The following is a 144,179-nucleotide window of genomic DNA, read 5'->3' as shown; positions in this document are numbered from 1 at the left end:
ACAGGAAAGAGTGGGCTGCTTTGTCTCTTAAGTTGATCTAGAACTGTTCTCCACTGTTCAGATACTGGAATCAGGTCAAACATTGTGAAAAGTGATAAGCAGAGGAAAAAACCTGAAGTGAACTATACTGCTGGTTAATTGTGACAGTATATGTGAGAGAAGAAATAGCAGCAAAACCAGTGCAGAATGAGGAGATGTTTTGGGAATGTATCCCAAGTGTGCAACACTACTAAAAGTAAAAAAAAAAAGTTAGGAATATGGCCAACATTTCTGGCATTTAAATCTTTTTGGGGTTAAGGAAACACACCTCTCTTTTTTGAATAAATGATGTTGTGAAAAATACTAAGAAAATTTCATTTTTCTAACACAGTCATCCAGAGTCATCCTTGTGTAAGCTTAGAGACCCTGTTAGTGTGCTGAACATAGATCACCATGTCAGAGATTCTCAGACTAAATTATCTACAGCTTAAAGATGTTTGTCTTTTTCCCCCAGTCATTCCATTGCTTGGTTTGTTTCGTTTTTATTTTTTTCCTAATAATCGTAAATTTCCAGGACACATTTATTTCAGGTTTCTGCTAATGTTACCCTTTCACCAAAAAAGCCCTTTTTCCTCTTTTGTGGTAAAAAGGTAACATTATCTTTGTCCTTATCTTTGGACATATTTATTTGTATCTGTCATGTGCTTCCCAATCTTTAATTTATAATACAGTACAAACTGTACTAAACCTGCTGTCATGAACAAGCTCTCCATTCACTTTATCTTTTCTGTAGCTCTTCTCAGGTAATGTTCTAGGCTGAAATCCATTTTTCCTGAATATGACCTGAAATATGTAGTACTCCAGTTTTAAGTATTATCAATACCCTTTTCAAAAACATTGACTTTATTTCATCTCTTCCAGAAGTACCCTTCCTGACTCACCCTAAGGGTTCATTACAGGTTTTATAGTCCCATCACACAGACAATCAGAGATAAGTCTGAACTATGCTAGTCAGTCAGGTTGTTCTCTACAGACATCATTTCTAACTCATCAGGTTACAGCTGAAATGACTGTGATTAGATTGTCAGCACATAATTTTGCACTGTTGCATTTTGTGCCCTATCTACTTACAGCACTCTTCCTCATCATTTAGTTTCTATAGCTAAATTACTCTCTGCTACTAGTTATAACAACTTTTAAGGTCTAATTCTACTGACCCGTAATATGTTCCCATGTGAAGGCTTATCTCTAAGTTTCAGATCTCTAAAAAATGATTTTTTTGGTGATTAAGTAAAACTCAAAGTGAGTAAAAAAACTTAAATAACTTAAGTAAAACTGAGAGGGGTTTTTTCTAGTTCAGCATTTTAAATGCTTCTTGAGAAGGCGATTTTCTGATATTTTAGCAAATTTTTTCCTACATGATTTTTGCATCTTTTAGGGAATAGATTTCTGACAGCTTCAGCACCTATTTGTACAGAAACTCCACTGTTTATGCCTTCCAGTTCCCAAACTCCTAGTCTAGAGCACTTCCTCCAGCTAGTTCCTTTACCTGGGTGATCAATTTTAATGATAGGTTTTCACTGGTCCTTACCATTTCACTTAAATTTAATCTGTTTTTGATGACTTCATCTAGAATATGTAAGCCAAAGCTCATTCTTCTCTAATTCTCTAATTTCATACCAAAAAGTAAACCTGGAGTAATAATGCTTTTTTGCTGATTATTTGCAAATATTTGGTGAAGAAAGTTGCTAGCAACCTCATCCACAAATCTGAAACACTATGAATATCAAAATAACATGTTCTTTCAGACATCTTTCTGGGAAAAAAAATGACATTAACATAACAATTGGTAGCATTTATTCCTGGTGAGAGGGCATATCATGATCAATATCTCCTTCTGAGATCTAGAGCATTTCAAACATCATTCACCATAAATAATCTTGTCACCCTTCCACAATCATGACCAAAAGTGGTTGTTTCCTCTGCTCCATCTATCTTCATTTTGATACAGTCTATTATGGCACAAAATTCCAGTGATTCCTATTTTTCTGAAACTCACCGTAGTATTAGTATTTCCTGGCAAATGCCTACCTACCTTAGTATTCCTGCCATCATTTTTTGTCTACGTTAGTTCTGCTTACTATGTCACTGTCAACTATAGCTAGCCTGAGTGGTAACATCTCTGTAGAAATATATCCATTATTTCTGATTTCTTCAGCGACTTAACTTCTACACTTTACTGTTCATAGGAGCACATACACTGTCTTTTTGCTTCTTATAACTGCTGGTAGACTCCTATCACAAATATTGAAGCAAATCAATCGTACTGTATCTCAAGATTTGTCAGTCCAACATCCCAGGTGTGTATACTCATGTCTGAGGCACTTGTTTTTCTTCAGGAATGTTTTCAACAGCTCAGCAGCCCACTCCTCCTTACAGTAATAATCAATACAATCAAAACAATGTGTGTATTTAAAGAAATAGATTATAATCAAGTTTTAAAAGATAGCACCATCCATGCTGTAAGTTGCTGCTAAGTCAAATTCTTAAGATATTTCACTCTTTTAGTTCAGAAACTGCTATGTTGTACGGCCACATAGATTTTTTTGCTTCAGCCACCAATCTGAAATAACATTCTTCATTTGTGATTTTTTTATTCTGGTAAAACTTTTACTGATGAAGAATAGAGTAATTCAGGAGTTTCCCTATACAGTAATATATATATATATATATAGACATATAGGTCCTGATTTATTCCATATAACATAAGACTTTGCCTATATCAGCAAATTCGCCATACTGGTTATTGCTATTTACTGTGCAAGGCCTGGTATGGAAGCCATACATGATACAAGGCACTAATTTTCTTGTATTCTTTAGAGTGAACACACAGCACTTACAGGATGGCCAGGGTATCAAGCCCAACCAACATGAAGGGGTGATGTTTGACTGACCTGGTCTCCTTTTATGACCAGGTGACCTGCCTGCTGGATACAGGAAAGGCTGTGGGTGTTGTACCAGCTGTGTTCAGCAAGGCCTTTCCCACTGTGTCCCAGAGCACACTCCGGGGAAAGCTGGCAGCCCAGGGCTTGGACAGGAGCACTCCTTGCTGGGTTAGGAACTGGCTGGATGGCCGGGCCCAGAGAGTTCTGGTGAATGGTGCTGCATCCAGCTGGGGCCAGTCACCAGGGGTGTCCCTCAGGGGTCTGTGCTGGGGCCAGTTCTGTTCAATATTTTTATTGATGACATGCATGAGGGCATTGAGTCTTTCATGGTGAATTTGCAGACAACATTAAGCTGGGAGTGTGTGTTGATCTGTTGTGGAGGGTAGGAGGGCTCTGCAGAGAGACCTGGAATGGTTGGATGGATGGGCAGAGTCCAATAAGTTGATTTTTAATAAGTCCAAGTGCTGAGTCCTGCATTTTGGCCACAATAACCCCCTGCAGCATTATAGGCTGGGGACAAGGTGGCTGGACAGGCCCAGGCAGAAAGGGACCTGGGGGTGCTGGTCCACAGCTGGCTGGACATGAGCCAGCAGTGTGTCCTGGTGCCAAGAAGGCCAAGGGCTCCTGGCCTGTGTCAGGAATAGTGTGGCCAGCAGGAGCAGGGAGGTCATTCTGCCCCTGTACTCAGCACTGGTGAGGCCTCACCTGGAGTGCTGTGTCCAGCTCTGGGCCCTCAGTTTGGGAAGGACCTTGAGACACTTGAGCGTGTCCAGAGGAGGCAACGAGGCTGGTGAGGGGCTGGGAACACAAGGCCTGTGAGGAATGCCTGAGGGGGCTGGGGCTGTTTAGCCTGGAGAAAAGGAGACTCAGGGGTGACCTTATCACTCTCTACAACTCCCTGAAGGGTGGCTGTGGTCAGGTGGGGGTTGGTCTCTTTCTCCAGGCAGCAGCTGACAGAACCAGAGGACAGTCTCAAGTTGCACCAAGGGAAATATAGGTTGGATATTAGGAAAGAGTTTTTTACAGAAAGGATGATAAAGTACTGGAATGGCCTGCCCAGGGGGGTGGTGGACATCACCGTCCCTGGATGTGTTTAAAAAAGACTGGCTGTGGCACTCAGTGTCATGGTCTAGCTGAAGTGTTAGGGCGTGGGCTGGACTCAATGGTCTTGGAGGTCTCTTTCAGCCTACTAATTTTGTGTGATTCTGTGATTCTGGGATTTGTGTCACTCACAAATCATGTAACTGACTACTGATTTTAGTATGTTTTGTTAGTCTTTATAAAATTGCATAAATAGCCATCCCTTTTTTCCTTATATTTCTGGTATTTTAAAATATATTTTTGGCTAATAATTCTAAATGTGTTGTAGAACAGAATCTGGGTCAAGTAGAAAATATTCAAGTACAGTCAGAAGCAAGAGGTACTTGTCTACAAAATTCTAGCAGGTATAAAATGGAACTATGAGTAGGTGAACTCTATATACTAAGTAAATACATACATACATGGTAACCTGATTTCCTAAAACTTTTGATTAATTTGGTATTTATGTACAGATGTTCAGTATTGTTCTTCCTGAAATTTCAAAGCAGTATATTCCAAAAAGTAAAACCTACAACAGAGAGAAAAGCAGACATCAATTCCAGTGCAATGTGATACTGTCCAATAACTTACCTAATGATCATGGAAAAATGGCATCCAATATAAACTTACTACACTGATGGTGAAAATTTATCCTTTTAGCTGCCCTGCTCATTTTTCATAGAAACAACCCTCATCTTTAAGACAGGATTTTCAAATAACTTATGTTAGATACTTGTGTCCATTTCCAATAAGTACATTTTTCAGTAGAGCTTATATTCTTTTTAAGAATAACACTGACTTTCTAAAGGGCTTCTGTTTCCTTCCAGTAGAATTTGTAAAGAATTATGTATTCATTATTTGTAGGATAACGATGCATATTGGCCATTGACACAGGGAAGAATCCCAATGTGCTAACACTGAACATAGATATAATTAATTAACCACCACCATGGCTTACAACTGAGTAAGTTAACTGTTTCAATAGTTTCAAATACACAAGGACTGTATACAAAAGGGAGGCTGTTCTCATTTCTGTTTTGCTTTCATTATTCACATGGGCTGAGAAAAAACTGCTATAGGCTCACCACAGGAAAATATTTTGAAACAAATCAACAAACAACTAAATTCAATAATTTGCAATGTTAATATTTTTCCTTACTTATATTAGCAAGAAGGCATGACAAACAGTTTAAAATTTGCAAAAAATTATGGGTTTTGCTCCATAATAGGTTAGCTGTGAAGTAACACAGACAAAAATGAATGAATCATCTTTTATCAAAGGAGTTTTATGTATACCAACATGAACTATTCAACACAAAGTATTTTTCTACTTGTTTCCCCTGAGGAAAAAGTGTGCTATTTCAAAGTTCCTAGTGTTACTATTTCTAGTTTATAATAACATCATAACAATTAGCAATGCTATCCATTCACTTAGGCACTCAACAAGTGCAGAAAAACTATTAAAAGTAAGTAATCAAATTCATTGCTAACAATCACACAAAAAAATATAGTCAATTTTATGCTGAGAATAATGTCCTGCCTAGTGAGAAGGGTCACAAGGGAAATTTCCACAGCTGGAAATGCAGCTATTTTGAATTTCATTTATTGATATCAGATTAAAGTAACTTTATTGTGCCAAACCAGATTATGCCAAGATAATAATGAATGTCAAGGAAGAGAAGAGATGCCAGCAAATCCTAATGAAGAATCACAGTCAAACATGTTTTCAGTATGCTAGATAGGAGCACAAAATAGCATGGAAACTATATGAAATACAATCATTCAGAGCACATTATTACAGTAAATGCACTTTTAAACCATCACATAAGAGATCTTTCAAAAAAATGCAGTATTCACTGGAGGAAGAAACAGGATAAATAATGCATCAAAGCATGAACTGAACTGCTTTTTTGCCCTGTGCACTGCATGTTTTGAAGTCCTCTGATAAACATTTTGCTCAGCTGCTGTGCCATTAGCAATGCCAAAATAGTCAGAAGTGGTTGTAATCCCTCTCTCTTGGTAGGTAACTCTCTGTTCTTTTTTTCTAATGGAGTGACACCAAAGACTTACAGGGCTTCTTATTGGCAGAACATCAAAGATAAAGATTTTGATATCCAGATCTCACTGGACAGATGCCACAGTACATGATTTTATTTTTTTTTCATCTCTTCATCTCCATACAACTGCTGTTGTATTCCACAGGACTCTATAACACACACACCAAGATGTGTTACTGAAGATTGAGAAGATTTGGATTAGTTGATATAGGCAATTACCACCATGATTCAGAAATATGTCTAGCTGTTAAAAGATGTAGCACATCATTGAAAGAATACTTACATGATATACCTAGGACAGCTTGTCCCATGCTTGAAATAGGTGAGTTTTGGATCATTTGTCCACATTTCTGCAATCATGTTGGTGCATTAGAACTGGATAGAATAGTTCAAGTCAAATCTGAAAGAAGGCAAGCTAATGTCAATAGCAGGGGTAAAATACCTTTTAATAGAACATTGCTGCTAATTTATACAGCCATAAAACTATTTCCATACAATGGTGATAACAATTGTTATTACCGTGCCACTTGTAACAACCAGTTATATCACAGCTGCCTTCTTCACTGACTTCCAGCATACTGTGTTCCACCATGTTTCAATGTGAATGGTCTTTGCTGCAGCAGCTGCATTTAAATCTAGATATAACCATATGTAAATGCAAATCCTGAGTCATTGAAATTCAGTCCTTCCTGTCCAAAAGCCTGATTTCAACACATCTTTTGTACCTACCAATTTGTCTAGAGATGCCTCCAATAAAGAGTTTGCTAATTCACCACTTAATTTTATGAAGCCAAGATTTTTCATGAATATCCATTGTCAACAGTAGTTATGACAGCTCTCTGACCAAATATCATGCTCACTTTTGCTCTTACACTCAACCAAAGACTCTCCTTTTATGTTGATATCCAGTGAGTTCTTACTATGTGATCATTTTTCTGCTCCAGGGGTTCCAGAACTGTGTCCAGAACTGGACACAGAACTTAGATGCAGTCTCACCAGACGTGAGCTGAATGACGGGATAATTTCCTGTATATTGCACTGGCAACGTTCTTCCTGATGCAGCCCAGAACAACATTGGCTCTTTTGGCCACCCAGGCACACTGCTAGCTCTTGGACTGCTTCTTGTCCACCAGGACCCCCAGGTCCTTCCCTGCAAAGCTGCTTTCCAGCAGCTCAAACCCCAGCCTGTGTTGCATTGTAACTGGCATTATTCCTCCCCAGGCACAGACCTTGCAGACTTGCTTTTGTTGAACTTCAGCCTGTCCAGCTCATGCTGACTGTCAACACAGACATCTGCTGTAGCGGACACTGCTTCACGTTTTGAATCATCAGCAAGTTTGCTGAGGGTACGCTCAGGTGACTGTTATCCAGGTCACTGACCACCTGGGAATACAGCTGTAGACCTTCAACTTATCACAACTCCCTGAGCTTTGCCATGCAGCCAGTTCTCAAGCCACCTCTCTGTCACTCCTTTAACCCACATTTCCTGAGCTCACCTGTGGGATGTTATGGAAGACAAGTGTCTAAAGCTTTGCTGAAATTAAGACAACATCCTACTGCTTTTCCCCCATCTACACAGTCATTCTGACCTAGAAGTCTATCAGGTTGGTCAAGACGTTTTCCCCTTGGCGAATCCACATTGACTACTCCAGATAACCTCCTTTTTCTCCTTAAGTAAATGACATCCAGAATAAGTTGTCCCATCACATTTCCAGGGATGCAGGTGAAACTGGCCTGTAGTTTTCTGGGTTCTCCTTCTTGCCATTTTTGAATACTAGAATGACATAACTCCAATCTGCAGGCAGCTCTCCTATCCTCTGGACCTTTAAAAACTTATGGAAAATGGCTTGTCAATAACTTCTGCCAGCTCCCTCAGCCCTTGTGGGTGTATCCCATCAGGGCCCATGGATTTGTGGCTGTCAGGTTTGCCTGTATGATTTCCCAGTTGATCCTTTTTCATCACGGGAAAGTCTTCCTTTCTCCAGACTTTCTCTTGTATCTAGGGGCTGAGGTTCTTGCAGACCAGACTTAGCAGAAAAGGTTGAAGCAAAGAAGGCATTTAGTAACTCTCTGTCACTAGGGCACACACCTCATTCAGAACTGAGCCACATCTTCCTGATTCTTTCATTTGCTACTGATGTACTTGAAGACAACTTGTGATCCCTGACATCCCTTGCAAGATTTAATTCCAAATGGACCTTCACACCTTTTGTCACATCTCTGCATACTCTGAAAACATTCCTATATTTTTCTCAAGTTTTTCTTTTCCCAAGTCTCTTTTTCCATATTTTGTAAAATTGCTTCTTCAGTTTGAGTTTTGTCAGAACCTCCTTGCTCATGTTTTTTTTAATTCTGGCTATCTCACTGGTTTGCAGATATTTCTAAATCTTCTTTTATCCCTCAAAATTTTTTTTGTCTCCTTTATGCTTGAAATTAATCTGAAACTATCAAAATCTTTCCCAAAAGGAGTTTTAAATTCAGTTATCACATTATGAAAACACCATATCTTTGCAGCAATAACAATAAGCATTGCCTCAGCAATAAAAGAAGACACACCAGAGACACCAAAGGTTGTACACATGCAGCAATACTCTTTCATGTCACTTAAAAAAAACACCAAACAACAGACAACAGACTTATTTTAGGGTCAATGAGTATTTTTAGAATTTTTTTAAGACTCTTTCAAAATTTTAATTGTTGTTTGAGTTTTTTAAGAGGCCTTGAAAAATAGATGTGACTGGATTAACCCAACTTGAAAACAGTGAGTGTGATGACCTCGATCAGGGGGACAAAAATGAGCTACATCACACACAAAACACATATTAAAAACAGCTGCTATCTTGTAAAGCATACACTTCCTGTCAGCAAGCAGTTTTTACCATAATGAATTTGAATGAGTGTTATGACTATGTAAAAATGTAGCTTGGTAACTCTTTTTTTTTATCAAGCATTTCAGGAGAGGTGAGAAGGGAATTTAAAACTTTTCCTATAAATTTATAAACGCTTCCTGTTGCTTTGTCTATCACTGTTGTGTATTTAGAGTTACAATATATGAAGTGCATATATTATTTGGAATCATCAGGGTTTTCCTGCACATGTTCTATTTTTCTAAGTAGGCAAAATCTGGTTTTTGCAGTTTAAACCCTTTCCCTTTATATGGAAAAATCAATATTAATTTTAAATCAGGAAAAATAATATTACTATGCACAAAATAGCGCTGAACATACACATTTTGATTAAAAAAAAACCTGCCTAAATGAAAATAACCAGTAAGTGAAGTATTTTTTCAAAAATTATGTACTTAAATTTACCATTAGCCTTAGGTATTGACCAATATAGTACTAATGATAGAATACTGATTGTCTATAACACACTTTAAATAACTGGAGCAAGACCTTTACCAAATCCAAGTCTTGCTGAGTAATAGGGAGAAAAGTGCATTTTTCTAGCCTCTGGAAAAGAAAAATTTCCTTTCTTAGAGGTTTCAAACCTTTCCAAAAGGGGAGCGAATGTCAAAGACTTGGATTTATACAGGCACCAGCTCTCACCTCTATCTGCTTGCACTCATACTAACACGCTAGAGGATTTAACTGGCAACTCCAAATAGCTTTCTAACCATAGCATTGGTCATCTCTCCCAAATTGGAAAAACAATCCCAGAAAACATGCTTATAGATTTCCCTGAGGAAAAAAGCATAGATGAGGAAAACAGAGAAATCAAGGCACTCCTTTGATTCCTGCCTATTGCACACAACTGAGAATCATGTTGAACAAACATTGGGTGTTGTTTTTGTTTGGCTTTTTGCTTGTTTGTTTTTAATGGAAGTTCAAATGTGTGCAGTGATCTCTGCCTGAAGCAGTTACTCATTTGTATTCCTGTCCAATAAAGGAGTAGCAATACCTCTAGAGGCAAATGTAACTGAAGTTGCTAGAATGGTCCAGGATGAGAACAAAAAATTAGATGCAAGCCCAAATAAAGACTCAAAACAACAGCACAGTCATTCCATTTTACTTTTTCTGACTGTGCACAGCAGTGTAGCCAAAGAAGCTCAATCCAAAACCGTTTCAATCAGAGCTGTTTCAGAAGAAAAAAAGGCTATCAGAAGGAAAGGCCACAGCCACAAATGCTAGCTCTCTTTCATTTCTGAAAGGTCTCTGTGGAGTTTCTTACCCAAGTGTTTCTGTGTCAAGACTTGCTTCTTTCTGGCTGGAATCCTGCTGCATTTGTGTTTTTAAAATAATTTTGGATGAAAAGTTTTTGAAACACAGGTTGTTGTCTTTCACTCTTTTCCAATCGGATTGTCAATAATAAATTTTCTGAATAAATTTTTCAAGCTAGAGCACTCCCAGCAATAACAAAGGTGAGGTGTGAGCACATTTGTTACACTCCTGCTTTTCAAACTTCAAAACCTTTGCATCAATTTCAGTACCATGAACAACTTTATTTTTTAAAAAATTAAATAAATAAAATAAAACAAAATAAAATTAAATGCACCAAAAAAACCCCACTCCACACTAAAAGAATTTTTGTTGAAATATCTCATTGTTCCTTTTTTAAACTGTAAAAAATGCAACAAGGCAAGACCAAAGTAAGCCTCTTACTAAAAGTATTGTGCTAATAGCAGTGAGTTACAAAATCAATTTCTGGTCAAGAAAAAAAATTGAAATAATGGCTTGAAAAATAGACTTTGGTACAATGAACAGAATCATTCTGTCCTCGTTAAAAATAAATAGTGCCCCTGCATTCCTGACTCTACCAGTTGCAGTCCACACATAACCTAGAAAAACACAGAAGTAAAACAGAAAAAAAGACAAAAAATAAGTCTAGGAATAGCTGAACAGGGAAGCCTATTTATACACAGATTCTACCCCTATTCCTTCTCTGACACAACCTGTCTTCCAACTTCATAAAACCTTTAGAGTAGTAATTCCAGCAGTTCCTACCATGCCACAAATGTATTCCTCAGCAGACTACACTGTCCTAGAATGATCAGCCCTGCCAGAGAAGATAATTTTTTGCATCTACCTCTGTCATAAAAATCAGAAACTGAGCTGTTCTAGACCATGGAACTCTGTAGTGAATATGTTGCAGGAGATACCTGATCTGCAAGGTTTCAACAAAGAAAAGTAAATATTCTTATTACAGAAAATGAAAAGGATATGCCTATGAGGCTGCTGTGGGCATGCTATGCCTGAGATACCCACAACATCCCTCCTCTGCTCCAGGGATGTGCCCAGACTTCAGGGATTCTCAAATATTTCAATCAACAGCAGCTATTGATGGAGGGAATGATGGGGAAATCTAAAGGTCTCCATAGTTTCTTCCCTCTGCAGAAAATGTGAAGTCAGTTGCTTGTAAACTCAGTGTCTTTGGGTGCACAAAAACTTTGTATGGGCCATAAAATGGGTAATAATAAGGTTTTTCCTTTTTCTCTGCTACCTCCAGTTATCTAAAGGCTGGCATATTTTTCTTATGTTCCACCCACACCTGGGGAGGATTTTAGATGTACTCTGCTCTCTGCACTGCCAAAGCCCTCTCTTTAAATGTCAGATGGCTTGCTAGCAGAACAGAGCATTAGAAGTTGAGTTTGAGGGCAACTAATAATGCTTGTAATAGACATGATCTCTAAAGTGAGTAAAATGGCAATTAAGTTTATGAAATCTGTAAAGCGCCAAATATATTTTAGCACAAAAAGACATTGAGAAAGATAACTTTTATTACTGTGCAGATCTCTAACGGGTCCATCAATTATAGTTTTTGAATATCGTTGAGTGTTAAATCACCATAAATGAGGGAAAACCATTGTGGCATTTTTATCATGAATGATTACACAAGGAATGCTCTTGGGTTTACCTCCTGCCTGTGGCTTCACAGCTGAATTCTGCACTCTGAATTAACCTCTTAGCTAGTTTCTGACACCTTGCTTCACCTTCTGCTGCCCAGGGAGGAAAAATAACAAAAAACCACAATCCAATAATGCTGGTTGAGGACGAACGGGTACGTCTCCAGCACAAAGGAGATCTGAAGTGATTTACACCATGTGCATGTGGTTTCCATTCCTCGTATTAGACTGCTTCCTCAGGTGCAACTGGCACAGCACTCATCCCCTCAAGACCTGCTTTTTTTCTTAAACTCAAAGCAACGGTGCCAAGCTACTCTGCACTGGAAAAATAACATCAGCCTATTACAGGATGAGACTGGTCACCTCACATAAAAGGACAAAGCAGAGGGGTTAGTGCCTCCTCTGGCTCTGTCTTCAACACACATGACAGACCAGTGCCCTTGGGGGAAGGACCCTGACTACAAGAATGATCATTCCCCAGCTGACTCTGAAACTGTGGGATATTTGCTGGTCCAGCTGGATCCCTATATGGTTAAGGGCATTGATGGGATTCTCAAAGAGTTGGCTAATGCCATTGCAAAACCTCTCTCAAAGATTTTTGAGTCGCCTTGGGAATCCAGAGAGGTCTCTGATGCTAACTTGAAGCTAGCAAACATTGTCCCTATTTTCAAGGGCAAGAAGGAGGAGCTCAGAAATGGCAGGCCTGTCAATTTCAGTCCAGTGGAGAAGATTATTCTGGGGGTGCTGAAAAACACCGGAAAGACGACATAGTCATTAGTCACAGCCAGCACAGTTCATGAGAGGGAAGTCCTGTTTATCAGCCTGGTTTCCTTTCATGCCTAGGTAACCCACCCAGCTGACCAAGGGAAGCCAGTGAAGTTTTTGATACTGTCTGTCACAGGATGCTTCTGGACCTACTGTGCAGCCACAGCTGGATAAACACATCATGGGGTGGGTGAGCAGCTGGGTCACGGGTCAGGCACAAGGGTGACAGTGAATGGGGTGACATCAGACTGGGGACCTGTCACTACTGGGGTTCCACAGGGTCCCATCCTCGGCCCTCTGCCCTTCAACATCTTCATAAATGATCTGGACACGGAACTGGAAGGGATACTAAGCAAGTTTGCAGATGATACAAAACTGGGAGGAGCTGCTGACTCCCTCCAGGGCAGGGAGAGGCCCTGCAGAAAGACCCCCACAAACTGGGTGTCTGGAAAATCACCAGCCATATGAAGCTCAACAGGGGAAAGTGCTGGATTCTGCATCTGGGATGGGGCAGCCCGGGATGCATGGACAGACTGGGAATGAGGTGCTGTAAGCAGGGCCATGGAAAGGGACCTGGGGGTCCTGGCAAGTTGAACATGGGTCAGCAGTGCCCTGGCAGCCAGGAGGGCCAACCCTGTCCTGGGGTGCATCAGGCACAGCATCACAGCTGGGCAAGGGAGGGGATTGTCCTGCCCTGCTCTGAGCTGGGGCAGCCTCACCTCCAGTGCTGGGGGCTGGTTTGGGGCCACAATATGGGATAGATATTAAGCTATTAGTAAGGGTCAAAAAAGATGGAGGGGAAACTATATGAAGAGTGGTTGAGGTCACTTGTTCAGTTCTGCGTGAAGACTGAGGACAGACCTCACTGCGGTTACAACTTCCTCGCGAAGGGAAGAGGAGGGTCAGGCACCAATTTCTTCTCTGTGGTGGCCAGTGACAGGACCCCAGAGAATGGTCAGAAGTTCTCATGGGGGAGGTTTAGGTTGGATATTAGAAAAAGGTTCTTTCACTCAGAGGGTGGTTATGCACTGGAACATGATCCCTAGGGAAAAAGTCACAGCACCAAGTCTGACGTTCAAGAAGGATTTGGGAAATGACCTCCGGCACATGGTGTGACCCTTGAGTAAGGTGCTGTGCATGAGCAGAAGCTGGACTCCACCACCCTTGCAGATCTCTTTCAACTCATCTTATTCTGTGATTTTGTGATTCTGCATTTTGCCTGGGAAGATTAGAATCTGGATTAAGCCAAAGATTGTGAGTGGAAGACTGTTTAGAAATTTTTCCTTTCTTCCACTTATATCTTTCTTCTACTTTGTATACTTTGTGTACTAAAAACAGCTAATAACAAGTCCCTCAAGAAAGTAATGCACCAAGTAGTTCTTTTCATCCTCAGGACAGAATCCAAAAGATAATTTTTATTACCAAACTTTACCACCTGACTAGGTCATTCTGCAGTCTTGAAGAGAACCCTAACAGTGAAACATTAAAGCTATATGGTGGTTTTTCAATGCCTGAAACTGACTCACAGAAGAGCTCAGCATTCCTGTATACCTCTGTCACCAGAGACTGAGCCGTTTGGCCAAGCATAGACTATTGTTATTGCCTTTTGTGAAAACAGACTTTTACTTCTCGCACTGTACACAGCTGTTGCTGTATTTCAGATTCACTGTCTGACTAGAAACAACCCTCTGATTTCACATGACACATTAACCACTGAAAGTCCTTGTACCACTGCAGGGCTTATTCACTGAGTTGTCTTGGGCAGGGTCTGAAGTCAGGGCAGCAATGAGTGTACCCCACCTTCCATGTGGACACACAAAATGCCTCTCTCCGAAGCGCTCTGCAAATGCTGGTGGTGACCTGCAAAGCCTTCACCAAACGTGGGCACTGGGAGCAATGTACCCAGTGCCTGCCTGGGGGGAGCGCGCTGGAATCATTCCAGACACAGCATAATGCTTACAAACAGTGACTCCACCTTTCCCAGGAAAACTATTCCCAGGTTTCTTGAACACTTACCACATTGTTTCCATCTGTTTGGCAGAATACATGCAAACATTGTACTCTGATTTGTAACCTGCTCTTCCTCATATTTCCTGAAATCAAAATTCTGATTTTTTTTTCCCGACTAGAATATGAAGGCAATTTCACAAATATTAAAGTAGTTTTGAGGAAATTAGGAATTTCCAGCTGTGGGAAGGGGAGCGGCAAACACAGAGTTTTTCCCATGACATCAGAATACTTGGGGATAAAAAAATAATTCTTTACCCCAGTACAAATTAAAAACAGAAATTGCCTGTTCAGGTGATCAGAAAAAGGATACACTTGTAGAACAAATCCTCTCATATTTACCATGCTTAGCTCCCAGTTTAGAGTTTCAACCAAAACTTGGATTTTAGCAGCCTTGGTACAGGCAATAGCCTGTTTTTATTAAATGTTTCCACCAGTTTTCAAAACAGAATTTGGGGTGTTAGTGCTTCAGGATGACTAAAGCACATGAAAGCCAGAGCAACTCTGTCAGATAGAAAAGCAAATTAGTCTTTTTGGAAGGCATACAAACTGATTTTATATGCGCGCATGAGTGCGTACACACACACACACACACATATAAAGTGTTTTATTTATATATTCATTAATATATATATTTATCTATCTACTTGCAAGTCTTTGTCATTTTGTTCTGAATTTAATAGATACAAGACAGAATTTTAAAAAGTAAGCAAAATACAATGTGAAGACATTTTTACTGAAGAGAAACAGCAAAGTTCCTTCTAGTTCTAGAGCTGCTACAAGTGCCATATGGGAACCTTTATTGTTCTTAGCATCCTCAATTAATGTGTGGATTGCAATAATAAGTAACAGCTGCATGGGAGGTAAATCAGGAAGTCAGAGAGGAAGTTTTTAATATTTTCTGGGAATGTTGACTGTACCAGAGAAGGCCAAAGCAGTGCTCCTAGATGCTGGGAGGACTGCAGGGGTTGCAGTGGGAGGACACTTGCTCTTGTAATTAAAGAGGTGTAGCCGAAGGAATCTTTCTGTCATTCCCCCATGGAGAACTATTGCCTTTGAAAGACATATGGTTGCCAGGAGCCAGGGTTCCAGCAGTACAAAAACTTTCCTTTCCCAGCGTGGCTCAGCATTAAGAGCATCGTAATTGACTACTCACAGTATTAAAAGGCAAGAAAAAAGTTTATCTGGGATCTGATCCAAAGCACACTGATGTTGATGGGAAAAATGCCACTGATTCCAATAAGATTATGGTCAGACAACAGCATATTTAGACAGAATTTGAAAAAAATCTTTAATTGTGGAATTGCTATTTTCAACAACCAAAGGCAGGTCAGGGAATTATGTAAGGGTGAATTAGTGTATAAATTATCTTCTCAGTCCAGAGATAGTAATAGTAATAGAATATTTTAGTTTTCTAGTATTTATGTCTTTCTAGTGTTTATGTCCATCCAAATACAAGCTAATGGAAAAAATAGCAAAGTCTTGTAAAAGTGATCTCTTTAGCTGATAAGAGAACCATCAAGTGACTTAAAAGCACAGAACTCTTGTCAAGAGAAGTAGAGAATCTCTCATGGGGCAAAGGGTGAGAAGCAAAAAAGGACTGTTGATATACAGACCCAGAAATGAGAGGTCAATGAGTATACAGGAAGATGATAGTAGATGAGTTTTTATTAGAGAAAGAAAAAAGAGAAAAGAAAGAAAATTCTGCAGAAATAAAAGTCCATTTGACAGCTTAGAGGGGAAAAAAAAACAAAGATACCATGGGATTTTTTCCTTACATATACTTAGACTGTGTAGGAGAGAAAAAAGGAGAGAAAACAGTGTCTGCTGAAGCAGCTGCACAACACTTTCATCAGAGCACTGAGATCACCAAACCTCGCAAAACACTTAGCAGGGAAAACATCTCTAGATAATGTGCTATGGATAAGATTATAGGAAGATTTGTTAATATCAAAGCAAAATCTCTGGTGATAAATAAGAACATGGGATGAGCCATTATACTCATAACGGGTTTAGATTCCCTCATAATAAAGGGTATAGTATACCAGAAGTTACTGTCAAAGGTTTGCTGTACAGTGAGATTTTGCATTGCTTTATTAGTTATTAATTATCTATCTAACATGTTTTCTTCCTCAAACGAAGGGCACAAGGCTGAACCTTGAGTCAAACCTGGTGACATAGTTTTCAAAATCAAAGGCCTTGGCTGGGTCTATTCTAAATTGTTTAAGTATATGTCTTGCAGTATATAATATTTTTACCTATTCTTGAATTGGTTTGAGGGAATTTTTTAGTAGGTAAGAGCTTAATCACTCAGCTTTACTTAAGAACAGTGCAAGAATGCAGCTAGCGATATCTCAGCAGACTTTCCTAAGGGGAAGTCAAAACTTCATACCTTTGCTAAAGGAAACTGCGGATTGATCTGTCAGCAGAACATACTAGATCTAAGCCTCTGTAGCACCTCAATCTCTATGATCTATGAGCTTGATCTATAGTAACTGCACCCACCAACCTACCAGCACAGCTGTGACAAATGCCAACAACAGATCCCTCCACACTCAATTTCCCATCTGGTGCTCAGAAAGGAAGTTATCATAAGATCACGGTTACTGGGTCCCTGCGGATCTGTCTGATAATACACTCTACAGAAGCATTTCAGCCTTAGTGCAGGCCAAATTTATTCCCTTTACACTACCTCTTGCCAACTTGTCATTGTCAAAGAAACAATGATGGCATAGAAAGAGTACCATAGTAAATGAAAGCATGCTGTATGTATACTATAGCTGTGTCATCATATTTGCATATACATCCTTATGCTGACGAAAAAGAATAAATTATCATATCTCACTTTTGAGAAATGGTCATTTCTCATTAGGACTCCAATGGTGACAATGATTACCAGAAAGTTCAATGGATTCACGACTGAACTGAGAGTGGATCTTCTAAAAAGGAAGACTATTGCATACTGAACCTTCTCTTTTTCCAGGTGAACTGCAAGTAGTAGGATGCAGTGCAATTGTCCAATATGGAGGTGAAAAATATGTGAATGACCATTACCAGACCTGCATCCAAGAGGTGAGTACAGCTAAGAGAGGGAAGTTATATTTTGATTATTTCTGTGTTCTGAGAATAGAATTTTTAAAAGTTTCATGTATGTTTACAACACCCTCTCTCTTTTCATTTATAACAAAGTGCTGATGCTCCCAGAAACACCACTCAAATGTAGACCACCTTATTAATTATGGGTGGTCCATATCCATTATTTAATTTTCCTTCTGGAAAACTAGAAACAGCTTAAGAGCAGATAGTCACTCATGAAATTAAGGATGTAAAGATCAACATGCATATATTTCTGCTGGGAGGCAGTAACACTTGTTTGAGTTCTTACAAAAGTTTGTGTCACATCTTCAATATTTCCTGAGTTAAAGGGCAGATAGGCACTCCAACAGAGGAGGAGTTTTCTAAACAATAAATAGCAGGAAAAATCATTATTAAACATGCTTTTGTATCATGGGTAATTATAATTAGAGTTTTCACTGTTAGTCTCTCAGAGTCTTTATTGTGTGAATGGGAAAAGAAAAAATTTTAAGGATTTCTACACATATAAACATAAAGGAACAGAATTTATTCTAGTGCAACTACTAAATGGCTGCCTTGTTTACCCTTAGTATTCTCTTCCTCTTCTATCAAGACAGAGCAAAGAAATTTAGTCCTGAAGGACCATCTCTTTTTTTATGGAAGTTTGATTTCCTCCTATGAGCAGGTTTCCCTGTGTCTAACAGAGCAAAGTGGAGAAAACAACAGTTCCAGCTTTAACCCAAATACCATCCCAGAGATATTGCAGCAGCTTATACTTAAGTCATAACTTCCCAGTGTAAGAATTTCCCCTCAAAGTCTTTAGAAAATTTAAGGAATAGAATAATATTACCTTAAAAAATCCAATCTTTAATCTGTTCCTTGATCTGTGTTCTCATTCTTACATTAGCCCATATTTAACTTCTGGCTCCAAGTTTATGATTTATTTATGTATTCTGAGAAAAAATTTATCTCATTCTAAAATTGGTACATTGAAAATACTAAGCATATTATTTTTATTATCATTCAGGAAGGCTTAGAGAGATAACATGAAATTTTAAAGTTTCTATTATTTAGAGAGTGTATGAAAACAAATCTTCAACCTTTATTAGTTCTATTGTGTTCATTAAGTTTTCCTACATTTGATTCTTTATAAAAGTAATATTCATTTAAAAAAAATTAAAGTAAAAACCAAGGATCTGCATGGAAAGAGTTGTAATAACGACAAATTAGAAATTATTTTTCTAAATAAAATAAAGACCATATCTACCAAGACTTTTTAATGCCCTCATACAATAATCTAAAAACCTCTATTTTTTCTCCTTAAACAAACCAAATACACCAAAGGAGACACCACAATATTATATTTATGCTGTGAAATATACTCAGCATAACTAGGTAGAGCCACTACAGAATTTTCCTAATGGCTGAGATCTCAAAAAAATCACAATTGCAACTGACACTAATTGGGGCCCTTACTGGCAGCCTGAACAAAGAGACCATGGCTTAGTCAAACATAGCTACTAATCCTTAACCCTGAAGGAAGTCTCTCTGGGTCATTGTTTCTATATATCATTTAAACTGCATGGGCAGGCTTGTTTTACAAGATGGCCAGTGCCTGTTTTACATCTGTACTTTCAGTACATTTCTGTCTTTCCCTTGCTTCTTAAAAAGCATCTGTTTACTACGCTGGTCATGCAGGTGTGCCCTAATCACCTATATTGTACAGAAAGAGGAAAAGAATGGGAATTTTGATAGCACAGCATTTGGAAACTTATAATACTGTGCATACTCTAAAAAGCAAACAAATTCTTTGCTATAAATTAGAAGATGAAGAGTAGATTAGTGTGGTGCAATAAATCATAGATGACAGAGAGCCATGGGAAGAAAGCTCTTCACTGGCTGATTGGGAGATACCAGTCAAGTTACTGAAGTCTGATTCTGTCAAATGATCTGCAAACCCCTGTTATCCTTTAAGTCTGTAATTCAGAATGGACCACATCAGTCCCAAGGATGCAAATTATGTTCTCTTTCAAACACTAGGATGCCATCCACAAGTGATTGTACAATTCTATCTGTAAAATGTTTTAATCTAATTCAGAGCATCTTTGTGGATGTTTTCTCCCATCTTCTTCTAAATCCGGGTAAAGAGAACAATCTTAGGAAACAAATTCCTCACATTAAATACAGCCCACTGACATAAATCTGTTTGAGAGAGCTGAAAAAATATAATCTGGCATAGCAAATCTCATCATTTGCTATGTCATAGTGAGATCAGATGTTGTTTGAGATAAATCAACATAGACTCTATCAAATTAAGCCCGCCTCTGATCAAGAAAAAGTGTAAGGTTTACCTCCTCAGACTCTGTATTCACCAACTATAGAAGGGATCCTGCAGTGGACCAGCTCTGTGGGTCAGTACAAAACCCACTTCCCCCTGAGATGAGCCCACCACTCCTTATCCTGCAGACAAGTCTCAAGTTTCAAGGTCAACCTAAATTTCTGTGCCCAAGTTCAAAGCAATTGATAAAACATTTACTTAATACAGTAAGAAATGTGCTAATAAGTACATTCTGCTTCTCATTATCTAAAAATATTTAATGATGTCATCACAATTACCTTAGATATGCAATGGATTCTACAAGGAATTTTAAATAATTGCTGTTGAAGTTATCCTTGTATCGGAGTTCATTTAAGCATAATTTCGCTTATAATATTTACAAAAAAGTGGAAAGAATTTTCCTGGTTCAGCAGCTTAAAAATACATTAAATCTTCATAGATTAGCACATAACTTTAAATAAAAAAGATGTTGCATCTGTAAATGATATGTGCTCTTATCCTTCTCAGGTTTTAGGTCAGGGCTTCAGTATCCTTGGTTTAGTTTTTTTCTGTTATGTTTTCTTTTTCTTTTTCTCTTTTTTTAATCTTACTTTTGATTTTCCTTTTTTTTGGGGGGTGGGGTTTGGGTTGATTTTGTTTTGTTTTTTGGGGGACTGGGAGCTTGTGGGTTTGGGGGTTCTTTCTTTTTTCCCCCCCTTTTATTTTAAACAACACTTGCTCCATCTAGTGGCAGTTTCTCAAGGGAGAAAGAAAAAAAAACCATAAAAACTCATATATGCACATAAAATGCATACAGAAATAAAAAGCTCATCTCAAAATCAGGAATGTTTCCACTCAGATAATTTGGCTTGTTTAAGAGCTTTTCCCTTTAACAACACTTTCATACAGAAAGAAGTAAAAGGTTTATGAAAACATTTTATCCTTACCACAAAATAAAAATGTAAAGTATTATGCAGTAAAAATCCACTTTAGCTTCTTGTACATCATCAAATAGGTGAAACCAAATATTTAATTTTTTAACTCCACAAAGACTTACTACATCTTTAATATGCTGATTAGTATCCTTTAGTGATAAATTCCACCAATAAAATGCCTTTCCTTGCTGACCGTCCAGCTCTACTTGGTGGTGCATTTATTGGTGGTGTCTATGTAGCTAGGCCTGTTACCTGATAGAATTGTTTCACATACACAAGGGAAAGGTTATTCCTAAACTAATTACTCTGGCTGCATGGTGAGAAAAACCTCTTCTGGCCCAGCTTTGTCTCACAGCAATCTCTGGATAAGCAGCTGCGAGCAGCTGCAAGAAGATCTGTAAATTATTTTCTGATGGCAATAACTGAAGTGCTAATGGCTGGAGATTACTGTTTTGGCAAATTTATTTTTTTAAAGTAATTTCCATATTTGTTACAAGATGTACTTTTCCCCATGTGATAAAAGAAGTCATTCTCACAAAAATGTAAGGGCTCAGGGCACAGTTGATTTTTTTATATATAGGCATTTACCATCACAGTGTGCCCTAAAGAAACACAGAATTCAGATTAGCATATCCGTGCTCTTTTTGGTCCATTTGTATCATCTTATTCCTTCCCCTGAAAACATGAGGAAGTATTGCCTCCAATTCTGAGCTTGAAATCAGTCAATCCATTATATATATTTTGGTAAATTGGATTAGTCACTAAATTTCTCCATATCTGTTTTTCCATCTCTAATATTTACTAGTCATTGTAAAAATTAATTTTAGAACAACAATTGAAGCTAACTGATATCTCCTGTACTTTTCCCAAGGGAATCTAGGAGGCAAGTTTAACTAACTCAAAGGTGTAAAAAAATTGAGAAAGGCTAATTAATTCACATAAAATGGGCTTTTATTTAAGCTGGTTTCAAACAATGCCATTTTAATTTGACTTGTTCATAAAACAAATAACATGAAGGCCACTCAGTTGAACAGATAGACTATTTAAGAAAGTGGCCATAGAATATCATTAAAAATATACTGTTTTACAGGCACATTCATGCCTTTCCCTGACCACTCCAAAAGAAAGTGAAATGTGCCTTTCTGCTTTCACACTATGCCATGGACATCAAGTTAAGGATGCAAGAACTCCAAACACACACTGCAGTGAATGTCTGACCAGCCAGCTCTGTTCAAGTGAGTGCCACTTTCTCTGCCATGAACTGCTGTTTGCCAGGTGCAAGACCTAACAGCAGGTTGGTATAACATTCTGCCCCTCTGAGTACTGTTACACTTGTTAAAGTGAATGATTTAAAAGTTTAGCCAACTTTCTAATCCAGCTTTAGTTACTCTAAGCACATTCAGCCAAAACCGTTGTGCTTGATTGCCTTGGGGATGTCACACTTATTGTACATTCACTGGATTACTAGAAATTCAAGCCTCCTGCAATCACTACAGGCAATAAGAGTTCTTCATTTACCATCTGTAACCACTGCAAATTTGTCTACAAACCCTCACACTTTCTCTTTTACTAGGTAACTGAATAATTCAAAAACACAAAGATACAAAAACAGAAACAACAGTCAGAAATTGTAACCAGCACTATTCTTCAAGTCTCCAGCTAAAATGAATAAAATAGTTTGAGGATTGATGCTCTTTCTTTTTCTTCTTTCTTGATAGCTCAAAAGGAAAGTTTAAGATGAAAAAATTGATATTTTAATTCAAAACAATTGAAGAAAACAGAAAAGCTGGATATAAAAGGACCTCTTTTCCAATCACAAAATTGTTTGAATTAAGATATTGCCTTCACCTCCTGATGAGAAGATTTGGGATTTAGTTTCCGATGGCTATAAAATGGGAGAATGTCCCAAACAGCCAGCTACCATGTGGTCTCTGCTGGAGCCTGCAAATCTGTTCACTAGTAAAAAAACTGCAAACAGAGCATTCTGCCTGTAGATAAAATAGGGAATGGGTACAAGCAGACAAACCCATTTCCTTCCATCACAATCCATATTTTAAGGCACAGAGGAAATTTGAGAAGGACAGGAAGAGTCGCCTCACAATAATGTTGCATTAATTGGGACAGTCTTCTAAGATGCAGAGTTTTGTATACACAGGTGTTCTGAAATTAGTAGAAGATATTCGGATGACTCTGAGGAAATGGGAGCAGTGTCCTTCTCAAATGTATATTAGTCATCTCCATTATTAATTCCAGTCCCAATATTTATCAAATACACTGGATTGAGAGGTGGAGGGATTTTTAAATTCCAAATATCTGCAAACTGGCTGAAAAGCATGCCTTTGGCAAATAAGTGGTTTGTCTTTTTATGATTGATATAATAAAGATTTATGCTAACAATTAAGGATTCTGTTGCTTTGAAAGACACTTAATGGAAACATTTTTAATTGTTCAGTGACATGGTATTCAAAGGATCCTTTGGGAGATGCTAGTGACCTCTACCTCAAGGAAAAGCATTTAATTGCTGAACTAACAGCATCTTGGTCTATTTTCCTGCCCAACTCCATTTTTAAACAAGAAAGACGATGTGTTTTTGTAGTGCAAAGAAGTCAAATAAAAGAAATTAATGGGTTAGGGGCATTGAGCTGTATAGGAACTTGTGCAGGTGCATGCTAAAAAATGGGACAACTTAACATTTCCACAATTACTGCTTTTGGCATTTATTTTTGTTTTGGGGTTTTTACTTACATCCACAAAATAAGTTTTTAAAAAAGTCAATTTTACCTAAGGTAAATTAAAATTTGCTTTGTCTGACATTTAGGTTACACTGGTTATTAAAACTATTATCCCAGATGATAATGGAGAAAAATTGCACTCTGTCCACAATCATTATTATATTTACCTTAGATTCACCCTCCTTCAAATTTTATGAGTACAGTTTATATGAAGTTAACCAATGCCAAAATGGTTCACCATTTCTGTGCAGTTGTCCAGTAGCCCAATTAGTCACCACTTACACTGGAATGTTTTGACTCGATTAGTTGATCAGGCCGAGCTGAAAAGGACTCAGTCATCATGAGAAGTGAAAGTTGTAGGGATAACTGAAGCCTTGCAAATTGAATAGATGATTACTCATTAGATCTATAAAGAGACAAATGTTCTCCTACATTAATCTCAAGGAAGTACATCATATTCCCACATCTAGCCCCAGCTGGCACCAAATTCAATACAATTCTACTTTGCATTGCTTTGTACCAGATTATACAAGGGGGTTTTGTGTATAAGAGATATATCTGAAGCCATTTTTAAAAAAGGAAAATGTTGCCACTAAGAGAATTAAGGCCATGATCTGTTCCTATCTCTCAGATTAATCTCCTAGAGCACTTTTTCTTCAGGCAAGAGTGGCAATTGTCCTTTAAATTCCCAGTATCTAGAGCTGTGCAGAGTCTTCCCATTAACTTACAACCTACACTTCACTGTATTCCCATACCCACACAAAAAAGGGAAGACTTTATTTATAGCCCTACTTACTATCTCTTTTGCTTCAGGATGTACGAATACAATTACTCAGTCCTTGACTGAAAAAGTAATTTTTACCTTTCTTTCAGTTACAAAACTTGCAGTTTCTAAATCCAGCTGTCTCAAAAATGGCTGTCTTAATTTCCCATGTGCATGTCAGCAAATTTCTGCATGCACAAAGGCAGACTTCACCTTCTCAATTCAGGATGCAATTTTCAATTACCTTCTCATGGCTTCCAGCTACAATCTGGGTTTTCTGACTGCACATAACCCCTGACTTGTTGTGATAAGAATCACTCCCATCTCAGAAAATGGCAGTCTCTCATTATCACTATATTTTTAAACTTCACTCTAACACCTCTTCTCCTCCTTGATATATTTGTGGATATCTTTCCTATTCTGGCCTCATGGGTGAAGGATTTCATTTGTCTGCTGAATAGAGGGTTTTTTGCATTCAGAAATTCATTCTGCATAACCGACTTGTCTGTTTCTCTACACACACACTTTGACAACTTGAATGCATTGAGTTCCAAGTTTTAATTTTGAGCATCTTAAAGCGCTAAAAAGTTTGCAATGATTTTTCTACTCAAAAAAAAAAATTACTAATACTAACAGATTCTCTATTGTATCTTTTTTCTCTCTTTTTAAATTTAGATTTGACAGATGACTAACATAAGCTCCCTGGCTATATTAAAACAAAGCAAGTTGCCTGAGTGGCTTCTCCAGCAGCTCAACAGTGATGTAAGAGAAACTGGAGATCATCATTAGTCTTTAAGTTGCCCTACACCTCGACTGAATCAGCATAAATATTACTTTTCTTAACCCATCAGAAATAAGGCCAAAGTGTTTTTCACATCTGATATCAGCTGTATCACAAAGCTCATTGCTGTGCCAGAAACTACTTTTACCAGAGATTCGTATGCACGCTGAAGGGGTTAAAGACAAACATAAAGGTTAACATTTAAAGAAACATCTCCCAAACATTCTGTAGTGAGCCACTTGGACGCTGGGGTTAAAATTTGTCTTAATCAAGCTTTAGTTTTCAGACTAAAGGAGAGCCATCTTTAACTGAAGAGAAAGGATGGGGAGGGGAGGGGGGTTTGTGCTGATCTCTTTCCCACCCTGTGACCCACAAGGGTACAAGAGCAAAACTCTGAAAATTTACTCAGAAATTTCTTCCTGTGTAGAAACTTTGTCCAGGCACACCTGGACAGACAGACACACGCTCACCTGCCCTCTTGATGTCAACAAACTTCCAGAATCTTGCAGAGAGTGATTGAGCTTGTCCAGAACTCCTTAATGTACTGGGGAATTTCCTGGAAGAACCAGGAAAATCAATTTTCCTTGCATCCATGGGCCCCTACCCTTGACTTGGTGCAGGACTTTGTTTCATGACTACAGGCCATGATCAGACATATATCACTGGAGCCATGGGTAGTGATTATCTATCTATCTATCTATCTATCTATCTATCTATCTATCTATCTATCTATCTATCTATCTATCTATCCATCCATCCATCCATCCATCCATCCATCCATCCATCCATCTATCCATCTATCCATCTATCCATCTATCCATTTATCTAATCTATCCATCTATCTAATCTCTTCTCATATCTCTCTATTTCTCCTCTTTCCTTGGCAATTTTCCTCTCATAGGATGATCATAACTCCAGAATGGCTGTAGACCCCTTTTCCAATCCTTACAGTTTTTTCCAGTTAGATTTCAAAGCAATTTCTCAAATAAAATTCATTTTAATATAATTTAGCTAGAGTAATTTGTTTTAACCCATCCCAAAAAATCTGTTAACAATGAACTCAGTTGCCTTGATTCAGAGGTGGGTCACAGCCACCCTTGGATCTTTTGTATATATTTACAGACCTTAGCACAAAAAAAAAGACAGGTGAACAAAATATTCAGATTTCAGAATGCATGGTCTAAATTTTGTAAAAGATGCATAAAAAAATACAGCCCCTTGCTTGTGAGATGAAATATTTTGTCATGCATCAAATAAGAGGAAGGAAAGAAAAAAGTTATCAAATTTTTAAATTGTAGAAATTTAACTGTGTGTTTTCCTCACAGTTTATATGAGATACCATGTTTTGAGGGGTCTGGAAACCCATGAGATTTGAATTCATCTCAAAAATGTGCTGTGAGGAGCTCCAGGAACAACCTTATTCAGGTCAGGTAAAAGTTAAATACAAGGTCAGCCTATATGGAGTAACACTGTGATAACACAAATTATGCTCCTATATTGAAATCAATGGTTCAAAAAGTCATTTAAAAAAATACTTTTAAAACATGACCTGTAATGAGCTGTTGCATACTAATGACTCAGCAGGTTGCAAAGGCCAAGAATTTAAGTGTTAGTGAAATGAATGAAAAGGGATTTTACATTAATTTGAAACCACAAATAACCCATGCCATAAATGTAGGCCTTTTGCCAAGCACTAGCTTGCAGTAACAAGGATTAGTCAATTTAGAGGGTTTCTTAATAAATTATGTAAGTAACAGTGGGTAAAGCTACAACCACCCAACACAGGATGTTTCACAGTGTGAGAATGCACCACAGACTATTTAATGTAGCACTTCCCTGCTGAATGACAGTTAAAGGGGCTACAACATAGAAAGGAAGTATGCCACAGAGGAGAATGAATATATTCCTTTGCAAAACCAATTTTTCCACGTATTATTAAATTCCCAGATCACATCTCTCAGTCCTACAAACATGCCTATGTGTTGGTGGTCAAACCAAGGTTGCTTTTCTTTATTGACTGGTCAGAAACATCATTTTGACCCTGCTGTTCTTCCAGCTCCAATTGTTGTTGGTTTTGGATCACCTTTCACAGAAACCCTCTTAGTGCTCAGTTCAGGAGTACAACAGCCCAAAGCATCTACAGGAATCCCTATTTATAATTTATAAAAGTTTTTCCTAAAAAATAGACAAACACAGACACAGAAGAGAGTCCCTGAAACAATTGCTTCTGAAGAACTGTCTTTTCACACATTTTTTTCATCTCAAGTCTTCTCAATTAAGGAGACTGGGGAGACAAGGCAGATTTCCAACATATAACTAAAAAATTATTCAGTGTTTTCACAAAATCCACCTTCGCTGTATTTAGCAGCAAAATCCTCCCCAGGATCTGAGATCATATGCGTAAATTATGCCTTCAAACACGGGTTCACTGGATTGTTCTTCTAGTGCTTATAGTACTCCATCAAAGACCCTTTCTCTTAATGGGCCTTCATTCATCTTCTCATAAAGAAAAAATCACTAGAAGATGTGCAATAGCTGGATATCTCTGTGGTAAGGTGACAAAAAATTACCATTTTAAGATCTAAAAAACCCCTCAAAACAGTTGCACTGACATGAGGCATCTAGAAACAGCAGCTAACAATAACAGACAGTCCCTTCATGACTATTCTTATTCAGTTGTTGACAAAAAAATTCTCATATATCTGTGGCTCTGCGTACTTTTCAAGTAAAGAAACAGTTTAAATCAAAATTTATGTCATACCATGTTTTCCAATGGGACAGCCTGTATTGCAAAACAGCTTCTACTTCTTTAGTCTTTCATAGAACAAAAACTTATTCACATTTAAATATTTAATTTATGATTTAAACTTGAAGTAAAATTTCTATAGAACAAAAGTAATCCTGTATTTACTGGTAAGATGTTTAAATGCACAGGTCAGGTATTAAGCAAAATTATACATTCCTAGCATTCCTGAAAATGTGTCAAATATGTGTACATCACTTTAATGATAACAGAAAATATAACGTGTCAAATCTGCTGCTTGTCTCAATTTTTGACAGCTCTTGTTAATTAGGATCTATAAGATTGCAGTAAGGTATAAAATTTTTTCTCTAATGTTTCTCAAGAGCTACATGTAGCACAGAGCTACATTCCCAAGAGCTGCATATGGCACAAAAGTAGAAATGAACAAGGAACTACTACAGTATTATATATTAATTAGGTTTTCTATCACAGCAACAAATGTTTATTGACAAAATTTCATGTTAGATGTGGGGAGAGAAAGGGAAACAGGAAGGAAGAGAGAAAGGGGAAAGTGAAGGGGAAGATGCTGAAACCCAAACAAACATGCCATTTTAAAAGTCAATGAGGTTCAAGCAATTGTCACATAAAAGACACTCTTTGACCAGAATTTTAAAATAAATTTAAAAGTAGAGCGTCGAACATTTTACAACCCTGATTTATACCACCCTAACAGAATTACAACTATTCTTGAGATGGTCAGTAAACTGTTTTCACATTCAGAGCTGCACTGTAGATGCAGTGTAACCTCGTACAACTGTAACAGACAGTTATTTTTAAGGATAAAATTAGACATATGTCCAAGCTTAGTACTTCAGAATTGTAGCTCTCTTGTCTGCCCTTAGATACCATAATTCTAAAAAAAAAATCTATTACAATATATCTACTCATGAACAACTTATGTAAGTTGTGTTTTGAGGGTTTGAAATATATGTATGCATTCTACACAAGTAAAACTGATTTTGAAGATACATTTTCAGGACTAATTGTGTTCAAAGAGGGAGTAGATTTAAAAAATTACCAGTACTTCACAGAAAAAAATATTTTATGTAATCTGCAGCTTTTCTGCTTTAATTGTTCTCGTAAAAGTTTAAAAAAATCCTTCTTTTTGTTATTTTATAGTGGTACTTATCCTCAAAGAAACTTTAAAACATGGCTGAAAAAGTATCTGGTAGGACAAGCTAATACAATTTTTTATCTTTTACAGAAACTAATAGATTTACGCATCATAAGAGGGCAAAAATATTTGATTAATCCACAGTAAATATTGAGAATTATTTTTATAAAGTCACAGTTCTACCTATGCAGACTTATATTTGGATAGTCAACTTATGGGTTCTTCTAATTTTACAATGTTTTCTTAAATTCCAAAATAAATACAGATTAGGAAGTGTAATTGGCTTATTGACTTTTATCTCTTGAAAAGTTTCAGTGAACATGGATTTCACTAAGAGGGAAGTAACCTTTCAGATAATTCAGAAAGTCACTCTCAGAATTTTTATTTTTTCCATCAGATATTTTAAAATAAATACATATTGACCATTACTTGACTGAAAAAATTACTTGATAAAAAAAAAATTTCTCTTGATTCCACCATTTTTGGTTAAAGCTAGAGACACATAACACATTTTAAAACCACAAAGTTTAGACACATATATCACTGGAATACAGACCTCTCAGGTGGATTTATTTGCCTGGAATAGATGAGTCTTGATGCCACTTTAATAATAAAACTACTAGAAATCCATACAATTTTTTAGGAAACATATATATTTTATATTTTTATAAAATATAACATTCAAGTTTTCAGCTAGCCTACGACTGCATTTTTTTCTGGACAATGCAACAGACTATCAATAAGAGAAGTGAGAACTTCCCAGTGAGCTAAGCCAGAAAATCTGGAAAACAGTGAAGAACAGAATGGATCTGTATTCTAATGTCAAAAGGTAACCCTCCAGACCTTTTCCTGGGAAATTAAGGAGTTCATAAAATATTTTGCTTTTCCCTTCTGCTTCTAGAAATTTTGTTTACAGAGTTGTGTACTATCCCAACAAAAGTGACACTGCAAACAAAAATCTGAACTTCTCTCAGGATTCCTTTCAAGTTTGCAACCATAATAACATCATTTCCAGAACATATGGAAAAATGGTTACTACTCTGACATGAAAACAAGGCCATAATATTAATCTAAGCACACCAGCTGACATTTTTTGTGCAGAACTTTACATTATGGCAGCAACTCACCCACCCAAACTGCTCGGAACTTGCTCATTGGCTTGATCCATGAGGGTTAAGTTCAGTTAGCAGCACTTTAGATGTGTTTTAGCAGCATTTTTTAGTCAAAAGGTTTAGTTGTTCCCAAGTTGCATTTCCATCCTTCTCCACATAACTTTATTAATTGAGGGGCTGCAGATTATTGGGAGGAGGATATTATTCAAGAGGGAAAGAGAGCAGCATTCTTTACAGAGGAAACAGATAAAAATTTAGAAATTATTTTATCACATATTTTTTTTAAATTATTCCATTTTCTTGATAATGGCTGAGAACTGGAAAACATAGCTTTCAGAACTCTTTCTAACGATTTGTATTCAGAAACCTGTGTGTGTGTCCAATGTATATATGAAGTGCAACATTACGCAGCAAAGCCTCTGGAAATTATGTATCCTACTCTGCTGGAAAGGTTGCTTTTCAATTCTGCAGGTTTCCCCAACAAGACAGATGGGCATCTACACGGGTATTGAGGATGTTTCCTTACAAACCACAGTAGAGTGTCATATTCCAGCCAATTGACTAATTCTGGCACACAGTAAAGAAATGACAAATTGCTGAGATGATGCACCATATCCTCTGATATCTCATTGAGTGCCTTATAAAGTGCTGTACAGCTCTGTAAGGGGTCAAGTGAGCACATTTAGAGGCAGCTAAAATATCCCCAGACTGTGCCGCCTAGAACTTTGCTGCTGTTGTCAACAATATACTTTTCTACAAACGCACTACTGGTAGTACTCACAAAAATTGTTTCTATGTGAATACATGTATTTCCTTTCTTCTCCTCAAATAAAAAGAAAAATAAACCAATATTTCACCACAAAAACTGCCACCTACCTCCCAGTTCTTCTGTGGAAGATAGTGTCAAATCTGCCATTTACCTGAACAGCAGCAGAATTTTGCCAGTGTCAAGTACTCTTCAGAAATCCCAGTCTTCATCTCTATTGTTTTGAGAACATATACACAAGAAGGATCGAGTTGTTACCATATAAGCTTCATAACATTTTCTGGAAGAGATAGCACTATTTTCTTGTTTGATGAGCTGTGACATTGTTGGTGAAATCAAACCTGTTGCTCTAAAAGTTGCTATCATGCAAGCTCTGATGGAGCAAGCAACTGAAAATTTAGATGGATTATTTTTATTCCTTCATACTGTGATACAAAACAAATTTAAAAATTGTGCCTAAAATCTCTTCTTCCCTTAGTGTTGGACCACAGGCATGCACCAGAGAAACATGACAGCATTTTGAAACCCTTCAGGTATTTTTGGCTGCTACAAAGGCCAGAGCATAAAGCAAAGCTTAGAGTAGTTTTCTTAGTCCTCCTCCACGGTATGGCTGCTACCGTCTCCTAACATGGCCTGAGAGGCAGACAGCCGGTTTGTTGGATGGGTGGGTGGCTATAAAAAATAAAAAAGCTTGCACCTTTTCTCTGTACCTGTCTTCAGACAGCAAGGAGGAGGGCATTTGTTACTGACAGGTGGTTTTCCACAGGTGCCTCGCTGTCCCTTGGGCTTGGTTTTGAGGGCAGCAGCTGGGTGGTGTAAGTGTGGAGGAGATCATCTCCATCTGTAAGAGAGGTGTAGAAGACGGAGGAGGCAGACGCCAAAGGTTTTTAGAAATATCCGTTCAGCATAAAAATACCTCAGAAATCAAAACAGAAGGAAAATAGAAATCACTAGGAGCACAAAAATTAAATAGATATATTATAGCCTGTTAATCTATAATAAGAGCTATTTAAAATGCAGCTGTTATATCTGAGTGTTTCCTGCTAAAAAATTACAAAATGCCGGAAGCACTGGCTGACCATCCTTGCAGAACACCCTAAAGCAAACAAAAGAGAATCACAATTTCAGATTGGTAATAAAGTTTTTAACCTCTCATGGAAGTCGGAAGTGAAAAAAACCCAAACTTTTCTTTCAGCAAAGTATTAAAAATATGCTGTGCACTGTCCTCTCCTGCTCTACCACATAGAGAGGTTCATTAGATGATTTACAAATCAACAGCAATTAAAACATAACTTGCTTAAATGTTCTGAATGAGAAGACACTAAGGGACTGAAGGATGGCAGTGAAGAGCTTTTGCCTCTGTGCTGGTCTTGAAGGGAAGAGGGTTAAAATTTCCCACAGTCGCTGTTACGGCGCTGCATTTTGGGATTGTGCAGCACATATTGTTGGCAATACAAGGCTGATTTCATTCCTGCTGAACTGCACTGACACAGCATCAAGGCCTTTTCTGCTCCCCATCCCAGTAAGCTGACTTGAGCAAGATGTTGGGGCAGGTGACGTGTCTGCAGCAGCTCACTCCTGCTTACCAAGTGGATATTCCATACCACATGAGGGTCAGCTCAGTAATAAAGAGCTGTAGGGAGAAGAAGGAATGGAAGACACCTAGAGTTATGGACAACCAGAATAATGGCATTTGCCTTTCCAGGTGGCTGGTGAAGGCTTGCTTTCCTCAAGGTGACTGAAAACCTGCCTGCCTGTGAGAAGTGGTGACTGAATTTCGTGGTTTGCTTTGCTTGCTTGCAGCTTTTGCTGCTCTTCTGACTCTCTTCCCTGTGCCTCTGAGGGAAAGTGAGTGAATGACCAGCTTAGCTGCTGGTCAGAGTGCTAGAGATACTGACTGATAAGATCAAGTTTTTCTACACAATATGAAAATTAAAATCAAAGAAATTGTTTTCTCTAAACCAATTTCTGTATAATTTCAAAACCTACATTTCTATACCAAAATATGCTCTTCCTAGATTCATCTGAGATTTTAATATTCACAAAACAATATTTGTCTAATTTTAGGTATTTCCTGGGGGCACTCATGCAATTGTTGTCATTCAGGGAATAATAATGATTTGAGGGTTGAGAATTTAGTGGCATGAAGACCAGGCATTCTTAATCTGCATTTTCCACCTCAACAAGATAGAATACCTATGTCAGAGTGCATCTAAAGTAGCCAATTTGCAATAACAAAAAATATATTTAAATACAGTTTCTACTGCCTAACCTTCTTTTTACATTAAAGCACAGTGTTCATTATCTCTAATAGATTAAAATGAAATAAATTTTGTAGATATTGAATCTAATTTAGCGACTGAGTAAAATTAAGATATCTGCAGGAGAAAGACATGAGTTTATTTCTGTGTGATAAGGGTGAGAGAAAGTTCTATGCATCTCACAGAAATGCCAATAGAAGTATGAAGTTACCAGATGTCTGATCACATGGGGTTTTTTGCTTAGGCTGTTGTCTGGAAAAGTTTTGTTAATAACTGCCAGTAGTTCTAAGGTTCCTTCAATCCAGCTATGCAAATCTTTTCTAAATTTATGTAATCTAGCAATATTTCAAGTCTTTGACTTGAAAAGTGATCAGATTAGTAACAATATATTAGACCTCCTAAAACAAGAATTTTTTAATAAGGGAAAACAAGGGGTTCAGTACATCACAGCAAATGCCAGAAGCAAACATCAGTAACATTTGAAAAAGTAATATCCTAGTTTTTCATGGGAAACAATTCTAACACAAATCAGCCATTTAATACAAGATGAAAGCCACTCTAGAGCAAGTCTGCCTGCAAATAGGATTGTTATTTTCTGTTGAGTCTAGAAACTAACTTTCAAAGATTATCCTTTTCAATAGATCTCCTATGTTAGAAAATAAAAGAAAACAAAACCAAAAATAACAAAAAGACTAGTAAAGAATTCAGGGATTTTCTTTTCTTTTTTCTTTTGTGTCTTTAACAATTACTCCAGCAGAAATATAGTTGCAAGCAACTTGCAGAAAGGCATTAAAAGAACATGAATTTAACTGATGGCATGGTTTTGCAAATTATACTGTAAATACAAATAAGGCTTTCCCAGAGCAACATATAAATTGGATCCTTTCTAAATTCCCAGAGTGGTTCAGGGAAAAGCTATCTGTATTAAACAAGTATCCAGTTCTTACTGTTCAGTGAACTAACAGCATCCAGCAAAAAAGCTTTTGAAGAATTTACAATAAGCTGGAAGGCTTCCAACAATTACAGAAGGAAGAAAACTTAACAAGCAGAAAAAAGTCAAGTGTGAATACTACTGTTTCCAAGCAAAGCATTCTGTCAACATGGACATTAGGCAATATGTACAGGCATATGCATCACACATTGACATACATATGAATTGCAAGTACCAACTTACAAATTAGTATGGAGAACAAAGCTGGTGGTAGATAATGACAATTTACAAAAGCAGACAATAGTGCAGACTGAATTCACAATTAAAATATAACATTTGTGCATGATGTGCCATACCTCACCACACTAGTGACTGAAGACAGAATATTAATTTGCAAAAGGGTTTAGACTTCAGGATAATTAGAGAGAGAAGCAAAGATAATTGGCTATGGTATCACAGAAACAGCAGAAAAATTACTATTAATTAGAAAGATATAAGCAAAAATATATCCTAAACTAAGAGGAAAAAAATCAAATTTACTTAAAAGTCTTTTGCACAGAGGTGCTTTAAAACATATTTTTGCAGGAGTTTTAGGCATACTAAATCAGAAAGAAAAAACAAGAGGCAAATATCTCACCAAACCCACAAATATCTATAGGCCTTATAGTCTTTAAAATCAGGGGATGTGATATTTTTCCCTCATGTAAGATACGCCATGAAAAATTTATTTTTTTAATTGACTTAAAATAGATGTAAGAATGTAACACAAATATCTTTAAAATCCTCTCCAAAATATATTTCTCCCTCTACCATCCTAACAATAAGATTTGTCATATGTGCATCCAGCTGCAAAAGGCAGACATAACACCCCCACTTCAAAACTAAAAATAATAAAGAATGAAGTTAAAAATAAAAGAAAAAAGGAAGAATTACTTCATTTTTTATACATTTTATATTTATCTCTTACTCGTCTTCTCAGAAAAGGTCTCTTCATATGTTCTTTCCTTTTACTGGAAGGAACAGGTTCAATTAAATTACTTGCCTGACCAGCAAAAAGACATTAACCAAAATATAATGTTTGCTGAAAACCAGCTGTGTCATCCATAACTCCAAGACTGTGGGTTAGAAGACCCACAGTCTTGTGTTATTTGGGCCCCTTCCCACAAAGGATGTAGCTCTTGATATCTAAAAAGCAGCTGCTATTTTTTAAATCTTACCGATTTAGAGATTTCAATGGTTTCTAAAGCAGATGATATACTGATGACTACCTGCAGTCCGGAATGGTTTCAAACAGTTTGAAAATGAAAATGAGAAATCACACCTGGGATAGGTAACATGAGGCTTATTAGGTAAAAGAAATTCCAAGAATTCGAATGGGTTGTAATCATTCTGGTTACTGGAACTAAGAAGATCTACATAAGACAGTTTATCAAAACCCAAACTAACATTTTGGCTGAAAGGTAATGCATTCAAACTCAGGATAGAGCCACTCATAGTGTCATAAAGAAATTTGTAACAAATTCAGGAAAAAAGCACCACCAAAACTAAACGAAACTAAACAAAAAATCAAACAAAGAGAATAAAAAACAATGCAAGCAAGTCAACTCCAGTGGTGGAGTCACTAACTCACTAACTGCTGAAGATGATGGTTTCAAAAATATCGCTCTAGAAGGTTATTATTGAGATCCACAGAGGATCTTCCAGCAATGGTTGCTCCCTTGCACTCAGAAACATAAGCCTAAAAATCTTGTCCAAACGCACGAATATTTGATTTCAGGAGATAGATTCCACAACTCCAGAAGATCTGCTCTGCTACTTTACTAGAAGATCTTCTGTTTTATTAGGGAAGAGTAAATCCTTGGAGACTGAAAAAACCCTTCCTAACAACATTTCTCAAGACAGCAGATATACTTCAAGCTGCAAACACACATCTGTGTTTGTATTAGGTTAATGCACATAAGCATGTGTTTGCTTTAACAAAAGTCACAATAGATGATTTTGTCGTCATACTTCAGAATGAAATGGCTTTTCTCCTTTCTACACAAATTTTAGCATTAGGAACTCAATCTATACTATTAATCACAACACTTTCTACTTAGCAATAAGCATTTGAACCCAGTATTTCCGAAAGTACCATCCCAATTCAAAGACTACTGTACAATCCTGGAAATAAAAAAAAAAAAAGAAAAAATAAAAAAAAAAGAAAAAAGGAGGCCCTAGCCAATCCATTTTATTTAGTTTTGCACAAAGGAGTTCAGTTGCCCTGCAGCAGGGTAAGAAAGAGTATTCTGTACCCTCCCGACATTGATTTCAATGCCAGTTAGGATATTAAAAGAATGGCACTTGTGACTCAGCTGCACTGAGCTCTTTCTGTGATGAAACAGTGTAATAAATCCAGCTTAATTTAATGGGTACATTTTGCTTACAGCTAATGCTTGTTACTGACAGAAACTCAATTCCAAGTTCTTTAGGCAAGAGACTGTCTTTTCCACCACATATTTTTAACATGCAGGACAAAAAGGCTGAGATTCAGAACAAAAACAACTATAGCAGACAGAACCCACTTGTGAATCAGCTTGACATTTGCTCTAGACAGCTATTTCAGACCATTACTGTTTAACTTTGGGTCATCCAATTAGACGCATAGTAACTATGTACAGGGAGAATCCCTGGTGGCTTTGTATCGTGTCCAGAGCAGGTAAATGACAGGTTTTTCTCAATCAAATTTGCCAATGAAATATTTTTGCAAACTTCACAGTGATGGAGACTGGGAAAAAGAATGAAAATGCCCTTTCCCAGCCAGTTTCTCCACTCTTGCTCTCAATTACTTTTGAGTTCAACATTTTATTATCAATTGTGCCAACTGCAATTTAATTAGCCAGAAAAGCCTCAGTACACAAAGCTAGTCAGAAGAGTTTGGTATTATGAAGATTTAGTCTGCTTCACTTTATGGAGCTGTAAGTAGGAATGTTACTCTTGCCAGCCTTTTCTAAATTGGATATGACAGCTTTGATTTTTTTATATGGAATATAATACATCAGGTTGAACAGCTGGATAAGCTAGAGCTTTAGCCACTTACAAGCTTTTGTGAAATATTAAATCAGAAATTTATTTACCATATAAGCTATATGTCTTTTCCCAGTCAAAAAACCTCAAAGCTTGAGTAGATCTCATTTATAAAAGTAAATACATAGTTGTGCATGCAGGTTTATGTGTAAATACATATATAGTAAACACAGGCAAGGGGAAATTGCATGTAGCCACATATACAAGTGTGTTAGTGTATACCATCTCTCATGTACATGTGCACAGAAATCACTGGATGCAGATGCTTGGGTTTGGTGGGGTTTTATAAAACCTCAATGGAAATTCGAGATGCCTGTAAACTTCCTGACTGAGCACCCTTCCACAAATTCCTGTAAAACCTTCCTGGGCTTTATCCTATTTTAAATCAAACTAGAATAGAATAGAATAGAATAGAATAGAATAGAATAGAATAGAATAGAATAGAATAGAATAGAATAGAATAGACTTGTTCCATTAGCAGAGACTTACAGTGATCATCTAGTCCAACTGCCTTACCACTTCAGGGCAGAACAGAAGTTAAGGTCCCTTATGAAGAGCATTGTCCAGATGCCTCTTTCAAAGAGATTGACAGGCATCTGGACATCAACATATGGTCTTATTTGCTCTGTAACTCAGGCATAGGCAATTCTTATAATTGGATCACAATATCAGGGCAGCAGTATGGGTGCCTTTTCCTGGTTGCTTACCAGCCAGGCAGTCTGATGCAAGTGCTGGTGCCTGGCTGTGTCCCTCCCCAGGGGCAGGACTTCAAATTTCTCCTTCATGAACTTCTGGGGGCTCCTGCCTTGGCAGGGTATGACCCTGGGTGACACAGAGAGCAGCACCAAGGCGTGACCCCAGGCAGGGCAGGGAATTGGTCACAGCCCTAGCGAGGCTGCACTGGGCAGCACAGGCTGGCAGAAGAGCAGAGAACCAGGATGCGGAGGCAGGGGCTGGCACTGGAGAGCTCATGAGTGGCCTGGGATGATGGGCTGTGGGGCACAATCGGGACCTGGAGATCCCTGTGCTGGAAATATCTGCCCCGGGGCTGGCTACAGCAATGGGCCTGGAGAAGGCCTGCGCTTCAGGGGGAACAGAAAAAGAGTCTGGAACAGCCTGGCACATAGAGAAGGACCCCTCCACAAATATCCCCCCTTTCCCATCAAGCAAAGCATAAAAAGGCGAGGATAGCAACACCACATGCCCTGTTCATAACTCCTGTAGTTTTCATCCGTTTATTTTATTCTAATAGTTTGACCTGGAAGGCTGGGAACCCGTGAGAGCTGGTGCCTTCCCCAGCTGATGGCTCAGTCCTGGTCTGGTCAGCCCCCAAGACACCCTCCAAGGTGATTGATGCCATGTCAGCCTCTTATTAGCTGGAGAGGTGTGGGGGCTATTTGTCCGCCTCTGGCCCACAGCGGAGCTTTCACTGCCCTGGCTGGAAGTGCAGGGCCAAAGCACAGCCTCCCCTGCTTCCTTCTGAGTCTACTTGTGCTCTGAGGGATGGCAGTCGCAGCAAAGGGGGTCCTCTGGTTGAATGCAGCTTAGACCCCCTCCACTGGCTGTGGAGGAGATGTTGGGGAGCTCACTGGCACTGGGTCTTGCAGCACTGCTGAAGGAGGCTGGGGCGCGAGTGAGACCCTCCTCAGGAGGTAGCAGGGCCAGGGACACCTGAGGGCTGCTCCCTTGCTCCTGGTGGCACAGGTGCCCTGCCAGCCCAGCCGATGGCAGCCTCTGGTGCACCACTGCACAGCCACAAGTGCATGCTGCTGTGCAAATATCACCGTGGCAAGGAGCTTCAGCTGTGATGGACACAGGACTGCAGGATCTGGAGGAGTGTTGGGTAGCTCTGGAAGCTGTTCATCCAGTTCAGGGCTTGGAGGTTGCCCAAAGGATGCCTGGGTATCCTTTCTGAAGCCCACTATGATGGTGCTTCTTTTTTTTTGCCTCTTCTCTCCAATATAAAGTTTGTCAACTTAGAGAAAAACACTGCAGCTGTGGTGCTATGCAGCATACTGTGGCTTGTGCCCCAAGGACAAGAACATTTTGCCTAGACCTCCAAGCTTGCAAAGCTCCTCTGAATCCTTAAGAAAATTTATGTCTTCTCATTCCTTCAGGCCTGGAGGGACCTGCTCTCTCAGCTGTGAAGGCACCATATGGTACTTGTGCTTTGTGGAGGAGTGGCAAGCTCTTCCTACTGAGCAGCGCTCAGCACAAGGTACCCAACAAACTCAGCCTGCCCCAGGGAAAAAACATAGGTTGCTTAGACAGCCTACTTTTTGGTTTTGGGTTTTTTTTCGGTTTTTTGGGCTGGGAGGAGGGGAGGACACATTAAGAAAAATAAAGAAACTTAAGATATCCAGACATCTTTCTCTTTGACAAGGCAGACTGGTACTTGTATTGTAGGAGACAATTTCATGTTTCTACTTGCAATAATTTAAAAGGTATTATCTAGAGTGAAATTAAAGTCTGTAGTCTTCTCATTTCCTGAAAAATTTCACTGGTGGTGGAAAATCTAATATACAAATTGAATCTTTCAGTGAACATCTGCACTCTCCAGGTGCACACAGGATGATCTTCATACTCATCTCATAAATATTTACATGACCTATAAAAAGATTTCTAGATTCACTTTCAATTTCAACATTATCTTAGAGTACTTTCTGCAAAACTTCTTAACCCATATAGTGCCCTAGAGTCTAGTGCTAGTGGTGGGAATTCTTGACAACTCTAAAACACATAGATAAAAGATAAATTATACCTGTCATCAGAAGAGAATAAAGAGTTTTATCCAGAATTTTTCTCTGAAGACATTTTGACAGTCATGGATCTTATTTAAGGAATGCCCAAACTCATACTATATTTTCATCAGTGGAGAACCTGGCCAATTATAATATGGGAATTCTAAGGGGCAGGGGCAAGGGAGGGAAGGACAGAAATGAAATAATACTCCTTTAAGTTGTAAACAGTATGGCTAACTGATACAGCTCCTAACACAGCTGTAGGAAGCTGACCAACTTCCTTGGGTTCAGAGCTCCAGAGTCCATTTGTGGGCCCTGAAAATATAAATCTGTTTTTCATTTCTAGGATGTCCATAAGTATAGGTCCTCATAGACAACAGTTTTGTTCCTGAAACAGCTGAAACTAGGTAAAGCAAATTCTATCAAAGCTGTTTATTACAAATCAAGCACTATCTTTATATTTTTACGTTTAAACTGAATTAACAGAGTACTATAGAGGAAGCTTGTGAGGGAAAGCCTATGGAAGCTAAGTTTCAGATTATCCTGGTATATTCAAAAGAGATCAGAATGTTGAATGCTGTCAGACAACTTGATTTGTACAACTGTAGCATTGCTGGACATAATCTGGCTGCTGTTTATTCTCTATATTTTTATTTTAGTTGATAGAATTCAAAACAAACATAGATAAACTAAAAACTAAAAAGGTCAATTTACGTGTGTTTTTTCTTTAATTCATAGCAATCATACCAAAACAAAAGTAAAATCAACCAAACAAAGATATTAATTTTAATATCCACAAAGTGTCTGTTCACATCTCATAAGTAGAGTAGAAAGAATATAGGAATAGCCAGTCTGATAATTATTAAACACAGCAATCACACTGTTTTACTTATTAGAAGACATATTCCAGATGAGCTCAAAATAAATGAAACACTAGTTAATAAATATACATCAACATGCCATTCTAATCTAGCTTTTTCATAATACTTCACATAATAATACTGAGATACTGGGATGCATTTTCACTTTTGTACAACCTGTCAATTCCATCTTAAGGCTTTTTTGTTTCTGCTGTGAATATCATCCACAGTTTCAGTTCAGTACCATCTGCTATACACCTTAGGACTCCCAAACAACAGCCTTTCCCTTCAAAACAGCAATCATTTGGAGTAATAAAATCCCCTACTGTGTCAGTATAATTTGGGAGGCATAACACAATCACAAATTTCATTTAATGTTTCTCCATCAACTATTTTTACCTACTTTTTTCCCTTCATTTTTATTAGCATTTTGGTCATGTTAGATAGAATTGGTCTCTTTTTGCCTGCTGATTCAAAAGTGATAAAACGTGCAGCAGAGACAGCATGTTAAATTTTCTGTGCTGTGATACTGTCTTGCTCAGATGTTTATGAACAATTGTCACCTTTCTGGAAACCCTTGTCATCAGTTCTCCTGTTCTTAAAGACAAGAAAAGAGATAAGGGCAAATTCCAATGCTCAGGTGGGAACTGGTTTGAAGACAATGGAGTGAAGACAAAGAGAGGGATTTTTTTTTTTTATATCCTTGGAAACTATTTTTCAAATGTTTCAAATACTCAGTCCTGATCTGTCTGACAGGAAATTATCCAGTTTCGGAATTTTCCTTAAGCTTGAAAAAAGCCTTTAGCAGCCCTGTCAAATCTTCTAAATTAAAAGAAAAAAAAAAAAAAAAAAAAAGGCATAATTGCATTTTCAAAATGCTTCCAAGAGCATATCACAGCTCAGCGCTACGGCACTATTACACCTTGTGGAGCCAGAGTCTCAGAAGCTGAGATGCATGTGTGGTAGGGGTACATAAGTTGTACCAAAACAAGTGAGTTTGCACCAGAAACATCTACCAGCTCCGGCACAGACCTTCATACCATAAGCAAGGTAAACGAGCCTGTTAAAGTTAAATGAGACTGTGAAAGGACTGAATCCAGAATCCAAGCTAGCTTCACTAGCTCTTGCTTTTCTCTACAGTCTGCACTGCAACCCACCCACACACAAAGTGCTTGGGAGCTTTGCTTAGTTTTCATTAGTACCCAAAGCATATCATCTAGCTTTGTAACTGTGTTCAAACTGAGTTTTTCCTGTTCCACAGTTCAGCATCACAGAGCACAAGTACTCACAAGACTAGACTAGACTGCTGTATAATTAGGAGTGTTGCCATCACAGGGTACTTCAAATATCCCTCAGACCCATAACATTTAATTTTCTTTAGTTTGCTTACTGATGCAGGAAATTATTAAAGCAAAAATTAAATAAAAATTGACTCCAACTATGTTAAAAATGTAAGTGGTTTCTCAACTGTTTAGTCAATTCCTGACTGAAAATACACTGTACTTTCTGTGTATTGCAAAAAGAGAAGGGCATAACGAGATTATGAATTAAGGCATTATTTGAGGAGATATAAATAGCTAAGCTGACCTTGTCTACTTGAAAATAACCACTCCAGTGGTTATGGTCCAGGAAACTTACTTACAAAAAGCCAACAGTAATCAAGAGTGTTTGGATTCAACATACATAAAATTAGATAGCGCAATGTACATCAGGCTAGGGCTTTTTTGGGTATTTTGTTTGGGTTTTTTTTGCTATCATAGAGAAATGCAGTTTGACTGAAAAAGCCAATCAAATAAAATTCCAGGAACCATTGAACACTTACTGTAACCTACAATAAGGGCCAACAGCTAGAATGAGATGAGAAATAAAATTATCTCTGTTTGAAATGATTGGTCTAGTCATGGTGAAGAAATAGCAAAGATATTCTTCTCTATTTTTCTATTTTTTTTTTTTTTTGGTTGGTTGATTGTCTGGTTTGTTTGTTAGTTTCATTGATGAATTGGTTGGTTGGTGGATTTGCTGCTACACAAGTTTGCTATAACACAGAATTAAGAGCTTTGTACTTAATCGTGAACTATGCCATGTCACATACAGGTTCATAGGTCTGTACAAGAATTCTCTGCTCATAGGATCACGAAATAGTTTGGGTTGGAAAAAGCCTTAAAGATCATTTGGTTCTGACTTCTCTGCTGCGGGCAGGGACACCTTTCACTAGACCTGGTTGCTCAAAGCCCCTTCCAATTTCATCTTCAACACTTCCAGGGATGAAGCATACACAACTTTGACAGAAGTGATGAAAAATTAAACAAGTGTTTAGATACCATGATTTTTCAAAGCCAGTTTTCCTGCAGCAGTGAGATTTTTTACCAAGATTCAGGACTCAGCAGTCCACCATTTAATCTGAAGATTTTTGATAAAGCAAATTACTACCATATGTTTTTGAAATTAGCTGCAGCCTGGTCCTCTTGGGCAATTTCACAGTCTGTGGCCCTCAACATCACTTGCTCTTTATCTTTCACTTTTTATTCCAAGGCATATGCAACCTATGTTGCTTCAGTAGTTTCTTTTCATGTCATGAGTTAATTTTTTTTTCTGAGAATAAATACTTTTCGTTTAATGCTCTGATATTCCTGTTAAATGAACACCAGCAGGAGATAGCAGAGAAATAAGAAGGTATATGTTAGAATCAACAGCAAAAAAAAATCCCCTTGATAACTGTAGTCAAAACATTCGGAATAGAAGCTTCGAAGACAATTATACAGAAGACATTTTGGTCTTCTTTGTGCAAAAAATGAACTTTGTTAAGTCTCTGTGTTACACTGTCTTAACTTGAATTATTTCATAGCCCAGCAAGATTTGTCTGGTTCAGTCAAAACCTTATAAAAATGCATCTTACTTTCAGCCGCAGTGCCAGAAAGAAACATGAGATACATCAGCTCCATGACTTTGTAACTATATTTACACCGTAATTTTTTTGTACATGTATTAGACATTAAGTAGAGTGTAAACAGGGACTATACAATGTGTCACTTTAAAGCAATAGACAAACTTATTACCTGTATATCTTCCCTGGAAGATATAAGGTTGTCATACTTAGCATCAGAAGGTCACTGTTTAAAGCAAAGAACATATTAAAATCAATATTTATTTACCTGACTTTGAAAAATAGTTAATCTTTTAATCTCAATAAATTGAAACACTGTGTTTTAGGTGGTGGTTCTCTCTGATATCAGAATTCACAAGCACACGTGCATGAATGCAAAACAAGTACGGAGGGAATCCTGTACAAAATAAAGCAAACCATCATGCTTGATAGAGCCCTAGTGTCATTATCACATCAATGGAGAACATAGGAGCTGGTGAGACACGATAAAGAAAATTGCACAGAAGAGTTTGAAGAACAGGTAGAAAACAAACAAGCAAACAAAGAAAACACCTACCAAAACCAAAACAAAACAGTCTAGCTTAACTTGTGATTATATTTAGTGCTCAAAAACATACATTTCCTTATTCAATTTCTTTTTTACTAATTTAAAAATATGGAAATCTTTTCTAAAAAGAGGGCCACCTATGGAGGAACTAATTCATATTATGGATGAATTCTACTGGAAAAGTGATAATTAAAGCAGGAAACATTTCTCTTGTGTCAGCTTCAGAACAAATGTAAACTGTTCTCTCGCATGCCTTTGGTTAGCCTTTTGAAAGTGGAAAAAGTAGGGAGGAAAAAAAATCTTACTAATTGCAAACAACTCTCTCTCTCTGCTCAATTAAAATTTAAACTAAGTGGAATAATTGTACATATGGCATGCATGACAACAGCAGTAACATCCTGTTCACTTCACTGCAAAGGAAATCTTCTCCTGCTGTTAATGGCATATAATGACACCAAATTTTAAAAAATTAATTAAATAAATGGCAAAAATATGGTTCCTTAAAAATCCTTACAGAATGAAAAAACGAGTACCAGACAGGACCTCAGGAAAAATGTTTATGACTGTAAGATGGCCAAAGGTTTAGCAAAGGTTTATTCATTGCATAGACCTGTTCCTGGGTGCATGCAATAACATCTCCCATTAGAGGGGGTGCAAGATGAGATTGCAGCAACGCTGTATTTTTAATCTTCATAAACTCAAGATCCCAACACAGTAGGAAAGAACTACAAGTGTTGAGTCACATAAAATTAAATTGAATGTCGTGATCTCTATGATTAAAAGACAGTTTATTCAAAAGGGGTGTTAGTGAGACTCTGACACCAAACTTTTTTTAATGTTGCTGACTGACTAGCAAAATTCTGTAATTCTGCCACAGATTAATATAATATTTTTGATTATTCGGAACTTTGGTACCACTACCAAAATTTTCAGTCTATTTTGCATACATAGGCAGTCCTCTTCTCAACAAAAATACCTCAGTTCCTTGTCAATTAGAACACTATGAAATGACACTACAAAATTTATGACCATCCTCCACAGACATCTTATTCCTCAGTATGGTTAGCTGAATATTGTCTCATATGTCATTAGGCCTGAGCATTACAATATTTTCTTTCTTGATGTCCATCCTCATTACTTTCTTTCAGCTGTACATAATACAGGTTCTAGAAAGAGTAGATAAAGATTATCTTTTAAACAAGTTTTTTGCTGATCTAAAACTTACCCAATTGCATTTTTAAAAGAAAAAGACACTGTCCTATTTAAAAGAAAAATTACAAAAATTATCATAAATTTTTTAATCGGTGTTAGATGGGCAACAAAAAACTATCAGTTTTTACCATACTTTGATGGATTAGGGAAAAGCATACACCATTCACATGACCTTTTTAAATCAAGCTTTTTCAGTAGTTTTCACAATGTGAAACACATTTCTAATCCTATCAAAACTGAATATTTCAGCTTCCAAAAAAATATTTTATTACAATTCATAGATAGTTAGCATCCCACCTGCAGTTTCTTGGTTTCACAGAATTTATTTTCTTATTGATAATTTAATTCTAATTCTATATATATGAACCCATTGCCCTAAACATTACTTGAAACCAATTTCCTTTTATTCTAAAGACTTTTTTTTTGTTTGGTTTGAGATTTTTTTGTTTGAGGCTTTTTATATACAAACCAGCTGTGTTGTCTAAATGCACAATATGATCCTCTAAGATCAGAGGGCTGAACGAGAGAGAAAGGAAAGGAAGGGCTTATAGAGAAGGACACACTAATTCATCATCCAGTCACTCTTCATTGATTAGGTTACTGTCAAGACTTCACTTCTTCTACCTCTTCCAAAATAGTGATTTCTTCTTGAAGATAAGTTGCATTTAATTTTCTGAGGCAAAGAAAGACATAGTAGACATGGAAAAAAAAAGTTATGTCCTTTAGGGGAATGACAGTCCAATGTCTACAGCAAGCTAACATGAAAATATCTGATAGACACTTCACTTATTCAGAAATAGCAATCTAATAATTATGCAAATCAAACCTTTCTCAATCAGAGTGCAGGGATTTACATAATTGAGAAATAAACATACAATTATGGGTCAGTGATGGTACAGCATCAAGGTACTTGAGAGGAAATATCTCAATATCACTGTATTTAAACCAAAAACATGGAGTTATGGAAGGGCAATAGATGAAGTATATTAAGCCTGAGTCTACAGAAATATGAAACCTGTGAAAAATCTCATTCTGTGCACCAGAATAAAGTACAAATCCTCAGGTGGTAAAAGCCTAAACAGCTTCACTGATTGAAATGGAGCTACATCAATTTCAATAGCTAGGAACAGAGCACTGGAAGAATAAGTCAGTGTGCTGTGCAATCAAGATAAAGACATGAAACCATGATAAAAGTTCTTAGAGAATTACAGCCTTTCCCACCCTCACGTCCCCTCCACTGCCATTTCCTCAGCAGAATGAATATTGTTTTGAACCAGGATTACCCCTAACACCATGAAAACCTGAAGAATTCTGTACCAGTACTGAAGGTGTGAGTGGAGCAGCAGTCGCACAAGGTCACTGCTTATGCTACACACCAGCACTCACAGACTTAGTGGCAGATGCTTGGGCAAAAACCTTTTTGCCCAAAGAGGGGATTAAATGTTGTCTTCTGGTGCAATCTTCCTCAGTTACAAGAGTTAACTGCCTGGCCTATTTAGTTTGATTTTAAATTTCACAAACACATAAAAAGAATGTTTGAAAGTTAAATAGTATTTTTACCTTTTTTTAAATTTCATTAAGAAGAAGTAGGGGAAAATATGCCTGTAATAGGAAAAATAAACCTGTCACACTTTTCCCAACATTATTAAAAGACTAAAGATTTTGTTAGAGGCCTCACAACAGACTATGAACTAATTTTCAGCTAACTACTAAAAGATAATATAATTTTCTATTTATCTCTTCAGACCCTGGAAGTTTGGACCTCTATTCCTGTTTGGGATTTTCAGATTTCTCTTTTCTTCAAGCAAGAACTTCACTATGGTTTTTCAGCTCAATTATCCTACTTTGTAAATTATTTAGCTTCTTGCCAAACATTGTTTCCACCTCTCTTTTTTTTGCTCCTGCTGCAATCAATGCCATCAATCCCTTGAGTGTCAGTCAAGAGAAGGGAATTAATGAAGCCATTAATGAAAGTCTTGTCCCATGTTACGGACATTTCTTCAACCATATAGCAAAAAGAAAGAAAACTCTGCTAGACTAAAGAAACCAGATTATAAAACCACACATATAGTCTGCATTAATTTGCTGGGACAGGGAGCTGGAAGAACAGGGAAAGATGACTATTAACCTTTGGTGGCACCTCATACATTATTTCACAGAAAATGTAGAAATTCCCAGTTTGAAAAAAATATCTTTGTCCTTACCATTAGGATTTGTTACTTTTCTGTTGCAATTTCTTCCATATACTTAGCCAAAAGAAGTCTGTCCTTTAATTCATCTGTTTGCTTGATTGTTTTTTTGTTTTGCAAAAGACCAAATCAACCCACAGGATGATTTCTATTTAGGTGGCTGAAACATATTTAAAGGCAACTGAAATAATATTATCACATCAATAATGAATGCACATATTGAGTTTTTCACTGTGCGTAGTTTGTTTCTTACCTGTTGGGTTACAAGAAATTTTCTTGAAAATCTTTGTTTTCCTCTGTCCACTTTCACTTTGAACTGTTATTTCACAAGCAGTTAGAAAAACACAATGCAAAAGCATCACAGAAACTACACTTCTTTAAAAAATTCAACCAAAATGTGTGTTCTCATTTGTCAATATGAAACTATAAACTACTGTTTATAATAAAAATCTCCTATATCAAAATATTTATATAAGGCAGACTCAAAAAATATAATGAATATAAAACAAAGGAATGACTCAAAGTGCCACGTTAAAACAGACAATGTGTACCATACAACATATTAATTAGGCTTTATATCAGCACTGATTTTGAAAGGCATGTATTTTCTCTTTTTAAGTTGTAACTTTTTTTTTAAATAAACAGAAGAATTTAAATACAAGAAAGATATTTTTATGCCTGTGATATTCAGTGACTTTCCACTGGCCTCATAGTAGTGTTTTCTGCCTCATGTGTATCCTATTTAATCTTACTAAGTTGAATGTTTCTGCTGTAATTTAGCAAAAGCTATTATTTATTTTAGCAGAAGGTATAAATTAAATCTACTTCCAGTCTTATCTGAAAGATCATATAAAATGTGGGAACTTGTTTTCCTTTCATTCAAGATGGTTTGAAAACAAAATATAATCCAGAACTGAATCCAAAAATTCCCTCTTCTCTTTTTAGCTGCGCAACTTACATGCAATGACCCTGGAAACCTGCTCTTCATATATTCATAAAATCACAGAATTGTTAAGGTTAAGGTTGGAAAAAGATCTCTAAGATCATTAATTTCAACTGTTTAACTAACGCCTTTTTGGTCATCACTAAACTGTGTCCCCAACTACCAGAACCACACGTCTTTTGAACACTTCCAGGGATAGTGATTCCAGCAGTACCCTGGATATTCTGTTCCAAAGTTTGAACACTATTTCAGTGATGAAATTTTTCCTAATATCAAACCTTAACTTTCTCTGGTGCACTTTGAAGCTACTTCTTCTCATTGTGTCACTCTATTACTTGGGAGAAGAAGTGGACCCCCATCTGGCTACAACCTCCTTCCATGTAGCTGTGGAAAGTGGTAAGGTCCTCCTTGTGCCTTCTTTTCTCCAGGCTCAACAATCCCAGGACTTTCAACTGCTCCTCATGTTGCCAGGTGAAGAATTGCTTGCCTCTAGTGGGCTAATACAATTCTAATTTTGCAAAATCATAAGGCTGTGGAACTGCACAATCAAAAGTTACAATAAACGTTAACCATGGAGAGAAATAAGAAATTGCACTTCATTTATCTAAGGACTCACAGTATAATGGACTAGACCAGATATAACTTCTCTCCTAATTTGGAAAAATAACATCAGTTCCCCATGTGTTTGGAAAAATAACACCAGTTTATGACCAACAGAGATCACCAACAACACTCTCAAGACAGAGAAAGCTATGTCCTGATGGAACAGAATATATGTTAATGGCTTTGGGGAAATATCTAGTGTTATTTTCTTGTGGGAAAACCTATGAATAGGTATGTGAAACATAGTATGCAAACAGGAGCTTTTTCCATACTCAGTATGTAAAACAGGTGGAACTATCCTCTGTATATCTGATGTTACAATGAAGAATGCCCTGCTCCAAAATACAAAAAATTATAATCTTAGGGAGTTTGCTTTTTTTGCTGGTTTTTGGCAACACTCATAGAACTTGTGCTCCCTATCTTTTGCCAGCTTTGATGACCTTCTTCAAATTTGCTCCAGCACCTCAAAGTCTTTCTTGTAGTGAGGAGTCAAAAACTGAATATAGAATCCAAGATACACTACCGCCAAGTACAGGGAAAGGATCCCTTCCTAGTCATGCTTGACACACTATTCCTGATAGTCACACTAACAATGGCAGCATAAAAAACATGACTTAGCTTCTATGCTAATTAAAAGCTGTAAATGTTTCTCTTATCTTGCTTTTTTAATTGCTGTAGATTTTGCACCTCCTTAATAAGTACACAGCATCAGCAGCAGTACCAGGCTGCTGTACAAAAGGAAAGAGAAAACCTCCACAGCTCCAAAATTAGTAACAATCAAGGCCTTGACAGTAACATATGGCAAAGACAGTGAAAGCACTATGAATAAACACTAAAAGGTGATTTTAAATTTCACCTTGAAAGTTTTTTAATTAAAAGAGCATGATATTTTTTTACTTCCTGGTGACTCCTCCTGGCTAAATTTTAAAAGACAGGCTAGATGTGTGGCTGAGGTTTACTGTGCTTAAACAAGCTTACATTATTCAAAGAGGTGGTGTTGTAAGGTGAATTAGGAACCCACAATTTAGCAACAAATTTTCATTTCCTTTTTGGTCACAATTCCCAGCAAATTATTGATACTGATCTTAATAAAACACTTGACTCTCTTGCTCCAAAATGCATTTCTGTAACAAACTGATTGATTTCTGAGAAGTGAAAGCTTCACTGTATGTGCTTTTTATTTTTCAGTATAAAAGGGGAAAAAAATCTAATATTCACATGACTAATCAAATTCACTCTGAAATGTAAAGAGTTCATAAAATTGATGTTTCTAATGATATTTGTATTTATCATTGTACTGGATTTGGCCAGGGTGAAATTTAATTTCTACGCAGAGGCCTTTTGGGTGCTATGCTCTGGGTTCATGGTTAGAACACTGTTGGTAGCACACCTGTGTTTTGTTTATGGCTGAGCAGTGCATGCTTGCACAGCATGAAGGCTTTCTTTCCTCTCCCTTCTCCCCTGTGAGCAGCCTGAGTGTGGAGGGTACATAGCCAAAAGAGCTGACCAGATCTGGCTAATGCATTATCTCCTAACATTTGACATCTTGCTCAGCAATGAAAGCTCAGGGAGACAAGGAAGGAGGGATCTTTGTGGTTCTGGTATTTGTCTTCCCAAACAACCATTATGCGTTTGCCCTGTTTCTCTGAGAGCGACATCTTCTGGGGAGTGGCAGACACTTCTCATTTTCCTTTCCATTAAGCTTTTGCTCTTTTTACTAAAATGTCATTGCCTCTATCTATGGGTCTCCTCTCATTCTTTCTTTTTTGTCCAGATTTTGCAAACGTGAGTGAAGAGCTAGGAGGTTGTTTGCTGGGAAAATCCACTGAACTCTCTTTATGATTTTTCATTATTTTTTGCACTCTCCATTCACTTTAATATTTCCTCTCTACTGCTTACCTTCTCTGATTAATGTATTCACTGGAAAATCTTTACTTTTTTGCCTTGTTTCCCCCTTCGCCTTCACATTTCCCTGTGGAAAACTGTGTTTGATCATTTTAAAAATACAAGGATAATTCAATGAGACAAATGAAACAACTATGTGTGTCTCTGATGACACACAACATTAAGATTCTTAAACAGAATTATAAGATGTTTCATTTTCGTAGAACCGTAGAAAGTGCTGAGTTGCAAGGGACCCATCAGAATCATCGAGTACCAATCCTGGCCCTGCGAAGGGCGCCAGAAAAGTCACACCATGTGACTGAGAGTGCTGTCCAAATGCTCCTTGAACCCTGCCAGGCTTGGTGCTGTGACCACGTCCCTGGGGAGCTTGTCCCAGTGCACAAACACCTTCTAGGTGACAAACCATCTCCTGATGTCCAACCTAAACTTCCACTGACTCAGTTTCAGGCACTTGCCTTAAGTCCTGCCACTGATGAGTATTCTGAGGGTGGGAGAAGGCATATGTTTAAGGTCTGAGAAATATTTAAGAATATCCATATAGATATTCCTTCACAATCCTATTAAAAAGCACAAGGACTTATCTTTGAACGTAATTCAAAATTTCAAAAAATATCAGCTGATTTTAGGGTGGAATATTTCATGATGGCAACATAATAATACTGAAGAAGATTTTAAGAGACTTTGCAGAAGTATCCCACGGGCTTTTACACAAAAATTTTCCTGTTGCAAAAAGAATTTCTTGAAAATGAAGCACATTCATTTTGTTTCATTGCAAATGAGTAAATGAAGTACTTGTGGAAAACTTAAATCATAATATGGAGACCCCTAAAAGTTCTATGCACTAAGAAATTGGTTAAAAATTTAAACCGTGTGACTTCCCCTTGAGCATTTCAATTGTGATGAGAAGAATCAGATTTTTCAGTAAGCAACATGATGAAAAATCACCAGTGTGGGCATCCATAGAAAACCAGCACATTTTCTGTACATGCTTGAGTATGTGACAAAACTCCAATGTTGCTCTACATAGCAGCACTGAAGCACACACTGCATGATGCAAGCCACTTTATTCACCAATATATAAAATTAAAAAGAAAGAAATAACAAAATAAAATAATTTTGAAAGGGGTGGTGGGTGTTACTCAAAGCAATAAGACAGAGTAGACATCCTAGAATCAATGCAAATACCATTGAGAGAGAACTGCAGACCTTACAGAGTAAATGAGAATTGTTTAAGAATGAAAAATTTTGCTGATGGTATGCATAAGAGAATGATGTATAAGGACAAGGCAAAAAATCTACTTAAGGGCAACCTTGGTACAGAACTAAACAAATATAAATGTTTGCTGGGGCAATCCACTACACTCACTCTATGATTTTCTTCTATCCATTCACTACACAAAAATAAAAAGGGAGAGGGAAGTTCCTAATTGTCAGAATATGAGGCTTGACAACAACATTTGAAAGTATTAATAATGTGAACTTGGGAAAAGGGAAAGGATGTAATGACATTTTCCTTTTTGCTTGGCAAGGAAAACATGAATTAATAGATTTTGAAAAAAAGTTATATCAGAAGGCAGGTTGATGGAGCAATATTTGCAATAAGATATATGAGTCTTCCCACAAGAACAACAAATGTAATTTAAAAAATTATTCTTAGAGGTTAGTATAAAATGATTCTGTAACGTAACACTATAAGGCTGGCCAATTTTAAAATAATTATGAATAGCCAATTTATTCAACATTCAGTTAAGACCAGGCAGTCAAGTCAAGAAATACAGTGAAGAATGTGGTGAATCAATTACAAACTTCATCAGCACATTCTCTTAATTACTTGTAGGTTTGGTATGACATCTTAGAGGACTCTTTTTTTAAGCACAAAAAGTCACTTGGCATGTGGCATTAACACCAATGCTGGTTTACAGAAATAATGAAAATAAAAGTACTTCTAATAGCCAGTTAAAGAAGCAAACAGCATCTGCTGACTTCAGATAAGCAGAGCACTTGCTCTGCTACTGTTTACCCAGAGATATCAATCTGAATTCTATGGCTTCTTTCTTTTGAAATCTTCAGAATTTTTCACCAGATATATTAGTAATATCAAATTATAGCTTCTTTTGTGAGAAAGAACTACATTTTCAATATAAAAAATGGCAAGAAAATAGTAATTTTCTAAAACAGCTAAAAATGCACTGAAGATATCTGTAAACTTAGGGGAGAAAAAAAGAAAGAAAATAGATATGGTCTAAAGAGCATGGTTGAAACAAGGAAAATATTAATGTAAATTTTTAATTATCAAGAAAAACAATAAAGTAACCTTGTGAAATTTATGCACCTATTACATAAGTCAGGCTTCTTCCTATATGACACTAAAGCTGTGGTAATAATCTCGTAGTACTCCTCTGTCTTTTTCGCATCACATGATAATTTTTGCAGATCTCTCCATGCAATTGGTGTGGAAGGGAGAAAGAGTAGGGGATAGCTCACATTTCTGAAAACAAATCTCACCTCTCAAGCTGAATCAACAAGTTTCAGAGACCTCACTGAAGAAAAGTTACTAAGAATGGTGTTTCAAGTATTCTAATAAAAGCTGGCTTCATTGAGACTGAGACACCACAGAAGTGAGAAAACACAGAGGACACCCATTTGTGGGACAGTGAGGTCTGTAAGATAATTTGGCTAGAAATCAGTCACAGAGTACTTACACTATGAGTTACAGTCACTACAAGCCCAAGTAGTACACGTAATCCACAGAATATTTATAGTTTATGGATCTGGAAGTAGAGGAAAGACCTACAGTGCACTTGACAGTATTTTCCACAGTGCTGGAAGTTTCATCTAGATACCTTAAACTTATTTATTATGCCAAATAATCCCTTTCAATCAATTTCATTGCTACCGTGCACTCACTGATGGAGTCTTCTCCCTCCAATTCTACTCAAACACCTGATTAAAAAGAAGAATAATGTGAACATAAAATTCATGCTATTTTCTTTAACCAAACTGATCAAGACAGACACTAAAATGCTGGCAAGTTTCTACCCTAAGGCTTGGTACTGCAAAAGAAATTAATGTATATGAGTGTATGTAATTTCCTGAAAATTTCTGGCATGACATCAAAAGTCAAAGCAGAAAATGGGAACACTTTTCGCTCGGCAAAATGCCACTGATTTCTAAGGCAAGATTTATATGGAATCAATCACTACAATGCTGCATAGCTTCCCTTCTAATAAACCTTTCTACATCTAATGCATGGCAAGGCTTTATATTAAAGTGCTAGATTTACAGTAATCTTCAGAAGCACTACAACTTGGGAGCAAAATCTTTGTAGTCTAAAGTATACCTATGAAACACAATTCCTAATAATTTGATCCAAATCTCTCTAAAGTGCTTGTGAAATGGGACTAATAGAAAGGTGTAACACATATTTTTGTTGGCCTCTAGGCCATAACACCAATCCCCAGGATAAGGCAAAGAGTGATGCACGCAGCATTAGTGCTGGACAAGCCTCTTTCAGCAGCTGCATGCCAGTCCTGGGCGTGCACCTTTTCTCCAGCCAGGCAAGGAAAGAACGTGAAATCCCAGTGAACCAAGGTGCTCTGCACAGCTTGCCCTACTATCAATGCATTTTGCAGAACCACAACAAGCAGGGCTAAATAAGAGTATTTAAGACTACTGGATGGGTGAGAGCTGTGCTTGGTGAATGTGGGAGTTTGTGTGGGAACAGCTAGACAGATTCTCCCAGAGTTTAGAATAAGATCAAGGCATACAGTAAGAGCAGGGAGAAAGGGCTGGAGGCTGCTACCTGTCTCCCGCATTTGACAGAATCTGTCAGCTCCAGCTACTCAAGCCTCCTCTTTGTTCATGCCACTTGTTGTGCCAAAAATATGTCACATTAAGGATCTCAACCAGACCAGAAAGCAAGTCTCCCTTGCACTTAGCTGCCATTCCCTCAGCACTCTGCTGTCAGACAGAAGACATATGAGTAAGTAGCTTGCTTGTCACCACAAAAATCTTCCAGATACACCACTATCTGCCCTTACAGATGGCCTCTATGGTCCCCCATGTGCCCTACAAACTGGGAGCAGTTTGCATCGGGCTGAGTTGGAAATGGCCTTGCACTTACCCTTGGACTCCTCACTCCATGTCTATATGTGTGACATGGCTACAATAGGAAATTTCCTACTCACATTACAAAAGACAGAAGAACAATACTAAGCCATGGCAGTTTCTACCAACAGGTGTAATTGCTGTGCTTTCTATGTACAAGTACAGCCTCTCTAAAATGAAAATGAAAATTTCTTTCCCACAAACAGAGGACCACAGAGATTCAGAGAAAATTACCTTCTTGCTTCCCACAGTGTAGTACTTCTTTATATATTGATTTTTTTTTTGTCTTGAAGTGACACAAATGAGGAGCAGCTAAATCTTCTGGGCTAGAAATCTTTCTAAAACTTCAGAAATCCAAGCTTGTACAAGTTTGGAAGCATACTTTTTTTATAGACCCCTGGTAAGTCATAAATTAATAAAAGTCTTTCATGCTGAACTTAGAGCTACATGGACTAGAGCACACAGCATATGGTCTTTTTTACATTAGAAAGACAATCTCTATGACTATGAAATGCTACACTTTGTTTACCATCCCTCTCAAAACCAAAAAAGTCCTACAGTCTCTATTGTCCCTGCATTACAGAATTTCTGCAAGCCAGGCAGTCCTTGCTTTTTGCCAACAGATGCTGAAATTTTACCTACAGATAAAGCTAAATTCTAATTCATTGTCTGTACATTGCTTTTCACCACAGTTGCTGTGTCTGGATGTAGGCTTCCAGAATGCTCCTTTTGGTCAGAATGAAAACAAAAAGTAGGTTCTTAAATACAAATGTATTTTAAAGCTGCATAATACATAAGTAATAAAATATTAAGGGTGAAATGTAGAATGAGACATGATAAAAAGGTAAAACATGGAAAAATCATACTTGATAAAGATGTTTTATAAGTAACCTTGACTGCAATAGTGAACACAATTTCAAATTCCACAGTACTACCCTAGTCTTCCTTAATCTGCTGATTTTGTTCTGTTATTGTTTGGTTTAGTTTCCATTGGGGAGGAAGAAGTGCGTAAACCACACAAAAATTCCAGTACCTTTGAAATAGAAAGGTTCTTGAGATATTCTGGTACCATCTGAAAACCCTTCAGACGTGGAAGAATAGACCTGTTTATATACTGTAACATTAACAGAGGGGAAAGAGAAGTCACAATACATTTTAAATTAAAAGGTATTCCTGGCTGAAAATGCACATTTCTGATACTTTTCAAAACTCCTCTCTCATGTAGCATGCAACTATTCTCTCTCTAAATTGCAGTCACATACAACAACAACTGACCAAAAAACAAGTGAAAACTTTGAAGCTTAAGATCCATGCAGCAATATAAATTAAAACATTTCCAAAATTCTCAAGTCTACAGTCATGCCTCTCAGACAATAGAAGACTACTCATTTAATTTAGAAACACCTAGAGAAATCTGTTTTGCAACATTTTTGGACTTTGTCTTTCCTAAAGCCTCAAGCCTGTTCCTCCATTCACACCATTTATCCTGAAAATAACTTATATTGCCTCCTAGAAATTTAGAAAATTAAATAGGAGAAAAATGCCATGAAACTGGAAGGCCTTAAAAAAAGCTGAGTCTTCCAGTTTGGATTGCAGTAAGACATTGAACCATATTTCAAAGTGTATTCACATCATTGCTTCCTTCCAATCAGTTGACCCTTGATACTGAAGAAATAATTAAAGACTTAAATTTATTTTTTTAATGTTGAAAACACAATAATAGTCACATTTTTCCCTTTAAATAATCTATATGTTTTGATTAAATTAAAAATTGTAATAGAAAGCCTGTCCAGAAATGTTTATCTCTCTCCAAAATAAGTAACGGAATGATCAATGAATTCTCAGTCAGTGTTTATGTCTTGGGTTTTCTTTGTTTCTGATATTTGTGTCTATATGGTTTTCAAATAAAATATAGAAATATATTATAAAGAATTCACTGGGAGCTTTTGAGGAAGCCAGATATGAAAGCTGTTGAAATTAGTAACTGCAAAGAGCAATCTTCCCAGAAGATTGCATGTAAAATGCAATGCTTAATGCAATACTGAAGTATTAATGCAATACTTAAGTATTACAAACATGGCTGGCAGGATTTTTTTCCAGAGTTCATTCCTATTCCAATATTACAGAGGTGCCACTTACAACTGTTACTCTGATAGTTCACAGCAGCACTTCCCATGTGTATCTGCTACATTGATTTTAAATGGATCAGAAAATGTCAGGAGCCAACAACTCTAATCTATAATGGATAACCTACAATTTCTCCACAAGCTGGTTGCTAATGAGGCAAGGCTGTAGTTTGGTGAACATTTATTTCAGAGGAAATGCTTTACTAAACCCCTTTGTGATAGTAGAAACAGTCAAACAGAGAATTTACTAGAAATAAAATACCCCAAAAAAATTTAATCCACATGAGTTCTTTGGGGGGGCCGAAAGAAATATGAAGAATAAATTATGCTAACACACACTAGAAAAAGAAATTACTGTCAAACTCTGACAAAGATACCTTACTGGTAACTTCAGAGATTTCATCTGAAACTTTTCCTACCTTCACTTGGCATTGTATATTTAAAACTATTTTACTTATTGACCTGAGCTTCTCAGAGCTACTCTTATTTCTGATTTGATTTTAAACATAGTTTCTGAGGGGAGGGGAAAGAGAAATCTGAAACAGAATCCTGAAGTCTTTTCTCAATTATTCTGAAACTGAAAGCGCTAAGTATTTTGGCTTAATAAAATATATTCTTCAGCTAGTCCAAAGGGGGAAGGGAACCATGGGACGACATCTGCGCAGAAACTTTTCTATAGGAAGACTATCTAACATATGCAAGGTGTACTTATAGCATAAAAGCAGATATATATTTTTTACCCATATCAAGGTGTCATCAAAGATCACTTTAATGCAATTAAAATACTATTGCTTTCTTTATACTTTCATTCCTGAATCATGAGGTACCATGATATGCCAACGTGTTCTTTAACAGACAGCCTTCTTAGCTATAGAGAAAGTAAAGCTGGCAATACAGACCCCTTTGAAATGTAAAAACAAAACCATACTTATTTTTTTTCTTTTCTTTTTTTAAATAACAGCTTAATCTCCTTGAGTTGCCTGTTTTTATCAAGTGTTACCAGTAGTAGTTCCTGAAGTGGGCAATAGACCACAGAACTCACCTTCTCTGAATGCCCTCAGAGCAAACAGATGACCTGGCATACTTCTCTGGGGCCAGGGCAGCACCACAAGCTTGGGATCAACTTATTTGCAAATATTTATCTTGATAAAAAGTTAAATAGATACCAAAAGTTAAATAGATACAATTTTGAAATCAGCAAACATTGAATAAGAATGAAACTCTGAATAATATTCTATCAATTTAGAGCCCTACAATATAACAAATTGTTTTTTGCAAATGAATTATTTTATGTCATTACCTAATACACAGGCTCAAAGGGCGACTGTGCTACAAATTGTCTGAACCTATGCAACAAATGAAAAAGAAAATGCAATGCTGTATATGTAAATTTGAACTCAAATATTGCTCTTGTATAGACTAAAACTGATTTTCAGTTCTCTAATATTATAATCTTCTTTATAGATTTATTCACCAGGATTTGACAGCTAATTTCATTATTTTATAAATGTCACTGTTGATTTTAGGAAAAGGTTAGAAGTATTAATGAAAAATAGAAACTCTGAACATAGCCAAGGCAATATGTTTAAGATACAATTGCATTTTAGATATAAAAAGCATCTTTACTAAGATTTTGCTGAACCTTGAGTAGTTATGTTGCAGCTGCCAAGAAAACAGAAAGTTCCAGGGAGTAGCAAGAGACAGTAATGATCCTTTCATATTAATGACAGTCAGCAGATAATGAAAACACCATGCAAATGGCCTATTTACACTCAGCAATACCAGAACTGTTAATGGACCAGTGAAGTGAAGAAGAGAGCAAACTGCAGTAAAGAATGTAGTCACAGCTGGAATCAGCCCAAGTAGCAGATTCAGCTGTTGAAAAGAGAGGAGACTCTTCCTGAATTGCTCAGTGTATAGTAGTTACTCTAGAAGTACAGAACTGGAGTTATGCTGAGTTACAGTTCTATTTATGAGGACTAGTTCAAATGAGGTCTCAAAATCAGGAGAAAAACCCTTATTTCCCAACCTCCTCCCATCCATTATGAAGCAGGTGCTAATCTGTGCAGAAAGTGACACCAAAAAAGCATGTACATTGTTGGTAATTGCTGACTTCTCACTGAGAGTTGCTGAAGTACCCATTTGCCATCTGGACCTCTCTAGACAGGTTTGCTGTCTACTGGGGGCTCACATTCCCAAGGTCACAAAGAGACTGCCACACCTGGTAAAACCAGAGGACTACCATGCACTCCTACTTTTCCACACAGGGCCAAATTAGACTGCAACAAGGAGTTCACAAAGTATGAAAAGGGGCTTCACATCCTTCAGAAAGATGTTGAAGGGATCAGAATCGTGGCTAGTGTTCTCCTCTATACCCCTAGCTGGAGACTGGGGACCTGGAAAGAAAATGAATGGGTCAAGAGAATGGTTGACTGCATGGCTGGTGCCATGCTGGGGGTTTTGGTTCTATGATCTAGGATGCATCCTTGAGAAATAGCTGACAGTCAATGCGGCTCACCTGACTGGGTGAGATGAGCACATTCTAGGAGGGAAACTGGCTGGACTTCCTGGCAGAGCTTTAAACCACACTCAGCAAAGTATGGTATTTCCACATGTCAGAGAAGAACAAGGAAACAACAGCTCTTCCAGGAAACAGCAAGGAAATGCCCATAAATCATCAGCAAGGAATTAGGGAAGGATTCTCCCAAAAAGTAAAGAGATCTCCAGCTCAGAAAGGGCTATATGTATGTAGGTCAGAAAATAAATTCCAAGGACAGTGTACTCCTGTCTCTGGTAGATGAGAAGGGAAATCTGGAGAAGGATGTAATACTCAAAAAGCTCTTTGCTTCAAACTTCTCCCACCACCAGACATCCTATGTCTCTTAAGTCCCCAAACTCCCCACCTAGGTGGGATGGGGGAGTGAGTTCTCTCCCACTGTCAATGAAAAGCAGGCTTGAGATCACTTGATGAAGCTGAATAATCACAAGTTCACAGGACCTGACGACATGCATCTGGGGTCCTGAGTGGTGATGCTCTTGCCAAGCATTTCTCCATCCTATTTGAAGAGTCATAGCGATCAGGTGAAATCTCCAATACTTGGAAAAAAGGAAAAATCACTCCTATTTTTAAAAAGCAGAGAAAAGAAGACACAGAGAACTGCAGACTGGGGGGTCACACTTCTATGACTGAGGGGTCTCACTTCTGTGACTGGGAAGATCATGTGGCAAATCCTCCAAGAAAATATTTTAAGGCGCATAAAAGACAAGAAAGTGATCTGAGGCAACCAGCACAGGGACTGCAGGTAGCACAGAGGGGTTGGATGAGCTGGGCTGACCCTGCACACTCCACACCCGCTCCCTCAAGCTAAGGACGATAACTCTTCTGCTTCTGGCCCCATCTGAACCAAGGCCCCACATTAATGTGGGTGGTATGGAATTAAACAATCCCAGAAACTACATCCCTTTTTTTCTATAACCACAGCACGAAAGGCAAATTTTGCCTGACCAAATTGGTGGCCTTTTGTGATGAGCAACTGCAATGGTTGACAGGCAAAGTCTGATCAATGTCGTCTATCTATCTGTCGTCTTCTGTATGACCTCTGACACTGTTCCACACAACATCCTTATCTCCAAAATGAAGACCAATTGTCTTCGAATTGGACATGGATTTGAAGGGTGGACTGCTTGGTAGGTAAGAATTTGCTGGACAGACACATCCAGGGAATTGAAGTCAGTGTCTGGGTGGAGCTGATGACTAGCAACATTCCTCTGGGCTCTGTGCTCTTCAATATCTGTGTCAATTACACAGAGAGTGAGATCAAGTTCTCCCTCAGCAAGTTTGCAGATGAAACAAGGCTGAGTGGAATTGACACACCTGAAGGATGAGACACCATCCAGAAGGACCAGGACAATCCTGATAAGTGTGCCCATGAGAACCTCACAAGATTCAACAGGGCCAAGTGCAAGGTGATGCACCTATATTGTACTTGCAGGGATGGCCGATGAAGGCAGGAATGATGCATCTGACTCCATGTTCTCTTCTAGAAGGCTAATTTATTACTTTATAATACTATATTATAATAAAAAATACTATATTATACTATACTAAAAAATACAGAAAAGATACTTAGTGAATGCTAAAAAGATAGTAATGAAAACTTGTGACTCTTTCCAGAGTCTCAACACAGCTTGAACATAATTGGCCAATGAGTCAAAACAACTCTCACCAGAGTCCAATGAGGCAATCACCTATGGGTAAACAACCTCCAAACACATTCCACACAGGAGAAGCAAATGAGACAATAATTGTTTTCCTTTTTCTCTGAGGCCTCTGAGCTTCCCAGGAGAAAAATCCTGGGCAAAGGAATTTTTCAGAGAATGTGAATGCTGCACACCTGGGTCAGGGTAATCCCAGATGTGAGCACAGATGAAGTTGTTGAGAGCAATCCTGATGAGGGCTTGGGAGTTGTTGTGAATGAAATGCTGGACATGAGTAAATAGTAGGAACTCAGCCTAGAGAAAACATCTGTGTCTTGAGCTGCATCAAAACCAGAATGCCCAAGTTGGAGGAGGTGATTTTCTCCCTCTGCCCTGTCCTTGTGAGATGCTACATGGAGTGCTGCATCCAGCTCTGGGATTTTCAGCACAACAAAGATGTGGACCTGTTGGGAGTGCCATAAACAAAAGCTGAGGGTCATCTTCTATGACGACAGGCTGAGACAGCTGGGTTTGTGCAGTCTAGAGAACAGAAGACTTTGGTGAGATTCTATAGCAAATTTACACAACCTTAACGGAACTTAAAAAAAGAAGGAAAGCTATTTTTTATGCAATCTGATGGTTTTAGGTCAAATGGGGACCCATTTAAAAATTTATATTAGAATTAAATTAAACATTAGAAGAAATTCTTTACTCAGAGTGTGATCACTCACTGGAACAGAGAAATTGTGGATGCCCATCCCTGAAAGTGTTCAGTGTCGGGTTGGGTAGAGCTTTAAGTAACCAGGTCAAGTGGAAATTGTCCCTACCCATGGCAGGGAGAAGTGAAACTAGGTGACCTACAAGGTCTTTTCCAACCCAAGCCATTCTATGATTCTATTAAATCTTCCACAAACCAGGACCTAGAGCCTACCACATTAAGAAAAGGCCATTCCATTTTTCATTTTGCTTGGTGATTCCTTTGCAGAAAGTGAACACAGTGAATCAGCTCTGATGTTTCGTAAATGCTCAAGAGGGGAAAAAAAAAAGAATGTATTGTACAGTATTAACTAAGCCAATATCTGATGCAAGACTATGTTATTCCTAGACATTTGTTTATTAAATATGAGGTTATTTGCTATCCTTATAAATTTGTCTTCCTGGCTATCCTTAGAAACAAGGCCACAGTACAGAATAAAGTAAAGGAGCAAAATTAAATGCGATTTTCTGGTTTACTTTTGCACATTGAACCCATGAGTATTCTAGAAGACACATTTCAATTACTTCCAGTCTTGCTGCTTTGAAATAGCAGCTCCTTGTAAAGTAGAATAAACTGTTGACTTTTAGGAGGGGTAGTTTGGCAGCTGTAGAAAATGCAGTGCGAAAGAAAAAGCACATTATTTTCCTTAAGGTATCTAAGTACCTGACATCAGAAGTTTGTAAATAACATAAATTGCCATTGTACACAAAACTGCTGTCATTCATAAAATTATTCACTTTCAAAAATTGAAAGAGTATTAAACATGTCAATAATGGAATTCTCTTTGGTAGTGTTGTTTCCTTAGGAAAGATAATAGTTTAAATTATAATTGCTAGTAAAACAGGTAGAAAAGCAATACAATTAGATCTAATTCAAAATTAGGTACCTTTGATATGCATATTTTTTTACTATAGTGGAGGACTCTAATATAAAGTTATATTTAATATCATATGATAAATATGCAAAAGACATAGAAGTATGGCTCAAATGGAATTATATTGAAATTAGGTATTTCAGGAACAGCTGGCAGCTGGCATTACCCACTGCATGTCTTAGGTGTAATGGAGACTATCATACGCCATTTTCCCCTTAAAACAAAGGTATTTTAAAAATTCTGTTAACAATGGTGACAAAAAATTTCTTATCTATGGATAATATTTAAGGAAGTAATGTTCTACAACAGCTAGGAATAAAAGCTTTCAGCGTTGTGGGGGACTCGGGGATACTTGCCCATATGCCGGTTTCTAGTGAATGTAGAATAGACCATGAGCTAGTTATGTTCTTGCAGCCCAGAAAACCAGCCCTATCCTGCAACAAAAGGAGCAAGGCCAGCAGGTCGAGGGAGGTGAGTCTCTATTCTGCTCTCCTGTGACTCCGCCTGAAGTATGCATAATTCTCAGCACAAGATATAGCCCTGTTAGAGTAGATCCAGAGAAGGGCTACAAAAATCACTGAAACTTCTCTTCTTTGAGGAAAGAGCTGAAGTGCCTCTCCTTTGAGGAAAGGCTAAGAGAGTGTAGGTTGCTCAGCCTGGAGAAAAGTCTTATTGCAGCTATTCAATATAAATAGACTTATGAAAACATTGGAGAAAGACATTTTTTAAAGGATTTTAAGTGACAGGACAAAGGATACATTTCAGTAAGAAACTGAAATGGGGTAGATTTAGTTTTAGATGGGATCTAAGGAAGAAATTATTTATGGCAAGATTGGTGAGTCACTGGATGTTTTGGGTGCTTCATCATGGGAAATATTCACAGTCAGCTTGGACAGGGCTCTGAAAAACCTGATCTAATGAAAGATGTCCCTGCCTATGAGAGAGTGATTGGGATAGATGATCCTTGAATGTCCCTTCCAATTGAAATCAATATGTGATTCCATCATAATTGGATTGAAAGGTGTCTGAAGTCAAGCTGGAGAATACTATTTGGAACCCCTGTATTTGCATTTTCCATGACTTAATTGTTACAGATTTTTTTTAGGAATGTGTTAACCTGAACTTAAAGATTGCTGGTGATTGAGAATTTGTGTTTTTTAAGTAATCCCATGGTTACTTTATGGAAAAACAGACCTTTTGTTTCTAACTCAGATATGTGAATACAAGTGTTAGTCTTCTGCCTTATATTTGCCTGCTTCATTAAAAAATCCTGCTTCTAGACAGTGATCTTGCATTTGTAAGTATTGACAAGCAAATGGACTTGTGAACAATGCTGTTCAATGAACTTAAAAATGCATGGATTTTCTTTATGCTAATTTTTTGTTTCTGTCTCCAAATTATTTTTAGCACTCTTATCTGTGAACAGCAAAAAAAATTTGAGTAAGATTAGCAGCAATGCTAAGGACTAACGATTTCTCTATTAATGTACTTTCTGTTATTTATCCAATACTGCTGACGGTAGAATTTACACAGGCACTTTTGTTTTGTTAACTGTGTTTGCATCCCTAGTGTTTTGTAGTTGCATCTCCATTCTATAAACACAGCCTTTGTGATTTCCATTCCTATAATTTTCAGTGGATCATATTAGACTAGAAGAGAATTCTAGAAATAGCATTTCAACCAACATCAGAATAGATGTCTTACAGAAGTTTATTACATCAATATCAATAGTTAATAAAGTAAATTTATAATTTCAATAAAAGAAAGTTTGGTAAGATATTTTCACATAGCCTAATTTCTCTGAGATCATTTTGGCACTATTTTTTTCTATTTCAATATCTTCATAATAATAATTAAAAAAAAAAAAGTATTCTATTATTCTGCTTCAGATCAATGCCAATTTTTTTAACTTTTTTAAACTTACCTCTGGGTCAGAACTTGCTTAAAATCTGCATTAACACCTAGACACCATTTTGAGTGGGTTACATTTTGATAGTAATATAACTGCAGAAGACTGTAAGTGGAAATAACACACCCACTATTTAATTTTTTTTTTTCTTTTAAAAGATTGAATGCTACAATGTTGAAATGAAAACATCTGAAGTTCTTTTTCTAAATGGAAGCCTGAGGAACATATCCTTCATTGCTTTGTGTTTTAAATATAGCTACTTAAGTGACATTCTACTGCACAAAACTGAAAATAGATCACCCATAACAAAAAATGAAGATGCAAATATTGTCCCACCTAACTGCACTCATAAGTTTAGATTTAAAATCTATAATTTGAGTCTAATTTGAGTCTCAATTCTCAAAGTCACAAGTTTTTTAGATTAAAAATTTTGCTTTATTAAACAAAATACATTTAAAACTAGGTTTCTGCAACTCTACTCTATATACACTTAAATAATTGTATATAAACAGATAATTAAATAGCAAGCAAAATAATGTTTTACCAGAAAACTCATTCTTACACTACTTGGAAAATTCCAACAAATGTCCACAAAATCCTGTGATCTGAAACCATTAATATAAGACCTGCATCATCATTTTGCTGATAGTATTAGCTGACACTGCTTAGTGCCTTAAAGTCTTACTTAGTACACTACTATGCTATAAGACTGCTTACCACAGAAATTTCACATTGGTACTTGAATTTGCAAAAACAGGTTAGAGCTTAAGTACACTTGAATAAAAAGAGAAGTGCTACAGTTTCTATATGTAAAGTTGTTTAAACTTATTTTAACTGAAAATTCCAAGAACAATTTTCTTGCAGAACAGAATATAAATGCAAACCAAGGGTGTGTTCTCATTTGAATATTTAAATACTTAAATGTGTATTTGGTCTTAAGAAAACAATAGATCACATTCATTTTCTAAATCAGTGTATCCCCTTTTATAAAAACAAATCTCTTCCTAAGATCACGTTTTGTGTTTCACTGTTTCAGCTACAACCTACAATGTCTTCATTCTTCAGCTATGCCTGTGTATACTTAATTACAGTGAATATTTACTTTCAGCAGGTCTACATGCAAATTAGTGGCTGTTGTGGGGAAGCTGAAAAGAAACATGTTGACTTAAAATGTGAAACAGCAGCTTATGAAGGTTCTACTGCTCCTTATTTTATCTGTAGTTACTTGAAAAGTCTACAGAAACAAGTAAATAATTCAATATGATTTTGATGTCATTCTGGCCATGTATATTTTCATGTGTTTACTATTCAGGTGGATAAAAAGAGTTATTTAGATATTCAGTAGAGATCTAGGGATTTTTTATCTTCAGAGCTGGAGACTGAGCATTACTTTTGTAGTGTAGGAAGGAGTAGACTCTGCAAAAAGAGAAAAAAGAAATAAATCTCAGACTTCAGCTATGTAATCCAGCACAAATAAATGAAGTCCTTAGCCAGAAACAGCTGGGTTTGGTCTTCTTTCAAAGGTACTCTACGAATTATCTCTGTGCTGGTTCATATTTTATAGAAGATATTCCTTCTACAGTCTGTTTTTCAATAGCAGCAATTGGAATTATCTATAGCACAAAAGTTCCGAAGTGGGAAATACAGAAGTTATTGCCAAACTCCTCATAAAAAGCAGGGAAGTAAGTTCTGTCCAGAAAGGAAGAAAAAGGTATCCCTGAGCTGCTTTGCCCCAGAAGAGCATAAACTTGGCCTGTGCTCAACAGGGTCAAGGCAGGTTTCAGGCAGCCTGTCATACCTCCACGTTTCCTAAGACTGTAGATACAACTCCATCACTACATATTTTATGGCTGCCTCTAAAGTCAAATTATGACCAAAGTTTTTTCCTCCATTGTGTTCTTCCCTCCATTTTAACCACTGTTGTTACCATTTTTAGAGTCCAGCACTTTTATAGCAGGCTTCAATTTAGAAATAGACAGAATGAATATTCATATGATCAACTTCTAGATGTTAAGGAACAGAAGTCTGGCATAACAACATGAAAAGTATTATGAAGTCACACTCTTTCTTTATATTTCTCTTTTAACAGGTTTTGCAGGACCACTATATAGACAAATTAAATGCAAGGAATGAAAATCTACTGTAAGATCCATTCCACAAAAAGTCCTTTCAACAAACTATTAAGGAATTAAAATGAGCCTATAGCATATTCTGTATCAGGAAACTTTCCCCTTTTTCCCTCACAAATCTTATTAAAGAATGCTCAAGAAAACAAGTATTTCTCAATGATGGTAAATAAAAAACCGAACAGCAACATGAAGAAATATGTAAAGTTGCAGATGCAACTTCACTTTTCAGAAGTAATAAAGATAAAAGCAGATATTTTACTATAATTGTACAGTGCTTAAATAGATAGTAACTTGAAGCAGATAATATTGTAAAATAATATTCTACCAATACAATGAGGCTTTCATATATATACTATCCTTTTTGAGGAGAAGTAGCAGTTCTTAAGAAATTCAAAATCACTAATACTAATCCCAAGAGAAGTAAGTCTAGAGAATGAGAATATTCTTTGTGTACACCATCAATCCGTTGAGGTTAAGGCATATACTGACGCAATTAATTTTGTATGCATTTGTTCAATATCAAAGGTGTTAATTAGGGTCCAAACTTTAAGCAAAGCAGATTTGGCATTTCACTATTAGTCTTATTTAATACCATAAAAGACAACTAGAGTTTAAGGGTGCATTGCTTGTCCTCTTAAAAATGAATGGTCACAATATATGTCTTCATTTGCAGAAAGCTTACTGCATATTTACACATACCCCTTTCCCTTAGGTCTTCAATGTAGGCCTTCATAAACTCTTTCTCAACTTGCTCACGTTCACGTTCATTTTCTATAATTTCTTCAGTGTCTTCACATACAATTGTTTCAACCGGACTGTCCTTGAGACTTACAAATCTAGACAAAGATTAACACGCAAATGTATGTACAGGCAGCTGAACATCACTTGCCATCATGAATGACAGTTTAGAAATTGCTACCAGAGCCAGAAGCAGAAATGTAAAAAACATTACATCAATTTTGCACTATGGCATAGTTAGGATACATCTACTATAGAAATACAGATTTCAAATTGAACTTTCTCTATAATCCACTTTCCATATAAAAATGATCAGGTTCATCTTTTTGCCATCTATCTACATAAATCATTCTTTGTAATAACAGGTATAGTTCTTTATTACAGAGGTTCTGACTGACTACACTGTAATTTCCCCATCTATTAATGAGCAATATGAACTTAATTCTAACAATATTTCCTAGCAATCTGGAATTTTGCCAGAATCTTTTAGCTGCAATATGTGCCTCCATTTTTTGGTTATTGCATTGTTCATCTTTTACAGTACATGACAGGACATGCATTACTTTGGAACTGAAAATAATGTAAAGCTACATTTTGCGTGTGAAAAACTAAGTGGTTACATAAACAACTTATATCATGTGCAAATAAGTGCATATCATTCCGAAAATCTCTGATTTTTACTCCAAAAAGGAAAAAAAATTCAAAGTTATTGCTTTCAAAAGAACACATGTTCCAACAAATCATATGAGTTTCTAAAATTCTAATGAATCGCTGCAAATTTCTGATCAGCTGACTTGTTTGGCCCAGGTACTCAACAAACACCTCTCTCTACCCCTCTCTTCAACTAGGCAGAATAGCAAATAAAGGGACAATAGCAAATAAAAAAAATTGTAGATAAGCTTAATGAGGAAAATAAAACCTATGCATAGAAGAAAAGGAAAGCAAAAATGTTACTCTCTACTTTTCATCAGGTAATGTCTAGCCACTTCCTGGGAAGCAGAGACTCAGTACATCTAGCTGGTTTCTTTGGAAGACAAAAAATTCAATAACACATGCTCCACCACCGCTCTCCTTTATTTTAGTTTTACATGCTGAGCATGACACCATATGGTATGAAACATCCCACTGGCCAATTGGAGTCAACTGTTCTGGGGTGTCCCCAGCTGTCCTGGCTGTGTCCCCTCGCAGCCTCCAGCTCACCCTCAGCCTACAGTGCTTCCTTAGGGGACAGTTGAAGAGACAGCCTTGCGATGTGCCACCACTGTTCAGCAGCTGCTAAAAACACTGATGTGTTTGTTATCAGCACCTTTCTAGCTACCAGTGCAAGGACTAGCTCTAAGAGAGGAAAGGTAATTTCACCCACAGCTAACTCCACTCTGAGCCAGATCCAGTATTCAATCTGAAACGGTTCCATAATCAAAAACATGAACATTGCCTCCAGAAATGCAATGTCTCCGTAACTGCAGACTACAATTTAGGTCTTTTAGTCCTATCCTGCATGCACCAATAACATGGTATTTTACAGCAAGGAACTACTAAACCCGTGACCTTACCCAACATTTTCCTAGCCATATCTCCCTCTCCCAGCAAGATGCTTTTGTCATCATGGAGCTTGTCAGCACCTAGATTCCAGGCTACTGGTCCCACTCTGAAGCACGGTTTTGCAACTCCAGAGTTAGAGCTGCTATGACCCAGTCTACCCAGGAATAGCACTTTAGACACAGAGATGCACAATAGGGGTAACTGGTAGATGAAAGTCATGAAAATGCAGGTACTCTGTAATTTTCAATCTTTTCAGTGCCTCCTTTACCACTCTGATATAAATTGGGTCAGAATTTGTAGAAACATTCTGCTGAAAGCATTTCTTCTGGGTGTATCTTACCTTATCTTCTTAAGAATATTTCCCTGTCTTTCTTGCTTTTACTTACTTTAAACCTGTGGTTGACTCACAGATGGCTGTGGGTATCTCAACCAGGTCATCCCCACTGACAACTAGCAAACTGAGTTTTGGCATATTGACAAGAGCTCGCGGAAGATAAGTCAACTTGTTTTTCTGTAGGAGAAGTGTCTGCAATTCATCCAACCTGTAAAGATGTCAAAGACAGGGATGATGTAAAATATTTCTTTCAAACAGGAACATCCAGCCAAGATAGTAATACTGACTTGATCTTGTGTATAATAGGAGCAATTGCATGCCACATCATTGTCTTTAAAAGTCACTCAAACACTACTTTCACAAAATTTCATCAACTTTAATGCAAATCTTCAGTACTGGGTCAGCACTATAGTGTTAATAGCATACCTCTGACAAGTAATCAGAAGCATGCTCAGGATAAAAGGTTACAAAATTTACTGTGTTTTCGTACAGAAAATGTGGACAGAACATGATGTAAAGCCTCACCATGTGCATCCTGCAACTAATGAAAAATACAGGCCAGCAGGTCACACTTCTGCCCATATGCTGGTTTCTATGAATTAGGTATGTCTGTGGTAGGCAGTACATCTCCATGTATTGTTTTTCAGTAGTAATTAATACTGTGGGGAGCAGGAGAAAGACCAGCTCCTCGTCAAAAGATTCTTGCAAGTTGTCCCAATGAAATCAATTTAATGACAGTGTTTTTTGGAGGAACTTTTGTTTTATTTCCCCTGGCTTTTCCTAATGCAATAGAAATTTGTGTCTGTGCCTCTGTTCTTTATATTAGGTAGAAGACAAAGAGCATAGCAAATTGATGAAAAAACTTTGTCTTATTTGACTGGAAGGGTCCATTCTTAAAACACTGTTAGTAGGCTGTGCTTATCAGGCCCGTGTGGTATGTTTGAATTCGGGTAAAAATATTAAGTAAGGCTTCAGTTTACTGTCAACTCATCTTCATTAATCATAGATTGTTGTAATGGTATTACTGACAATGATAATTCACAGAGGTTCTTTGACACCACAGGCATTAAAATCAGGAGTATTAGTTTACTGATGCAGGGTTTGTCATGACATTTTTTAGTCTTCTGAATGCACATGAGCCCAAAGTCAAACAAAGAAAACCTCATTTTTTATTGTCTGATTATTATATTCTAGCATCAAATCTGAAAACTCAGTACAAAATGGAGAAGATAAAATATAGAAAGGGAATAATTTGAAGCTAAGGGAATATAGGTTACCAGGGAAAAAATGGTCTATAAGTTGAGAGAGTATCCTTCCTTAAAAGAAAAATATCCTCTTAGGAACTCTTTGAAGTTAGTCAAATCTCTGGTCAGATCCCTTGGGACAAAACAGCAAGCTTATGTTGTTTGTTGAGAATTACTAACACAAGTTAAGACCAGTGCTGCTGTCAGAATAATCTCTGATTACACCATGTCCCAGAAAAGTCTTTTTGCCCAGCAAAAAAGGCCTTGTAAAAGTTAGGAGTGAATGAGTTTTCTGTGAAGTTTATTCTGCCTCAGGAATTTCTTTTCCCAGATAAATAAATAATCTTGAATAATTTTTTTAATAAACTTTAGGTAATATATCTGGGTTTTTTCACTTAAGGCTAGGTAAAGTTTCATGAACCAAGTTGCTGCAGCACTCTAGAGTGAGTAGTTAAGCTCAGGGATAAGAAAAGTGGCTTCTTGGCTAGCAAGTCCTAGTAAAGGGATCAGAATGATTTTTTAAAAACTCATTCAAAGTGGTTATCTAAACTGGGAGATTGAGTATATGTGCATACATTTGTATTCCCTTCAGTGTAGAAGGGGAGGATTGTCAATGTGGTTTTTGAATTTTACCAATATTTTTCTTCTTTACTAACAAAGTTTATCACGCTCTTTGAGTAACTTAAATGCTTTAGTTCACTTTCTCCTCCCCATCTACCCTCCTGAGAGTTACTGCTGCCAATTCCATATAGTGAATTCCCTGTGCTGGAACTGGAGCAGAGTATATCTGGTGAACTTCCCCAAAAACCAATGTCTAGATAAAATGACAAATTATTACAAAAGCAGCAAAAAATATGTTTTGTTAACTGACTCTCACCAACAAGGTAGTAAAATTAGCTTTTGCTCTCAGACCCAGTCCATCAATAACAGAAATATTTTTATGCAAAAATACTTGATGTGTATTCCAAATGTGACATTCTATCAACAGTGTCCCTTGGAAGCTTTTTACTTTCTAAATTCACTTTAGAGTTCCTATACCTGTCATTGAATTAAAACATAAACTACCTGTCTATGTCTTCCGGGAGATCTTTCAGGCTGTTGCTGCTAATATCCAACCACTGCAAATTAGACATCCGGAGCACACAAATTGGAATAGAATGGAACTTGTTTGCCGACACATCCACATACGTGAGCTGTTTCAGGTTACTTAGCTAGAAAGAAGTGGTGCTTTATTTTAGTTACTTTTTGCAAATACAAGAAGACATTTCATTCATCAAGCATTTTTATTCCTCTAAAAGCACTTAGAAAGATAAGAATTCATTTTTTTTACTCAGACATTTTCCAGCCTTGTCTCTTAGTCATCATTTTATAAAAAAGTAATTCAGAAATCCCTACCCTCCCAAATTGTTCATCAACTTTCCAACAGCATCAGAGGATTGAATGAAATTTTTATTGTTTAAAACCCTACAGGTTTAGATGACAGGTCTGGAACCAGAAAATTAGTTGGTTCTGAGGTAATAAAAGACAATTTTTATAACTAATAAGTTACCATTCTCAAAACAAAGATTTGATAATTTCTATCAAAATTACAAAGATTGCCTTCATTATAACTCTACTGTTCACTGAGAGTGTGTTACTAGCACATGATTAGAAAATGAAACTAGCAATTTAAGCCAACAAATAATTAGGTCCAATATTTTTCAAAGATCTTTAAAAACACATCTTCCATACTGCAAACTAAATATATAATAAAGTACACTAGATATTTTATTGAACTAATTTTCAAAAGAATTCTATTTTTATGTAACAAACACTAAATGCAATGAAGATTAAGTACAAATGTAAAATATACCTGTTAAAGAAATTAATATGCTGAATAGAGTTCTCTGTGTAGTGAATCAATTATGCACTCTACCCGTGTTCATAAAACCATGCAGCTAGCTAAAGTGAATGTCAAAGGAGTGTAAATGTTAACAAAAAAAGTATTATAGAATAGAAATTGTATTTCTGAGGTTCTAATCATCAGTCACAACCACAATCAAACTCTACAGATCACGATACAGAAAAAAAAGCAGTAAAAAATTTCCTTGGCCTTTACCTGAAGGTACCTTAGAATATAGAAAAAAAAACCTCTAACCAAACACATTTATCACTTCCAAGGTGAACAGAACACATGCAAAAGATAAAATATGAACAAATGATAAAGTAATAAAGTATATTATGAATCCTTGACAATTATTTTTTAATTATTAAGAATTAAGACCTGCAGTTTTTTTATCTAATCTATCCCAGCTCCTTGTTATTGCAATCCTGGTAGACTTTAATCTTAATTTAACCCTTGGTATTTAAAATCTTCATATTCACAACATAGTGCTGTGACATAGCTAGTTTCTTTAGGGGCTTTTTGATGGAGGCTTTTTGTGGGATTTTATGGTGGTTTTTGGGTAGTTTTTTTGTTGAGTTTTTTTTTTTTTTAGTGTTGGGGGTTTTTGTTGTGGTTTTTTTGTGGGATGTAGGTTGCTTGTTTGGTTTGGGATTTTTTGGGTGTTATTTGCTTGCTGTTTCTTTTTTTCCTGTTACAGTCTCATAAGCTGCAGAATTTTATCATCTTGAGAAATATTTTCAGGAAGGTTTACTGAAGCTATCCTATTACACACGACTACACAATGAAGTTTATCTTTCAAAAACATAATATAGCTTCAGAGTTCCTGAAGTAAAAGGCATCATTTCAAAATCTCCCCCCCACCACCACTGTCTTAAAACAGTCCTGGTGAGTCATTACCATGGATATGTCTCACCACAGATTCAGAGCAGGCAAACACATTTTATTGTTACACTTTTTACTTTCCAACCATTTTGTCATTTTGGGGACTGACTAAGAGCAATGAACATTCCATCGTACCCTGTAAATTTTCCAGATACTGAATCTATTTTCCAGAAAAACAGAAAGCACAGCAACTCTTCTAGAATGTAGCAGCAGGACAGTATGGAAAATGACTGGCACCATCTTTATATTGAAATAACTTTGTGGTTTTAAATTATTACCACAATTGCAAATCCTGAGCAAATATTTTAAGTTTTTCTAAACTCAGAATAACTTACTAAAGCTGCTGATACATATATTTCAACAAACTCTCCTCCCAAAAATTTTTCAAGTACAGAACTAAAATAATATCCCACAAGCTTAAATACCATCCAAAATATTCTCAAACCACCCTCAAAGAAGAAAAGCCACAACCTCTAAATACAGAGCAGCAGATACATGTTAAAATACACTTTTTTTACTGTTAACTCAAGTTCCTAAAGACTTTATTTTTACATGTAGTCACCCATAACATTGAAATAACTTGGTAACATTAAGATTAGATGGTAAATTTATATTTCTTCAACTAGACTTCCCTGAAATTGCTTTATTGAATTAAATATTACAAGCTATCTTAATATAGCAGTATTACTTTTTTTAAGAAATATAGTTGTTTCTTTCATTTTTCAAATAGTGTGGTATATAGATTGGTTTAATACTTTAATACTTGGTTAGATTAAAATATACACTTTCAGCAGTTTGTATTCCCATAAAAATGTACAAACAAAACACAAGGCCATCTACTCAATCAATACAAATTTTGGCTCAGCATGCCACAAAACACTTGGAGCCAAGTTATATTGTGTATGCTGCAAGCCCTCAGTACTTGTACTTTTAGGGTTATATTTAACAAAGCTGTCCATTTTCTAGAGTATGTTGAAACTCTAATGGAGTTTTTAATTTAATATCTTCATGATATGTTACCAACAAATGCATTTGATAAATGATGATGCATTGGAAATTATAGTAGCTGTGTATTATATTTTCTGAAGAAAACACTCTGTATTTTGTTTCTTCTTAAAGGACTGATGGATTTTTGCACCTTTTGCAACATTTCATTTACAAACAAGCATGGGTCCAATATAATTTTTGAGTTATCATTCATTTCTGCTTGACATTAATTTTTACTATTTTCCTTTATGATGCAACTTTGAATCAATCACTACATAGACTTTATGCAAGTTCCATTTTTAAAAAATAGCCATATTCAATAGTCTAGCTACCTGGACAGGCTTATTGTGGTACTTATGCTTAATCATTCCTGTTACTTTTCTTCAACAAACTGCAGCATTTATATTCATAATTTTGTTCATAGAATTATTTCAGATAACATTGTAGAGGTCCACCTCCTCTTTTTCTCTCTGGGAGTTAAACCTCCAGTTGAAAGAAGAGGACATGTCCTGAACTGAACTATTATTTGATTAAAGGGTGTGGTTTTATTTTTCTTCTGCTTTTTTGCTGTGAAAGGGATTTGCACATAAGATTGCATGCTTATTTACCATTAATTGCCTACTACTTAGCATCAACACATTAAAAGGTGCAACATTGTGTTAAAATACCATAACGTCCAGTGACATGTAAACAATAGAAACTGCAACCCATCAAAGTCAATACCCGATAAGATATGCAAAGGAATGTCTATCCATGCATTACAAATTGCCCAGAAATTTCAGAAGAGACATCAGAGAAAATGTTGTACTACTTCAGTAGTGTAGGCTATCACATATATTGTTTCCCATAGATTGATATTCATTATTAACATGCTGAACACAGTAGGATATATATGAAAAAGAAACACCCTAGGGGAAAACTGCATAGTCATCCACTTAGATATGGTGACTTCAAACCAAGTGCCTATCTTTTCTTTCATTAAGCTGTAAGTGTAAACTCTTCTCTAATCTCACTGACATTCATGGATAAAAGCTGCAATTACAGAAACTTAGTACAAGAATCTTTAGAGGCAGAATATATCTTTCACAAAGATAAAGTTGTATATTTATAGCCCAGTTCACCATCAGATTGCTAAACTGGACTCTTAAACTTGATAAGGCAAAGGCATTCAGCAGTCAGTCCAATGGCTTAGAAGTAGAGTACTAATTTCATGTGTCTTGTGTCAAAACCCTCTGAAGCCCAAAAATACATGAAATCAAAGAGCAGTTCATTCGGTTGTATCTTGTGCAATGCCTTAAAGATCACAGTTGTCTGTCTCAAGCACTGTTAAGGCCACTGTTAAGGGGAAGGACTTTGCCAGGAGATGAGATAAGCACAGAAGGGAGTGACAGGATGGCACTGACTGCAGGCCTGGTGGAGGTGAGATCAGTGACAGGATGGCACTGACTCCAGGCCAGGTGGAGGTGAGATTTGGTACTACATCCTGGACAATGCATCCAGAAAAAATTCACACTGCCATAAACTCTGCAAGGAAGCAACTGCTCATATGCTTATCACCAGTCAGACAAAGTTCACCCCAAGCTATGGTATGGATAGCATCCATAATCACTGAAGCCCCTCTAGAAAGACCTCTGCGGATACCTGGAATTCGGACGGTAAATTAAGCCACCGCTACAGCAGCTTGAGATAAGATTAAGATGGTGCTATTGTCTGAGTGTTATCTCTTGGGGTAGGTTAACAAAGCTTGGGGTGAAGAATCTATCACTGATAATGACAACAAAGAATGCAGAATTTATGGGATCAAGGAAAGCCAGCTCAGCAACTGTGCTGAAATTATGTCCATCGGGATAAAAGGTAATTCCTGCAGGGGAAGATCATGAGCACTGACTCACAGCCCACTGACCCAAGAAATCCAACTCAAAAGAAGAGAAAAACTAAGGAATAGACTTTACAATCATTACAAGTGAGGTAATCACATGACTAATAGAATAAGAGAACAGTGTAGCCAATAAGCATTAATTCCTTTGCTTGCTAAATTTTATAAGTAGTGTATAAGAGTTTTGAAAGACATTAAGAACCCCACTACCAAGAATCCCAGGGTGGTTAAGGACCAGCGGGATGCTGCTGGATTCGTGGGTGGCAAATATCTTCTGCTTTATATCTCTCTTTCCCCTCTGCCTTTTCCACTTCTTTCTTTCTACCTCACACTGATTGTTAAATAAAATCTGTGCTGTTAACTTCAGCATATGGTGTTGTCTGCACGTTAAATAGGCAGAGGCATTTCTCACTGATTAGATCATGGTAAGCTATACCCAAGAAATGTAAGTGAAAGACAGCCTTCACTGTGATGGCATCGTTCTGATTTTGCAGTGCTAAAATCGTAAATATTTTGTAGAGTTAATCCACCAACAAACACTGTTATCCTTATACCAAACAATTTACTTGGAAGCTTAACATTGTCCCCTTTCATTGTTCATCATCCAAAAAGCTAAAGTTTAGTGTCTAATAATGTAAATATAGCTACGAAAATCTTAGTATTAGAAGTTCATAGAAAGGGACTTTGCTTGTTATTAAAGCAGTTTTTTTGCATGCATAAATCTTTCATTAACTCTACAAAAAACTGAGGAAATCAGTTTTATTCAATATTTACAAAATACATGCAAGATATAAAATGTTCACAAAAGTGTCAGGTATTGATCATTCACAGGTGATTGAAGAATTACACAGTAATGAGGACAGGACTATCATCATCCAGTTAAAATCCCTAAGAATGTGAATTATGTATTTAAGTCTAAATATAGGAGTTTTTCTAAGCCAACAGAAGAGTCACATGCATGAAATTAGGTACATAATTAAGGATTTCCTGGGCTAAAGCCAAATATGTCTTTTGTCCCAAAAAATAAAATTACATTGATTACTCATGTTAAATTTTCATACCTTTGATGCTGCAGCTACACACTCTGCATATATTATTTGCTATCATAAGCTTTGCCATCATAAAGTCACGTCATATCCAAATTTCCAAAACTTGTAAATTAAGGATGCACTTCATAAGGGAAAACTAGGCTCTACCAGAGGTCAATTAAAGATTTTTCATTGACTTAAATTGGTCCAGTAGCTTGCCTTGAGGGCGTACTCTTCACATGTTTCAATTAAAAACCATTAGAAGAGGAAGAACAGCAATGTCATTAGCATATGGACATTAACTAACATATCCAGGATGTTTGGAGACAAAGTGCCTTTGAACCTATCAAAAGACTCTTTAAAGATATATTCTCTTCCTTCACCAAGAAATTATCAATATTGTTTACTCTTACAACAGAATAGAGACAAAGCCAAAAACATTCTTTCATTTCTGCTTCAAGGTGCATAGCAATACTATTCAGAAGAAATACTCTTCAGACAGTACCATCTTAATTATGATGTAAGCATGTACTACGATTCTGGTTTGCCATAACAACACAATGCATCTTGAGAAGTTACTCTTCTCGTTCAAAAAACTGAGTATCCCCATTTGAGCTAATTCAAACTCATTCTAAAACCCAGAATAAATCACTATTTTCCAAAATGGGATGCAGGAAAAACATCCAAAAGATATGGAAATTTTATTCTGTAGCAACTTAAAAAGTATATTATAAACAAAGATGACAGCTCAAACAAAGAATCATAATACATCGGCTATTTCATTTTACATTGATAAAATAGTATAAGATTCTCAAAAGAAAAGACTCTCAAGGATGTTTGAAGATGTAATACCAGCACAAGAGAACCAAGTAATGATGCAATATTGACAGATGCAAAATAAATAAATTGTGGGAGAAAATAATAGAAATAAAAGGATGTGGTTCTGTAGTTCAAATTTTTTACAATCACCCCATTTGGATGATTGATGATGAAATTATTTCACCACATATATACTAGGGTTGGGCAACGACAACAATCTGTGTTTTACACCAGATCAAGCAGAGATAGCCTGATAAGCTTGGAAAAAAGACTTTCATGAAATGTCAGCCAGAAATCAGCTTACTAATAAATCAAGTGGAAGACATAATGTTATAGCCAGAAAGATACTTCTACCTCAGCAGCAGAGGTCAGAAGATTTGCAATTTGTGAGCCATCTTTATGATACTAAGAATAAGCATCTCTGTGGTTTTTTTGCCTTGCAAACAGAAATGGTGGAAATTCTTTTTTGTCATGGCACAGAGTAACTTCAGCAAAGTGCACAAGATTCTTGCTATTTTTGACACTGAGAAGTACAGCAGTTGTGAACAATTGCCTACCAGCAGGAGAACCCTGCAACTTGGATCTGAATTTGTCTTCTTGAAGCAGGAGTTTCATTAAGAATATCCCCATATTTGTGAAATTTACAATGTAGATAAGACTACTTTGCACACTGTGACATATCCCATCTCCAATTAGACCACGTCTAGTGCAGCATATTGTTGCAAAATATCCACTATAAAAGTTATTTTTCTTGTAACTTCACAGACCACATGTGTATGACACTGATAGTATGCAAACCTACAACTGAGGACGCTGTCAACAATTCAACAAAATAGGCCACTGCTTTGTGGCTTGACAGGATTACAGCAAATTTTCTCTTCCTCCTCTTCCTTCCTTTCTTATAGCACTACTAGACTCACATAGATTTTTTATTTACTTTCCTTCAGGTAGTGACAAAGCTATCAGGAAAAATTTTGACTATATCTCTTCCCAAAGGATTCTATTCTCCCTATTTTATAACAGTTTTTCTAGGAAGTTTTATGTTGTGCTTTGACATAAACATGTAAAACCAAATAAAGCTAATAAAAAATAAAAGCTAATATTAGTAAAATAAAACTAATATTAGTAAAATAATCAGACAGGCAACAGGTCTTTTTCTGACTTGGATAAGAGAGCTAAGGAATGGCACATATGTTGTGTGTACAGTGAGCAAGATTTTGTACAAATAGATATTTGGCTACTTTCTAAGAACTTTTCGGTGCAATTAACAGCATGAGGCTGTGAATTCTTACAGCTCCTGGTGCTTCATTGCTATTTTGCACTACTCCATCCAGTCTGACTGAGTAACCTTAGGGCATCCATTGAATTATGTTGTTCTTATTAGGTGTCTGATCAATATAAAAATGAATACCTTAGAAAGCTTACAATGAAGCTGGACTTTCAAGATGCATTTTAGAGGTAGAATTCCCCTAATGTGAAATTTACAGAGATGTGGCACAGGTTCTGGAGAGCAGTACTCTAGCAATACTACTCAGCATGTAATCTTTGGTAAGGATGGTTACACAACAATCACCAGCTCTTCACTGGAAAGCCTGGAAATTATCTCTTTCTTGGGTTTTTTGTTGGTTGTTTGATTGGTTGATTGGGTTTTTTCTATTATACACTAATGAAACTTTTGCTGAAATGGTGTATAAGAAAAAAATTGCACCTGCCTGCATAGAATATATCTGGCCAGGTCTTCAGTGTAGCCAAGATGCTCTTGTATTTCTGGAAGCTGCTAAGTCTAAATTATATCAAGACCTCTTCCATTGGCTCAGAGTACCTCAGGTAGATATAGGCATGAATGCAGCTGAAAGCTTGTTTCATAAGCCCCTTGGATTGTTAAATATTGTCCTGTGTCTCTTAAAAAACAAGAAAAAAATGACTAACAAAATCAGTCATCTGGCCTGTCCCAGCATAGCTGTTCAGAAGACAAATTGTGTAGAATCAGGTTTCATGGTACTGAAACAGTATAAGCTCAGATACATTTTATACTTTTATTTCTATGCCCTATATCAATATAAGTAGCTTACAAACAGATGTTTTACTACTCAATTCCCTCTAGATTGCATCCAAGCTACTTATCTTTGTTTAGCTACACATTGCTACTAGAGGCATATACAGCCCCCATAATTTTTTAATAACAAAACAAAAAACTTTGACATATTTGTGTATATCATCTGCCATATCAGATAATATTTTCTGTGGCCATGACATTTTACAAATACCTATATAATGCTTTGAGCATATAAAAACATGAATATAACAAAAGAAAGTATGACTTCTGAGCAAATACATAGGAGTAACATTTATTATTAACAGCATGCATCTGAAGCTGTCAAGATTTTCACAACTGCAAATAAAACCTAATACTGAGTGCAAGCTAATGCAAGAACATTTCTTAAATTGACTGAAACCTGGGAAAAGATAGAAAAATGGAAAAAGTAATTTTATGGAACTCTTGAACTCACTATGCATTAGTGGTGAAAAGATCAAATAAATCATTTGATATATATGTAATGTGATATACCATAATTAATCCCAAATTACTTCCCACTGATTAAAACAACACTACACACAAAACACCATCATTCCTAATTTTTCCTCTAGGTAAATTATGGGATTTGGAAATGAACAATAGATAATAACAGAATGAAAATACTTTGTTATTTTCTTTAATTTTTTGGTTTGCAGTAGTTCTGAAAGACCTAAATCAAGATTAGGAAAGGCTGTAAAGGTTAGAACAATTGAGCGAGAAATTGGTAATTCATGACATATTTTTCTTTGACAATGTTCCTCGCAAGAGCAACATAACCAAAAATCATTGCACCTCTCAATAAAATGAAACCTTCACACAATTAGATTCTAGAATTTACAACAACATGTTTTTAAATTACTTTGCAGAATTCTGAGGAAAATGACATTTTCACAAATAATGAAAATCTCTATTTCTATGTCACAGTTCAAAGAAGCACAGTTCAAATTGTTTCAACCTCAGAATACAGCACAAACACCTCACCAGTATTCTTGTAAAATAATAGTGCTTATTGAGAATTCAAATGTCATAACATCTAAGAGTTTAACTTTTTTGTAAAACAGATCTGCAATTTAGGGTTTATTACTCTACTAATATCATTATTACCAGAGCACAAAAAACTGGAAATAAATCTCTGTGATGCAAAGCTCTAAAAAACACACAGTAAGAGTTCTCTGTTGTGGTGATTCAGTACAATTAATAGTCACTACAAGCAAATGGAAATAATGGAACACAAACACAGGGGCAGGAAGTCACTTACCAAGGTGAAAAATTATATCACAGAAAGTAGAACACAGGTTTCTTGATTTCTAGTTTTGAGATGCTGAGGACCACTCCAGGTATGTAACATAACAAGTATATCAAGACTTTAATTATGGCAATGAAATTAATTGAGATTTAAGATTACCTATAATTTTAGAACCTTCTCATTTCTTCCCTTTTTTTGAAAAATGTAGTTCAACATTCTACAGTTCTGAAGCAGCAGATTAGGTCCTCTAATCTCAATATCTTTTTTGTTGCCTCTAACCACTATTTCAAAGAGCATTTTATATCTGAGAATAAGAAATATTTCAGCAATATTAAAGACAGTTTGAAGTAGCCTTGCCTCTCCTTAAACCAACCCCCTTCAATGAAAGGAGTCTATTCAAAGAGAAACCATAAAGGCAGAAAAGAACAACAAGTCATTAAATGGTGATGCCTACATGTGATCCAGAGCCTTGAAGCCCCCCTGCTACCACTGTCACGCCCTTCAGACATAATTTTCTACTGACCACGTCTGTATTTCAAGATGAAATGAAATCATAGCCTCAAGAATACATGGCAGCCCGCATATGACATAGCTGAAGCTAGAGTCAGCAGCAGCTAACCCTCAGCAGCCATCTGTGGTGCATACAGACCCCGTGATGTAGCCATATAATCGGGCATCGTGTAACCAGACACAGCCAAGGCAAGTCCTGTCACATAGCCACACACATTCTTCACACAAACTCTACACACAGGCAGGCACTGGTCACTGTTACCCCACATCCACACTGCATGAGTAAACTGGCACTTGGAATCTCAAAATTTGAGTCACAGAATTTGGCAAACCAAGACTATCAATATCACCTTGGATTAATCCAGAAAGAAACACTTTGATGTGGCTACAGTAATAACAGGTGATAGGGAATCCAGTAGAACACATATCAATTAAAAATGGATAGGAAAAACAGGTTGATTTTGCAAAGTAAAAGATAAGAGAAGTCTGGAAATCTTCTTCTTACGAAACTGTGTTTTAACTTTTCCATGGCCTCTATAACATTTGATCTCATTATTCATAAAATTACACATCTCCTTCTAAACTCCATCAGTAGTAAATGACTCTGTGACAAGTAAAAATAATTAATTAGATGGATAGTCTAAACAGCTAGTGAAGAAATGTCTCCTTTTTTTGTATTTGTTCCAAGCTTTCCAGTCATCCACTTCTTAACCTGAGTTCATCCTGCTTTGTAATACAGTTAAGAATGACAGAAGTCATGTGAGTTGCTTGTGAGTTGCATCTCAGGATGCCAAAAGCAGGAATCACTAAGACATATCCTTCTTTGAATTCCCACACAAATTCAACATCTCTTCCACTTTATATTGAGTATAATTCTATGCTCTTTTATCCAGGACTAGTAAGGCAGAGATCTTACCTAAGTTTTATATGAGATAAAAAAATCCTGGGATGATGTCTACTTTCAAGTGATCAGGCTATCTCTGTCTTCATATCTTTCCCACTGATCAATGATGATGAATAAAAATGACAGTCAGCCTTACTATGTGCTTTTTACAGCTATGAAGAGTCAATCATTCATATAACTACCTGTAATTAGTTAAAAACTGATAGAAAAAAATTCAGTACTAAATTATATACATTCATTTCAATTATACTCTCCAACTTTATTTTTCTTAAGGAATAAATAATACCACTCATCATCTGTACTTTGTGGAAAAAAGCATGCTTTTCTCTCCCTCCAGCTATAACTGTTTTGATTCCCATCAATTCAGGTATGTTGGCACCAGAAACATTTTTCTGCAAGACAAAACATGCAAGTCTGGTAGTACTATGTATTTTTTCTGCTCTCTGCTTCTATTCAGTAGCTGTATAAAATCTGCCTCAGATTATCTCACAAACGAATGAAGGATATATTATTAGAATTTTGAAAGCCTATTTTGCTTTCAAGAGATTTGGAGCTGTTTTGAGAGAAAGCAGGACTGGAACAGTAGCAAATATTCTTTCCTACCACTGAATTCTTTTACAGTTGTATTCATGCTTTTTGTTATAATATAGTCATGTTTTAATGCTCACATTATGCCCCTTTGGTCATTGTTAAGTCTTCCCTTATGCTGTAAAACTACTTGTCTGTCATTCCCTATTACAAAAACGTTTTAGACTGTGAAAGGTGATACTACTTTTACTGAACTAATGTGAAAGGTAAAGGAAAGGTCACTGGCACCACAGCATGGAGGTAAGCACGGGTCAGCTCTCCAGTGAAGTGGACTGTTATTATTAGCTGCTGACTTATTCTGATAGTGAAGTGGTTTTAAAATGCTGCCGTATAAATTAGAAGGCTTTGGAAGCACAGTGTCAAGAGTGGGATCAACTGGCACCTTTTCCCATGCTTAACTTCATAATCCTATTTCCTAACATAGATCTGTGTCCTTCTTTAGCCCCTCAACTATTAAAACATTTATGAGAACTCCTGCAGCAGTAGGGCCTCTGAGAATCTCTTCTGACACCTAACACCTTTGCACCTGCTTTTTTTGGGTTTCACACCCCTCCTGTTAATGTTTGATATTGCATCTTATACCAGTTCCATAACACAGCTGTTGTTTTGCATGGATTGACACTTTGACCACCTGCACTGGAAAACAACTCATCATGAGCTTTAAGCAAATTCAAAGAGAATATAAGCCCTGAGCAGAGCAGGAGAAGATAAAATGGAGATGCAACTGAGCCAAGCAATTGGAAAACCCCCTCTGATACTGAAAAATGTATGTACAGAAATGATGGCCCAATTACAGTCAATTGGACTCTTCCTAGTGATTTAAAATGAAAAATTTACCAGAAGTTGGCTTCCCACTTCCAAGTTAATCCCATAATTACAGTACTTCTGTCTGCTTTGTGGTCCTGAAAAACCTTCACAAATAAAATTTCATTTTTAGCAAAACTTACAAACATTTTTAATAAATATGATGTGTGGCTCCTTTGCAACCTATAAAAAATCTTACAGACATAAAGATTCAACAGATTCTTTATAGTCCCATTTAATAAGACAGGAAGGACCTGTGGGTGAATTCTCCCAGTGCCTTACTGGATGCTGAAACCACTGGGAAGGTAATGTCTGGTACATTTGATTATATTTTTTATTTATAATTGTCACATGCATTAAAAAAGAAATAGCAATGAAACAAGACAGGTTTGGAAGCATATGGATTTGAAGAATAATGTACTGGTAAAGCAACCTAACATTTTACATTTCTATAGAGATGGCTGGTCTCCCACCTACCAGGTAATGACTTTGAGATGTGTTAGTCACTGATCACAAAAACAAGAAGTAATATGAAAATGCCCAGTGGGGACTTATTTTGAAGTTTCCACACATGCATAGAGCTTGTGCCCCTGTTTTTCCTGCTAAATGTATGGCTTTGATGAAGAGGACTGGACAGACAACAAAAAGAGGACAAAAGAGACTGAAAATTTTCCAGTTATTGAACCACAGTTTTAAAATATCAATTGGAATTTTATTAATGTGTAAAAAGTTATTTATGTCTGTTCTGGATACCATTGTGTTTGAAAATCATAGGTGACTAATGTTAGTGCCTAATAAATCCCTGATCATGTCAAGGGTTTTTTTAAAGTCACACCTGTTAGCATTATTAAACAATTTAAGAGAGAACTACTTATAATTACATTTTTCAGATAAGCAAAGGAGAGAAATAGCACCAGTTATAACTCCTGTGACCACAGAAAGCCTTTCCAGAGGGAATGTATTCCTGGACCCATAGGTCATCAATGCAAGTAAACTAATTGGTTACCTAAAGATTAGAAGCAACCTGGGCTGCAGTTATCATACACTAATGGAATTCACCATCCTGAGGGATATGAGTCAGTTGAAGAGCAAAGTCAGGACCCTGAGCTTTAGGAAAGCAAATTTCCAGCTCTTCAACGGCTTAGTCAATAGCAGCTCCTTGGGAAACTTATGTCAGGGACAAGGGTGAAAAACAGAGCTGGTAGATATTTAAGGATGCCTTCCATAGTGCACAATATCTTTCTACACCCGGGCGTAAATGATTAGGCAAGGATGAAAAGGGTCTAGAATGGCTAATCAGGGAACTGCTGGTAAAACTAAAGGGAAAGAAGAAAATGCATAGCAAAAGCAGGGACAGGTAGCCTGAGAAGACAATAGGAACATACTCCATTTGTATAGGGGTGGGGTGAGGAAGGCCAAGGTGAAGCTATAAGCGGATCTCTGCATCCACTTGGATTTGGAGCTCCACGGGTTGCAAAGGCACAGCTGCCTCCCCATGGCCTGCACCATGGGCTCCAGCAGAACCTCAGTTCTGGCACCTGGAGCACCTCCTCCCCTTTCTTCTGCACTGATCTTGGTGTGTGCAGAGTTGTTCCTCTTGCATTTCCTTACCCCACTCTTCTCTGGTTACAACTACAGCTGCACTATAACTTTTATTTCATTATTAAATATGACAGAAGCATTGTTACTATTTCTGACTGACCCAGCCTTGGCACTGGCTCTCCCAGACTTGGAGGAAGCTTCTAGCAGCTTCTGATAGCAGCCAGCCCTGTAGCACCATACTACAAAAACCTGACCATGCAAACCCAATACACTATGCTAAGGCACACAGAAGACTGGGAGATGATTCAGGACAGCCAGTGGATCTTCACCACGGAAATGTTCTGCCTGGTCAGCCTAGTGGCCTTCTACAGTGGAATAACTCCATGAACAGGTAAGGAAAGGGTTCATATATATGGATTTCTGTAAAGCCTTTGACCCCCACAACATACTTCTTGTTGAGATGGAGAGAGTGTGATTTGATGGCTGGAGAGGTCATTGAATAAGGAACTGGCTGGGTGGTGTTATCCCCAGAATACTGGTCAATGTCCCAATATCTGGATGGGAGTTGGTGAGAAGGGGTGTGCCTCAGGGGTCTGTATTGGAACAGTGCTATTAAGTATCTTCCTCAATTATATAAGCAGTGGGATCAAAAGGACCCTCAACAAATTTGCAGATAACATCCAGCTGAGTGGTGCAGTTGATGTGTTTGGATGATTGATGTGATGTGATGTGATGTGATGTGATGTGATGTGATGTGATGTGATGTGATGTGATGATGTGATGTGATGATGTCACCCAGAGATATGCAATGTCATCCAAAGGGACCTGGACTAGCTCAGGAACCAGGTCCACATGAGCAGCTTGAGATTTAATAACATGAAGCACAAGGAGCTGCGCTTAGGTTAGGACAATCCCAGCACCAGCACAGGCTGGGGATGAGCAGAAGGAGAGCAGCCATGCCCAGAAGGACTTGGGGGTGCTGGCAGGTGAGAGGCTGGACATGAGCCAGCCATGGGCACTCCCAGCCCCAAGAGCCAAACGTGTCCTGGGCTGCATCCAGAGCAGCGTGGGCAGCAGGGCAGGGAGGGGATTCTGCCCCTCTGCTCTGCTCTGCTCTGGGAGAGCCCACCTGGAACCTGCATCCAGCTCTGGGGTCCCAGCATAGGAAGGACGTGGAGCTGTTGTAGTAGGTCCAGAAGAGAACAAGAGAAATTATCAGAGTAATGGAAAACCATCTCTGTGAGGACAGGCTGAGACAGCTGGCATTGTTTAACCTGGAAAAGAGAAGGTTTTAGGGGAGATCTCATTATGACCTTTCAGTTCTTAAAGTGGGCTTCCAGTAAAGATTGAGACAGCTTTTAGTAGTAACTATTGTGATAGGAAAAGGAGTCATGATTTTAAACTAAAAGAGGTTACAAATAGATTATATAAAGAAGGCATTAGGAAAAGGAGTCATGATTTTAAACTAAAAGAGGTTACGAATAGATTATATAAAGAAGGCATTTTTAACAATGAGGATGGTGAAACACTGGTACAAGCACCCCAGAGAGGTGGTAGGTATCCTATTCCTGGAAACATTCTAGGGCCCCAGATTGGATGGGGACCTAGAAACATGTTCTAGTTAAAGATGTTCCTGACCTTGGCAGGGGGTTGCACTAGATCTTTACAGATCCTTTCAAACCCAAACTATTCTATGGTTCTATGATTTTGAAAGGCCTTCATGTCTTTTCTTGCTTATATTAGGACTGAACTGAAACAGCATCAGAAATACAAAACAAGATTTAATTTGATCTGTTGAAAACACAGTGTGTTAAAGCAACCATGAAGCATAACATTTTAATTTCTCAGAATTTCAAAGATCAGTATATACAGGATTGACATGAAGATGTAGGTATTCATAGATACTCACTCTGCTTGACAAATTCTTAATATGCTTCAACAGTCCCTAATTTCTTCATTTTGCGCTACCCAGATGATACAGAAAAAATTCTGGTCGCTTACTGAGACTATTCAGATATAGTATTGAACACTGCTCAAGGCACAATGATGTCGAAAAAAAATTTAAATTTGTTTCCTGTATCAGAACATCTAGCACAAGCATTTCTGTATCGCTCCTGGTACTGTGAAATGGTTTGTCTGTCCTGTGACTGACAGCATGTGCTGTACCAGATGGTAGGATGGAGGAAATTAGAACTTCTTCATATTCCCTTTCTTCTCATTGAGGTTCCTCTGGGTCACATAGTTGCTGTTGGCTGCAGCAAAACTATTGGCAGAAAAAAAGGAATCCACAACAGAGCTGTCTTTTTGAAATATCAAGCACAAGAAACTCTAATTGTGTGGTTCAGTAAATAATTGTAGAAAGCAATACTTTCTGAAGAAAGCACACCTGAAAATAAGGTCACAGCAGTTTTTCTATAAACTTAATAATAAAATATATTATTTATAATACAGGGTTTTTCCTGAAGAAGAATTTTATTGCATAACCTGTATGATGATAATAGTGAGAGGAACTCTATCCAACAGCTAAAATACAAATACTAGCATCATAGTAATGCTTAAATTCACATGCAAAATAGACAAGAAATTTGGAAATAAATCTATCCATCTCCTTCTCCCTGTAACTACTAATATATAGTTTATAGTATAATGACACTGTGGTGAGAGAGGGATTGAATAAGGTACCGGGCATGCCTCTCCTGAGCATCTTAGCTAGAAGAACAAAGTCCTCTCCACCTAAGAATCTTACAAGGTATGTGTCATATCAGGGAGGATTGTGCCCTAGGCCTCATAGTATACCTTCCTCTGTTAAACTTGGCTACTGAGGTCTGTAAGTATCTGTTTCAAGCTGACTACATAAATATAATGTCATGTAGGTTGACCTTTCTTATGTACACTTATATTTTATTTCAATTTATATTTTCACTCATGTCCAGAGGAAGACATTTCTTATTTGCAAGTCCAGCTAATATAGACCTGAACTCCACTGCAGATCCCTAAGCTTTCTCTGCCAAATTTTACTTCTTGTGGTACTAATCAAATATTGATTTTAACTAATATCTCAAATGTTAGACATAATATCTAAATATTTAATTTAATAATATCTAATAAATATTTAAATCTAAAAATGTTAGAAATCCAACAACAGAACAAATTTTTAAAAATTGAAAGCTAGACATTGAAACAGATTGCTCTTCCTTCAACATGATATGAAATGGTACGAAGTCCTAATCCTTGAGAAAGTAAAATATGAGAGTACATATCCTCAATTTTTTTTCATGTAGCATCAGATTACCTCATTTTAAGATTTAGTGAGATGACTTACAGAGTGTTGAAAGTGGCCTTTACAAGCAGAGAAAGAGTTTTTTGCTAGAAATGAACAGACAAGTGAGCAATGTGCTTTCCTCCTGATGCTATTGTACAAGGCATGTCCCTCAAGGAACAGTTCCAGAGAACAGTTCCAAATAGAAATAGTCCAGGCGCTTGAACATGCATGTTTCTTATAGGCTGATACAGCCACTTCATGAGGTGCATTTGGACAAGGATAATGCCATGGTTTTGGATGGGATGTCTCTCTGGCCATTACTCTATGAAAAAAAAAACCTTAAATAATTTCTGCTGGGCTGCAGTTTTGGCCTTTATTACTTCTCACTAAGTTTTACACTGAAGAATACTGATGCCATTCTCACACACTCCTTTAATCTTCCCAGAAGAAACTTTTAAGGACTTGAAAGTTTCTTATATTCTAAGATAATTTTGTTTAATTCATTTGCCTATTCAGGACACATGATTTCCTGATTCCATTATGGTTCCTTTTTACTAGTTAAATTCTATCTGTTTAAGTCACTGATTTTGCTATCCAAAGGAGAAGAGGCAGGAGAAAGGACACCTGCACTGTTATTCTGTTGCTAGCATTTCTTTTCCAGGTGCATTTATTGTGTGAAGGTTCACTCTTTGTTTCCATTTTGTTCACTCATTTTTTAGCAATTCTTTTTAAATAAACTTCTTTACTATGAAAAGTCAGTGGAGAAAATTAATTACTATTACTTTCCTCAGAAGAGAACACAAGCAGGGCTAAATCAGATCTCACATAAGTTTAATCCACTCCAACATTGCCAATGAATTACCAGTAACAGATGTTTAGGGAAAAAGTAGGAATCAGTAAAGAAGAGGCTGACACTTTTCCCTGAAGGTTCCTCTACTCACCCCCCAGAAATCAGGATATTAAGAACCTGAGAAATACAGATGACAGCAAAAATTGTGGTTAGGTACCAGCCAATGATTTTATTTCCCCCTGACAATAAGTCTCAGAGCAGCTGTGGCAGAGAGCAGTTATGCAGCCAACAGAAAGAAAATAATGCTGGTGCATGCCTGGGAGTTCTTTTCTCAGTCTATTATACATTCATGGCATTCCTCACATGTAATATCCTTTTCAGAGAGATATTTGTGCTCACAGCAAAATGCTGTGCTGTTTGTAGAACTTTCCATACAGTTTTTAAACTTAAACAGACAGTGGGAACAAAGTGTGTATGCGAATTTGACTACCAAGATGTATTTTATTTTTACAGAAAACAGCTATTTGCAGCCTTCTGCTTATTACCGCATCCAAATCCCCTTTAGGATCCTGTCCTCTTTAATATATCAGAATATATACAAGTAAAATTTAGTTACTGGAAAACCAAAACAAAGTACCTTGGCCCTATTTAAGTGCTTTTAAGGCATTTTCAATGATATTACTAGTAAAACATTATTGTTAAAAACTTCAAGGAATATGATTTAATCTGTTAGGAAAAGATTTGAACAATGTAATAAAATACCTTTTATGCCAAATAAAAAAGATGGAAACAAACATAGATTGTTATCTTACTTCAAATGGGAGCTCTGTTATTTCCATATTTCCAGACAAATCCAGTTTTTCTAGATTTTCACAATCACCCAGTTCAGGAGGAACTGACTTCAAATTATTGAAACTCACATTGAGCACTTTGAGGTTTTTTAAGCAGCCTGTGAGGGTAAGACAATTCAAATCAGTGTACTTAAAAATAAAAGAAAGAGAGAGAAAGCAAAAATAAAAGGTATACTCAGTTAAGCCCAGAAAAAGCTCCTTATTGTGATGATGAATAAGATTAATAAATATTTTCTGCAGGGATCATTAACATTTTGAGGGGCAATAGTGCCCTTAATCAGCAATGCTTTTGGAGAGAGTTTGAAAGGACACAGCAAAGACATTCAAAGATCTTGTTTCTTCTAACAATGAGATGCCTCTTGACCTCATTTGAAACTAGAGAAGTTGGCTTTTGGCTTCACCACAGTAGAAAATGTATTTACCTGCCAACTGAAACACATCTTTGCAACTTTTATACAACCTCCTCGTTGAGAACAATGACTCCTACTAAACTCACATCAAGAATTCTGTCTTTAGTATCCTGCATAACACACTTTTGATTATATAATGGATGGGTGCATGTGTTTCATTATTTTCTTTTTTGTGATTTATCATATCTACTGGCTTAATTTAAAGGCCATTACAATATTCTATGCTACATTTACTAAAAAAGATTTTTGTTTCTTCAAATTATAACATTACATAATTGTGAACAAAAAGAGGGCTAGAAACATAATTAAAATGCAATATCCTGAAAAAAAAATGCAAGTTATTCTGTGAAAAAATCAAACTGGAAGAAGTTTGAAAGTATCAAACTGCTAATGTGGTAGCAAAGGAATCAGTAAATACATAACAAAATGAGAACATTTTATGGAAAGCCTGGTTTTTGTATTACATGAATAATCACAGAATTGCAGAATCACAAATGGTTTCATTTGGAAATAACCTTCAAAAATCAGCTAGTAGAAAGCCTTGTCCAATCTGTCTGAATTCTTCCCATGATGAGTCATGCACAATTTCTCCAGGCATACTGTTCTAATGTCACATCACCCTCATCATAAAAAATTTCTTAGGTCCAATCTACACCTACTCTCTTTCCATTTGAAGCCATTGTCCCTGGTCCTGTCGCTACAGGCACTGGTGAAAAGTGTCCTCCTACCTTTCTCATAAGTGCACTTTAAATGTTGAAAGGTGGCAATAAGATGGCAACAGAACCTTCTCTCCTTCAGTCTAAACTCTCCCAACTAACTGTCTCAGCTTTCCTTCACAGAAGTGTTCTGGACCTCTGGCAATCTTCACAGCCCTTCACTGAAGCCATTCCAGCAGGCTCATGCCTTTCTTGCACTGGAAGCCCCAAGACTGGATTAAGTTTACCAGGTGGAATCTCACAGTGACACCCTCGCTTCAACATACTGGTCACACTCTTTTTGCTCAAGATACCATTGGCTTTCTGGGCTGCAAATGCACATTGCCAGCTCACATCCAATTCTCATTCACCAGCATTCTCAAGTCCTTCTCTGTGGAGCTGTTCTCAATCCATTCACCCCCAGTCTGCACCAATACTAGAAATTGTCCCAGCACATGGGCAGGATCTTGTACTTTCCCCTGTTGACTTCCATGAAATTCACATGAACCCACCTCTCAAGTTTGTCAAGGTGGTCCTAGATGGCATCCCTTCCTGTAAGGATATTAACTGTATGTACTCAGCTTGTTAACATCGACAATATTTCCCTCTATTAATTTATTTTCCTGTGTTATTCTCTTCTACCCAGTGACAGAATACAGCATTTAGGAGGAAATGCAGAAGTAAGAAACACAAATGCATTCAGCAGTTGGAAACCCAGAGAGAACAGTCTCATTGCCAACAAGTTCTCAAAGCAGACTAGATATTTTTAATGCAAGAGACGACACAGCAACCAAAACCTTCCATAAATCAGTTCCACGTCTGGCCAGGACAGGACTAATTTTTCCAGCAGCTGATAAATGGCATGGCCAGGACCCAGACATTGTTCTATACCACCTCACATCATTGTCAGGAGTGGGAGAAAGAGACTTTCTTCCAGCAAGATGGGGTTCTGGTTTGGGCAAGTAACCATGGCGAAGGAAACCGCCTGATTTATTAATTTTCTATTGTCAGGGTTTTTTTCTGTGTGAATGTCGACTTTTCTTGTAACTTCTGTCATTAGCATTGTGGTTGTTACTGTACATTTCATTAGCTTATTGCTGTTTCTGGTAAATTTTTTCTTCTGTCAGTGCTCAATCTTTACTTTTTGTTCCTCCCATTCTCCTCTCAAGAGTGCTACAGAAAGAGGAGAAGGGGAAAGCCAGGGAGCAAAATGGAGTGGTGCATGGTTTGAGGAGTCTTGGGGGGCCACTGAATTGGGGACACCACCTAAATCATAACAATCAGTCTTCTATTTATAACCAGGTTCTTTTAAGAATCTGGTGTTTCATTCAATTTAGTTGACACCGCAGAATACAAAGAGTCCTCACAGTGTCATAATAGTGTTCTTATCCTCAAGACATTAACATTTAGTTAAACTTCTTCCAAAGCAAATGTTGGCTTAGAGTTGTTCACCTTTTGCAATCTATGGAAATCCTCACCAGAGGGTATTTAGTGCTTCCACAGAAAAGGACAGAGAAGAGACATAGAGAGTAGAAAGTCCTACATTTTTTTCCTTGAGAAGTTGCTGTTGCCAGAACCAGAGATGCACAGTTTTATGCCAACACTAGCAGTTGCCAGATCACTCAGCATTTTACATAAACCCCACAGTTTCCCTTGAACACATCATTGTCTTTAAATGATGACTGGACCACCCAAATCATCTCACATGTGGCAGACAAGGCATATATTGTGGTAGCTATGTTACACTAATCTCAACAAGTTACAACAAAGAAAAACACAGGGTCTTCCACCCAGCTTCCTTCCAGTTGTAGCTCTGCCAGAAACTGAGGTGTATTTCAAAATTCAATTTTCCTTTTAGGATAGTGACCTTGTTTTCCTTTACTGTAAGCTGCTGATTTAGTTAAAATAGAAGAAAAGATTTCTGTAAGACTACAACAGGCATTGTTTTGCCAGTATACTATTATTTGCCAGTACTCTATTATCTGACAAGGGCCATTGGGGTTATAAAACAAATTTAATTGTGTCAACATGTGAACTATATTTTAAGCACCTAAAAATTATAGAAGTTTAGTCTACTGATCAGGATACCTCACCGGGTTTAGTATCATAATGTAGATGAAGATATTATATCACGTGCTAAGTGTCATAACCATGAATTTACCACTTCATTGCAACAAAATTATGATTAAGACAGAAATGCCTTAAAACTAGAGAATCAGAAAATTAGAATTTACTTCCTCAACCAACTAATCCCTTGTTAAAGGAGAGCAAATCCCATTGGAATGAAAGAAGAACCATTTATTCAATAGCCCTGGAATGTTTTACCTGTTCTTTCAGCATTGGGATATTGTACTGGTTCTATCTGGAATGGAGTTAGTGCTTCTCATAGCAACTCATATAGTGTTATGTTTTGGATTTATAACCAAACAATGGTAATAACTGAACAGTGCTAATACTGCAAAATTTTTTTTCTCACTCTGATGCCCCAGTGAGTCAGCTAGGAGTGGGCAAGAGGCTGAGAGGTGACAAGGCTGACACATTGGATCCAAACTGACCAAAGGAATATGCTATGTCACATTCAGCAGTAAAAGCAGGAGACAGAGGTGGGAGCGAGTTTTAAGATCTCTATTGCTTAGAGACTGAATGTGGATCAATTTGTGGTGAGTAAATGTTTTTGCATCACTGATTTGTTTACTTTTTAAACTCTTTGTCCTGATGCATGAGTTTTCTCACTTCTGCCTTCCCCTTTCTCTCCCCCTCCTCCTGTGGGAGACAGCAAGCTGTATGAGGCTTAGCTGCCTACAAGTGCTAAACCACAACAGATGTTGCTAATTTTTCAGTCACTGAAAGTTCTGCCTCTCAGTTCCATTAGTAATTGAAGAACTAACTACTGATGGACTACTAGGCAAGGCATCTGGTGTTACCAACATGATAGTCACTGACTCATCTAACTCTGCTCAGGTGGTCGCCTCTGATGCATTAGAGACATGGAGCAGAGCCATGAAGTCACAAAAAGATAGCAGCCTTTCTGGGTAGTGGTAGGCACCCAAGCACAGCTTCTTTGCCTGGTTTTCACAGCACCTAACAGGCATGTCAATGTTCCCAGTATGGTTTGCAGGTATGAGAAAAAAAAAAAGTAAAAAATGCATCACATTTTTCCTTGTCATATATAGTCTCTCTCTAACATGACAGAAGGGCACTAGAGATTCTACAGTCAATTTACAGTAATTGCTGTGACTAAGATTATGAAAATTACTGGGAAAAGGCATGAGTCATGCAATTGAATTTTATTTCCATAACAAATGCAGGACAACATAGATGAATGGGATGAAGCTTGCCAAGATCTGCCTGCAGGGAGCAATCTCTTGGAATTCTATAGGGGCTATTTTTCACCTCTGGGCTCTTCAGTTGATTAAGTTATGCCACCTGACAAGTGAGCAGTAGTCAAACAATAACACACCCTCTAGGGCAATAAGAAATATATAAGACTAACCAGGATATCCTGGATAAAATCCTTGCATGACCACTTCACATAATCACTTTTTTTTCATTTCTAACATTTCATTTGAAAAGTAGTTTATTTTTTACATCTGCTGCTGTTATGGTATTATTAGAAGTTACTGAGTTTCTTAATTTTCTTCATTTGGAATAATCTTCAGATTGCTTGCCTAAATTTATTTGTAGAAGTTTTATAAACATCCATTCCTTTGTCAAGTTCATCTTTCAATCATTTTTTTTCCTTACCTGGTGTTTACTTCTGATGTTTTCATAGTTAACAGACATCTCAGAATTAATTTTACTAGTCTGAATAAGCCATTTTTTCTAGTCTCTGCTGACAAAATAAAAATTCCCCTCCTTAAATGGTCCTAATAGACTTATTTTGCATCTGTTCTCATCTAAAATTACTGAGTAGTCCTCCTGTGACTGTTTTATTTGGAATTTCATTTATTTCATTTTTTGCATTTAATGATCTTTGACATGCTGCACAAAAACTGAATACATGATATTGAGCTCTGCAACTGTGAATTTAATCTCTGTGTTTTTTTAGAATCCTATCTGCTCATCAGCCTTACCATATTTCCACCTGTTTTGTAGTGACAACACACAGACAAACTGTGTCAGAAAATTTCAGTAACCCTATTCCTGGAAATTGCTAAGTGTCAAGACTGATCCTTGAGAAAATCCACACATAACCTCCTTCATGACCAACACCTTCTCTTTCCAAGTAAACACATTTTTGCCTCTGGTTTAATTGCTCATTTTACAATTGTGGCATCAAAGTGCCTCCTGTTAGAGTCAAACATTCATTTTCCATAGTTCTCTGTATCAAACTGGTCATGCAATACCAGGTAGACAAGATCTACTGCTGGAAGCTCAGTCATATTTTTGAAAGATAGAAACCAAATGAGTTGGGAACAACTTGCTTCTCCTTTATAAAATTTTTATTTCAACCTGGTTTCCATTCAGTGCCACATCTCTGATTCCTTCCTGTAAATAGCTGTTTACAATAACTGTTTAAACTGTTTTACAAAATTTTTGTAACAAACAACGTAGATAAGGATAGAGTTAGGTTATATGAGCTGTCAGAATGGTAATCCAGATTACAGAGTGAAACCTGCTAGGCAAATTTTGTCAGAGAGAGCAGAAATGTGTGACTATAAAAAACATATATGAAAACTAAAGATTCTCAAATCCTGCATCTTGACCTAAAGTACACAAAATTGTGGAGGGATGAATCCCAAAATATTCTTCAAATACCACAGACACTGCCATTTGGAGGAGGGGGAAAAAGAAGGGTGTTAAGGCAGTATGGACTTTCACAACCCTGAAACCTGCATCTAGGGGCTTATTTATGTCTTCTTCATGCAGAAGTTATCCACCATCTTTGGTAGGGTGCCCAGTAAAATCAGGCTTAATGAGCATGTAATACAGCCCTTTAGGAAGGCAGAGAGGAGGTGACATCCCTTCCATGACTGTACAAATGCAACAGAGCATTTGACTCCCACACATGTTACTTATACATTCATATAATATTCAAGAACAACTTCTGAATTAAAAGCAATAATAGTAAAATCATTGCTGTACAATACTCCTTTTAACTATGCTTCATGTTGCTGAATTTTCATTCAAAAAAATATGTAAACTCCGGAATTAAACAGATAACATTTCTGTGTTTTCCATGGAGAGGCAGTAAAAGCCAAAATTAAATCCATGGCCGCCCTAAATCAATATTTCGTTTTAGATGAGAGATCCAGTGTCATTGTTGTTGCATATATTCACAGCTTAAATTTTTAATTCATTTTTTAAAGCTTGAATTGGTAATTAAATTCTGTAATTTCTAATGAGCAAAGCAGCATTCTAATAATGCTAGTACAAATTCACCTTTTACACAAGCCTACATTAGTGGTTCTAAAAAGGTGTCAGAGACAAAACAGAGATGAGGTTACAGAATGCTTTTATTGGCTAAAGATCCTATTAAATGTAGATCCACTTGGAAAATGCTGGAAAACTTTTTACATTAATCTGAAAGCATAGAATAATTGAAATATGGAATGTCTTGGCTTGGAAGGGACCTTATAGACCATCTAGTTCCAGCCCCTCTGCCATGGGCAAGGCCAGCTTTCACTAGACCAGGGTTCTCAAAGCCCCATCCAGTCTGGTCTTGAACACTTCCAGCGATGAAGCATACACAGCTTATCTGGGCAATAATTGCCTGATCACTCTCAGAGGAAAGAATATCTAATATCTAAACTAAACCTACCTGCCTTAAGTTTATGGCCATTACCTTTTGTCCTGTTACTACATGAGCTTGTAAACAGCTATTCAGCTATTTTTATAGGCTTCCTTCAGGTACTGAAAAGCCACAGAAAGGTCACCCCAGAGCCTTCTTTCTTACAGGCTGGACAAGGTAATTTCTCTCAGCCTGTCATCTCAGGAGAGGCCTTCGATCCCTCTAATCACCCTTGTGTCTCTCCTCTGATATCACTCCAACAGGTTCACGTCCTCCTTGTGCTGGAAGCCCAGAGCTGGATGCAGGTTCCAGGTGGGCTCTCCCAGAGCAGAGCAGAGCAGAGGGGCAGAATCCCCTCCCTCCCCTGCTGCCCACGCTGCTCTGGATGCAGCCCAGGACACGTTTGGCTCTTGGGGCTGGGAGTGCCCATGGCTGGCTCATGTCCAGCCTCTCAGCCACCAAGCCCTTTTCAGCAGGACTGCTTTGCATCCGTTCATCCCCCAGCCTGCGCTGGCCCCAGAGTATGCCTCAACCCAAGCACAGTACCTGATTCTTGGTGTTGTTAAACCTCATGAGATTCACATGATCCCTTTCATCCTTTCTGCTTCCTTCTAAAATGGGCACAACATTTTCGATCTTTCAGTCCCCTGGGACTTTACCTGACTGCCATGACTCAGAGAGTGGCTTAGTGGCTACATCAGGCAGTTCCCTCAAACTTCTGGGATGCATCTCATCAGTTTTCATTGACATTCAGGCTCCTCAGATGGTCATGAACCTGATTTTTGCTTACAGTGCAAGTGACTTAACTCCCCCAGCTCCTGCCCTCAGTGCCATCCACTCAGGAAGTGTGAGAAGAGAGACTGCCATTGAAAACTGAGTCCAAAATGTCCTCATAAAAACAGCCAACTTGCAACACCAGTGTTTAATACTGCCTCTCCAAAGGGAGGGTATAAACAAAATTTTCCTCTGTTTCATACAAGACTGAGCTGTTGGAAAAATCACAGTGAATTCTTAATAAATGACAAACATAATAGATGAGTTTGCAGTTCCTCAGAATAGGCATTTAAGATGAGAATATGTATTTTCTTCTTGGAAACTCACAAAACACATTGGGAAACTTATTAATAGAAAAAGCTATTTTAGGTATCAAGTCACTTAAAATTCTATTACTAATAGTTTTCCCTTCTGAGTTCTAGAAAATTGAATTAACGATATCAACAAAGGAAATTTTATACTGTGCTTAGAAAAGAGACAAAAAATTGCTGTGATTTCTCAATAAAGTATGCCTCAAAAGCAGTTATTTTTAGTCCTAAATATTTGGAAAATCAAAAAGGGGAGAGGACACAGTACAAATATTTTATTAACAGCTCTTTGAGAAGTATAATTTGAGGGACAAAAAAATCCCAGTGTAACCTTACAGTTCCATGCCAGTGTAAAGGCTTTGGCAACATATGAAACTTCAGCTCACTACTTCCTATGTGAATGTGAGAATATATTGTAGGATAGTTTCAGTTATAGCAATTAGTAATGTACTAGCACTATTTTACATGCAGGAATTGCACTGCAGCCACAGAGCCAAAGCTAAAGCTGTAATCTCACTCAGAAGATAAAGAAAATCCCCTGGCTACACCTCATTCATGATTTTTTCTCTGTTATTCCTAGGCAAACCATTTTAATTAGACAATGCCTTTCTTTCTCTTTTCTTTTCTTTTCTTTTCTTTTTTCTTTTCTTTTCTTTTCTTTTCTTTTCTTTTCTTTTCTTTTCTTTTCTTTTCTTTTCTTTTCTTTTCTTTTCTTTTCTTTTCTTTTCTTTTTTCTTTTCTTTTCTTTTCTTTTCTTTTCTTTTCTTTTCTTTTCTTTTCTTTTCTTTTCTTTTCTTTTCTTTTCTTTTCTTTTTCTGATAAAAATATTTACTATTACACAAAAACTATCAAATCAAAAGTATTTTCAGCTGTCTTCTGTTACAAATATGTTGTTGTTCATGTACATATATGACTTTAAAATTTGATAGGAAATATCTGATGAAAGATTCATCTCCTTCTTCTCTCAGATTCAGAGACTAGCATTATCTTCTAAATCTAGTAAAACAGGAATATGAACATCAATATTCCAGAAGTCCAGAAACTTCTACTGCAGCAATGATTCTTTTCATTGAAAATATTCTTATCACCTGATGTTCTCTTACACCTTTACCTCTTGTGAGAATCAAAAGTTGTCATAATATGCCTCACCAGGTTATCCTCTGCTGGATGATTTGTTGACCTAAAGTTGACTTCAATTCTGTCTGAAGATTAAAGACTCAACAAGATGTATGTCACTGCCAACATCAACAATCTGTCATTGCTTTCAAGTACATTTGAGCTGTGATATTTAACTAGTTATTGCTATTTTGTAAGCAGAAGACAAAATGATGAATACCTTAGTGCTTAACCTTTCCAGACACCTTACCTTCTGATTTAACACTCAGTCCTCACTCTTTGCTTAGAGCTCCCAAATCAAACCAGCATCAATAATTTTCCTTGTGAAAATTTAGTCGATAAGTTGACTTATATATTAGTATACTTAAAATATTAAAGATTTTACTTAGAAGCAGTATTCAACAATTTCTAATCATCCAAGACCTTCCATAATGTTTCATTATGAAAATAATTAATCTTTCCAATACACATTAATATTCATTTCTGTATGTATATATAGTACATGAAATAAAAGCACAGCTATTTGCAAGCATATCCCTTTACACATAAACAAAGAGAGCATTACAAAAATTAAGACAAAGCTCCTCTGTAATTTATGCCATAACAAGAAGAGCAGTTCCAGTGCCTTACTAACACGTGTCCTATCAACACACAACATTCAGTAAGACTGAAAAACATCAGGAAGTTTTGGCAAAAAAATGCTGAACAGTCTTGGAGTGGATTTTTGTATTGTTTAATTTTAGACTACATGAGTGATTATGCATTATTTTCTGGATAAGCTATAATTACTATTGCAATATAGAATTATATATGTTACACGCATATATATCTACAGATATATATATATATATAAAAGATATAGATCAGATATATAATATATATGTATGTATAAGTAATATCTATAGCTTAGCAAACCTCTAAATTTAGTTATGCAGTGTCTAATGTTCAAATATGTTTCCACTGAGGAGTTATTAGATTTAATGAATATCGAAAAATAAAATTTCTGAACAAAAGTTCTCGGGTGAGAGGAGGATGATGAGTGCTTTAATACCATGTCTGAGGGAAGCCCTACAATAAAGCATTTTCTAACATTCTCTGGCCCTTCCAGGCAAGTATTTGCATTAAAGAACAGCAACAAAAACATTGAAAGAAATAAATCATGTGTATAAACTAGCGAGATAAACATATTGGAGGGAAAGTGAATAAATGGAAATTACATAAAATATACTGATGAGCAGAAATCCCATCATTTTAATGCAGTTGAAAGAACAGTGATTCCTACTAGAAACAATGAGACCTTTTTCCTTGTTTCCCAAAAAAAGTCTGATAAAGGCTCTGCATTACCTTCTACTAGAACAACCTACTTGTCCCCTGGTCATCAATGGGGTTCCCTGGACTCAGTGCTGGGGCCAGCCCTCTTTAGAGTCTTTATTACAGAATCACAGAATCACTGGGCTGGAAGAGACCTTCAAGATCATTATATCCAACCCAGATCATCAAATCCAGCCCAAAGATCATTGAGTCCAACCCAAAGTCACTATTGTTGATCTGGATGTGGAGACCAAGTGTCCCCTAAGCCACTTTGAAAACAACACTAAATTGGGTGGGAAGATTGATCTGTAGAGGGTAGGAAAGATATTCAGAGTCATCTGGACCAGCTGGACAATGGCCCAAGAGCAATTATATGTTCTTGGGTCACAATATCCCCAGACAGCACTACAGACTTGGGAAAAAGGAGCAGGAAAGCTGCCTGGCAGAAAAGGATCTGGGGATGCTGGTTGAAAGCCAGTCAAATATGGTCCAGCAGTGTGCCCAGGTGGCCAAGAAAGCCTGTATCAAAAAGAGTGTGGCCAGCAGGACCAAGGAAATTTTTGTCCTATTGTACTCAACATTGGTGAGACCACACCTCAAATCCTGTGTTCACTTCTGGGCTCCTGTCCTGGTTTTGACAAGGAGAGGGTTAAATTTTGCAGCTGCTGGGAGGGGGCATTCCTAATACCCAGAGATTATTCTATATCACCTCACAGAGTTTTTCAGGGGTAGGAGAAGGGGTCTCTTCTGGTCAAGTAAGTGCAGTTGGGTATCACTGCTTTGCTCTGTAACTGACATTCCAGCTGTTGCTAGTAAATTGTTCTTATCTCAATTCATGACCTTTACATTTTCTACCTCAAATTTTCGTCTCCCCACGGCTGAAAGGGGAGGGGAGAGGGAGAGCGGAATGAGTGAGTGACACATGGTTTGGAGTGCTTCAGTGGGAACATTAAATTAGGGAATACAATTTCTAATCCACAAACCCGAGACACTGAGGTGATGCAGAGTGTCCAGAGAAGGGCAACAGAGCTGGGGAGCACAAATTTTATGAGGTGCAGCTGAGGGAGCTGGTATTGTTGATCCTGGAGAAAAGCAAGGTGACCTTATCATTCTCTACAACTGCCTGAAAAGTAGGGTGTAGCAAAGTGAGGGTCAGTCTATTCTCCCATGTAAAAAGTGGGAGAAGTGAAAGGATGAGAGGCGATTACCTCAGGTTGCCCAAGAGGATGTCTAGATTGGATATTAGATGAAAAATTCTTCACTGAAAAGTTGGCCAGGCATTGGAACAGGCCACCCAAATAACAGGTAAAATTATCATCCTCGAAAATACTAAAAAAAATGTGTGCATGTGTCACTTAGGTACATGATTTAGAGATGAACACCTTGGGGACAGGTTTATAGTTGGCCACAATGATCTTAGAGGTCATTTCCAATCTTAGCAATTCTGTAATTCTGAGATCTGTGTTCATGACTTTATTGTAGAAAGAGATTAATAGCATTAGTGTTTGGGTTTTTTCGGAATCATTTTCATTAACAGTGCATAACATTATAAGAATAAAGAAAATTTTTCCTCCTTCTATCTGCCTCAATGGTTAAGCAACAACCCCTTAAAACTCTCTGTTCAATGACTTAGGGTAGCATCTAGTGGGAAACTAGCAGCCTTTCACCTTTCTTCCATGCTATTTCCACTTTCTTCCAGACTATGTTTTATAAGGCGTTTGTCCATTAAACTCACTGACCTATATGAGTTCTGCAATCAAAGTGCTGATAAAATAGTTAGTGTTCATTTCATGTCCATTATGTCCTGCTTGTGTCTTGTTTACTAGCTCTTAGTGTGTTTAGATGCCATGCTGAAGATATAAAAGAGAACTCAATGTCTTTGTAAAATTTTCTTTCTGAAATATAGTCCTAGTAAATAAATCAAAAGCATGAGTGTTACTTCACTAATAGAATACTAAAAGAGTGGAAGGCTCTGGCTCAGATTTCTGTGTTTCAGGATGCTCCTCCTCTTTCTGTTTTTTCTTAGTTAAACTTTTGTTATCAAGAGAGGTGAGGTTTTCAGTCATTAAACTGTTCTCTCTTAATGTACATAATAAATGGCACTCATGGGAAAAGCTTAGGACTGCTGTATCTCAAATTAAAGGCTGAGGTATCAGTACACCTAGGTGCATGAACTTGACACTGGTGAGCCCACAATGGGCCCAGTTTCTTCAACTCTCAAACATGCCACCTGTTACAGCTACATTTTTTCATTTTAAGAATAGTAAATCCCTCTCAATACCAATACAATCTGTCAAACAAGCTTTTCTATTGTAAGACCTAAAAACATAGGTGAGGCAAGCATTAAAATTATTGTTACATAGCTTAAAATGGCAAGGACCAAAGTATTTAAGCATTGAGAATTTGTTTCTCTAAAACTTATAACACCAGGTTGAGTGGATTTAGTTTAGATATCACAAAGAAATTCTTCACTCTAAGGGTGTTGAGACACTGGCACAGGTTGCCTAGAAAAGTGGTGGAAACAATGTCCCTGGAAACATTCAAGGCTGGGTTGGAAGGGGGTCTGACCTATCTGGTCTAATGAAAGGTGTCCCTGCCCACAGCAATGGGGTTGGAACTAGAAGACCTTTAAGGTCCCTTCTAATTCAAATTTTTCTATTAATCAGTTACTCTATATGTCTTTAATAAATTAAGATCATTATTGAACTCTTAAAAAAATTAAAATGTATATTTTTTGCAGGATTCTATTTTTTTGTTCCTTTTTCCCACAATCTTATTTTCAATTCATCTTGTTTGAGGCTTAAAATTCTCTAATATTTCTATTTTTCTTAATCTGTAAGACATATAAAACACCACCTGTTTCCAGAAACTCTCCATCTATTGAATACAAGCAATAACTGCCTTAGATAACAAAAATGTCCTAACATTTTCCTGTACCATATTCATAGCTTTCAGTGCAAATTTGCAAGTATAATTAAAGCCAGAGAGATATAAAAATGTAGTGGGGACTGTTCAGTGTAAATGAGGAAGACAATTACCAGTAAATAGACAAGAATATCCATGGATGCTCATTTCCCTGCAATACAGTTAAATGGTATGAGTATAAAATATCTGAATATCTTGGACCAACTCACCAATTTCTGCTGGAAGATGGTTGATTTGATTTTTTGACAATTCCAGTACTCTCAGATCTTGAAATAGTGCAAGGTAGGCTGGAATGGTCTGTATCAATGTATTGTACACATGCCATTCTTTCAGATAGATCTGTTCTTTCAGGGAATCTGGGAGTTCCTGTAAATGAAATAAGAACTGGTAAACAGAAAGCATGAACTTAGAATTTTGTTACTCTATTTCCAAGTAAGGAGAAAAATGCACTTTGCCTTAATTATCTTGATGTAGAATAGTAGTTTGCCAAAGCCTTACAGAAGCTGTCTGCTTTTGAGGAGCGCTGCAGCTGTCTTCATCACATATCCATTTTTTTAACTCCTAATGCAATTATTTGCTCTAAAACAGAAACCTGTCTGAAGAACTCAATCTGTTTGGTGTCTCACACATTATTTCCTTTTTCCAGATGGAGGATTTCTTTAAAACACATTTCAGTGCTTTAATTCACACATCAAGATGTAGTAAAATGCAGCACAGAACAGAAGAGTGCATAGAGAATATCTAAATAGGGTTTGCTAAAAAAAAAAAAAAAAAAAAGAGGTGTGATTTTGTTCTGAAAGCCTGCCAACGCTTCAAAACGTTTTCCAAGAGGGAACAGAAACCATTTCAGATACTATACACAAATATCCCCTGGCTTAACTTCCTAAGATGCTGTAGCAATGTTTAAAAAAATTTAGAGGATTTCCTTAGAAACAATGAAATTGATTTTAAAATTTAAAAAAAAAAACGAATTTTAAATCAGTCCACATTTGCAAGTAATTTTTATTTAGTCATGCAAAATCCTTTGCTTTCAAAATTCAAAATAATTTTGAAATTTCCTGTAATTTCTGACTTATTTTCAGATTATTCTATTTAACCAAAGTCTTCAATACATGAATGAAACCTAAATTTATAAAGCTTTACATTCTTACAAAATTGCTTTAATTAATTGGTAATCGCTTCAGATGTACATATCTTTGCTTGAATTGTCACCAAATTCTTTGGACTTGAAATAGACAAAACTAAATTCCAAAAGTTGAAGATCAGATCATTTAACCCCCACTTTCTTAAGCATTGCATAATTTACCAGTCAGTCCTAGCTTTTATAACACTGTGCACAAGTAACATGTGGAATAAATAATCTGGAAGAAGTTCTGCCACTAACTTTGCTCTGTAAGAAGAGGTGTGAGTGTTTCAGCCTTTGATTCTTTTATAAATTTCAGATTGTTTCCTATGCATGAAGAATACGGCACAGTAGGAATTATGGTTTTTCATAAAAATGATATTGCCCTCTTTTTTTTTTCTCTCTAGATTTCATAGTTTTCCCAAGACATTTGTAAGAATGACGCATTTGAAATTTTAATAGTGCGGAACTTCTGTATTAGCAATAGTGCTACTTAACTCTTAGTTAAATTAAAACATCTAACTATAATTATAGATATTCTGGACTGTTGATCAGAAGCCTTTTTATGGTTGTTATTGCCTCTCATTTCAGTTATTTTCAAATTTATGCATGCAGACATAACGCCTATGTTTTGTTGTTCTGGCTTCCTACCTTCCCTTCCATATTTGATAAGATAATTTAATTTCTTACTTCACTTTCCGATTAGGTGTATGTGTGTATTGCATTGTGATCCACCTTCTTTATTTGTCAGTTTATGACAATTAAAAAATAAAATGCCTCAAATGCCTCAGGGCTGGTAGGGAGAAACCTCTACAGCTTTGTGGCATTAGTTACTATTTCTCATCTTCAGTACTGCACATTTTTCTGCGGCAAAATAAAATAACAGAGGACAACAGCAAATGCAATTAGTATTCTCTTTCTTATCTTTGAAGAATGGAAAATTCAGTACAGAGGAAATAGTATTTAGCTGGAGTGTTATAGATATCTCTGTAGGGAAAAAACATGATTCACAGAGAGAGATTAATAAACATATTGGAGAGGAAAAGATGTCTATATTAACAGACAATATTTTCCACTCTATTTCTCCATACTGCAGGTCAGTCTCTGATTTTCTATTGACATAAAGGTTTTTTTCACTTTATTGTCACAATACACTATCTCCAGCTCTTTGGTGGCAAATACAGCCCTTTGTCCTCTGAAGCCAACAGCCACACTCTTCTCCCACACCGAAGGGAGAAGACATAAATTCTCTTTGATACATTGAAAACAGTGCAGCATACAAGGCTCTCTAACAGAGCAAGATCAAACTCATTCACCACTTTAGAAAAATTAGGCCAAAAAATGAAAAATATTTATTACTAATGCGTCACCTTTTTTTAACTCTTTGTGTCTGCGTTAAGACTTTTTTAGAGCACCAAGATATTTCTGTGCAGCAACAGAAATGCATTTAGACAGTACTTCAAAAAAATGGAAGTAGATTCCATTCTTCTACCAACTGCCAACTTGCTTTCATTTCTTGAGAATATTTCTTTATATCATATGACCATATTTACAATTTGTGAATACAAGAATGCAAATACTTTGCTACTGTGTGCTTTTTCAATATTTTCCATTTTAAAATGTATTTATGTTTGTGTTGCTGAAACATAAATTGATGTGATATTCTGCTTCATTACAAACTAGATAGGAATGGGAACTGAAACTTCCACAAACTTTATGTTTGTTTTACTCTCTGATTCTCTTGTGTTCTTTTGTAATCTTCTGCTGCCATGCTAAAGCTGGCAGCCTGCTGATAAACTGCTGCGTGAAGACTGACACTTGGAGGATAGCCAGTCTTTTGCCTTTAACAGCAAAACAATACCTCAAACTTGTTTGATTTTTGGAAGCGAAAAACGTTTTAAAAGGAAATAAATAACAAACATACAACTATTGCTGATTGTAATATCTCTAATTAGAAGAGAATTCACCTGCTAGACCTGAGTCTGAACTAAAACTGTGATCAAAGCTCTAAGTTTAAATTTGGTTTCTTTTCCAGCTCTATACTTTTATCTGTAATGGGCCCATATAAAATTTTGGATCCAAATCTCCCACTCTTTTAAAACAATGTGAAGCTAGTTCCAGGCACTCCCTGCTGCAGGTCCCCAGCACAACAGTGACACTGTCCCCATGTCCCCTCTGTTGTCCCCAGCACAACTGTGTGTTCTCTTTCACCCAGTGTGTGAAAGGCCAATCCACACAAGCATTCTTTGATTAATTTACAGTTTTGCATAGAAAGGATTGCTGGGGGGCAAGCCATATACCTTAACAGGGCAATTCTATCAACAGCTAGTTTATCCTTCTGACATCTGGACATCACTCCTCAGTCACTGGCTGCCCAGGGTAGTGGCACCCCAAGCGGCTGAAGGCAGACAGGGCTGAGCTCAGCAGGACCACAAGCACTGGGGCTGTGTGGGAGGGGATGGTTTAGGTCAGCTGGAGCCTCTGTGTGGAGAAAGCAGGGACTGCCAGGCATTTCTGCTTCCAGCTCGCTTCCCTCAGTCCCAGACAGCTCTGAGCTGTTATAAGGGTGCTGGGGTGTGTGGTCCATTGCCACAGCAGCACATTCCAGGGCCCTTTGTGATGCAGGGGTCTCATGGTGCCTAGAGACCACTGTTACACAGGGCCACGCCCTGACCCTGAGGTTACCTAAAGAGCACTAAGACTGGAGTGCCCAATCCCAGGAGAACACTTCCTTCAGAAGGTACCACCTCCCCTGGATGCCTCAGTGGCAGAGATTGCCAAAGAGGCACAGGGTGAAGGACTCAGGGGATGGGACCACCAACTCCTCTTCCTACTCCTCCTCCTCCTCCTCTTCTTCCTCTTGCTCCTCTTCATCTTTCTCCTCCTGCCCACAGGTGGGCCCCATGCAGCCATAGGCAGCACTGCAGGCAGACAACCACTGTGTGCCTCTCACCACTGAAGCTCAAGAGATGTCCAAGGCAGCAGCTTCTGACTTCATCAAGCAGGTGGCAGCAGCAGAGGCAGAGAGCCAGGGAGCTGCTGCGCACAGCCCCTGCAGCCCACGCCCCAGCTCCTCGCCAAGCCCTCTGGAAGCCCACATTCCCAGCAGGCGATGGGCAGGGGCAGCAGCAGGGGCAGTCCTGGAAGTACCAGAGACCAAGAAGATCTTGGTAGAGAAGAGAGAATGCTTGAAACTCTACAATCTCCAACACCTGTTTCAAGTGGAACACAATGAAAACCAAAGTTGGAGAGCTAGAAAAGAGAAGCCTCCCCAGCCCCTCACACATCAGGCGTGGTCAGAGTACTGGGGTTTTAACAACAGAACATCCCACCTCAGCAGCCCATCTCTAAGAAACAGAGAAATGGACCCAATTTGGACCCTGTTTTATGAGCCCCCCTGGAAGGCTGAAATGAGGGGTATGAGGATTACAGCACCATCCCGAGCAGCAGACAGAGAGAGACAGGAATCTGCAATTCACAGATCCGGCTGGTCACGCCCCAGCTCCTCCACATCAAGCCAGATGGAAGCCCGTGTCCTCAGGAGGCAGAAAAGAAGACTGGCAACAGGGGCATTCCTGTCAGCAGCAGCAACCAAGGCCTTGGCTAAGAGGGAGATTTACTGGGAAAATAGCAGAGGCCATAAGCTGTCCCAAGAAAAGGACAGAACAGACAAAAATTGGAGTACTAAGGAAGAGAGTTTTTCCATGCCCTTTCCACATGAGGCAAAGGAAGAGCTCTGGGACAGTCAACTACACACACCCACAAACACCAAATTGGATGTGCCAAGGTGGGTCCATAACAGGCCTTCTTATGACCTGCATCTTCTGTTTGGCTTGGACGAAGACATGGACTGGGAGGAAGAATGTTTTTTCAACTTTGAAGGCAATGACATGTGGGATATGAGAGAAAGAATCCCTTCCAGAGAAAAGACTTTCTGGCACGAGGAGTTGTTGGCATGCAATAGGAAGTCATTTGTGCATATCCCACGCACGTCTGCACCTACAGCTGTCCCCATGCAACAGGCCTCCCTCTTCAGGAGGGCACTCGGTGCTCTGTGCAAGTTGTTCCAGTGCCCTTGCATCACGAGACAGCCAGAGTAATAGCATCCCCCTGCCAGCATCAGGTGGACCTCTGGAGATGGCAGCTGGTCCTAAGCCTGTGCAGAATCCCTGTAAAATCCCAGATGATAAAAGGTTAATGTGTATGTCTCAAACAATATACCGATGGATAGCTGTGGATCAAGCCAAGTATTTTGGTAATAAAAGACAAGAATTGTTGATAATAACCAAGGATTTTTGGTAATAACATTCATGGGAAAGAACAGGATGTTCTTCTTGAGAAGACAGCCACGCAGTAGGCTGTGCTGGCCCAGGCAGAGCAGCACTTTCCCAGGACAAACCTGCTTGTTGTACCTAAGCATGTGAACAAGATGCAGCATCTGACTGTAGGGAGATATTAAGGCCACCCAAAACCCACAAAAGCTTCCAAGAAATCCATTTCCAGAAACGTCTGAAAGAATGTACTGTTCATGATGACAAATTTGCACAGCGTCATACCTGCCTTTAGGGCAGAAAAACCTCTTTATAAAAAATACCTGCAGTCAAGTCCAGGGGGAATTTCTCATGTGATATTAGACTTTGGGATAAAGGAGATAATTGTTTCCACTCACTCTCCTTGTAACAATTCTGTTTGGCCAGTAAAAAAGCCAAACAGAAAATAGGGATTGACCATTAATTATGGAAAATTAAATGCTAATATTGCACCTTTAACAGCAGCAGTGCCTAACATTGCTGAGTTATTGCCATAGTACAGAAAGGCCATAATACACTTTCACAAATACCGCAGGGAGACTAGGACTCCTCCATGCTAGCACATTTTACCCTAGCGCAAAAAAATATCTACAATTCCAGCAGATGAGGGGATAATAATATATTGATGATGTATTGATTAAGGGTCCAGACACAGATAAAGTGGGAAATATCCAAAACCATATTATTGAGCACCTTGAAGATGTAGGGTTAAAAGATCCCAGATGATAAAATTCAGTGCCCTGTTTCAGAGAAAAAATCTTGGGAAGGGTGGTGCTGTTTGTGTCCCTGCTGAGACATTAACTCAGTGTAGCAAGTAACTGTGCCACAAATAAAAAAAGAGGAAGGTCACCCAAGAAGCTCTGCCCATAGTCTCTGCACTTCTATGCCAATATGGTACCCCTTGACAAAGCACTGAGGGATGTTACCACTCCCAAGCACATACCCCACAGGCCTAATTTGGGATTTTTTCACCCTGTGGCTTGACTTTGGGCCCAGTTCCTGGAAATCAAGATGCACTGGACCCATATCCAACAGGCAGTATTTGTGCAATCCCTCATACCCACTGCCTGTTAAAGAATATTTTGGTCCCAGAGTACCCCTAAATATAATTTATGGACTATAATGACACCTGGATTTGCAAGATGAGGAACTGTCTCGTACCATTTGGATTAGCTTTGTGATTTAAAATACACCTTATACAGTTATCAGACCACATTAAAGGGCGATAGAAAGCATAACATGGCGAATGCATACATCAAGCAACTGGACAAAGTATGCCTCTGGAGAACTAAAATTGCAAGCCCAACAAGTATCAAAAAAGGCTTTACAAGATCAATTTCTTAAACAACAAGATGTATATGGAATTCTAAATTTAGCCAACACAGAATGCTATATAACCATTCATTATGTTTCTACTTAAGGAAGCGTGAGCTAAGATGAAAGAGATAACTGGCTAAATTGCAGAATGGTTTCAACCTATGAAGCCAAATGATTGGTTTAATGACTGGAGTCCCGTGTAGACATCCTGGTTGATGTCTACATGCTGATCATTAGAACTCCTTAGGGTGGGGCTCATGGTTACTGCAATTTGGAATGAAGCTGTTAACTGGATTTATTTTCTAAACTATTGGAATGGTAATTGTTTCATACATGATTTATTGAGTTGTGTCTTCTGCTTCATCCTTATTTTCTCCCTCTGTATGGTATTTTCACATTACCACCATGGGTGAAGAATATGATCAAAGATCAGTGACCACGACCAAAATTTAAGTGCAAGGAGGTGTAAGGAAAAGCTTAATAACATTTGCAGCATATTCTTTAAAGAAGCACTTACTGGTAGCTATCTCCTCTATGACTTTATCTCTCTCTGCCTCCTCCCCACCTCTGTCTTTTTTTCCCCATTCTCTTAATAAGCTTGGTATACACAGTAAAATGCTTGGTCTCATTTGCACGTTTATTTGGGCAGAGCAATTTAATATCAAATGTTAACAGTAATTTACTGATAAAAGTCTGTGAGCTTTTTTGGACCCTTTGGCTTTTGTCATCCCTTTCAACCGTGAGCTTTTACAAGTCTGTGGTGGGACATCACAGTCCCAAGGGAGCAACGTGGGAGGCTTTTTGTGGCCATGTCAATCAAACAGGGTGATTTGCCAACCCTCCTCACTTACGCCCGTTGCTTCTTGAGAGAAGGAGGAGAGCAGGCAAAGCCCATGCCGACAGGCAGAGCAGGAGAACCCCCCTGCTCCTCTTCTATGGGCCAAGCAGAGAGCCTGCCCTTAGCCTCTCCCATGCCTCTTGCACTGCAGCTCCTGACCAGCTGGAGCCCAGTGGAAAGAGGGATTACATCCTGGCAGTGCCACCGGGGTAAACATTCCTCAGGCGTTTTGGGTCACTGGTTAGTTGGTGGACCTGGCAGTTAATGGATGGAATCAATGAACTTAAATGTCTTTTCAATCCTTACTGATTCTATGATTCTATGAAATATAGTATGTCATGAGACTGCCTTTAATAATAAATGTGGTCATTACTGAGTCAGGAATGTCTTTTTTGGTTTGGTTTGGTTTGGTTTGGTTTGGTTTGGTTTGGTTTGGTTTGGGTTGGGTTTTTTTTCCACAGGGGAAATTCCCCCTCTGGAATTTACGTAAGTGAAAGAGAGATTTTCCCTGTCCATTCAATGCAGCAATGTTTTTTGACCCTTTGTAGGAAATAAATACATCAGTGTGAGAAACAGTTGGGAATAACAAATGGAAATTTTCTGTTCTTTCTGAAAATACATATCATGTTAGACAATAAAATTATGAGAATAAATACAAATATAGTTTTTTGCTGCCTTGTTTTGTGAGGAAATTAAATGCAAGAAAATCATGATTCATGAGTAAAGAATTTTACCACCACGCACTTACTTGCACATCTGACATTAAAGTTTTTTAAAGTAGGTATGCATCCAAATCCTCTACTTAGGAAAAGTAGCATAGCCGAGAGCAGTCCTACTCTATATTTAAGGAGCATCATCAGCATTCCTCTGCCAATATTGATATCACAGCATTTAAAAATTTGTTTATCCTGAATGTTTTCTGAAAAATATTTAAAATTCACTGATTCGTTAGAGAATAAACATTCATTAATTAATAGCAGAAAGCAAACACTCAGAGGGGAAAACCAGAGTTAAAGTGATTTAGTTTAAAAATTCATATGAATATTCATGGCATTATTTTGCCTCAGTTTCTAGTTCTAATAGTGCTGTTTCTCTGAAGAACTAATTTAGTTGAGTAGATACATGTTTATGTGTACAGAGGTTCTCAAGTGTTGCATCAATTGTGCTTTTTTTTCCTAGGCATCCAATTCAAACACAAAATTCAAAGGTCTATAATCTAAATATAGATACACACATATATATATATTTCACAGTGTTTTTTCCTGTAAAACTCTCAAATAAGTAATTTTATTTTTCTGGAACATACCTTGGAAATATGAAATTACTTGTGGCACAACATATCACTGTCATGCTTTCAAAGTCCCAAATGTTTTGCAAACAGAAGAAGAATTAGCAGACTCACTGCTGGGGCAATACAACCGGATTCTGCCCCTTTTTTATTAAAAGAGAAAAAGAAGTGAAAACCTGTCCGATTTCATTCACAATGTCAGATTGTGATTCTGTGATTATGAGACCAGACAATTTTTTATGGTATGCTTTTTTCTTACCTAATTGCAAATACTGATTCATTACTGTCCCCAGCTGGCAGAAATGCACCCCCATGGGAGGTGGACACTTGAGTCACAGAACCACAGAATCACAGAATTAACTGGATGAAACTCAACTGACCTTTGAGATCACTGAGTCCAGCCTATGACCTAACACCACCTTGTCAAACCGTGGCACCAAGTGCCACATCCACTCTTTTCCTAAACATCTTCAGGGACCGTGATTCCACAAACTCTCTGGGCAACCCATTCCAATGCCCAATCATCCCTTCTGTGAAGAACTTTTCCCTAGTGTCCAGCCTAAAATATTTGTCCAATATGTAAAAGGGAGACAAGGATCCCTGAACCTTAAGGTTGTTGTTAAACAGCCCCAGCCAGATGTAGCTTTGACAAGTAAGATTATGTCATAAATGTAGTTATCAACCACTGGCTAACTACATGGACAGGCATGGAAACCACAACCCAAGTTACAAAATGTCTTTCAGATTCAGAGGGACTTGAATAAGGGTCTGCATAAAGAGAAAACATATTTTTCAGAATTCATATACTGTAAAATTAAGTTCAAGGCTCTTTAGCTACTACTTTGTGCCTACTTGTCTAACCTAGTACTTTTTAGTGTGAGCTTTTTACTTTCATGTGAGCTACACAGAATGCTCTAGTGTTTCATTCACTCTTGCAATCTAACATTTTGTCCCTTTGTTTTCCTGGAATCAAGGTTGCTTTCATTTCTATAGTTATCCCTTTCAAGGCATGACCAGTGCTAGCTGTATCATGTTTAAGACTGTTATTCTTGCTTTTAAGAAAACCTGATTTGTTCTTGATTCTTCTTATTTCTGGTCTCTTTTCACTGATCTCACTGTCACTCTACCTTTGTTAAAAGCACAAACTGCAATGCTCCCCTGTCTACTTTAACACTGCGTCATAATTTAAAACCACACTTTGGCTTTAAATCCGTAAATCACTCACTCTATTCATCTTCTTCACAGAAATACATGCCTTTAAGGAATTGTGAATACTAAAAGTAGAAATATACCAGAAAGCGTTAAAGGCTAATTATTACAAAATTATTACCCTTTTTTCCCTTACTATTTTGTTGATGTCAAAGAGCTTTATCTTTTCTCAGATGTGTTAAAATAATTACTTTACAAGGAACAGTGGGTCTCCACCTAATGAAAATACATTATCATATAAATAATATTTGAAAAGTGGGGAAAAAAGTGGCACAAAGTTCCAAAGGAAGGAATTCCTATTGGGAATTCAAAAGATGTGATCAGGTCTGATTTTCACCTTTACTAAGGTTCTCAGAAGAGAGTCTGACATTATTTTCAAAAAGGCATGACCTAGATTATTTTCAAAATATTTACCCAAGCTATCCCAACCTCTTGTGACTGGGTGAATACAGTTATGTATCCACAAGTACTCTGCTGTGCAGGGTATCCTCAGAGATAAGGAGAGACCCTGTTCTCCAGGTGCCAGATAGCCTCGTGGGGCTTTTGCTGAAGCATAACCAAACCAAATGACTACATCTCTCAACTGCTAGGCTAATAGTTTTTCTGAATTAACTTAAGGGTCTTCTCCAGCCAAAACAAGTTTATGATTCCATCACAAAATTCCCTTTTTAACCTCCTACTCAACAATGCAGTATCAGTAAGCCAGATGCTATATGAATATGGAGCACAAAGCAGCAGCTTTTTTCCAACCGGGCTACATTTTTACCATCTAGACAGCCTGGGCACTCTGACCTATGAAAAGGATGTGTTAAAGCCACATCCCTATGCTGGGGATTACTCCTCTGTGTGACTTAGCTTCCCAGCATCCATAAAAAGAAATGGTATAGCTCAGAAGCAAGCCTTGTTCTCAAAATTAAACCTCTAAGTCACACCAACAACCTACTCAGATTTAGCTATCAACTGTCTAGAGGATATATTACTGCTTCATTGATGGGAGAAAAGGGGAAACATAATAGAAATACTTATCAGGTAAAAGGAAGATAGAAGATTCAGCAGCTGGTCCCCAAATGGATACTTTACAGGACTGTGCTGTTTGCTGCTGCCAATGGTAAGTGGCCAGTCAACAGCAAATCCAGCTTGTTATGTGCCCATAAATCTGCACAGGTAATCCCAACTCTGACTTCTCCAATTCCCTGAGTGCTTAATCACCGAAACTTTCAAGTCATAGATGCATTTGTGCGCAAAACACATAAAAAGAACCTAAACCACAATTGACACCACAGCTCCCAGCTACATAACATACAGGCTTCTCTGAGAAAACTGTCATATGTCCACATATTTTATTCATGTGCAGATTGCCAGACTGTGCAGCATTGGTTTTATAGTCTGAAAATTCATTTTGCTTACATGTGAATATTTTCTTTTTGTGAGAAATTAATAGGAGAAAAGACGATACTATCTGATTCTGTCTTTGGTTCAGAAACAACAGTTCAGATTTTAAAAAGCAAAATTAGTGGTGTGATTTGTATAAGAGACATTAATTTCTGCAGTAAGTGGATATACACTTCTTTCAGAACTTTGTCAAGTGAGTTTTCTCACCTTCAAAATAATTGTCATCTGTTAGAAAGTGAAATTTCAATTTTAAAGGAGCACTGATCTAAATAAATCAGCTGTTATTGTATTTTTGTCTGCAGACATCTGAACTATGTAAGTTTGTTGTTGAAACAGGAAACCCACTTTAGCTAGGCAAGAGCTGGACAATGAGACTTGAGGACTGTTTTATATGGACACACTGAGCATCTGATAAGAAGATATCAAAACCCACCGTGATTAGAAATGTACTGCTCAAAGTGGGGTAATATACATAACAGTACATCAATTTCTCTTAAATGGAGTTTTTCAGAACATCAAATTAAAATTAAATATTCTGGAAAATATAACAACACGTGCGTGTTTGATTTTGTCTCCTAATGTAAAGCTTAGTTTATGATGCCAAAGCAAAATTTTAATGATTTGACAAAAGGGAATAGGCAACAGAGAATTATGCAACTCTCTACACCCTGATACATTGAGGATATTTGCAGGTTCTACTATATCAATGTCTAAGTAGCTATAATCCCTTTCTCTTTTTTTTTTTTCTTAAAGTACCTCTAACTAAAGTACCTGTTAACTAAGGTTTACAATACCCAAAAGAAGGCAGTATTTAACTACACATCTTAAACATCATTTTCAAAATCCCAAGTTCTTGAATGAAGAGAGGTGGTAGCTCCCCAACAACCAGTCCTAGCACATCAGTGATTGGTATAATTTGAAGAAAGAGTCTCCTTAGAAGAACTGAATTGGAATCAGGTTTTTCTATAGCCCAGAAATTTCAAATATTGTATGTTTATTCAGAAGATAATTAAAGCAAGAAAGAAAAATGAAAACTGAAAAAGAAACCACCATGAGATTCAAGATCAAATCTAGAATAAACTTACACTTCAGGCCAATAAAAAATAATTCTAGCTTCTTTATCAACATTTTGACTTCTATTTTTTGGAATGACAATACCACATGAAAAATTCAAAATTTTAATTTCACTTTATCATTAATAACAAATAGAGTTCAAAAAAGCTTTTAAAATTCCAGAAATCTTCAGACTAGCTGTAACCCATCACTTGCTCAATTTCAAGCCAGCACTAATTCATGTCTTACCTTCAAGCTGCTATTTCACATCAAACATATCTGCAATTCAAATGTGGCATTTTTTCAGTAGGACCCTTGTGGATTAATGCTAATATTAGTTTTAAACTGAGCAGAGCTTGAGAAAGTGTTATCACACCATTAGAGCAATAACACAGCTCTCTGATTTGTAGAAGACAGCAATAAGCCAAGAAATATTATTTTCATGTCTCTTCGTGCACTGGGGAATTTTAGAGAAAGAGACATTGCAATATTATTGCCCATACCAAAATTTTTGAGGGGGATGAATTACATGTATCAGCAGAGAATTTAAAATACTCATACCTGAAAACAAAACCACTAGTTCAGGCTGAGGCAGAAAATACTTTTGGTCACTTCTAACACTGAGTAAAACATCAATTTTATATTTGCCATAAAAAGGGTGAGATTAAAATATACAGTCTAAGAAATCCAAACTCTTCAGCAACAGAAACATATATTCCATTAGATTTACCGTCCACTGTTCTCCAGAAAGCTGAAAAATAAACTTGTTTTGTTCTTTATTTACTCCATCTGACAACGCATGACTCTTCTTGAGCTGAGGATTCTTTCCTTGGGTGTCCAGGTTCTTCTCATTGGTGTCCACAAAGCCATTCTTGAGGTATTTTGATTGAGGAATACCTTTCTTACGGCACTCTAGTATAAAATTCCATTCCTGTTTTATCCTGAAATAGTACCAAAAAATGCTCATGTAAAAAAAATATGGCAGGTAAATTCTAAAGTTTAATCTGTGTTTGCAGAAGTACTTAATTAAATATAATTACTCATCTAAGATATTGACTATTTTTTATATATGTATACTAAGAAAATATGCATTTCCTGAAGTTATGCTAAGATTTTCTAGACTTACGTATAGATTTCAAGTGATCAGGATTTCATTCACTGACTATAAAACAGTGAGACCCAGAGAATAACAGAAAAGTGGAGACTGAGCAAACTCTTACAGAAAAGAGCAAAAATTATACCCTTTGTTTTGATAGGATAGGAAATATATTCTCACAGAACAAATTACATGCATAAACAAAATCAAGTTTCTGGTGATATAGAAAAACATTTTCTTTGGGGAAAAAAATCTATGAAGTGCCTTTTTCCCCTGCCCTTTCTGGACCAAGTATAATGATATATTTTAATGTTTACACCAATATCTTCTTAGAAGGTAAAGCTCAAAGTTATCACATGCCAACTGATTTCAGATTCAGTTTTAGTGTAGCTTCTACATCACCTCCACAGCAACCTTTTTCTCATAGCTTCAGGTGCAAATTCAATTTGGTATAATTAAGCATTGTCAAGAGTTCATGCTTTTAGTTAGGAGAGATTTATTTCAGTTTAGTCAATTAAAGAACTGGTTGATTAACTGAAACAAGCCTTTCTTACACCAAAACAAGACTCTGCAGGGTCCCTTGAATCATAAATCTGACTTCACACTTTGAATTCTATATCCTGTGGTACATAAGACTCATTTATGCCATCTCTGCCTTTAATCTAAAGGATTGAAGAAAACTGAGAACTTAAGGAGGACACAAAGTTCAGGATAAAGTAGCCCTAGAGAAAGTAAATGCGTTATGTCCCAGAAACAGGAAAACATGCAAATTTATTAAGTTCAAACAGGAAGTAACAAAATCTTTACACTTATTACCACTTAATCATGGGGTTCTTCTCTACAATGCTAGGATGTAAAAAAAAAAAAAAAATAGTCACATGAAACAGAATCATGAAATAATAGAATTATTTAGGCTGGAAGGGATGCTGAAGATCATCTATTTCCAACCCCACTGCCATGGGCAGGGACACCTTCCACTAGACCAGGCTGCTCAAGTTCTCCCCTCAGCCACAAATGAACCTTGAACACTTCCAGGGATGGGGCATCCATAGCTTCTCTGAGCAACTTATTTCAGTGCCTCATCACCCTCTCAGTAAGGAATTTCTTCCTAATATCTAGTCCAAACTTACTCTCAATTTGAAGGCATTCTCCCTTGTCTTGTCACTACAGTCCCTGACAGAGAGACTCTCTGGCTTCCTTGTAGCTCCTCTTCAGATAATAGAAGGTTGCTATGAGATCTCCAAGTAATTTTCTCTTCTCCAGGCTGAACCACCCAAACTTTCTCAGCCTGTCTTCACAAGGGAGGTGCTCCAGTCCTCTTATCAATTTCATGGCCTCCTCTGGACTTTCTCAAACAAGTCCATATTGTCTTTATTTTGGGGGCTCCAGAGCTGGATGTGGAGTCTAACAAGAGCAGAGCAGAGGAATGGAATCACCTCCCTTGACCTGCTTTTGATGCTCAGGAGGCAGCTGCTTTCTGGACTGTAAACACGCATTGCTGGCTCATGTTTAGTTTTTTCTCAAATATCACCTGCAAGTCTTCTCAGGACTGCTCTCAATCAATTCCATGCTTAGCCTGCAATATGTCTGGGATCACCTCAACGCAGGTGCAGCACCTTGCATTTCACTTGGTTGAATTTCATGAGTTTTGCACAAATCCACCTCTCAAGCCTGTCAAGGTCCCTCTGGGTGGCATCCCTTCCCTCCAGCATGACTGCAGCACACAGCTTGGTGTTGTCAGTGAATTTGCTAAGGGTACCCTCGATCCTGCTGTCCATGTTGCCAAAGCAGAGATACTGAGCAGCCTTGGCCCCAGCACTGACTCCTGAGGGACACCACTCATTACTTTGTCATTGGTTCACTGGCATGGACTTTGCATGCAGCCACCCAGCCAGGACTTTATCCACCAGAGGATCCATCCCTCAGATCCATGACCCCCTATTTAGAGTCAAACATGGCATGCGAGACAGCATTGAACATTTTGCATAAGTCCAGGTAGGTGATGTCAATTGCTTTGCCCCTATCCACCAATGTCATGGTTCCATCATAAAAGACTCCCAGATTTGTCAGGATTAAAACCAGAATGTCTGGTTTTAAGCCACAGGCAAGAAACCCATTGCAAACTTTGGTGAAAGAAGCTTGTCTCAAAATCTTGTTGAAATAAATTATTTTCGGACACCCATAACAAGATATGAAGCCTCAGTGTAGAGCACTCTTATGGAAATATAGTAGCACAGGTTAAAAGTCATAGATGACTTAATGCTCTCCAAAAAAGTCTTTAGAGAGCAAAACTGCATGCCTAGATAGAAAGGTTTTGAGACAGTTGTACACATTGTGGCACTTACAGAAATCTCAGGGGATTTTGGAGAGACTTGGAAGCAGAGAGCACAGCAATGGCAAAGACACAGATCACAGGAACACGCTGCAGGCACTTTCTACACTTTTGGAAAGTACATATAACCATTTATCAGAGAAGCAAGCCTGAGGGACCACCAGAGGAGAGTTTCAAGGAGCAGCACACTACACATGGAACATAAGAGAACTGCAGAAAGCCCCTTCTGTAACAATGACTGCAATGCACTGTAAGTGACATCTTTATAAAAGGAAAGTACAGAAAGGCACCTTCTACATATTTCAGGAGGTGAATTAATGGTGAGGTTGGTTAAAAGGTAGCTCACTGGATAAAGTGTTGACAGACTATAGGAAAACAGGACAAACTCAGACTAAGCGCATTCTGATGAAAAGACAGTAAGGATCTCTTTGTCCCTTATTTCAAAAATTACAGAAATATTTTTTAAAAGATAAAATTGTATTTACCTTCAAATGAAAAAAATTAGAAAGAAACATGAGCTCTGATAAACATCAAAAAAGCAAATGAAGTTACTGCAGGTATAAAAATGAGTAGGAAAAGGATTTGTAGCATATCAGATTAAGGAAGCTTCACAAAGATGATGGGAATAACTTCTCAAAATATGAAAGGAGCAATAAAGGAATAGTTATAGAAGTTATTGATAGCTGCAGAAATGTTATTCATTCTTGGCTTCGGTTTTCATTAGAGAGATCAAGACCTACTTCACAAGTCAACATCTGGAAGAATTCCAGGTGTTAAAAACTACCAGTAGAGGAGGTGTGAGAATACTAAAATATATTTGAAATAAATCTCCTAGTTTCTCTCAGTGTCTACTGCATTGTGGAATGTTTCATACCACAGCAAGCTGTGATAGCTAAGTGAGTTAGGAAAAAATAGACTGGACCGACAGAAAACCATTCAGCCCAGGGAGTCCCTAGAGTGAACTAAAGGTGTTAGCACAGTCAAGATGTTGTCACAGTCAAGGTGCTAGCACAGTTCACCAACTGTTCACAATATCTCAACAAATATTGTCTGAGTTTACTTAATACAACAAAAACAAGAAAATAGGTTAAAGCAGATACAGCTCCTTAGCCCACACTGTGATATGCAACCAAGTTGTGGATAATATTTCTGAATTTTCTGAGGGAGAAATATCCAAATATCTGATACCACCAAGCAGCCCTGCTAAGGGTATCCCCACCAGCTGTAGTCTAGAAGTGCTGAGATGACAGAGTTTTCCATACCAGAAGACATGATAGTTCAAAAACCTTTCAGATGCTTTGACACATGAGGCAATTCAATTTTTAGTGTTGATTTTAACAATCTGTCATTTGTACTACAGAAAATATCAACACAAATGAGTGTGGATATTGTAATAGCAAGAGGTTGCTAGGAAAAGCTACCAAACAATAGTTCCATATACTATACGGAAAAATAAACAGTCACAAAACACCTACTCATATTTTGTTCCAAAACTTGTGTACCAGTGAGTATAGCTATATAGATATAAAAGCTCTGTACGGCTAGGAGGTGAAGTGGTATGGGGAAGGTGTTAACTGAATTTCAAGGAAGAGAGAAAAATTGTCTGAACAAATAAGAGGCAGGAGCCATAAGGATCATAGGATCAAACAAGTAGAATTCCTTTTATCTAAAATATTCCAGAATTTACTTACCACTGCTGTTCTGCTCTTTCTGACATTCTCCAGTCTTCCAGATAGAGTTTTCTGTCCTTCTCTGAAGCTTAATTCTGCATTACTACCCTCTCATTTCCATGGAATTCCTTCATTTTCTAGCAAAGCAATAAATATTTCACTCAGTGCATACTTTAGTGCACTGAAAAAAAAATGCACAAAGTGCAATACAAAATGGGGAATTTTGTGTTCATTGCTCTTCTTTCAAGCCCAAAAAATGACTGGCTCATTCCTGACAGTATAAATTCTAAGAATGTTAGAAACTTAAACAACAGAAATAAGAGGTCTTAATAAAAAAGTAAGTAAATAAAAAAATAAAGTAAGCTGCATTAATAAAGTAAAAAGCAAGCTGCATTACTACACCTAAGTGCTGGCTCTGTCAGGTAGAACCCAGGAACACTAGAGTAGAGGGCTCAGAGGGTCTAAAATTTTACTCTCTCAAAATAAGGAATTTAAAAAGTGCTAAGAAGGGAGTTATATTAAAGCAGAAAAAACAAACTGCCCTCTGACAGTCTGCTGATAACATATATAAAACACAAAAGTCAGGAGGTCATTGCTAGCCAAAATACATACAGCAAAAATGGTTGTTAAGCAAATCAGCCAGTGATTTACCTCAGAAGAAAGACAGGGGTTAAAAATCAAATCTACTAGGGAACTCAGCATGTATATTGCATACTGATATGGAAATCCTGTGTCAAATTTTCTCTTTACTTGTACATTAAGTTATGGTAACATGCTCTGTTAGGCTTTTAAAGAATGCAGGTATCATATACAAGCATATTTAGAACAGATGGAAGGTGAATTAATAATGGAGCAACGAAAGTGCATAATTTTGTACAGTATATCTCAGAAGGAAAACATTATATTTCCCATGGGGAAAGAGTCTAATAATTTACAACACCTGGCTTTACCCTCAAGTTACATACCACCCAAATTAATCACTATGAGCCTTACTGGCCTGGAGTTGCAAATTATATCAAGCCAGTGTGTATCATGAAGAAAAGATGACAAAGCTGTGAATTTGCAGGTTCTGTTGAGACCAAACCAAAGGGATCTATTTTGTTACATGGCTGTCATTCTGCTCTGTCATTGTCTAAAAATTGAGATGATGGTACTTTTTAAAGGATCATTATGAAAATAAATACCTTTTAAAATCTTCATTTAGTGACAATCCTCAAATTATACAGAATTTTCACCATTTTTGTCAAATCAGGAAGCTATTACGTGAATCTTTAGGAAAGATATCTAAAAGAAAAGGCATCTAAACCATTGAGGCAAAAAGAAAAGAGATATTCACACAAATAAAATAAACTTTTAATTACTAATATACATTTAAGAAGTAATATTTGGTCTTGGCACTTTAAAAACTCCTAATATTCCAGAAAGACATTTCCACATATGACAAATAAGTTAAAAAACCTCAGCTCTCCTGAAGTTTATATCCTTTTAATACTATTTAACAATAAAATATTTTCGTCTTCCTCTAGGCCTCAATCAAGCAGTTAAAGTCAGATTAAAAAAAAAAAAACACAATTATTTTCAATAGTAAGAAAAATGAAGGCACTAAAGTCAAGCCTAATTTAGGTGGGATTATGAATACGAGAAATATTTTTCTTGGACAAAGGGCTCAGATGAAATGTAAGGTTTCAACTCAGCTAACTATTATAGTATTTCCTCTTCAATCACACAAATAGTTCCCCTAATTTTAAAAAAGGCTGGTTGCATGCTGCTTATGTTTGTCAAAAAAAAAGGAATATTAAGTTTCGTACCTATATATCTGTAACACAAAAGCACACCTGTCACTAAAGCAGATGTATGTGGTATAGAGGAATTTTACTCTGGCAAGTTATTTTCCAATATATTGCCTTTTTACAGTAAGCTTTCAGGACAGTACATTGCAGTTATGAAACAAGATCAGCAGGGAAATAGAAGATTCAAGTATTTTCATTTTGGTTAGTGCTGTGTTCCTCTTCAGGTAATCATTTCCCAAATGCTACTTCACTATTGGAGTGTACCTTCAGAAGAAAGATTCATGGCATATATTTTTCATTATTATTGTACATATTTCTTTTCAAGGACATGGTAGTTCCCTTCTTGAAATTTTGTTTTCTCCAGCAAAATAATGAATCTAATCAACCTGATGCAAAGAATTACTCTACAATAATCCCAGTGATTGGACCCTTCAAAGGAGCAACCAATTTGGAAAAGAAGTGTGCATGGGTAGGGATTTCAGAGCCAATCAAAGCAAATGAGGAGTAACTGAGTTTCTTTCAGTTGCTCTTCCTTCAGCAGGTATACTCTGCTCAGTGTCTGACTAGGAGCCCTTGGAGGAAAGCTGTGATTCCTAGGTAGGGAAAGGAAGTTTCGTTAGATGGCACTCTTTCCTCTAAGCCAGGGCACAAGAATTGACTGGGACGCTACATGGTGACACCAGTTTAGAACTCCTGAGCAATGCTTAAATCAGAGTCACTAGCTGCACAGGATCATTAAATAATCCTATGGAATTTTTAGAAGACCATCAAAGTAGAACTGAAGCTCATCCCAGAATAATATTCCTGATGGATGAGTAACATTTGCTTCAAATTCAATTGGATTGATTCAATTTCAGCATCACTGCCAGGCTCTTCCATGCAATTTAAAGGATTGTGGCTGAACATCAGCTTTTGTCTTACAATGCACTGCTGTGCATTACTTTAGACACATGGTCTGTATGCACAAGTGCCTACAAACAAAGGCAAATAACAGAGAATTTTGATTAGTGCTGAAAATCCAAACCAAAACTGTTAACTGCAATTTGTGCTTGTGGCCAAGAGACTGCCAGCTCCAGTTTTAGACTAGCTTGGAAAAAGTTCTGCATTGGGTATTGAGTAGGAGAATAAAGATAAACATAACAAATGAAATCTTAGTTAAGGTACAAATAGAATTATGACATTGAAGTTTGGCAGAGTGATAGAGACAAATATTTTTAATTAAACTTGTAAACTCTTGGGGGGAAAAAAGTCAGTCTGCCAGCAAACTGTAGTTTTCTTGTTGCTTTTTATTTTTAATATTCGAGAGATACATAACTCAAAAAATTATGCATGCACATTGACTTACATGCACATAGCCAGACTTAGAGAAGAAATTTTTGAAGAGACAGGGGAAGAAGTAGCTGAACAAACTTTTATTTTTGCTGCATGTTTGTTGGTGGACAGAAAAGACTGTGCCATTTCACAGCAAAGATTTAGATAGCTAATCTGGGCAAACAGCTCTGGCATTTCCTCAATGAGAGGTTTAATTTGTTAGCCTTCAGATTTAGCTTAACTACTTCTCACACAAACAACAAACATGTTGCCATCCCTCAAAAAAGAAAAAACCCTAACTATAAACATTCATTCTTTTTCCCTAAAAAAAAAGGAGAAAAAAAGATAAAAGAAAACAAGTAAAAAAGAAATCTCAGTGAGGAAAATCATCATACCACATCAAGGTCATCAAGCATTCAGGATTTTGGGGAACGATAAAAGATGGCTTTAACAAAAGATCACCACTACAAAAATCTAGAAGATTAAATATAAAATAGTGCTATAAATACATGCTTCTTTCCATAATATGCACTTTCATAAACATATAGGAAATCTCAGGACAGTGCACACTTTTTTAATCAGTTTGTGGTTCATATCCTATGAGAGATTTCAAATGGACTTGTCTGACAGGACCAAGAAGACAAAATGAAAATAAGCCTACCCAAAACGGTTCCATTTCTTTTTGTTTTATATTCAGTTGTTGGTTTACATGTGTTCTTTAAACTGCCACACTTTCACAGTCCCACAAAACCAAAGAGGAAACAGAGGACCTAATTAAGTCCATAAAGAAAATTTACCTGACCCCAGTACCTCAGAAGGCCAGTATTCTCAGTAGTTGGTTATCCAGAATCAGCTTTCACTGGCCAGTTGCTTAAACATCTACCTTGTAAACAAATCTTTACAAGACCTCACCATTAATGCTCAGCTGAAGCTTTTCATTCATTTGTGGGATTTTCCTCTGAAGAAAATCTTCTGTCAAAAATTATCTTACAATTTACAGTTTAATGAGGCTACATGAACTAAATTACCATGCCCCAAGGCAAACAGAGGTCCCTAGAGGCTGACTGGGAGTTTGTCCTCGAATAATACATATTACATTTCACTGCATATTATCAGGTCATTTTACATAGTAACACAGCATATAAAGGAACTGCACAATCTCAAAGGCATTAGCAAATTATAATCTCTTTGAGGAAAAATGTTTAAAAAAACCCCACAAAAACAGAAACAAATACCAAAAAAACACACACAAAAAAAAAAAAAAAAAAAAAAAAAACAAAACAAAACAAAACAAAACAAAACACCACCCACAGCAGCCGCAAAGGCCAGATTCCAAACTCTGCTGCATGAGTGTATTTGCAGAGAAACTCTAATAATTTCAACACTAATTAAGAATTCACTCTGACTTCTGACAAAAGTGAATATCTAGAGCCTCTAATGCTAGAATGTAGTCTTCATTTCAGGAAAGTCCCCTCTCTAAATATCTTTTGGGAATAATCATTTTGGATCAAAAGTACTTTCTTACTGTGGCACAGTATGAACTTGCATTGATTTCAGTGGACCTACCCAACCATAGTAAAATTTTAATCCCTGAGTATGATGCCTGAATTTAGTCAATGTAGAACTCCATAAAATAACGAAATGTATTTATACATGGAAACATTACTTCTATTATTTAATTAGAAATACAATTTTATCTATATTTCAAGCTAAAAATCAGCAAAGTGTTCTCATATTTTTGGTCCAACATTTGAGAGCACTGAAAATCATGTAAGAAATAACTTGTGAGCTGACATTTAGGACCTAAATGCCAGTGGTCACTGCATACCTCATAAAACAAAGAGGATTTTCTTTTAACTGAATTTGGCATATTATTACTAATATTCTTATTACTTTGACCATTATTCTATCAGCTTTGACCATTCTATAAGGCCTGCACCATGAGAATGAACATGAACTTTGCCGTTTGCTTCAGTGGGTGAAATACTGATCACTCATACTCAGGAGAAAAAATCTAATGTATTTCCTCCTTTTTTTTTCCGGGAGCTCTGCAAGTAGAACTAAGTGGAAAGCAATCTGAGTACATGAAGACACACAACTAAACAAAGTACAACACACAAATTGCAATTATTTAAAGGAAGAAAAAGATCCTTAGCACATGCAGCAGGTGCACCTGTAAACTCTTATTTCTGTACATTATATCTCAAATTTCCTATCTTTGAGTGGTACGGGAAGATAAGAGAATTAATTTGGACTTCATTAGTGGAAAAAATGCAGAAAAAGCGGTGAAGCTCCACTCTTTCACATAGAAGTGTGTCTAAAATAATTAACTACAGGCAGAAAAAAACAGGGTGAATGCTTTGGTTTCATGGAAAAGACAAGTCACTATAAGAACTTATTCTTAACATATTCTTAACCTACAAAAGCCATGGGAGCTCAAATTAGCTACCTCAGAGGACATAAGGTTGCTCTTATTCCCTCTTACAGAGAGAACTTACCATGCATCATCTGCTTTTGTACTAGTGAACTCAAAAGTTATCTTCTGCACCACAGAAAAGCAAAACCAAAAAAAAAAAAAAGTGGCAGGGGAATTTTGACATGTTGTCCACATTAGAACAGAAATAAGGTTTGATCAAGTTGAATCCCAAGTCCTTTCACTTGTGCTTTCTACCATAAGGGAAACGGCAGACATCCAGCTGTGATGGCTTAACCCCAAATGGTAACCAAGTACCACACAGACATTTACTCCCCAGCACCCCCAGCATCTGCCTGGGCAGAGGAATCAGGATAAAAAAGTAACGCTTCAACATTGAGTTAAGAATAGTTTAATAATAGAAACAAAGTAAAATATGATAATAATATTAATATTCATTGCAATAATAATAATGAAAAGAGAGAAAGAAAACCCAAGATAAATAAATTATGTCAAATACAACTGCTCACAACCTGCTGACACACTCCTAGTTGATTTCTGAGAAGCAAAATCACTCTCTTCTGGCCAATTCCACCAATTTATATAGTGAGAAGAAAGTGCTACGGTATGGAATATCATGTTCAGGTCAGCTGTCCTGCCAGCTCTTTGTTCAGCCCCTCACAAGCAGAGAAATGAAACACTGGAAGGTCCTTGGCTTAGCATAAGCACTACTTAGCAACAATCCAAACAGCAGTGTGTTATCAAAATTATTCTCATACTAAATCCAACACACAGCACTGTACCAGTTACTAAGAAGAAAACTAACTCTATCCTACTTGTACCCAGGACACAGCTCACACCAAAATGAATGCTTATCCTTGCTAGAGAATTCAATCTGAAGGGTGAACTTCTTTTTTCCTTTTTTTTTCTCCTGTTTTTGTTAGGATTACAGTTTTTATTGTAAGCTTTGGTAGAGGTGGGAAAACCGAGACTGCTGCTATGGCTGTTTTGAAGTGAAAGGTCCCACGGAAAGGATGGTCAGACTCTGTGTTATCCCGGTCTCCTCCTGCTCTGTCGCCAGTGCAGCTGCCCTGGCAGTGAGAATCCACTAGTGAGGGTGTCCTGAGAGTGCTGAAACACCACTCAAAGGTTCAATGCAGTTGTGCTCTTAAACAAGGGCACTGTTTTACCCTTAAAACAGTGTGTTTTATCTTTAAAACAGAACAGGATTTCTATTTTTTTCTCTTCTCAGAGGGAGGAAATTGATAAATCCTATGTTTTCAAACTTTCCAATGCAGTTTAATATTTAACAGTGTCTTATGGGAAACAAAACAGTGTTTAGAAAAAATATAAATTCAGTATAATAAAAGCAATAAAATTATCATTGGATGTAAGCACTATAATCAAAGCCTTCTTTAATACCCCAAGAAAAAATAACATAATAATTCTTATTCTCTTTGATACTACCTATTCAGATGCAATTGAATATATACACTTCAATAACTACTTTTCTTTCTTCTCTCAACACAATAAAATACGTAAAGTATTTCTTAGTATTGAAACCTGTGAGCATATGTTCACTAATTCTATAATTCCTACTTTTATGCAGTATATTAAAAAAGGTACAAAAATATGTTATTTTTCTCTTCAATTTATGTCTATGGTTAACAATAAAATATATCATTAATATAGCATGATCTACATAGGAAAGAGCAGAAACTAATGAAACATAAGTATTGTTTGTGCTGCATTTCTCCAACTATCAAGTGAGAAAAGGAAGATGTCATTGAAATCAAATCCAAATTTGAATTTTAATAATCAACAATTATTTTTAGTATATTTATCATATTTGTTACATATATTTCTATTTATTATATTTAGTATATGGTAATGTTAGTGGACAATAAGAACATATTTGGTTAAAATTAATAACACAAAAGTTGTCTTACTTCTCCAATGCACTTTGTTCTAATCTTTCTTTCTCCTTCTTCTGACGTTCTTTGCTCTTCTTAACTCGAGTTTCCCACAGTCCTCTTATGACAGAAAAGTCAAATATTATCACCTGATGCCCCATATTGTTGACATTAAGCTTCTCCTGCAAAAACAAACCAATTCTTCAGAAAAAGTAATAATGAGAAAAATAAAGCTCCAAACTATCAGGTTTCATTAAAATTGTCTGGGGAAAAGAGCTGAAGTCATAAGAAATATTAACTTAGTATGATTCCCATCTTGTCCAATTTATCAAGGGTTTTGTGCCGGCAGTAACCAATGTAGCATACATCAATGTAGCATAAAATGTAGCATACAATTCATTTCTACATAAAATCCATGGCAACAGCTACACATTGAATTTTCCTTACATTTTTTCCTTTTCAAGGTAAAGACAGAGTTGCAAAAAAAATACTGGTTTGATTAAGTAACACTGATGAAAATAGCTTTAAAGGCTTTGCATTTTTAATAATTTCTGTGACTAATATTAAAATGAATGCTCATAAAGAATTTATTCATTTTAAATCATGCAAAAGCACTTCATCTGGAGTTGTTGTGTATTGATCTTTATGACCTCAAGCTATCCTGTTTCAATGGAATTTGTGAAATTCCTGCGTTCCCATAAGTATCTGCTTATCTGTGAAAGCCATCAAAAGACCAGCCCCACAACACACAAAAAAATTCACCTCAGGCAGAAGACACGGGGAAGGTTTGGTGAACACATCATGGTCCCCACTTACTAACATGTCCTTATTCTGGCCAGTCAGCAGGGTTGACTATGCAGCAGCCAGAAGAGTCGTGGCCAGGCCCCTGAGGTTTTTCACCTCAGCACATGGTAAGCTAGTCACACCTGCCTTTTCCACTTTATTGGAGTGCACAGTCAGATAACGCCAGGTCATAATGAGCAATCACATGTGAATCATTCACCTGTCCTGTACATTGTTATTAGTATTGTTGTTACTGGTTTTTTTTGTTTTTTTTTTAAATTTCATTGTTTTTTCCACTAAATCATTCTTATCTCAATCTATGATCTTTACTTTTTTGGGCCTTCATTCTTCTCTTGATCCTGCTACAGGGGAAGGCAGGCACGGTGAGAGAGCAGCACATTGTCTGGTGTGTTTTGAGTAGGAACACTAAATTGGGGAATTAGGAATTCCTAAACCACAACACATATGGAAACACATTTCAATAGTCAGAGGCTTGGTATCAGTGTATCAGGCTGCACGCAGTTAGGAACTGATGTCAGCCAGAAAAGGAAGCTCAAAGAATATATACCTCTTCTGATATAAAATGCTGTAAAACTGGTAACAATGGACAAAGAGAAAGCTTAGTTACTCATTCTTTAATGGCAACCTCTTTTCCAACCCTTCTTGACTGGGTGGACTGCAGAATGTGGACTGGAAGAGAAAACTCCCTCCCACAAGATCAGTTTCATGATCATCTGAAGAACCTGAATATGCATAAATTTTTGTAGTCTGATGAATGCATATCAGAGTTCTGAGGGAACTGACTGATGTAGTTGACAAGCCAATCTCCCTGATATCCAGAGAGTCATGGAAGTCAAGGGAAGTCCCTGGTGAGGGGAAAAGGGAAACACTGAACACTGCATCCATCTTTTAAAAAGTTAGAAAGGAGAACCTTGGGCATTACCAAACTGTCAGCTTCACCTCTGTACCTGGGAAGGTCCTGGAACAGATCATCCTACTAGGTATGCTGAGGCACAGAGAGACGAGGAAGATGATTTGGGATAGCCAGCAGGGCTTCACTAAGGGCAACTCTTGCCTGACCAACCCAGTGGCCTTCTGTGATGGAGGGATTACAGCAGTGGACAAGGGAAAGGCGACTGATATCATTTATCTGGACTTCTGTAAAGCCTCTGACACAGTTTGGCACAATGTCTTTCTCTCTAATTTGACAAGGATTCAGCAGGTGGACTGTTTGATGGGCAAGGAATTGGCCTGACAGCCACATCTAGAGGGTAGTGGTCAATAGCTCAGAGTCCTGATGGACATCAGTGACAAGTGGTGACCCACAGGAGTCTGTATTGGCACCAGTCCTAGTCAATATCTTCCTTTATGACATACACAAAAGGATTAAGTGCACTCTCAGCAAATTTGTAGAGGACACCAAGCTGAGTGGTGTTGTTATTACACCTGAAAGATGGGATGTCATCCAGAGGGGCCTGGACAAGCTTGAGAAGTGGGCCTATGGGAATATCCCACTTATTTTTCCACTTTCCCACTTGGCACAAGTGCAACTTGCTGCACTAAGAGCAAGTGCAAGGAGACCAAGGGCGAGGTGCTGTACGTGGGTCAGGACAACCCCTTAAAACACAGGCTGGGGATGAGCAGATGGAGAACAGCCCAGCCCAGAAGGACTTGGGGGTGCTGGTGGGTGGGAGGCTGGACATGACCCAGCCATGGGCACTCCCAGCCCAGAAAGCCAAACATGTCCTGGAGTGCATCAAAAAGAATGGTCAGCAGTTGAGGGAGAGGATTCTTCCCTTTTATTCCACTCTCGTGAGGAGCCAGCCTGGAGTGCTGCATCTTCCTCTACGTTCCTCAGCACAGGAAAGACATGGACCTGTTGGAGCTTGTCTAGAGAAGGACGATTAAAGGGATGGAAAACCTCTCTTTTGAGTAAAGACTGGGAGAATTTGGATTATTTAGCCTGGAGGAGGGAAGACTTTGGAGTAACTGCAACGGTCCAGTACCTGAAGGAAGGCTGCAAGAAAGATGGAGACAGCATGTAATGATAAGACAAGGGGGAATGGATTCAAACTGTAACAGATTGTTTAGATTAGATATTCTGAAGATACTCTTTACTGTGAGTGTGGTGAGGCATTGGAACATGCTGCCCAGAGAAGCTGTGGATTTCCTATCCCTGCTCAAGAGCAGGCTGGATGGGGGTCTGAGCAACCCAGTCCAGTGAAAGGCATCCCTGTCCTGGAACTGGATGATCTTTAAGGTCCTGTCCAACCCATCCATTCTCGGTGTGAAACACAGCATGACTTACAAGATGGTGTTCCTTACAGTGGTTCAGTACTAACATAGGGAACTAATTACCCACTAAATCTCTAATGCAAGTACACAAACAAATCTTGATAAAAGAGGTGGAACTATACTTTCTTGCTGAGAGTCACTAGTGGGGATACAATCATCACAATATACTGGCTCTCATAAACTGTAGCTAGATTACCAACAGAGGAAAGTCAGTTATTTAAACTTTCTGTGAGGTTTTATTAGAGAGCACATTTTTTATACTGTTTATAAGCTTAGGGGGAAAAAAATAAACAGTAGAAGAAAACCCTTCTTGACCATCTACTTATCAGTTAAAGAGCAATCCTCCCCTTCCTATGCGTTTTCAAGCTCATGTCTATAATTTTTCCTCAGATGCTACTGTGATCATTTTTTCGAAGCATTGTGTCCTTCAGCTGGAACTATTTATTATCTGTCCTTATCTGTTATAATATTGAGGACAAAGGGGAAATTATTCTCCCCTCTGTATTTTTCGCTTGCAACTTTGCAACGGTCCCTTTTCTCTTTCACCCCCTTTCACCTACATTTTCTCTTTCACCCCCTTCACATCCCTCTGTAGTACATAGCATACAAAGGAATAACTTATTCTGAGCCAGGAAAACACCCTCATGTCCTCTGGAAAATGCACGGCATGGACTAAAAAGAATTATGCATAGGTACATCCAGAGCAAAGGTACCTACCTTCTCACATTATTAGCCATCTCAATAAGAAGGGCCCTCTCAAATACCAACAAGTATTGGCTCAAAACTGGTCAGAGACCAGTACCATTCTATTTACATAGTCTTCTGTATGTTAGGATGTTTATATTAAATGTTATCTTTGTTGTTCATAAAGCTGCACCTATTGCTTGTTTATCTTTGCTAGCACTTAAAATGAGGCAAAAATGGTTCCTAACCTATCTGGAACTAACAGCTTATAGCAGCTGAGTCAAAACCCCATTAAAACAGTGTAATTAAAACAGTGACCTTATTCTCTGTGAAAAGGTTTGTCCTTCTAAAACATATTCACTACTAATTTACAGGAACTGTTTACCTCATAAAATAAAATGTTCACCTCTGCTTACAGAAGAAAGAAAGCCAGTGACAAGGACTTCACCCCTCACAGTAACTGCAGACCAGCAGTCACTCTGCAGGATCTAATTCATTTTAATAGACCAATTCATAGAAGTGTGTTTTGGTAGAAAGGCTGTTGCAGAAGCTGAGTTGTTGTGAGACAGTGAAGTTGCAGCTGGACACTTGACCTCTGTTGGAACTAGATGGCCTTAATCAACAGAGAGTCTGAATAGACTGTGAAAGCACTCCTTTTCCTTGACTCGTTTCTCACCTTCCTGTCTCACAGGTTAAGTCATCTGTTCTTTATTGAGACACTGATTTATTAAACACTAAGTTGGAAAAGTTCATTTTATCCACATATTGGTTTTATCCATGTATAGCTTTTATCCACATGTTGCACTAAGCAGCAAGGTATTGTGAGGTTTTCTATGGTAAAACCAAGCAGAGGACAAACCTGGGTGGGAGATGAGAGCTGTCCATCATAACACCTCAGAATTAATCTCTTCAGAAGGAGCAAAGCCACAAATCCTGATCAGATTACAGGGTGACTAAGGCTTTAGAAATATGTATCAGGACAAATGTGAAATGCTTTTTGACATCTACAGCTCTGAAAAGGTCACCTAGCAATCTTCACCAGGCTGTTGCTTTATCCTATATCCTTGTCTAAAAAATGGGCATAAAGTATCAAGCATGATGGCAGAATATGTATTTGCCAAAATTCAGACGCTGTCATTTTCCTAATGATGAGATATTGCCCAGGAAGGAAAACTGGCTAAAGCTATGCTTAACTGATGCTAACTATAGGTTCTTCAGGATACCTACTCATGCATGGCAAGAATTTATCACAGAAGAAGCAACTACTAATAATGATTTTGATTTCTAAAAATACATATTCAAATTCATACACAGTAGTTTCTTTCTTCCAATATCAGATTAGGCTTGTAGAGGAAAACTTAAAACTATCATCTATTATTCACAGGTGGTAAACTACATTTGGATAGAGAAAAATCTCAGTCATACCCTTCTTTCTAACTTCTTAGCTTCAACTAGAGACACAGCTATTTTTCCTCCCATACTTAGGATATTCACAGGGAATCACTGATATAATTTTGTTCATTGTCAGAAACCACAGTGAAGTTAGACAGGACCTCTAGAGGTCACCTTGTCTGACCGCTCTGCTCAAAGCAGTCATATGGTTCTGTACACCCAACAGCACTCCTCCTCTTCCAATTTACCCATCATTTTTAATTCAGCACTGCTTCTTTCTCATCCCATACTTACACATGATCATTAAGGACAAGCTTTTGTCATACTTGTGAGGATTACGTCACCCACTCATATGGCACTAAGTGAAAAGCTAAAAACTATTTCTTACCCAAGAAACAGGCACCCTTGCTTTCATTAAGGATAAGTCCTGTCCACAAAAGCAGTCATGACCTGCATTTGCAAGACCTTACTTCATAACTACACTGAGTTTGCCACTTTAAGTCATCTTGACTTAAGTAACATCTGCATCTAAATCATGCTGCAGATCATCAGCACACCTTTCTTAGATGATGCATGGTTATAATATTTATCAGTGTTTTGAGTTATTAGTGAGATAGGCCACAAAACAAGGCTATTCAGTAACATATGATAATTAACGTACAGCACTTTCCAGGGGAAAAGGGATTCAGGAACACAAAAAGAAGGCAATGTCATTTACAAGAGAATTATATATGGAGAAACTGGTCCTCTGTGCATATTTATGGAAGCAAATAATCTTATCCCTAGCCATTTACACCTCCCAAGAGGTTATCTGCAAGACCTTAATCAATATCCTTAAAAAGCAACATACCGGGAAGTCAAACTGATCTTGTCTTCTTTGTAATGTTTTTTTTTTTTTTTAGCTATTCTAAGATTTTTCCTTCAGAAGCAGCTACACGTTAATTTAAGGAAATACTTTTAGGTAAATAAATAAATAAATAAATAAAATCATCTAAAAATTTTAAAAATAGCATTTTTTTTCTAATAAGCATTGCAGTACTTGGCAAGGTGATATGAGAGTTTGCAACCAGAGAAACTTGCATTAGTGGCAGAGGAAAAATTTTTTTTTTTGGCTTCACTCCTTCCTGCTCTTTAAGCTTTTTTTAGGAGGAGGGGGAATAAAAAAGTCCCTTTGAACACCATGGCCTTTGCATCTCTTCCTCAACCAGCAGGTTATGTCAACCTTGTCCCTGTTTTGATCAATAAGGAAATCACAGCAATCTCTGTAACTAGAATTTTCCTTCTACATTATAAACCACAATTCTTTCTGTCCCCAGGGATGTACTATCAGTTCAAGATACAATAGCCTGCAAAATATTCTGAATGTCATCATTCCAGCGTTCTGTGCCTTCGCTAGAACACATTACCAAGCCCCTCCCCTACAAAGAAATTCTCTCTGACTCTTCCTATTGCAGGGCCCATCTCAACACCAAGACCCATCTTCTTATCAAGTGAATTTAATAATCTGCCACTTCTTTGGGCCAGCTGAGGTGAGAAGGAGCATTTGTCTGTAACAGCATTCTTTTTCTGCCAGCATTTGGGTTTGGGTGCCCTATTGCTGTGAGCTATCCCTACAAACATAAAGCAGAAAAACTGCCTTTCCAGACACTTATGTGCAATTTCTGTTCTTAGAAAAAAGAGAACACCTTTCCTTAATCTTGCAGAAACTTTATTCATTTAAATGTATTTATAAATAGGGCTATTAAAATCAAACACAGTCCTCATGTGTATAATGACATTGGGCATTTGGAGCATTTGGATGCTCTTAAGCATTTGGAGGATTAACTGGCAAAATACGACAATATTAGGGATTATACTCATTATATGTTTTTATTTAAATGATATAATACTAATACCAAATATTATTGCTAGTAAAAGCATCTGTCTAAGTATCTGCATGGATTTTTTTTATTTTACCATTTATATTATCATTTCTTTTATTTTATTGTATAAATTCACCTAAAAGTAGGCAGATTGGTCTCTAGCATCTATTTCAGAGATTCTTTTTTAAATAGTAGGAGTACTCAGAAGCCATGAAACAGACTCTCTTCAGCAAGGAGTTGAAAATATATAAGTTGGAAAAGAAGATAACTACCTTGTAATGCCCATAGTTTGTATTATTTTTTATTTATTGTTATTCATGTTGTTGTTACAAATATACACATACTTCATATGTCAGCTCTTCAGTAAAACTGGAGAGGTTTAGTGCTGTGCCCTAAATGCCCTTGCTCCTTTCAGATATTTGTATCTCCAACTCTTGTTTGAAGGTCTGCCACAGATGCTACCACAGCCATCCTTGATAGCAGCAGTGATCTTGTGACCACTTGTGTTTGTTTCCACTTTACCTCTGAACCCTGAGCAAGCATTTGATGACTGGGTTTTTTCCTTTATCTTTTTATTTTTTTTCCCCCTTGGCTTAAGGGGGAAATAAAGGGGGAAATTTATGATTTTCAATACCTCTAGAAGCGTCACCAACCTAAGTATGGAGGACCATAGGCAACTGAAGGCAACTAAGTCTCAAAATTAGGATGCCTTTTGGGAGCTCCTGGTGTTTAATGCTGAAGGAGTTTCATCTCCATCACCTGCACTTGCACCACAAGGTGCCACGGACTACCCAATCTTCAAAAAAGTGTTTAAGGATATATGAGCTAAAATCAACACTGAATTCTGGATGGAAGGCCTTCCACAGATAAAAAGTGCTTTTCAAATCAGCAACTTCATTGAAAGAACAGTTTCCAGCCTTTCTGCACTTATCTCAGCATCTGAGATAGATCAATCAATTCATAAATACCTTGAGAAGCATACTAAAAAAAAAAACTCCAAACAAACAAAAAAAAAAAAAAAAAAGACAAGGCAAGGTCTTCTTTAAAAACAAAAACAAAAATAGTGGAGCACAAGAGAAGTATTCTTAGATATGATGACTCTGTGGTCTGCCATACTTTGGCAGATTAACTGTACCAAACTCTTCTCAGCTCCTCCCTGTTTACCAGTATTATCTGTCTTCTCTGTAGTGGGTAGAATACAGCCAGTGATAAGTCAAAATTGCATTGGCTTTATTACAGTAGAGTTTCAAGTTCTCTGAACATAGCTGGGATTAGTGTTAATGCTGGCCAACTTGTGTGTACACAGTATTCTGTAGAACAAGACCTGATTCTTGAGTCTGAAAGAGTCCAACATAGTTTTGAGACTACAGATACAGCCAGTATTAGTCTCTGTTAACAGCTCTCCTAATTTCACATGGCACCTGGCTGTCCTAAAGCACAGCTCTGTGTATAATTTCCTCTGCTTTTTACGTGAGTTATTAAATTATTAATGTTTTGGTTTCTTCAATTTGCTTAACAACCTGGCTCACTTGGGCCTTTTTTATTTCAGATAATCACTGTGGGAGATCTGCTGCACTCTAATGAGTATTACTGGCAGGATTACATGGAGGGAAGTATGAGTGAAATATTTCCTACCAATGCTGCAAATAATTTCTTAGGAAATAAGCTCACTCACACTGTGATTTGGAATCATCAAGTCATTTATCTCTCAAGTTTTTAAATAATTCAGAGGAAACATGACATTTGGATAGCAACTGAACACATTTTTTATGTTATCAGGAAAAGATTAAATTAGAGGAACATGCTGTGATTGAAAGAGCAACAGAGATTGTGGCAATGTTCACCCTATACAACTATATTTTGCTAACTGAGCACAGCTTGTAAGTGGGGTAGTGCTTCTCTGTGATGCTTGAGGAGTGGGAGAGAACTGCAAAGTGGCAACTTGCTCTTCCCTACCTTGTTTTGCTTCTAGTAACAATCTCTTATTGTTCTACACCAGCAGGGAATTATCCTTCCTGCTAATCTGGTTTGTTTAGCTGTCACCAGTCTCGCCAAAAGAACAGATTTGACAGTGAGAGTCTGAGGTCTGGGATCCAAGATAGATTGTGTTTCAGAGCACATATGCATGCATGCATGTGATTGCTGGGTCCTGGGGAATATGTGGGCAGGGCAATGTGATGGATCATAGTGGGTGTCCCCCTGAAGGCCTGGGTCCCCAGAGATCCAATAAATGTAGCTACAGCACAGAATAAACACAAGAGGAAAGGGACAATCTGCTGCAAGGCTGGAGAAGGCAGTCCTGACACCTGGACATGAGCCCAGATGTTTTGGGAGTTTGAAATGTTCCTTCCTGCTCTCTCAAGAGTACAGTCTCAGCCAGCTGGCTCCTACATAAACAAACACAGACAGTGACACTTTCAAGCTATTAATTAGTCCAACTTTCAGTGTAGTTAATTTCTGAAATTAGTGTCTTTCTGTATCATGGAGCTTAATCATGAACGCTTTGATGAATTAAGGTCTTTTTTTAGTTTTCTTCTTTAGCTACTTCGTGGAAGAGACATTTATGAATAGGATCTGACATTAGCCTCTTTCATACACAAATAAATAATGTTTGCATTGTTTACAATCCCCAGCTAAGAGGAAACATGTCTTTTTATTAACTTACTCATTATAACTCAGGTAAAAATAACTATGAACACTATAAAATTAAAAACAGATATGCAAGAGCTGAACTTGGTTTCCACACATTTTTATGTGCATATTTCTTTTTGTCCAGTACTGCAGCATAATGCTTTACTGACGGTTTTCATTAATCAGTTCCTATTTTAGATGTAAATTAAACAGTCTCACAAACAAGAGTCCTCTTTATCACTGCAGTCTTCACATCTTGATTTTTAGCTGTTTTTCACAGGGTTATTCATTAATTAGGTCTTTAATTATGGATTAATTAGCAGCTGAATTACAATATTCCTTATACTTTCTCAACTCTTGTAACACTAATATGTTTGCCATCAAGCATGATAGATGTTACATATGCAAGGGGATTTATTACAGATGTATTCCCCTAGCACTTCAGTGAGCTGACTAATTATTCTTCCACTGACAATGAAGCTAATGAAACACTGGACTGATGTCTCTGACAAAAATCCATCCTTTTTCTCTTTTTTTTTTTTCCTGGATATTGCTGAGGAGAGGTCTAATTCTCTTAAGACTGAGAGAGGAATGATGTATTTGAAATGGGCATGTATTTTGAGGTTGATTCTTATCAAAGGAAAAACAGCTCAAAAGTGTATTATGTGTTGGTGAAGGTGCTGAACCTATGCCTGTAGCTGTAGACAGCAGGTGTAAACAATTGTCTTGGACTGTATATAACAGAATCCTGGGAAACTGAAAACATGTTTTAAGAACTGATTAGAGAGATCCCCCTTCACTTCTCATACATAGACCCATGGCAAATAAATTTGCATTCTTTGTCACTGAACAAAACACTGAGGCTTTCATATACTATTAGATTATCTTAATTTAACCATAACATTACACTCTCAGGTTTCTAAAACTTGTTTCACATCCATTGTGGTTTTTAACACAATGTTTCATTGATTTCTTATTTGTCTTAAGGTTCCTGAACAATTCCCGAGAATTGAGGCTACTCTTTACCTTTCATGCACCCTTATCTCTGTGAATGACAACACCATAAATGTTATTTTAGACTCTCTGTCCTAACTGACACTAATTAAAAACCCTCAAAATATATCATTTTCTTTTTCTCCCTGAAGGGGCGGGGGGGGGGGGGGTGCATTTTGAATGTATTGATCTAAGAATTCAGTCCTGTCATCTGCCTCTACCTCAGAAGGAGAACAAAAACCTATGTCTGACCTACAGCAGTCCTATTTCCAGTGTTAGAGACAATATCATTACCTGTATAATGAGTAAAACGGTCACAGCCAATTGCAAAGGTGTTAAATTTTGTGATTTAAGATGGTAGATTATATAGATAAACTAGAGATGATACTGCTTTCAACTACTCCTGCAGTCAACTTATTTTAGCTCTAATGGCCTAAACCCCACCACTCAGTCATGAGGTGGCATCTGTATTTTATCAGTTCCCTCACCCCAGCTGTCTCTTTAGACTTTCCCTCATCTGTGGAGAGGAGACACAGGTGACATTGAGAGCTGGACACCTTTGGAATAATTCTCCACTTTTGCCTTCTATCTGAGGAGAGCCAAGTGAGTGAAACTCTTTGGTATGATCTACCTCTTTGCTTAATGAGCGTTATCATCCATCCATGATTCTTGAAACTGTGCTCAATTAACTGCTGTTCAGAGGAAGAGAGCTGGTCAGTACCTCTTAACCTACAGAAAATAATATGTCAATGATAGCACATAAATGCTTGTGGTAGCAACAACAGCAATAATGACAATATTTGACTTTAAATGATAGGCTGTGTTCTCAAAAGATGTAGCGGGCTGTATTTCCTATGCCAGTTAGATTAAGTGTAAGTAGCCTTCAGAAACTGAAGCTCTATAACTCTTTTTAAATTCCACTGTAAATTCTGACAGACAGCAAAGATAAATGACTGACCTCTCAAACCATTTTTTTTCTTGAAAATCATTCTCACACCAGCATATGTCCTTGAGATGAAATAGCAATGGTTTATTATAACTGAGTCACAGAGTAGAACTTGAAAGGTTTCCTAAATTATAAAGTTTGGATTTGTCACAAGCGTAAATCTATTTACAGGAACTATCTCACTCTCTTTAAAGATACCCACCAAACATACTGCTCTCTGTTTCAACTGCTTTTCCCATATGCATTAGTTTTCAAAGATCCGCAGCCAAACCAGAGCAACCTGATAGCTACTTCTCACTCTTTCTGCCATTTTCCACCTTGACCCCACACATCTGAAGAAACACAATAATCAGCAAAACTGTCACTTACCTACTACTAAAGAACACAAGTGTCCAGAGCTCCTGAGTGCGCTGTGCAGTTATTCAATGTGGGACACTGAGGTTGTTTATAGCATAGCACAGCTCATGGACAGCCAGATCTGTCTGAACCGTGCAGCGTGACTAGCCTTCCAGATGTACTAATATGCTATATTTGTAACGTGATAACATGATCTGTGGTCTTACAGCAGAGACATGGGCAGGATAAAGTGTCTGCACTGCATGAGTCAACACAGGATGGAAACAACAGTGCTAGGACAGCATCTCATTTGCTTCAAGGGAAGTGTGACAGAGCTAATATTACTCATATTCATGTATATTTGTCAGCAAAGGGCAAGGAGAATAAAAGAAAAATGCATATACAGTCTGAATTCCTCTAGTATGCCTTTTCCTTATTCCTCTAGCTACCTTTTCCTTTCCGTGTCCATTCGATTCTCAAATAAATATACACATGGGTACACAGACTATTACCATGCAGTTTGCATGACTGATTGGTTTACAGCAAAATCTGCTTTTTCTTGCTGAAGGTGGCTCACCTTTTTTAGAACAACACTTGTCACTTGTATTCCTGCTTATTGTTAGAAGGGCAGGGCTGTGGGCAGCCAGAGATCATCTTGCTGCAGGATCAGCATTGCCAGGGCAGGGGCTGATGAGCTCAAGGAGCTGATGTGAGCCATGGGCAAAAGGAATAGGTCCTGGGATGCAAGAGGGAAGATGGACATGGACACAGAAGCCCATCAGGACCTTCATGGCCCTCCCTGACATTTCAGCATGAATGTTTGACATTTTCTGATTGTACCTTAAATGAAATAATCCCATACATTTCTAATTAGAAAATGATGGGAGGGAGGGAGGGAGGGAGGGAGGGAGGGAGGAAGGAAGGAAGGAAGGAAGGAAGGAAGGAAGGAAGGAAGGAAGGAAGGAAGGAAGGAAGGAAGGAAGGAAGGCTATTTAAAAAGAAAACAAAGGTTTTCATCCGAAATATTTTCAAAAACTGCTTTAAATTTTTTTTCTTTGAAATTCAGCTTTTCAATTTAAATAGTTTCATATTTTTAAGGTTTTTTTTTTTTTTTTAACCAAGCTTTTTCAACAATTTCTGCTCATTTTTCATCCCTGCCAGTAACAATAACCATTAACTACATCATCTGGGTTTGGCTCAAGCTTCAGATACTAGTTTTACATTGCTGTGCTTTCAGTGGCCTTACTGAAATCACATCTATTGGGATGGGAAAGTCATGATCTGTGAGCTTAAATGTTCAATTTTGTCTTCAAGTCTGAACGAGATAGTATCAGGATTCACTTTGATCTTTTTTGATGCAGTGTGTTTCAAGGTATGGTGACATGCCTGAAGGATCCTGCATCACATATCCTCGCTCTTCAGTCATCTTAGTCTTCACAAATATCAGCAAAAAATAGTATGATCACCACATCCAATTTTTCTAATACATTTTTATTTTCTGATAAAACTACCCACCAATTTGCATAGTTTTTGCCATATGTCTGTATGGATTTCCTGCAGTAGTGAGCGTTATCAGACTTCAGCTACAAGAGCTGATGAAGAAATCAGTGAGGGAGACAATACTTTGGAGCAGGAAAAGTGTATCCCTTCTATATTCAGTAGTGTGGTGTGTAATTCTCCTTTTCTGCACACTGCCTCAGAAAACATGGTGCTATATTTTGTTTAGAATGTGAAAACATTAAATAATAATTAATTAGCAATTATATTAAGAAAATACTGACCTCCATCTCACTCTTTCAGGATCCATCCCTTGCTGTACAGGTGTTGATTTTGGCAAAAGAAGGTAAGAATGCTCTTTAAGTGTTTAAATACTGAAATGTGTTTCAGTAACAGAAAGCTGAGCTTGCAGTTAATTCCCTGGCCTTAGCCAAGGATTCATAGATCAGCTAACCTTCCAACTACAATCATAGCTTACCCATGACAGGGAGAGGCTTGAGATATTTGCTGGAAAGGGAATGAGAAAAGAGATCATCTCATGAAGTAGTCATCACCTATAATAAAAAAATAAAAAATAAAAAAAGGCTATCCTATTAAAGAAAATGCACTAAGGATGGAAAAACAACTGAGGAATGGTATGAAAGATTTAGAAGAGTATTAAAAAGTAACTGACTGAGAAGAGAGAGAGAGGGGGGAGAGGGATAGAATCTATAATACTGTTTAGTTGTGGATCTCGGTGCACTTGACAAAAAATATGAAGGAAAAGGAAAACTGTAAGTTAGTACATAAATGCTGGCAAAGTATGAAAATAGCACAAGCAAGGGAGTAGTAGAGACAGCCCACTGCTCTGCCAGTGAGCAGACAGAAGGCTTGCTTGCTAACAACAAAACCCATTGGCAGGCTTGCATCTATTTCAAGGCATGCTAGAGTGACAGAAGCTAGTTTGTTCAAAGGTGTTTGCCTCCTGCATCCTGCCTCCCACTTCATCATCAGCAGTATTCATCTGTCAGAGACAAACGGACCTTGGCTCAAACACAGCCTTGCATGCCTGCCATAGTGTTCCCACAGGAACTGCTCCTCATCTACGTGATCCACTAGACTGACCAGCATCTATGTACTCATACGACACTGCAGTCTAATGAATCATCCTCCTGGATGAGGACCATTGCCTGGGAAGTGCTACAAAAACAGTCATTTCATAAAGGGGCCTGG

General features: G+C 37.4%; 1 protein-coding gene across 1 annotated transcript; it reads right to left on the bottom strand.

Moving 5' to 3' along the window:
- Positions 1-66,540: 66,540 nt before the first annotated feature.
- Positions 66,541-129,709, bottom strand: LRRC2 (leucine rich repeat containing 2). The gene is made up of 8 exons (XM_064736445.1): positions 129,585-129,709; positions 117,754-117,964; positions 104,703-104,859; positions 91,185-91,321; positions 72,238-72,383; positions 69,981-70,136; positions 68,014-68,150; positions 66,541-66,601 (listed from the first exon to the last, which is right to left on the bottom strand). The coding sequence occupies exons 1-8, from the start codon at positions 129,707-129,709 to the stop codon at positions 66,552-66,554; spliced, it is 1,119 nt and encodes a 372-aa protein (XP_064592515.1). The 3' UTR covers positions 66,541-66,551.
- Positions 129,710-144,179: the final 14,470 nt, after the last annotated feature.

The sequence above is a fragment of the Zonotrichia leucophrys genome, chromosome Z (assembly GCF_028769735.1).
Source record: "Zonotrichia leucophrys gambelii isolate GWCS_2022_RI chromosome Z, RI_Zleu_2.0, whole genome shotgun sequence".
In the NCBI taxonomy this organism is placed as follows: domain Eukaryota; kingdom Metazoa; phylum Chordata; class Aves; order Passeriformes; family Passerellidae; genus Zonotrichia; species Zonotrichia leucophrys.
Note: the sequence above shows the minus strand (reverse complement) of the source record. Positions and strands in the feature narration are given on the sequence as shown.

What these genes read in the sequence shown, in the direction of transcription:
- LRRC2 (XM_064736445.1), bottom strand. Translation starts at nt 129,709, where the DNA reads ATGGGGCATCAGGTGATAATATTTGACTTTTCTGTCATAAGAGGACTG. An exon ending in CCATCTTCCAGCAGAAATTG is followed by an intron (nt 91,322 to 104,702) that starts GTGAGTTGGTCC and finishes TTACCCTCACAG; the next exon opens with GCTGCTTAAAAAACCTCAAA. An exon ending in TGAAGACCTAAGGGAAAGGG is followed by an intron (nt 66,602 to 68,013) that starts GTATGTGTAAAT and finishes CTCTTTTTGCAG; the next exon opens with AGTCTACTCCTTCCTACACT.